Source organism: Tenrec ecaudatus, chromosome 4 (assembly GCF_050624435.1).
Source record: "Tenrec ecaudatus isolate mTenEca1 chromosome 4, mTenEca1.hap1, whole genome shotgun sequence".
Classification (NCBI taxonomy): domain Eukaryota; kingdom Metazoa; phylum Chordata; class Mammalia; order Afrosoricida; family Tenrecidae; genus Tenrec; species Tenrec ecaudatus.
Genome location: NC_134533.1, coordinates 107,098,679 through 107,242,857, shown reverse-complemented (window position 1 = coordinate 107,242,857; position 144,179 = coordinate 107,098,679). Strand labels below are relative to the sequence as shown.

Below are 144,179 nucleotides of genomic sequence, written 5' to 3'. Positions count from 1 at the left end.
CTCAGCAAGGTGGACTGACCCAGTAGTGACAATAATGGGCTCAAATATACTTAAGAACAGGTATGAGAATGGCAGGGAATGGCGATGTTTCATTCTTCTGTGCTGGGGGCTGCTGTGAGTCCCAGCTGACTCGATGACACCTAACAAGAACAGGCAGAAAAGTCTGGTGATTTACTTTTGGGAAATAAGCGATAGGCGACTCTGTGGAGCACCGTTCTATTCTGACACACTCAGGCCCCCAGGATTTATCATTAACTCCACGGCAAGCTTTGTATCCCCATTTTACTGAGCAGTCTCTTTCTGAGTCAGCGTTCATCAAACTCCTGTTTCTGTTTGCCAAAGATCCAGAAACGGCAAGACCATAGCTTCATTTTGTTCCTGGTGCAGTGGCATCTGGAATCTGCCCCCTGAGCCACTTTTCCCTTGGACTCTAAGCCCTCAGGCTATGTCTTCGTCCAGGTAAGGTGGACGAACGAGATGTGCTACTTAGAGCTGGAAACACAGGGGATTCAGGGCACATGAACTTCTGGGGACTGATATTGAGTGGAGCCGTCCCAGGAGGGTAAGGAGCAGGTGGGGGAGAAAGGGGGAACCGATCACAATGACCTACCTGTAACCCCCTCCCAGGGGGAGGGAAAAAAGACCAGGGGAATAAGGGAAACATCAAACAGTGTAAGACAGGAAAAAATATATAAATTATCAAGAGTTCATGCAAGAGGGAGGGTGTGGAGGGAGGGGGGAAATTAGCTGATATCAAGGGCTCAAGTAGTAAGAAAATGTTTTGAGCATGGTGATGGCAACAAATGTACAAATGTGCTTGACACAATGGATGAATGTATAGATTGTGATAAGAGTTATATGAGCCCCCAATAAAATGATTTTTAAAAAAAGATCTGTTACTTAGACTTCTGGCCCTAAGAAGACTTTTGGTTTCCTACAAGTCACCTTTAAGCAGGTGGAACTTGTGAAAGTAGTTGAATTGCACTAGGATCTCTACGGTAGGGAAGAGTCATCTGAAAGCCAGTCTAGAGCACTTTCGTCCTGAGTCAGCTCTGCACAGGGAGTTCCCTCAGAAGGCCACGTGTACGGACTGGGCAGGGTTGCTGTCCTCCACCATCTAAAATAGGAAGCCCTTCCCTCAGCACTAAGACCACCCTATGGGGACCTGTGATGCCTGAGCCACCAAGGGTCAGGTTTAGGAAATCCTCCTCCACTGAAGTGAAAGTTTTCAGTGTGTTATGATTTTGAAACACTTAAATCTCTATTTCACTTGGAAGTTTGAGGTAGGGATCCAACTTTATTGTTGTTGTTTTTTAATGACTAACCAATGAATAACATACTTCTCTTCATCAGTTTATTAGATACTCAAGTTCCGTTCATATTTAGATTTCTTTCTATACTCGGTATTTTATCTAATTGATCACCTGCCTATCCTTGTAGCAGTGTATCACGAGTAAACACTGCAGCTTAAATAACGGCCAGACTCCTCCCTCAAACTAGAATCTTCCTGGCGATTCTTAGGTATTTTCATGCTTCCATCGGGCCCGGGTGGTGCAGCTGCTCACTAAAAGGTCAGTGCTTCAAATCCACCAGCAGCTCTGTGGAAGAAAGATGGGGCAGTTTGCCTCCTGAATGATTTATCACTGTGGAAAAGCTTAACTCTGCCCTGTAGAATCACTACGAGTCAGTATTGATTTAAAAGCAATGACTTAAAAAAATTCCAGATAAACTTTAAAATGATGTTTCCAAGTTCTAAAAAGAATTCCACTAGAATTTTTACTGGGCTGTAATAAATTGATAGATGATTTTTAGTCTGAACTGACATCTTTACAATGCTGTATCTGGAAAGCCAAGAATATGACATGCCTCTTGATTTATGTAAGTGTTCTTCCCTCCTAGAGACTGATGCACAGTGATAAGAGCTAGTTCCTTGTTTCTTAAGAAGCATTTCTGTTACCAAGTTTGCTCTGAGATGCAAACCCTACAAAAAATCATGTGGGCCACCAAACAGGCTTCACACTTAGCATAAACACATGGATATACATGGTTGAAACTGTGTTGTGTTGATTGGATTTCCAAGATAGCAGGTGAGGGTATTTTGAACTGAGCATTATGGGATGGCTGGAAACGTAAAACATACAGAGGCAACTAGTGTGTGTTATTGGCCTAGGACGGATGTTTTCTATTGAACATTTTTGTCATTATTCCAGAGCAGGAATAGAGGCTATAATGTTTTCTTGGCCACATCTATGTGACACATCTGCGATTTGTTTGCATAAGTGCACTGGCTAGAAGCCAACACTGCTGGTCCACAGCCTATTCTAATATTATCCCAACAATAAACAAAAAAGCCATGTGCCAAGTCATGTAACAAAGCATGCCAAGAAAGTCAACAGCCTTGCTCTGCCTTTCCATTGTGTTTTCAGTGCCCAGCGCGTAGACAATGGGAGTGTGTCTGCTGAAGGCATAGATGGAATCTCTCTTTTGGGTTTTTTGGCATCTTTCTTAAGACTTCCTTTTTAAAAAAAATAATTAATTTTTAAATTAATAAAATTAATTTTTTAAAAGAGGAAAAAAAACATTTAACGTAATGAAAATGAAAGAATTCCTGTGCATGCCTCCTTTTTTTAAAAAAATTGTTTTGTTGTTGAGTGTATACACAGCCAAACAAATACCAGTTTGATGGCGCCTACGGGTAAGTTGTGTATCCGAGTTGTGCAGCCGTTCCCGTGCGCCTTCCCGAAGCTGTTCCTGCCCCAGTACCATGAACGTACTGCCGACCCCTAGTTCTTCCTATCCAACATTTCAAGTTGCTCTTGTAAAAAAAAGCCACACCATGATGCCGCGGAGTCAATGCCGATTCACGGTGGCCCTACAGGACAGGGTAGAACTGCCCCCGTGGGTTCCCGAGATGGTAATTCTTTAAAAAAAATTTTGGGGGGGGCTCTTACAACTCTTATAACATTGTGTACATCAATTGTTTCAAGCATATTTGTATATATGTTGCCATCATCATTTTCTAAACATTTACCTTCTATTTGAGCCCTTGCTATAAGCTCCTCTTTTTTCCCCCCCTCTCCCACCTCCCCACCTTGTGACCCCTTGAGAACTTATAAATTATTATTGTTTCAGGCCTTCCATTGACTGACTGCTGTTTCCCTTCACCCAAGTTTCTGTTGTTCATCCCCCGGTGGTGGGAGCAGGGAGGGAATTATGCAGCAACCATTGCCCTTGGTTCCCCCTTCCTCCCTCCACCTTCTCCCTGCCCTCCTGGTATTGCTACTCCCAATTCTGTTCCGGGGGGTGGGGGGGGTGGGCGGGGGCGAGGTTATCTGACCTGGATTCTGTGTGTCCTGAGCTCTTATCTGTACCAGTGTCCATGCTCTGGTCTAGCCAGATTTGCAAGGTAGAAATGGGGTCATGATAGTTGGGGGAAGAAAGCATTAAAGAACTAGAGGAATGTTGTGAGTTTCATCCGTGCTATACTGCACCCTGGTTGACTCATCTCTTCCTTATGACCCTTCTGTGAGGGGATGTTCCATTGTCTACAGATAAGATTTAGGTCTCTGCTCTGGCCCTCATTCTCAATAATATGTATTTGTTTATTTGTCTGTTTATTTGTTTGTTTTGGGTCTTCTGGTGCCTGTTACCTGGCTCTGTCGACACCTTATGATCACAGAGGCTAGTGTTCTTCTTCCATGTGGGCTTGTTGCTTCTCTGCTAGATGGCCGCTTGTTTAACTTCAAGGCTTTAAGACATCAGATGATAGATCTTTTGATAGCCAGGTACTGCTTTCTTCACCATGATTGCTTATGCAGCCATTTTGTCTTCAGCAATCGTGTTGGGAGGGTGAGCATCACAGAATGCCAAGTTGTTAGAACAAAGTGTTCTTGCATTGAGGGAGGGCTTGAGCAGAGGCCCAAAGTCAGTCCACTTCCTCAATGTATTGCCATATAAATATATGGACATAGGCCAATACCTCTATTTTTATAAATTAATATATTTACATATGTGCACACCTATGTTTATACCTCTATTCATAGCTTTGCTTCCCAGATCTTTCCTGTTTCCTTTGACCTTCCTCCTGCCCCACCATCACACTTGCTCTTCTTCTGCCTTTTAGTAATTCTCTCACCTAGACTGCTGTTGCACCACCACCACCAGGATCTCTACATCCTCCCCATTGTTGCTTTTAATTCCCTAGTTGTTCCCCTGTCTATGGCGTTGTTTGCTCACTGCTCCTTTCTGCACCTCCTCCTCCCCTTAGATCCCTCTGGAGCCATCAGTCCGGTTACTTTCTCTTCTGGCTTACTTCCCAAGCCTCTTCATTTTCTGATCTAACACCAGGAACACCTGGTGCATAATTCTACCTGGACCCCCTCTTGACTTCGCCTCAACAGACTTCTTAAAGGTGAACTCCACCGCTTCACCCTCCTTCAGGCTCCAGAAGCCCTCTGTGACCAAGACTATAACTCATAACAGGAGTAAGTCTTGTCTTTCTCCTCTAGAGAGGCCGGTGTTTTTGAACTGCTGACCTTGCAGTTAGCAATCCAGTGCACAACTACTACTTCACCAGGACTCTGATACCATACAGATCATTTTAAAAAGAGCGTAATACGCCTCTCCCACCCAGGAGCTGAGACATTCACCCTGACCCTGGTCCTTCTCTGGCCAGAGACGCAGCCGGCAGCGCAGGCCCCCAAGTCTCTTCCTGGTGTTGGACGCAGGAGCCTGGGCTTAAATAAGCGCTTCGGCTTGCTGGAGTCACTCAAGAAAAGGTTGAACAACCACTTCTCTGGAACCGAAAAGAAACTCGTCATCAGAAAGAGCGACTCATAGCATGCCAAAAGGGCATGGTTGTCCGAATACTAGTCTCTGATCAGATAAAACCCGATCAAGCAATTTCTTGAAACCGATAACAAACTTACAGAAACCTGCTTCCTGGATTGTGTTACAAAGGCTTCCCAGCAAGAGAAGTAAAACCAGAAGAGGCCACTTGTTCAGAGCATTGCTTGCAGGAATATTCTTAAATGGTGCAAAGCATAACTATGAGAAATGCCGTATTCAGCAGAACGACGTTCCAGCCGCCTCAGCAGGACTCCCTGATCAGCCACGATAGAGAAGTCCTGACGGGTGGACTTGGGTTGTCATATTGCTAACAGGTATTGTATTGGACATGGAGATTCGTTTGATAGCAGTCCCCTGAGAGCAAGAGCCACCCTGAAAATCTCTCCCATAAAGGGAAACAGAATGACGGAATAGAAGGCTTGTCAATGGAAATATTAAGATGCAGCACTTATTGAGCCCTACGAATCAGTAACTCGGTCAATTGACTAGAAAAATAAACCATTGTTTCTTTAATAATGACTGCTAATTTTAAAGGAAAGGATGTGTCTAATCATGTATGCAACAGAAAAACATTGTATTACTCATAGTGAATTTATTGGAAGCAACACTAGGCAGTTGTTTGCCCTTCAGGGCCATAACATACCGACAAGACTGCGGATACAGTGAAGTTTTTCAGTCAGAGTCATCCTCCAAGTATTCCTAGTCATTCATTTGTATCTGCCTCAAATTGCTAGTAAATGCATAAAATAGTTAATTGCTAAAAACAAAACAACATAACACTTAAGACTTACACATTGCCATCAAGTTGATGCCAATTCACAGTAACACTATAGGACCGGGTAGAACGACAGCTCCTGTGGGTTTCGGAGATTGTAACTTTCTGGGAGCAGAAAGCCTCTTCTGCAGAGCCACTGGTAGGTTTGAACAGCTGACCTTGTGGATTGCAGCCCAATGTGTAACCACTATGCCACCAGGGCTAAGCTAAAATATTATTTGGTTTTAGGAATACTTATGGGGATATCATGGCTTTGAGGTTTAAAGATGATCCCAGAACAATAATCTCAGAGGTTTATTCGGTCTTCAATTGTCCCCAGAAGTCTGGAATACTAGAGAACTTGGAATTCTGTTTTGCATAATCCATCTTTTGATGAGGATTGTGCTATGGAAACTTTGATAAAAATTTTCAGCAATGGTATCTGGCCACTATCTAATTCTTCTGGTCTCCTGGCAAAGTAGGCAGGTGTTCATGAAAGCAATTAACTACACATTCCATAGCCTTCTTCTAGTGCTGACTCCTTCCTCTGTTGCGTCAGGTGAATAGAGACCAACTGTTTTATCTTGGATGGCCATTTATAAGTTTTGGAGACCCCAGGCCTACACAGTGAACAAGGACGTGGGAAAGAAGGACTAACTTATATTAAGCCAATTAACTGTATGTCTCATGCAACCATGACCCTAAACTTCAAACCAAGGTACCAAGTCCCACGATGGGTTTGGTTTTTCATAAGCAGCCTCTGCAATTACTCCTTGTATGTAATGTTTTCTTATTGTTTTAGACATATCTATCAACTACTTTTGTCAACATACGTATGTTTTTTTTTTTAAGTAAAGACATGAAAGAGTGTGATATACTTCCGGTCTGACCGACCCTCACCTCCACCCTCTGCCTTCATGACCACACCAACAACTTCAGGAAGGAAGCGCGCACTGGGGAGCCCTCCTCTTCTTGGCTCACCTCGTAGCTTCCCCAGGGCCTGCCTCAGTAGCCTTGTGAACTCCTCCACTGCACAGAATGGGTTCTTCCTAAAGAGCCATTCTGTGTCCTTTGCCATCAGCTGTTTGTTGGCAGGGACCCTTGGATCTCCTATCCAGTCAAGTCATGGTGTTGACACTGGAGACAGAAGGTGTTACAATATGAGTCGTAGACATCACTCTAATGACGGGCATTCCCAATCTCCATCCAAGAGCAGAGAACTGGTGGGTCAGAGCAAGTCAGTCATAACTAGAATGGGTTGCTGAAAATACGTTTTATCCACAGTTTCACATATGTGAACTTTGTGGATAAGAATTGTATTAGGTCAGAGAGAGAACGAAGAAACAGAAGCAAAAACATGCCCACTAAAGTAATCAAAGCAGAGAAACTGGAGTAGGGTTAGGCGTGGGGCTTGGAAGACAAAGAATGGGGAACCAGAGGATGTTAAGAACATAAGCTAAGACCTGAGTTCTTATTTTCTCTCATAGTACATGACATGGGCAGCCTGAATTTATGTCAGCGTTCTAGGACGATTCAGAATAATGGAAAATAATTGGCTAAGGAGGCAGACACAAGAATTAGGAGCGTATTGTACTTAAACAAGGATTATTAGAGACCAACCAAGCCTAGAAACGCAGTTTTCAGTAACATCATCATCAATATCAGTTAGCATCACATGCCCCGCCAGAGAAAGGCTGTTCCAGCCATCAAATTCAGGTGAGTTAGTGAAATGCTTGACCAAATATAGCAGGAAAATTTTTAAGTTGATAATTTTTTGAGGAATATTTGCATTTCATGAAATGGAAGAAGGTGACTTCTTACAAGAAGATGCATGAGTGCTCCTATGGGTTTCTGAAATTACAAATCATATATATATATATATATATATATATATATATATATATATATATATATAATTTTATTGGGGGCTTATACAACTCTTATCACAATCCACACATCTATCCATTGTGTCCAGCACATTTTAATGGGCCATCAAATAATATTATAAATATGCAAATGACCTTTGGCTGAAAAACGGTTCTCCACCTGCTCTAAAATAAGCTCCCACCTAGCCTTGTCTTGATGTAAAGCTTTCACCACTTAGACAAAAGTGGAAAGGAATGAGATTGCCCTTCTCAGAGACTCTGCCTGTGAAGCTGCTTCTAGAAGGAGCTTCCAGAAGCCCCTCCCACAGGCACAGCACACGCAGGGACATGCAGGGCAAGCATGTCTGCTGGGGCCACAGGGCTCTGGTAAGAATGAGGCACGTTGCTATCCCACATGTAGGCATGCCCACGGCACCATAACGAAGTTCTAAGCTCTGCTCTGTCCCACAAAGCTCTCATCTTTGTCTTGGTGGGACCCACACTGGGTTGGGACAATAGAGGGACATAGTGTCAGAGACAGCATCATGACACACCAAGAGGGTCAGGATCTGGGACCTTTGTGGCCTGTGTTGGGAGGGGGGCCACAAGGGACTCCAGCAGAAATCAGGGCTCAGCTTTCAAAGTAGAATGTAAGGTGAGAGGGATTCAAATATTATCCATTGCCCTCAAGTTGGTTCTGATTCATTGAAACCCAATAGGGTCAAGGAGACCGGAACTGTTGGGCTTCAGAAGCTGCAAATTGTAGGGGAGCAGAAAGCTTCATCTTCCTCCTGAGGAGTGGCTGAGAGTTTTGAACTTCTGACCTTGCACTTAGCAGCCCAATACATAATCCACTGCATGACAAGGGCTTCTTAATCAAATATTAGGAACCTGAATTTATTCCGTTAGTTATTTCTAAATATTACTACCACCCTGGAAGAAGCTCAGTATCTGGTGAGCCCTCACAAAACTCCTCATTCTACAGGAGAGCGAACAGAGGCCCAGCAATATCAGGGATTTGTGCAGGGACACGACCACAGGCAGGGCCGCTGGTGCCATGTGAGTGTGAAGGCTGTTGCCGAAGGAGTCTGGCCCTCGCCATCCTAACATAGCATTTGCTCATCCTTTGTCCCACATCCCACTCCTGCGGCTCCGTCCTGGGTGGGTCAGTGGAGGAGGACACAGGTCAAAGCTGCAGCCCTGCTGAAAGGGCAGCAGACAGCAGTGAGTCCAGGGCCAGCAGCAGTGAAAGGCTCTATCAGTGTGAGAACCAGCCTTCCTTCCTTCTGGAACTTTCTGCAGTTGAAGCAGGACGCACCGCCCGACTGAGAAGGGACATGGTGATGGGTTCCATGAGGTTACACATTGCAGGACAATGTGCATCTCAGGCTGAACCTCTCAGTGTGAGGCTGAGCAAACCTACGCAATGTGGTGGGGCTAGGAGGGGGGCAGTAGGACAGGGTGGCCCCTGCTGCACATGGTCCCAGGGGTCAACACCAACACAAGAGCAAGGAGCAGAGACGGCGGGGCTGTTGGGAACTGAAACCAGTATGACAGACACCTTTCTAATGTTCCTGCATTCTGGGAAAAGTCACTTTGCATCTGGTCCACACAGGGAGGGAAGTTGTGGAGGAGGTAAGGTGGTGGCTGATTCCTTAGGAGGCAGGGACCCTGAGGGTGGGGTGGGGATGGGGAAGCCTTGGGAGTGAATGTGGGGTTCCCAGTGTGTTCTCTGGGCTCTGGACCCCATCTGGCCAACTCTGATCCTTGACCAAGTTCATCACCCCCACTCTCAGACAGAGGCATCTGGCCCCTTTCTTGGGAACCGTGGGGGTGTGTGTCTGTGATTATGGCCTTCTCCTGGGGCAGCTCCTGCTGCCAGCTCTGCAGAGAAAATACCCAGAGTCAGCCGAGGATCTTGCAGGGACTGTCAGGTTGCCTCCTTCCCTCTCTGATCCTTTAGGTGTGTGTCCCTTAAGCCTCAGAGGGACTCCCAGTTCACCATCTGTCACTATTTGCTTGGTGGACTGGCTGCCAGGATGCACAGACCAAGTCCACGGAGATTGGATAGAAATACCAGCCTCTGTAAGCAAATGTGATGAAGCAAGCTGATGGTGCCTGGCTAGCAAAAGAGATAGCATCTGGGGTCTTTAAGGTGTGAAGGTAAACAAGCGGCTCTAGCTCAGAAGCAACAAAGCCCACATGGAAGAAGCACACCAGCCTGTGTGATCACATGGTTCCCAAGGGATCAGTTATCGGGCATCAAAGAACCAAAAAATCATATCACTGTGTCTCACCTCCCCGATACGATCGCTGAAGACAAATGGGTGCATAAGCAAATGTGGTGAAGAAAGCTGATGGTGCCTGGCTATCAAAAGATACATCATTTGGGGTCTTAAAAGTTTGAAGGTAAACAAGCCGCCATCTAGCTCAGAAGCAACAAAGCCCACATGGAAGAAGTACACCACGCTGTATGATCACAAGGTGTCGAAGGAATCTGGTATCAGGCATGAAAGAATAAAAAATCGAATCATTGTGAATGAGAGGGAGTGCAGATTGGGGACCCAAGAGCCATCTGTAGGCAACTGGACATTCCCTTTACATAAGAGTAGCGGGGAGAAGACCAGCCAGTCAGGGTGCAGTGTAGCAAGGATGAAACATACAACTTTCCTCTAGTTCCTAAATGCTCCCCTCCCCCCACTCTCATGACCTACCTTACAAATCTGGCTGGACTAGAGAATGTACAGTGGTACAGATAGGAACTGGAAACACAGGGAATCCAGGGTGGATGACTCGTTCAGGAGAATGGCGATACTGGGAGGGTGGGTTGGAAAGGGGAAACCGATTACAAGGATCTACAACCTCCTCCCTGGGGGATGGACAACAGAAAAGTGGGTGAAGGGAGACGTCAGACAGTGTAAGATATGACAAAATAATAATTTATAAATTATCAAGGGTTCATGAGGGAGGAGGGAGTGGGGAGGGAGAGGAAATGAGGAGCTGATGCCAGGGGCTTAGGTGGAGAGCAAATGGTTTAAGAATGATGATGGCAACGAATGTACGAATGTGCTTTACACAACTGATGTGTGTGTGTGTGTGTGTGTATATTGTGATAAGAGTTGTATGAACCCCAACAAAAAGATTTAAAAAAAAAAAAAAAGAACAACCTCTGAGTATTGCAACAGTGTCTGGGAGGAGCTGGGTGGCAACAGGTCAGCAGTTTCCTGGCAGTGCCAGCAGCTACCAGGGGTGACTGCCCCATACAGGGTTATCAGGAGTTTAGAGAAGGTCCTGGAGGGATTAACCGGCCTTGGCCATCTGCCCCTAAAACCTGACTTTCGATTTCAGTCCCAGGACCCTATCCCATGAGGGGCTGAGTCAGTTCTCCATCTGTGGCATGAGGCGACCCCAGCATTTCAAACACCCAACTTGAGGGACCACCCACCACCCTATGCCCACTCAGTTCCAGCTCCAGGAACCCAGTGAAGTTGGGTGCTAGGGGGATGGAGTGGGGGAGCCCTCGAGGAGAGCTCGTGATGAAGCATCCACCAGAACCCTGTTCATCATCTTCCTCATTACCCTGCCCCTCCCACATCTCCCAGACCTTCCCTGATGCCTCGACCCCACCTCTCTCTCTCAGGGACCCTGCCTCATCTGACAGCTTTTTACCTCATCAGTCCCTACCTGCTCCCATTGAAAGGACAGGGGTGGCATGGTCTAGGGGCTGGTATGACCTGGGGGAGGTGATGTGAGGCTGCCCAGGTGGAATCACAGTGGTGACCTGGCCTTTGACTCCTTTACGGTGGAGGCCTAGCACCTGCGGTGGTGGGATTTATGACCATGTCTCAGCCTCCCTATACAGTTAGAATGCTTCCATTTTTCAGCATTGGATCTATGGGAGCTCATAAGACGACGGGAAAGCATGTCACCTCCCTGACTGTCTCCGCTCCCTGGGCTGGGGAGGCCTGGACCTGAGCACGGGGGCCTGGATATCAGGGTTCCAAGGTCTATGTGCTCCATGGCCAAGGAAGTGAGACCATATCCTGGGTCACCTGACCTCAGGTAGCACCACCCCCAAATCCTCCCCAGGCTGCTGGACCCACGCACCATCTCCGTTACTATGTACAATCTCTCTCTCTCTCTCTCTCTCTCTCTCTCTCTCTCTCTCTCTCTCTCTCTCTCTCTATCTCTATCTCTATCTCTATCTACCTGGGGAAGGTCTTGGTGCAGTCAGAGTCCCAGAGCTGGCTCAGACACAGCCCTTTCCTGAATCCCAGCTGGAGACTCAGGACAAGTCTTCAGGCTTCACAGCGCCTCCCCAATCTCCCCACCTACACCAAGGGGATCACACTAGCATCCACTTCAGCAGGGGTACCAGAGAGAACGGCTGTGCACCTCTGGCTGGTGTCACATGAGTTACTGTCAAGAGCAGAGACGGGAGAATTTGAAGCTGGGCTGGGAAGCAGCATGGAGCACACGGCCACACAGGGCTGGGCTGGAGGGGGCGGGGGTGGGGCTGGGCTAGCTGGGCAGGTGGCCGTGGGAAAGCAACTTCCCCTATTGGCCTGTTCCCCGGTCTGCACTGGAATTAACATCTGATGTGGACACCCTCCGGCCCAGGCATCAGTAACTTCCCTTGCTTTGAGCCTCTGACCCAGGGTCTCGTCTTAAGCCGGGGCCGGGGCTCCCACATCCTGGTCTCTACATCCTGTGTGATCGCCATCCTGATTGGGCCCCGCGAATGGCTTCTGGAGAACGTGGTTTGTTGTTACGGTCAGATGCCACTGAATTGATTGTGAGTCACGGTGAGTCATGTGCAACAATGTGTCTCTCTGTCGGTCTGTCTGTTATCTCTTCTCTCTTCCCACCAGGAAGCAGCTGGGCATATGACCAGCCCTTTGGTGACATCCATGTGATAAAGACCCACAGGAAGGCCCAGATCTGCAGACAGGAAGGAACTGGGAGACACCCCCCTTCCCACCCATACACACGAGGACAACAGCTCTCAGGTCACAGTCTTGCAGTTACATGGCTGGCTGTAGGCGGGAGTAGAGCCGCCCTGGTCAAGCCTTAATGCCTGTGTCCTAAGAGCACTTGGAGCAGTCATCAGCTAAGCGGGTTTCCGTGAGCTGCTGAGATGTGAGGGGATGCTGAGATGTGAGGGGATGCTGTCCCAGAGCAGAGCTCCCTCTTCCAGCCCAGGTGGCCCTGGCCCTGCCCCTGCCCTCCTCCCCTCCCCAGCTCACTGCTTTCTAACCCCTCTCTGACAAGCTGACGTCAGCCTGGGAGTCTCAGCACCCACCGTCCATCTCCCCGGGACACAGTGCCCAGAATCACACTGTCATTCTGGTTACACATCAATGACACCTCAGTAGGGCCTCTCAGGCCCCGACCCTGGAACCCCCAGATCTGCCTCACAGCCCCCTGTTTATTTCCCCTCGAGATCGTGCTAATAATGTTCGCAGACATTGGTTTTCCTGCTTGTAGCCATCTTTGTCTCCCTCCAGACTGTGAGCTCCTGGGGCAGGAAACAGGGAGGCAAATTTGGTTCTCTCCCAGACCAGACACAAATCTAGTCCAGGGTGATAGCTTAGCTACGATTGTTGAATGGAAAAACACAAGGGTCTGATCAACTTCCCATCTTGGACCCTCTCATAGGTGACAGGTGACCATTAGATGTGACCAAAGAAGGCTTCACATTGAATTTGTGTGTGTGTGTTACATGACGAATTTCACTTAAAAACTTAAGACAGCCAAACAGAGATGTCTGTAGATAGCTGGGTTAACAGAGATATAAATTCATAGGGTCTGGGCTAAATGCCACCAATGTCCGTAGACCATCTAAGACAAAGAGAGTATTACTTGCCTCTCATTGATTGAGCCAATGGGCCAAAAATTAACGGTAGACATGATTTGGGCACCAAGTTGCCTCCTGCCGCCATTGTTACTCATGTGTGCCATTGAGTCAACTTTCCCTTCAGAGCAGGGGTGAGAACATTGAGCCTGCAGCCGTATGAGGCCTTTGAAATCTTCCATACCCGCTAACACCTCCCGGCTCACCAGAGAGAAGCCGTCCCGGGCACCCCATGAGGGGCGTGTTCATGAAGTACTTGAACAGGATGGCCTTTGAATGATGCTATAAATATCCAAAGGGCCCTTGACAGAATAAAGGTACCCTCACTCTGTCTAGTCCAACAACGTCTACATGAGCATACATACACACACCACACACACCGAAATGTCAATGTGATTTCTGAAATTAAATGCCGTCATATGTCTATTGTCAATCCTTGAGCGTATAGGTAAGGACAGACATGTAAGCATCATGTGTAGAAGCTTGTGGAGCAGATGCTGTGACCTTTCTGTTGGACTTGTTTCAAGAACCTTAAAATAACAAGTAAAGCCATTCATTCTCCCTGCCCCTCTTCCTCCCCCCCTTTCCTTTTTCCTTCCTTTCAACTTTTTATTTTTTCAGGAAACATTTCCGGATTGTCAATAATGTTCATGTTGGGCTCTGGGTGAACACATTTAAAAAAAATTTTTTAAAGACCGTTCCTTAGTGGGAGAATTAATGGGAATCAAATTTTCATGACACCCCCTCGGAGGAACACGGAGAGATAAGAGAAGCCTCTGCGTTTTGAAGGGGACGTACTCGGACACCAGGATGAAGAAGGGGAGACGCTTTTCCAATCCTGGATCTGAAAACCTGAGAGTGGGGAGGGAGTAAAGGATCGTGGGCGCCTGATGGGACACAGGGTCAGGTTCACTCAGGAAGGATAAGAGTGTAAGAGAGGATTAAGTGACACAGATAGACAGCCACCTGACCTCTACCCCCTGAGCCAGCACATGGGACCTGTGAGCTTGAGAGAGTCAAATGACTGCTTCTGGCAGCCTCGAAGAGCTGTGACCCTTCAGAGGTCATGTCATCTGAAATTGGCTGACAGGGCTGTCCTCCATCGGAAGAGAATCTTCGCTCTTGGTAGTGGGAAGAGCTGGCTCTTTAGTAAAGCTGGCTGGGAGGGGAGAGGACTTTAGGTATGAAGATGGGTTCGTGGCCACTAGGAGGGCAGGTGATAGCTCAGCATTTCAAAGCCACCAGGTGCTCCTTGGGAACCAGATGAGGCTTTCTATTCCCATGAAGAGTTCGTCTCAGAAAACACAGCGGCAGTTCTACCCTGTCCTACAGGGTCGCATGAGTCAGAATCTACTAGGTGGCAGTGTGTTTGGTTTTACTTGTTTATTTGTTTTGTTTCTTCCCCTGCAATGTTTGTGTGTTTTTAAATCATTTTATTGGGGGCTCGTACAACTCTTACCATAATCCATCCATCCATCCATTGTGTTAAGTACATTTGTACGTTTGTTGCCATCCCCATTCTCAAAACATTTTCTTTCTACTTGAGCCCTTGGTATCAGCTCCTCTTGTTTTCCCCCTCCCCCACCCTCCCTCCCTCATGAACCCTTGATAATTTAGAAATTATTATTTTTTCATGTCTCACACTGTCCGATGTCTTCTTTCACCCACTTTTCTGTTGTCTGTCCCCCAGGGAGGGGGTTATATGTAGATCCTTGTGATTGATTTCCCCTTTTTACCCCACCTTCCTCTTACCCTCCCGGTATTGCCACTCTCACCACTGGTCTTGAGGGGTTAATCTGCCCTGGATTCTCTGTGTTTCCAGTTCTTATCTGTACCAGTGTACATCCTCTGGTCTAGCTGGATTTGTATGTTAGAATTGGGATCATGAGCGTGGGGGTGGGAGTGGGGGCAGGTAGCATTTAGGCACTAGAGGAAAGTTGCATGTTTCATCATTGCTACATCACGCCCTGACTGGCTCGTCTCCTCCCAGCGACCCTTCTGTAAGGGGATGTCCAGTTGCCTACACATGGGCTTTGGGTCTCCACTCCGCACTCCCCATCATTCACATTGATAGGATTTCTTGTTCTTTGATGCCTGATACCTGATCCCAAGCTGAGCAATCTTGAGCGAGAAATTTCCATGAGCTCGTTGCTCCATCTGTGAAAATACCAGATATTAAGGAGCACCCCAAGTATTGAAGCGGGCGCTTCATGTGCCTCACTTCCCACTGCTCACCCCGCCCGAGCAGCCACTGCTGGCAGCAGGCCGAAGAGCACATGAGAACAACGCACCTTCCAGGAGGCTAGGAGCATTTTCAAAATCCACCGTAAGTGAAGAGCCACAATGTGAACCCATGTGCCTGGCTTAAAATGCTTGTGTTCTTAATGATTTACACACTGCCTCTCTTCTATGGGCTTAAGTATTAAATTTTGTAAAGTTTTACCAAAGTCTTGGTGATTTATTTGGCCATCCAATACTGAATTGTTCTAATATCTACAATCTTAGCTTTATATAGTGACTAGATTGGTGTCTGTGTATTTATATATATTTTTATTAAGCACAATTATTTTATTTTTAAGTTTAAAAACTATATTTTTTCATTGTTGTTTTGCATAACTGCTTTACCTTGGGGGCGTAAAATAATACATGACATAACTGTGCTGATTGAACTCTTTCGCAGCGTACAGTTCACTGGTCAAGTTCACAATACTGTGCACCCACCCCCTTCCACGGTGTGTTTCCACCATGGTGTGTTTCCACCTTGGTGTGTTTCCACCATGTCTGCATCACTCCAGTTGGAAACTCCATACCATCCAGCATTAAGTCCCAGCTGGTGGCTCCTAGGAATCTCATTTCTGTCTCTGTGCATTTGCTCATTCTAGGCATTTCACATAAGTGGGGACATACCATATTTATCCTTTTGTGTCTGGCTTGTATCACTTCGCACAGTGTCTTCAAAGTTCACCCAGGTCACAGCATGTGGCAGAACATCATTCCTGCTTATCCATTCATTCTTTGTAGAAGAAAAAAAATACTCTTTTGTGCATTAGAAAAGTCTGAATCATTAGTGTAATCTCGACAGGACCTATGTGGCTTGATGAGCAATAGTTATCCACAAGTGGCTGTGATTTTCTTGTTTCAAAGGGGGCCTGGGAAAGGACCATGTGGCTGGCAGCCCAGATTCCGGTGCAGAATCTGAGTTCACTGTCGTGTATTTATCTTAGGCCAGTCACCCTCTTTGGACTGCTATTGCTTCATAACCAGGAAAATAACCACAAACACACACACACACACACACACACACACACAAACACACACACAGGCCAATGGGACGAACAACAGAAACCATGGAGGAAGGGAGCCAGTGGTCATTGTAAGATAAGAAAATAATGATAATTTATAATATTTTTCAAACCTATGTATTTAAATGTTTTACAAAACAACTGTATCACCTTCAAAGTACTCTCTATTACACTTAATACATTTGTTAAATCTGTGGTTTCATTATTTTTTTAAATCATTTTATTGGGGGCTCATACAATGCTTATCGCAATACGTATGTACATCCATTGTGTAATAATTTATCATTTATGAAGGGGTCACGAGGGCGAGAGGGAGAAAGTGAAAAAAGAGGAGCTGATACCCAGAGCTCAGAAAATAAATGTTTAGAAAATAGTGATAGCAACATATGTACAAATATGCTTGATACAATTGATGTATGGATTGTTATAAAAGATGTAAGAGTCCTCAATAAAATGAGCTCTTAATAAAAAAACAACAACACAAAAGCCAGGAGAACAAATGAGATAATTGGCAAAGTCTCTTGCAGCAATATTGGCCTATAATTCATTATAATTTTAGAAGAGGAAGCGGTTCAGAATATAATTTTCATTTAATTTCTATTCTAAGAATACTATCAGTATTATATGTAATGGTTCTAACTAAGTAATAGACTGAAAGAAAGAAAATATAAATTTAAAATATGTGACTGGGTAATCTCTCAATTCATTCCATGTTTGGAATTCTATGATTTGCTTAATAAAGTAGTACTTTATACTACTTCAAAGGACTTTTGTTCGACAAATTCCTTTTGATCTCCAAAGAGACAGTGTGAAAAGTGAGGAGAGTTACTTTACCCACATTTTACAGATGCACGAACTGAAGATGGAGTGATTGGTTGTGGGTCCCTTGGTTAGTTAGGGACAGAGCTGGAAAGAAAAGGTTTCTAAGCCATCTTTTACCCCCCATGCCACCACATTTCCCTCTCAGTCAATATTAACTGCCCCAGATAAAACTCCACTTCTTGCTAGCTGGATATATGAGTCACCCGCCACGATACGTTCCTCATTTTTAACAAGCGACCAAGTTCAAAGTCTTTTGTTTTTCTGTTTTGGGGTCATTTATGGCATCAAGGGGGTTAGAAAAAACAGTAGTTTGCAACTCTCTCCAAATTTCAACCAGATAAGCTGACGTGTTTTTCTTTCAACCTAAGAATGTAGAGTGTATAATATGTGACATTTCCTTGGACCTAAGACACATTTTCTATAAACCACCAGCCTTTTCCTAAGTATTGAGGACATTTGGCAATTATGAGCGAAGAACTCATCTTTCAATGACATATAGTTTAGTGCCATAAGATTGACTTTCCACTTAATGACTCCATGTGACAGGATGGAAGTGTCCAAAAGGGTTTTGTTTTGTTTTTAATAACATTTAATTGTATGTAGGTGGAAATTCAAAGGATCCTGGGTGGCTTAGTGCTGCACTACTAATTGGTAGGCTGGCCATTCAAACCCACCAGCTGATAGTGGAGAGAGATGTAGTGGTTTGCTTCCATGAGGCCTTGGGAGCCCTGGGTACATTCTACTTACTCTATAGGACTTGAGTCCAGGCTTGGACAAGGGGAAGCTGGGGAAACATAGCAAGCCCAAGTACCAGCAACAGGATTAGCTGCTCAGAAGCCCCCACCCAGGCGAGACGGACCAGGCCCACCCACTGGTGGTTTGCCCAAAGTCCCGAAGGGCTGGAAGATGCACTCAGATGGCTCTTGATCTGACCGGCTGGCAAGAAATGACTTCATCTAATATAGCTCTTACTTCTGTGTCTCAAGTATGTTAACTGCGAGTCATCGGCAAAAAAAAAAAAAAAAGTAACTTGTCTTTGAAAAGACAAATACACAAAGTGAACCGGTTTCCGCAGAGCTTTCAGACTAAGAACAGACTTCAGAGAAGGAGTAGGCTGCCCACATTTATGAAATTAGCCCTGCATGAGTCACAGAAGAAGGTGGTTGGAGATAATGCCGGAAGATGACCCGTCAGCGGAAGAGCTGCCTGCTCAGAGTAGAGTGGACCAGAGTGACGTGGATGAAGGAAAGTCTTTAGGAGTAAAGCTTCCAGAACCTTCATTTGCTGGAGGGACACAACTCAAAATGAGAAGAAACAACTGCAAACATCAATTAATCACTGGAATTTGGAATGTATTAAGTATGAATCTAGGAAAATTGAAAGTCATTTAGACTGAAACGGAGTGAGCTGAAATAGGTAGGTCATTTTGAATCACGAAATAAAATCGTTTACTGTCTGGGTTGACTAGAGAAACAAATACAGGGTGCTCATATGTGTGTAAGAGAGAGTTTTATATCCAAGAGTAATTGTACATTAAGAAAACATCTCAGCCCAGTCCAGATCAAGTCCATAGTTCAGTATTAGCCCATAAGTCCAAGATCATGCTGACCAGGAGGCACAATCTGGCCAAGGCCCGATTGACAGGCTAAACTCCACCCCTTCACTCTATCAAGTTGACATGAAGTTATGTAGCTAGCACATTTACTATGGTAGGAATGGCAGGTTCAAGATGAATGGCATGGCATTCCCAGTTAAAAGGGCATTTTAAGATTTATCTTGAAGCCTCCTGATCAACCATTGGGAGTGAAGTCACGACGCCCTTCCATTCTCCACCCCCAGACCAATACTTTCACTAAAGGTTGTTTTCCCACAAGGAGAAAACAAAAATCCAAGTATACATCTTGAAGTACAATGCTGGATGTAACAGGATAATGTCTATCGAACACAAGGAAATCCTGTCAATACAACTATGATTCAAATTTATGCACCAATTAATAAGGTTACTGATGCAGAAATTGAAGAATTTGACCAGCATCTTCAGTCTGAAATTGAACAAACATGCAAACAAGATGGACTGGCAACCACTGGCAAATGGAATGCAAAAATTGGAAACACAGAGGAGGAAATGGTAGCTGGGGAAAAATGATCTTGGTGATACTTACCTGGCAGGGGAGACACCATGAGACGAAGGTGGTCTTCCCAGGGCGAGGCTTAGCCATTGCGCTCCGGATGTGCTGACCCCTGCGATTTCCCCAAATGTGGGAAACTCGACTGCATAATTTATGGTAGTGGGGGACTGCGTTCGCGCTCTCCCCTGAAAAAAAAAGAAACCAAGTTAGAGATCAAAGTGGGACAGAAGGAAGGTAAAAGGAAACTGAGGAAAGATATAGGAAGCAAAGCTATAGCTAGAGTTATAAACATAGGCGTGCACTTATGAAAATATATTAATTCACAGAAATGGAGGTATTGACCTATATTTATATGGCAATACATCAGGAAGTGGACTGACTTCGGACCTCTGCTCAAGCCTGGCCTCAACACAAGAACACTTTGTTCTAACCGCCCGGTATTCTGTGATGCTCACCCTCCTGACCCAATCGCTGAAGCCAAAATGCCTGCATAAGCAAATGTGGTGAAGAAAGCGGATGGTGCCTGGCTATAAAAAGATCTAGCGTCGATTAGAGTCTTAAAGGCTTGAATTTAAACAAGTGGCCTTCTAGCAGAGAAGCTACAAGCGCACATGGAAGAAGCACACCAGCCTGTGCGATCATGAGGTGTTGACAGAGTCAGGTAACAGGCACCTGAAGACCCAAAACAACAACAAAACATACTGTTGAGAATGAGGGAGGTCAGAAAAGAGACCCCAAACCCATCTGCAGACAATTTGACATCCCCTCACAGAAGGGTCACAAGGAAGGCATGAGTCAACCAGGGTGCAGTATAGCACCGATGAAACACACAATATTCCTCTGGTTCTTTGAGGCTTTCTTGCCTCCCACTATCATGACCTAGTCCTGCCTTTCAGTTCTGGCTAGACCAGAGCATGTGCACTGGTACTGATAAGAGCTCAGGACACACAGAATCCAGGTCAGATAAACCTTCAGGAACAGAATTGGGATAGCGATTCCAGGAAGGGAGGGGGAAGGTGGAGGAGAAGGGAAGGAAGGGAGACCGGATTGCAATGGTCGACGCACAACCCCCCACCCACCCTGGGGACAAACAACAGAAACATGTGTGAAGGGAAACAGTGGTCGGTGCAAGATATGAAAGTAATAATAATTTATAATTTATCAAGGGTTCATGAGGGTGGGGGAAGGAGGGAAAAACGAGGAACTGATACGAAAGGCTCAAATAGAGAATAAATGGTTAAAGATGATGATGGCAATATACATACAAATATGGTATAGATTTTTATAAGAGCTGTAAGAGCCCCAATAAAATGACTATAAAAATAAATCAGTTAATAAAGTGAGTTTCTTGCAGACAGCATGCACTTAGATGTTGTTTTTGTAGCCAGTCTAACATTTTATTCATTTGTTTAGGATTTGTGTATTTAATGTAATTATTGGTATAGTTTTACTAAAATATACCATCTAGCATTTGTTTTCTATTTTTTTCTGTCCTGTGGTTTTTTTCTCTCTTGGGATTGAGTGTTTTTTTGTTGTTGTTTTGTTTTGTTTTTGTTGAAAATGTTCATTTCTTCAGATGAAAGACTAGTGATGGACAGAGGTAGGGAGAGAGCAGGAAGTTTCATTTAGCATTTAGAAATGAAAGTTCGGAAAAGATAAGTAAGTTAGACAGCATCACACAGACTGCTATTGACAAAGCAGAACTGGAAACTCAACCTCTTGATTCTCAGGGCCAAGTGGTTCTACTAACCACGGTCCCTCTCGTCCACTCAGTTTTATTCCCTACTCAAAGTTCAGCTGAAGTTTCCACCATTTGATATTGCTCATGCTGCTACTTCATAGGCCCTGAACAATTCACATACATATGTTTAACACAAGTTTGCATTTAATTAAAAAAAGTAATTAAAAATAAAACACCCCCCAAACTAAGTGTATTACTCTATGTTTATCCTTACTTTTCCTCCTTCTTTTTTTAAAAAAATCATTTTATTGGGGGCTCATGCAACTCTTGTTTTTGTTTCTTTGGTGTTTTACCAACTCCATTTATCTCCCGCAGAAAACGGTGCAGAGGTCAGATTTGACCCCTCTGGCTACAAGACAGGTGTGATATGCCTGCACCCTCAATCTTTCTTCACCTGTTCTGACAGCAAGCGTTCCTCCCCCTGCACTCTACTTCTCTTCTTGTTAATTCATTGAAGTAGCCCCACAGAACTCACAGACAAAACTCAGTCATGGGGGTTTATTAGAGAGATTAAGGTTACCACAAGTGCTAAACAGTCAAGATGGTGTCATTGGCCATAGCAACACTTCTCGTCAGCCAGCGGTCCGGTCTCTTTCTGATCCTCAGCTACTCAGATGCCAACCTACCGCTTGGCTACAAAATCTCAGGCTCCTTAGTTCTGTGCCATGGTCTCTGGCCTGGCGCCTTTGCTCTGTCCCGTGACCTCTGTGCCTCAGCTGCTCTTGCCTCTGGTCTCAGAGTCCACCACTTCAAACATGCTCCTTGGGTTGGTCTCCTTCCAATAATGCTGGGCTTTCCCTTTGTGTTCCTGCTGTTTTAAAATATCATTTTCTTGGGGGCTCCTACAGCTCTTCTCACAATCCATACATATATCCATCTTGTGAAACACATCTGTACATATGCTGCCATCATCTTTTTCAAAACATCTTTCTTCTACTTGAGCTCCTGGAATCAGCTCCTCATTTTCCTCCTCTCTCTCCCACCCTCCCTCCCCTATGCCCCCTTGATAATTTTTTTAAAAAATCACTTTATTGGGGCTCATACATCTCATCATAATCTATACATACATAAATTGTGTAAAGCACATTTGTACATTCATTACCTTCATCATCCTCAACGCATTTGCTCTCTACCTAAGCCCCTGGTATCAGCTCCTCATTTCCCCCCTTCCCTCCCCACAACCCCTCCCTCACAAACCTTTGATAATTTATAAATTATTATTATTATGTCATATCTTACACTGTCTGATGTCTCCCTTGACCCACTTTTCTGTGGTCCGTCCCCCAGAGAGGAGGTTATGTGTGTACATCCTTTTAATCGGTTCTCTCTTTCTACCCCACCTTCCCTCCACCCTCCCAGCATTGCCACTCTCACCACTGGTCCTGGAGGGATCATCCACCCTGGATTCCCTGTGTTTCCAGTTCCTATCTGTGTCAGTGTACATCCTCTGGTCTAGCCAGATTTGTAAGGTAGAATTGGGATCATGGTAGTGAGGGAGGGAAAGCATTTAGGAACTAGAGGAAAGTTGTATGTTTTGTCATTGCTACACTGCACCCTGACTGGTTCATCTTCTCCCCGAGACCCTTCTGTAAAGGGTTGTCCAGTTGCCTACAGATGTGTTTTGGGTCCTCACCCCTCACTCCCCCTCATTGAAAATGATATGATTTATTTTTTGATACCTGATACCTCATCCCTTTGACACCTTGTGATCACACAGGTTGGAGTGCTTCTTCCATGTGGGCTTTGTTGCTTCTCAGCTAGATGGCCGCTTGTTTACCTTCAAGTCTTTAAAACCTTAGATGCTATATCTTTTGAGAGCCAGTCTCCAACAGCTTTCTTTACCACATTTGCTTATGCACCCATCCCCCTTGATAATTTATAAATTTTTTTTCATGTCTTATACCGACTGGTGTCTCATTTCACCCACTTTTCTGTTGTTCATTCCCCTGGAATGGGGGGAGTAAAGAGGAACTGGGGTAGCTTTTTTATACCCAGAGGAATAGTTTTGATGGGAGGGTTGTCTTAGCTTTTCTGCAGACTATACCCCCAGGAAAACAAGATGTGAACCAAGCCACCACCCTCTAGGAAAGTGGAGACTTAATCCTACTTCAGTCCTGTCCATCAGCATAGCCCAGATCTCCCTCCTAAATGGGATTATAGACACAAGCACAGAGGTCAGAATTTATCATCACAGAAGGGACTACGGCTGGCAGGGCCATATTAATTGACTAAATCTCTCCAATATTGTCTTATTATTTATACTTTTCTCAAAACTAGTTGTGTTTTTCATAGGGTTTATAATATGCTTCTTTAAGTAAACATAGTCCATCATCAAATAGTATTATACCACTTAACATGTAGCATAAGAACCTTACAACTTGTACTTCCAACGCCTCCTTCTACCCTTTGTGCCTTGGCTGTCATATTTTACCTTTACACAACCTATCAACACAAATACGTTGACATTGTACTTTAGGCAAAGAACAATTATATTTATGCTTGTGTATGTCAAAGTTTTTCACTTCTTGTATTTATTATAACATAAAACAGTATATTTTATTCTTTTTATTATTTGTTGGTTATTGTTGCTAAGTCTATGCACAGTAAAATATAATCATTCAAAACCAATCTGAAAATTTCTGCATATATAATTCAGTGACATTGGTTACATTCTTCAAATTATGCGGTCACCCTTACTTTCCTTTTCAGGTTATGCCTCCCTCTTAAACATAAAGTCACTGACCCTACAATTCCTATCTAATCTTAAAGAAAATTTATTGACGTTTACTCCACAGACCACCCAATTCAATAGTGCAAGAGCTGTACAATCATTACCACAATCAATTTTAGAACATTTTCTCCCCCTCCCCACCACTCACCCTGGGTTAAGTCACTTTATATTAAGTTGTGTAATTATCTTGAGTTCTAGACAGTGCTCCCTCCCCTCCCCCACATACATGATTTGTTCCCTCAACGCCCTCTCCTCCCTATCTCCCACCCCTCCCCGTGACCTCCCCTATAAACCCTAGAATTAGTTCTTATCTCTATACATCAACTCCTTCTCCAAAACCCAACAGAAACCATAAAAAGAAGAAGAAAATAGAATAATAATACAAAGATAAAAATACAAATAGTGGGTAAGAAAGAAAAGACCATCATGAATATTTAAAAGGCCAGGGAAGAAATTTGTGTCATGGAACAAGCAAGGAATGCTCACACCTAGAAGAATCTCATAGGGATCTGCCAGCATCTTAATCAGGCCAGGTACTCTGCAGAGGGATTGGGGGCTCCCACTGTCCTCCACAGCCTTCTACAAATTAGATGTTGGCAAGTTAGGCCCTGATACTTTTTTTTGGGTCATATTTGAATTTTGTTATTGCTTCTTTGGATCACACAGGCTGGCGTGCTTTTTCCATGTGAACTTAGTTGACTCCTCGCTTAGATGGCTGCTTGTTTGACTACAGCCTTTAAGACCCCAGACACTACTATGATTGATAGCCGGGCACCATCTGCTTTCTTCCCCGCACTTTACTGTATCACCCTTATCTTCAGGGATCATTTCATGATGGTGAGTACGGAGCAGGGTCCCTATCGAGTCTTTTGAGTTGCTGCTGTCACTCTGATCTCATCTAGATCGTTCTTAGAAGACCAAAATGCTGGCAATAAATGTGCAAGTGTCCTGGACACAATGTGTGTAAGGGTGGATTGTGATAAGAGTTTTACGAGCCCCCAATAAAATGATTTTTTTTAAAGTGTTGCAGCCTGAGAAACCCACAGTGGCAGTTCTACCCTGTCCTATAGGGTCGCTGTGAGTTGGAATAGACTCATTGGCAGGGAATCTTTCGGAGTTTAAGAATCTTTAAGGAAGCAGACTGCCATACCTTTCTCCCAGGGAGCAGTGGGTAGGTTCAAACTGATGATCTTTGGGCTTAGCAGCTAAGTGTTTAACCACTGTGCCAGTAGGGCTCAATAAAGGCCTGCCACCCAATGCTATGAAGTCAATTTCAACTCATCGTGACCCTATACAGGGTTTTTCGGACTATAAATCTTTAAGGGAGCAGACAGTATAATTGTTCTCCTACGGAGTGGCTGGTGGGTTCGAACCACCAACCTTTCAGTTAGCAGCTGAACATCTAACCTGCAGTTCCACCAGGGATCCTTCCATAGTAAAGGATAATTTTAAAGTAAAAAAATATAATGATTAAAAAAAAAAGATCAAAATGCTTAAGGCAGACATTCTTTAGGAGTTAAGCTAAACTACTGTTTGGTTTTAAGAAGATTTCAGAAATAAATAAATAAAATAACAATAATGAAGAAGACTTCAGAAGATAATTTTGCTTTAAGTTTTAAACATTATGTTAGGGACCTAATTTCACGGTTCATCCAGCCCCTAGGAGTCCAGGAGAACTTGGAATTCTGTTCATATTTCTCCTGTTTTCATCACTATTTTCCTAGGGACTCCTTGATGGAAACCTTCAGTAATGCTAGCAGGCACCACGCAGCTTTTTCTGATCTCATGACAAAGGAATGGGCTGCTCATGGAGGTAGTTAACCACATGCAGAGCTATGAATTACTTAGTATGGCTTTTCTAGCAATAGTTTTTCAACTACCACCAAATGTCTGTGCAAAAGCGGGGTACTTGTGATAAGCCAAGGGGACTGGCTCCCTTAGGAATATTGTAAGTGATGTCCACAGCAGCCTTGTGAGGGTGAGACCACACACATATGCCATGTGGAAGCCTAATGGGAGAATTGGTCAGTTATGCCATCCTGATGACAGGTGGTGTGTGTGTGTGTGTGTGTGTGTGTGTGTGTGTGTGTAAAAGACTTAGTATGCTGTTAACCAAAATATTAGAAATATAACATAGTTTAAGATTTAGTTTGCTGGGAATTCAAAATGTAACAGCCCCTCCTTTGTAATAAGAATTCCTTTTAAGCCTAATCAGTAAAGATATAAGCAAGGCCATTACATGTTGCTACTAAGTTTTAAAAGTGGTCTGTCCCATATATTATACTAAAAATGAATTAAGTAAGGCAGTAGCATTTTTTAGAGGTAAATCAATGTATTTGAATTGTGGTGCTGGAGAAGAATGTTGAAATTATTATGGACTGCAAAAAGAAGACCCATAACTGTCTTGGACGAAGGACCAGAGTGCTCCATAGAGGCAAGGATCTTACATTCTTTTGACCTACTGTCAGCAGAGACCAGTCCCCAGGAGGGCCATCCTGTTTGGTTAAGTAGAAGAGCAGGGGGAGAGAAGAAGGCCCCCAAGGAGATGGATGGACACCCTGGCTGCAACCTAGACTTGAGCACAGGAACCACTGAGAGGGCGGCACAGGACAGGGCAGTGTTTCAGTAGGCTGTGCAGGGATCAGGATGTGTCCGAGCGGATGCCGTGAGGGCACATTGCAGGATGTGGTCGACTTAGGACAGCCTACTGGTGGGCTTAGGATAGCCTACTGGTGGGCGCTTAGAAAAGATCTTTCTACAGTAATTCCAAATGGACGGTACTGTATTTTACACTGCCACCAACAGGTCCAATAGAACGAGAATACAATCATGCTTTTAAGAGATAGTCAACGCTCAGTCTGTGTACTCCACCATTCTCTGGAATGTGGTATATTAAATTCTTTGGAATATATCTGAGGTATAAAGCAAACAGCAAATGCATAATTCACCATATATATATCTGTTGTTGTAATATTGTTAGGTTTCTGAGATTGGCTTCCCCAGTTCTTGAAAGAATTCACGCAGCAGAAACACTTTTGTCATCCAAGGACCTTTTATGAGGGACAGGAAAGTCGAGGGCAATACAGTCTCTGGAACATAGTGCAAGGCTGTGTGGGGGACCACACAAGAGTGCACAACCGAAGATAACCATGCGAAGAACCACGTGGAAGGAGTACCAGGACAGGAGGAGGCTGCGGAACCCAAAATTTAAAAAACCTGCCTGAACTGAAAAAGGAAGAACTCGGGAGAGAAGGAGTGGGAGCGCCCTGAAGAGCAAGGCCTGCCTTGGGTCTGTGCTATTTATCCCTCCAACGCCACGTGGGGGAAAAGGGGCGTGGTCGAGGGTATTGGCCTCTTAGTGGCTGAGTTCAGGCGCATGTGATGTAATGCTGCTGGTGCCTGGTATACATGCCTAGGTTGACCTTCACCTGTGCCTAAGTGACCTTAATCTGCGCTGCCCAGCTCTGGATTGTCCCCATACGTGTCTAATGTATGTCTAATTTCTTTCCAACCCCTTTATTGTGGCACGGCCAGCTGATTTTTGTAAAGCGCAGGCATTTGGTGGAGACAACGCCTTTCTCCCTGATCTTTCTGGCTTTCAATATGACTGTACAACTCAGCTTTCATTTCAGAGGCAGTAAATATTGAGGAAAATATATTTGTGTAGTTTAAAATGTTTGTGTCTTACATGAATAGAGATAAACTGCCTATGGAGGACCGACAAGTCAGTCACTTACAACACTGCCATGTGGTCCATGCAGATGCCGATCCACAGCGACTCTGTAGACAGGGCAAGCTGTTCTGGTGGGTTTGAGACTGGAACTCCTTATGCGAGTAGAAAGCCTCATCTTTCTCCTGCAGAGCAGCTGGTGGTCTTGAACTACTGACCTGGAGGGTTAACAGCTATGCTTAATCACTTACTACTTCACCATCAGGTTCCCTTAGCATACTTAAAGCCATTTAAGTATGTTAAAGAGCCTTGCTGAAAAAGCTAACAGAGAGCAGAAGGATATAAAGGACCAGATGTCTTCATTTCTAGCTCTTGGGTCTCATTTTAAAAAATGTATTTATTAGCGTACCCTTATTTCCATAGCAGGCATGTGAATTCAACTGATATTCTAATTATGTAGCCCACACAATTCAATTTGTATTTGATATTAGCAACAGATCTTGTAGCTCTGAAAAGAGAATCTTTTAAAGGATGCCACGGAAGCTCTTTGATGGCAAGATCCTGATATTAGCTAAGAGCTGCAGGGTGTGAGCATGTTTCTGTCTGTAAGTGCCCGGGGCGCCCAGAAGACTCAGTGCTGCTCAGGAACAGCAGCTCCTCAGACTCCCACTGCGTTTGCTTCAGTAATGTTTCCCATGAAACTAATCACAGATGGCATTATGGACTGACTTGTGTTCCCCTAAATTATATGTTGAGGTCCTAGTCCCTTATCTGTGATAGGATCTCATAAACAAAAGGTGCTCTCTTTTGTTAGTAAGATCACTTTGGAATAGAGTGGAGGTCGGAACTCTAATCATTTCTGAGTGACGGCTTGGAGTGCAACAGAAACTGAGACACATGGAGAGGAGAATGGAAGATCCCGCAGCAAAGGAATGTCTCCCAGCAAAGGAAGGCCAAGGTTATCTGGCAGACACCAGAAACTAGGAGAGGGGCCCACAGCCAAGACTCTGATTTGGACTTGTAACCTCAAGACATGTGAGAGAATAAATTCCTCCCCCCCCCCAGCATTCTAATTAATTAATTAATTAAATCCTTTTATTGGGAGCGCTTACAGATATCATAACATTCCACAGTTCAATCACATCAAGCAGTACTGTACAATTGCTACCACAGTCAGTGTCAAAATATTTTCTTTCTTCTTGAACTCCTTGATATCACCTACCATTTATCCCTCACCCCACAGAGCCCCTCTCCCCGCCCCGGAACCCTAACTTTTTTCTTTCTTTTTTTGCCGCATCTTTGTGGTTTTGTTAAAGCACCCTTGGATAACCAGGATCGTGGTAACTTAATTTGAATGTTGCTTCCTGTCGCTCCCCACTGGCAAGGAGTTCAGTACGTCACCCAATTCCCAAATCCTATTTTTAGGGGTTTGTCTTCCGGTGCTACTCCTTGTACCAATAGTTCTGTAGCAATCAAGATGCAACAATCACACCAGTAATCTGATAAGAGGAAACTTAAAATGAAGAATTGTTAACTAGTACAAGGTAATACATTACCAAAAATGATAGACAAAACAACAGGCTATTGAGTGGATTCTGACTCATGGCAACCCTATAGGACAGAGTAGAACTGGTCCTGCCTTTTGAAATGACAAGCTTGTCTTCAATTCAAACATTCAAATTAATTAGTGTTTTGGGGTACAAAAGAGACCTCATCTCAAATATGATTGAAGGAGAACATTTATTAAGACAAAGACACAGACACCTCATCTGAATGAGGGAGATTGTTAGCACGAGGCTGAAATGGCATCTACATGTTCATTGAGATACCAAGCCTTAAAAAGGGCCTGGGTGTGCAAAGCAAACTGTCCCAAAAGCATGAGTGGGGGCCTATCAGTACATCACAGTTACAGGTGAGATTTCAGAAGCAGGAGCAGGACCCTGATTGAGACATGTACATTGTCAGATAGAAGGATTTACAAGGTTGATCCCATGCCTACTCGCCAAGGCAGTCTGATGGAGACTGATAGCATGTAACTCATGACTCAGCGACCCCTGTATGATCCCTGCAGGAGCCCTAGCGGCTCTTGTAGTGGTAATTGTTGGGTTGCTAACTACAAAGCCAGCAGTTCGAAACCACCAACCACTCTGAGGGGGAAAGGACTTTCTACTCCCATAATGAGTTTTGGTCTTGGAAACTCAAAGGGGCAGGTCTGTCCTGTCCTACAGGGTCACTATGAGTCCTAATCAACTGGATGCAGGGAGTTTAGTTTTGGGGTTTTTTTTAAGCTTTGGTGCCATCCCCAGTATGATGACTTCCATCAAGGACACACCTAGGCAAGTCCCCAACAGAGAGACTGCCCCTCCCAGGGCTGGCTGGAGAAGGGGGAGGTATTGTACCCTCCAAGGCACTCTGCCTGAGGGCAAGACTATCTACATCCTTGGTTAATGATCAGGTAGTGTAACCCACATGGGGAATCCGCAAGTGGATTTGGGCTATAATGTCATTCCTGAGCTATTATTGTTCTTCCCAGCCTTTTGCAAATGGAGTGCTCAAAATTTAAACGCCAATACATTAGTACAAATGATAAATCAACCTCCTGGAATCGTTATATGCAAGATAAAATATTAATTACTATACCTCCATATAGTAATGAATAGCTTTCCTTCTTAATCTTTTCCTTACAGGAACGGAGAGTTGTGTAATTAAAGCTGAGACCTAGGGAGAAAGGGCATGAGAGAGAAAATAATTTCAGATTCCAGATCAGGATAGAGGCATACTGTTCGATGGTCAGTATTGTGGCGGCGTGAAGATATCATCTCCCAGTGTTTAGCACTCCTTTCTTCAAAAGGTACAAACAGCTTCCACTCCTCTCAAATGTGAGCTGGACGTCATCTCTTCTAAAAATAGAACATGAGGAAAGCGACCAGGCGTGACTTCCCATGCAAAGTCACAAAGGCTTGTCCTTCCAGCTGGGCTTGTAGGCTTCCGGGCCCACTGGCTCTGAGGACACACAGACACTCCGGAAGCATGGAGGATGCACGGTTTAACAGACAGGCAGCATTTTGTGAACTAGATTTTGCTGTCTTAATTTAACAAATATCCCTGGCAGTTTGTTTACAACTGTAGGCCTAGTTTACATGACTTTTTCCCCCTAAAACTTATTTTTGTTCTCATATTTTCTACTCTTCCAAGTTAGTAAGCTCTAGACTTCAGGCTTTAGGAAGAAGTCTGTGAAGAAGTCCAAGTGAGCAAGAACTGGGCCAACCATCATCAGATCATCCATCATGTGAACGAGGCCCTTAGAAACAGAAGCCCCAGCCCACGTTAACACCTCGTGATGGTAGTCCCTTCTGAAACCGTGTCTACACCTTCTTGAGACTCAGGCAGAACTGCTCGGCTACGCCACTTCCAAATTCCTAACCCACAGAAACTGTGAGGAGAATAAATGTGTATTGTTGGTTTGTACCACTAAATTTTGGGATATTTGATTGATTATACAGCAAAAGATAATGAATACATGTACGTATTGTCGTTAGTTCACTTGGAGACTATAGAACCAGTTTACCATGCAGGTGGGAGAATTATTCACACAATCAACCTGCTACCCAAAGTACAAAACATAAATGTAACCAGGACATTCTCACATTCTCTCTCTCTCTCTCTCTCACACACACACACACACACACACACACACACACACACACACACACACACATTCTCTCTGTCTGCTTGTTTGAAAAATTGTTCCTGGCATTATTTTATTATATCTAACTTAAGCATTTTTTTACATTGGAAAAACAAAAGACATTCTGCTCTAAAAGGAACTACTTTTCAGTTTCAGGAATACTCAGGCAAAATCTTTTCTTTGTGATGAGAAAGAACGTTTTGTTCCATATAATTTTTCACTTACTTTGGAATATTCTCAAGTGTGGGACTATTCTAACCACGGTGGCAATAAGGATGTGAGCTAAATGCTCAGTCATCCCCTGTCTGAGATGGCATCTGACATTTATGAAGGCTTAGTTCATCCTGGCTCTAAGTCTGAAAGATAATTGGGTTCTGGGATGATCTTACTGAGAGAGAAAACTGGTGGAGTGTGAGAAAGAGAGCAGCAAAAGATAACTATTTATTCAAAGTTTATATATATATTTATATTTATATATATATATACACACATATATACATATATATATATAGCTTATATTGTGGAGTCTCCATTTTTCTTTTCTTTTTAAAAAATGTATTGAAAAAGTTTATATTTAGCATTAGCCAGCTGGGCTCACTTCAGATGATTCCAATTTTGTTGGCAACATCTAAAGCATCATAGTCAGGAGCCAGTCGAACACATGTCTTCTCACCATCAGGTGATCAAGGCGTTGACTTTGGCTACATCAATGTCACATTGATTGGAAATTCTCTATCCAGTAGCAGGTCTTTCCATCGAGAATGCTGCACTAATCTGGAGACATGCTAAGGAAAGGAGTTGGATTTCTTATTGTTCTGTGCGGTTGACAAGGGTGCCAGCCCCCCACCACTAGTCACGGGTTCAATAAGCACAATTATACGGTTGAGCTATATGTCAAGTCATAGAGAGCATGAGAGATAGAAATAATGGAGTCAGACACATTTCAGGGCAGCAACGCTCACCTCAGTCCCACTTGGTGGTCCACGAGGAGAGAGCGGGAAGGGAAGGGTGACAAGGGGAAAGGGAACAGGGGAGCAAGGATGGGAGAGGGAGGAGAGGGGGGACCGAGAAGAGGCCCAGGGGGGAGCCTGAGAGCGAGGTCAAGGGAGGAGCCGAGAGAGCTCTTTATTGCTAACCCAGGCCTCTATATCTTTGGGGGTGTGCAAGCCCACTAATTACAGGTAAAGTCATGCGTCACAGGAAGGGGTTGCACTATAGGTTATAGAGCAATGAGAGGGTGACAATCTAGGGACATACACGCGATAGGAAGAGGAGGGATTGGGGGTATACATGTGACAAGGTGGGAGGATCCTAGATTCAGGATGGCAGCCTAACTTTGGACATCACTGAGCAGGTTTGATTTATTCTCTGGATCTCCATAGGAACCATTATCAGTAGGGGCTTGCTAATGGTTGCAAGCCTTTAGGGAGTAGCCAGCCCATTGTCCTTAAGAGCATGGAGCGGGGCCTACCTGTCTGGCAACTGACTGTCTTCAGGGAGGATGTCTGTTAACATCTGACTTCCCCCCATATGCTGGCAAAAAGCCCCTAATGTTTGGCTTGTCTTTGGGGGAGACAGAGCTGGGGGAAAGTCTCTTTATAATCCCACAGTCTGTTTACAGATTTGTGCTCAATCCCTACCTTTCAGTATTGTGCCTTACCCCTGTTTTCAACTGGACGACGACTCAAGTTCACTTACTCCAAGGATTAAACTTTCCATCTATTTCTATAAGTAGGGATTCATGAATAAGGTAGAGAAGAGATTGTGACATTTAACTTCTCCTTATACTGATTTAAAAACAAAACAAGTTTATTTTATTGTTGTTGATGATCTTCATTTATTTGTTTAAAGTTTGTTGGCATTTCATTCACATTTCATACAATTCAATCTTGGAAGAAGAGTTGTATGATCGCTGCCACAATCATTTCTAAAACATTTTATTTTTCCTTGAACTCAATTGTTATTCATGGAATTATTTTTTGTAATTTGGACACAATTATGGACAACGAAACATTCTCCAATTTAACACAATCCAATTGTTTCTACACGTCAATTCAATGTCAATGCATTGACATTGATTACATTACTCTCGTAGTGCAACCTTTCTCACCCTACTTGTCTGAATGATTCCTCCCTACTAATAGAAATTCACTACCACCTAAGGCTCTTATCTAATCTTTCTAGTTGCTATTGCCTAGTTGATCCTGAAGGCAGACTTTTATTTTTAAACTATCTTACTAGTTAAGCTAAAAGATTGTTTAGTTCTAAGAAGACTTCAGATAATAAAAGTTCTATTTCTAACCAGGGTCATATTCACAGGTCAGGACTTCACACATCTTTTTGGGGAACACAATTCAATCTATAACATTATGTCATCTTGAATCTAATAAAGCATATCTTTCTCCCCTAAGTCATCAGGAAAGCATACCATCTGATTCCACTGTGCTAGCAATCGAGAATTAGGGGGAAAACTACTTGAAGATGCGGACCAAGTGATGACTCACTGTCAACATTGATCAATAGTTCATCGGTTTTCATCTGCTGTTGTTAGGAGCCATCCAGTCGGTGCTGACTCATGGCAACCCTGTGCCCAACAGAATGAAACACTGTCTGCTCCATGCCATCTTCCCAAGTGTTTTTAACCTTGAGGCCATTGTTGCAGCCACTGTGTCCATCCTTCTACTTGACGACCTTCTCCTTTTTGCTGCTCCTCCACTTTACCAAGCCTGATGTCCTTCTCCAGGGATTGGCGTCTCCTGACAACATGTCCAAAGAAGGTAAGGCAAAGTCTTGCCATCCTCACCTCTAAGGTGCCCTCTGGCTGTGCTTCTTCCAAGACAGACCAGTTTGTCCTTTTAGCAGTCCCTGGTGCTTTCAATTAAAAACTACGTGTAGTCAGTAAAAAATGTTTCCTCAAAGATGTAGACTATCTACTCCATGACCGTGTATTATTTGGCATGTGTGAGAAGGGATGATATGCTGAACTGATTAAAGAACAGGGAAACCTCAAAGAGGCGGTCATTATGAATTAAATTGTGCTCCCCCTAAAAAGTATGTATTGTAAATCCTAACTTCTATCCCTGTGGCTATCATGCTATTTGCAGTGGGTTGTCTTTGTTATGTTAATGAGGCAGGTCAGTGGAGGGTTTGTCTTGAGTGAATCCTTTTTGAGATATGAAAGAGATCACACAAACGGGAACAACTGAGGTGAAGAAAGAGAGGTACCCTGGCACTTGAAGCGCATCCTGGCGCTCAGACCCAACAAATTAGCCTGGCCTTAAAACTGGCATTCTGAATTCAGACTTCTAGACTCCCGAACTACGGAGAAAATAAAATTCTGTTTGTTGTAGTCACTCATTTGTGGTATTTTTATCATAGCAAGACTAGATATTTAAGAGAGAGGCCTTATGAAGACAGAACACATCCTTCTGAGAAAATCCCCTCTCATAGCATTTAAGATAGATCTGCTTTCTTTCTTATACCACTGAACAGACATCCTTTAAACACTTGCTCTTTTCCACGTGATAGTCTCTGTGCATCTGTTTGCACTCTGAATGTTATAATGAGAAATTATGCCAATTCTATGCTGGTGTCTTTCTTTCTTTTTTCGCTTTTAAAAATAATTTTATTGGGGGCTCATACAAATCATCACAATCCATACATACACCCATTGTGTCAAGCACATTTGTATATTTGTTGCCCTCGTCATTCTCAAAACATCTGCTTTCTACTTGAGCCCTTGGTATCCAGTAATTGTTGCTTTTTGTTTTGTTAATGCTGGTGTCTTTCTTTCACCACATTTTGGTTGTTCTGTTTGTGTTAGAACATGCTTATGACTATTATTGATACAGTAGCAGTACAATCTATTTGTATGGTGTAAGTGAACCTTCTAGTATGAGTTTTTTAAAAATCATTTTATTGGGGGCTCTTACGGCTCTTATCACAATCCATACATGCATGCATTATGTCAAGCTAATTTGTACATTTGTAGCCTAGTATGAGTTTTTGTGGGAATAACGCTTTTGCGACAAAGGACAGATGAGGGTAAGTCAAAAAGCATTGCTATGAGATGGCAGAAACCATTGTTGTTAGGTGCCGTGGGTCAGCTCCAACTCACAGCGACCCTGTGGACAACGGACTGAAACACTGCCAGTGCTGCGCCATCCTGTCAACTGTTCTAATGTCTGAGCCCATCACTGCAGCCGCTGTGCCAGTCCGTCTCACCAGGCCTCCTTTTGCTCTCACTGTGCCCCCACTTCGCCAAGCAGAACAGCCTTCTCTAGGGACTGGTCTCTCCTAAAGCCATCATCTAAGAAAAATATCAAAATGTTTCTTAACATAGCCTACTCTAGATCTGTACAAACATGAAGGTGGTGTTTCCAACCATTTCTCCCTTCCCCCGAGGAACTGTGTGCTCTTCAATGGCCACCAAGACACAATAGCCATTGTGGTATCCTTAAGGGACTCAAATTGAGGTCCTTTCCAATGTTCTTTGAGTTGTAGAAGCAAAAGGAAGTCCAAGACCAAGATCAGGACTGCGTAGGGTGGTGAGGGTAAGGTTGCCCAGTGAGATTCTTTTTTTTTTTTAAACAATTTATTAGGGGCTCATACAACTCTTATCACAGTCCATACATATACATACATCAATTGTATAAAGCACATCCATACATTCCCTGCCCCAATCATTCTCAAAGCATTTACTCTCCACTTAAGCCCTTTGCATCAGGTCCTCTTTTTTTTGCCCCCTCCCCGCTCTCCCCTCCCTCATGTGCCCTTGGTAATTTATACATCGTTATTTTGTCATATCTTGCCCTATCCGGAGTCTCCCTTCCCCTTCTTCCCTGCCGTCCCTCTCCCAGGAAGGAGGTCACATGTGGATCCTTGTAATCAGTTCCCCCTTTCCAACCCACTCGCCCTCCACTCTCCCAGCATCGCCCCTCACACCCTTGGTGCTGAAGATATCATCCACCCTAGATTCCCTGTGCCTCCAGCCCTCATATGTACCAGTGTACAACCTATGCCCTATCCAGCCCTGCAAGATAGAATTCGGATGATGGTAGGTTGGGGGGAGGAAGCATCCAGGATCTGGTGGAAAGCTGTGTTCTTCATCGGTACTACCTCGCACCATCATTGACCCATCTCCTCTCCTGAACCCCTCTGTGAGGGGATCTCCATTGGCTGACACTTGGGCCTTGGGTCACCACTCTGCGCTTCCCCCTTCATTCAATACCCAGTGAGATTCTTAAGGGACAGTCCTTGTTACCCTCGAAGCAGAGGTGGGGGCGTTGCAACAGACACGATTCTCCCGACCGTCTTTTACCAGTAGAGTTTTCTGTTTCCTTACAACTTTTTCACTCAAGTCCTCGTGACTGTGCTGTGTCATTTGAAAAACTCCATCAACAGTTACCAGAACCTTTTGAGTTGACAAGTCTGTTACCGAGAGAAGCTGTCTGCAGGGAGCCGCCCATCACAGGAAACCATACAGGTGTGAGCTGGAAGTTCTGTAGCAATACTTTTTGACTTGCCCTTGTATTGTTCGGGGATTTGTTTTAGAAAAGGATGAGGCCACTTGATCTATGCCATTAAAAAGGCCTATTAGGTCATTTTTCACTGAGGACCTCTTACATCAACATTTTAATCAGAGTCCTGGATGATAAAGCAGACAGCCCAGCCAGTTCCATGCCAGCTTGAAAGTAAAGAGCAAACTAGGACAAGGTCATGTTAGAGGAAATCAAAATTCAGAGTGACTTTGATGAATGGAGAACAAGTAATAAGGAGACATACGTTGACGTGGCTACTTCCTTGGAAAGGTGAATGAATGCTCAGACCAGTGCACAATGTGACAGGAGGCATGGGTAGTGACTGTCCTCGGCAAGAGGCAGTGTGGTTCAGTGGTTCTCAACCTTTCTAAGGCCGCGACCCTTTCATTCAGCTCCTCGTGGGGTGGTGACCCCTCAGCCATAGCATTATTTCCCTTGCTACTTCACAACTGTCATTTTGCTACTGTTATGAATCAGGCGACCCCTGTGAAAGGGTCATGCAACCCCCAAAGGGGTCGCGACACACAGGTTGAGAACTGCTGGTGTAGTTGTATGTAATATTTCAAGAAATAATCCTTTTCACAATTGTATTCATTGAACTTTTATTGCAGGAAGTTTTCATTAATTTCTAGCTTTAGATACCAATCCTACTATTAAGGCCACTGCTTCCAGCCATATGTTTACAAATATTATCAAGCCAAGAGACCTGTAGAATAGTGTGAACAGTGGTTAATGTTTGCTTAGTACTTACCATGTATCAGGCCCTGTTGTAAGTGCTTTATGTTTATTAATTAATTTGATTTTCACAATAGCCAAAGGAGTAATTATTTCTTCTCATACTCCAAATGTGGGAAACAGATTAAGAAAATTACCAATAATTACCAAGTTAATAAACAACCGAGCTAGGTTTCAGATCCAAGCAATCTATCTCAAAACCCCTTGTGCTTAACCTGTATAATACAGCCTTGAGAAGTATTGTTTGATGTGAAACCTATAGCCGGGACCCTAGACTTCTTTCTTCGGGGTTTTAAAGCCTGATAAAGAAGCTCAGAGTTGGTGAAGCTAGAACCTGTGCTCCCATCACCCTTCGTTCTCTTCCCTGGATGGAAAGCAGGGCCGCATAGGTGTGTATATTTTGTTCTTAAATTGCACAACCATAATGATGTGAGTCAACAAATCACCCCCATGACGGGGAGGTTTGTGAGGGATGAGCTTCCTCTGAGACTCTAAAGAGTAAGCCCGCCCAGCTCGAGCAAGCTCTTTGAGAGTAAACACGGGCAAACCAAGGAGATCAGAAAGGGATTAGAACAGAACTCACGTCTCCGGGGCCCGGAGCCTGGATGATGCACTAGACTGGGAGCTGAACACAAAACCCTAAAGATCACGGTGGGAAGGAACATCGGTTGCACCTGGTTTGGGATTGGCAATGCAAGCGCAATGCTAGGAGAATATTAAGCAAACTTAAAAAACAAATCCTTCCTGAGATTCCTCTGGAGTTCATTTGATCCAAAGTCACACCAGGCCAGAAATCTGAGGCGCTCAGTCTCGCCTCCACCCTATCAGCCCAGACAGCGCGGAGGCCAGGAAAAAGAAACAGAGCTGGATGCTCCGTGGACTGTGCCAATCTAACCAGGTTACAGCTAGACTTCCGATTAAAAAATAAATAAATCTGGGTTTTGTAGACCTATCTTTGGTACTCTTACATTTGCTTTCTTTTCTTTCGGTGTTTTTTGTTTAGTTTTGTTTTTTTAATTTACCGTAAATTCCAACCAAGTCTAGCCAGAGCCCAGATGAAAACTGATTTCCCACACCTAAGTAAGGAAAAATCATGGAATGCTCGAGAAACAGATAGGATGGGCTAGAGCCAGCGAGTCAGAGGCTGAGACATAAGGAAGTAGGATGAGGAAGAGGTCTGAACTGCAGGGCAGGCTCATTTCCACCTTCCTAGCGATTTGTCCTTCTCTTCCAGCTTGTCCTTGAGTTTCTTGCTGGCACAATGGCCGTGGGAGTGAGGTGAAAGAGCAGGAGGAGCACATACAGGATTGTCTCTATGGAATATGGAATGTTTACTATCCTAAAGAAAGACATTTGGCTTCTCTCATAGAGGAAATCCTGGCATCTTAGAATTGCTACTGAAATAAGGAGGATCTCTTGCCTTTACCATAAGGGAAACGCAGGAGCACAGGAAATCAGGTGACCTGTTCTTGCACGCCCATTTGGGGGAGGAGGGAATGGCTAAGTTAAAAATCAAACCTCCCAGGGTAGATGATACCTTCAGGACCAAGGGTGTGAGGGGTGATGCTGGGAGAGTGGAGGGTGAGTGGGTTGGAAAGGGGGAACTGATTACAAGGATCCACATGTGACCTCCTCCTTGGGAGAGGGACAGCAGAGAAGGCGGGGAAGGGAGACTCCGGATAGGGCAAGATATGACAAAATAACGATGTATAAATTACCAAGGGCACATGAGGGAGGGGGAAAAGGGGAGGGAGGGGAAAATAAAAGAGGACCTGATGCAAGGGGCTTAAGTGGAGAGCAAATGCTTTGAGAATGATTGGGGCAGGGAATGTATGGATGTGCTTTATACAATTGATGTATGTATATGTGTGGATGGTGATAAGAGTTGTATGAGTCCCTAATAAAATGTAAAAAAAGAAAAGAGGAGCAAAAAATGATTAGGGCAAAGACTGTACAGATGTGCTTTATACAATTGATGTATGTATATGTATGGACTGTGATAAGAGTTGTATGAGCCCCTAATAAATTGTTTAAAACAAATCAAACCTCACAACTGCTTAGCTTATTAAAACTATTGCAAAGTCCTCTTATCTGATTCCAATCCTGGTTCCTGCCCTGTCTTTTCTACGCACTCCCCTCCCCCCACGCCATTTTAGGGACTAAGACTTTAGGGACCCCAGCTTTGCGTAGAACATCATGGGAAGACCAGAGGTGAGCAACCGAATGTACTGCTTTTGTTGTGAACTAGTATGTTTAAGAGAGTTGAAAAAACCAGGTGATGGAGCGCAATCTAGTTTACCTTACGGCTCATCTTGTCTTGAGTACAGAGAATGCTTTCAAACCTCTGCAACTAGCTAGCAATTAAGGGACTGTATTGATCTAAAAGTCTATCCCTTGTTTTTGAGAATTACATTTCCCTCTTCTGTGTTAACATTTTGCGCATTGTCATTGCTGAAAACTCTTTTGTGTTGTCGACAGAATCTAAGCAAATAAAACGTGACATAAGCAGAGTTCATTATCCACACCTGACTCCTTGACAGAGTTGTACTTAGGCTCCAAAGACCAGATTGTTATGTGGAAATCCATGGTGCCGAATAGAGAGGGTGAGCACGTCAGATCACAAAGTGGAGGCTGACTACATCATTACACAGCTGCCTAATTACATCTCTGCGTCACTGCCACACCACTGAGAATCCTGGCACCACCACGTTGACCAAAACACCTCACTGTCTCAGCCAGCATCACTCTCACCTCACACTTTGGAGCTTGTTGCTACCAGATTTAAGTTGCTAATGTACAAAACAGTCAGATAGTAGGTACCGTATATATTCGTGTATAAGCTGAGATTTTCCAGCACATTTTAATATTGTTTTGTGGTAAAATTAGGTGCCTTGGCTGCTATTCGGGTCGGCTTATATCCGAGTATATATGGTATGTTACTATTGCTGTAAACAGAGATTTCAATTAGCAAGGAACAGTTTATTGTTTTTTATAATGGATATGTGAATATTTTATAGCCCTACTTCTTGTCTTTCTCTTCTATTTGCTAATTTTGGTGAAAATATATACAGTCGAACATATGTCAATTCAACAATTTGTACATTTCAGTGACTCTGGTTGCATCGCTCAAGTTGTACCACCTTTCTCATTATCTTTTCCCAAATGATTTCACTGCAATGAAGATAAACTCACTACCTCTTTTCAGCCCGAAAAACAAAACCCCTCAAACTCTGCCACTGAGTTGAATGTGACTCACAGGGACCATATGGGGCAGAGTAGACTTGCTTTGTGGGCTTCCAAGACTACGACTACAATTGTTTATGAGAATACAAAGTCTTATTTTTCTCCCGAAGGGCAGCTGGTGGTTTCGAGTTACTGAGTTTGTGGTTAGCAGCCTGACCTTGTAGTTAGCAGCCCAATACATAAGCTACTATGCCACCAGGGCGGGTTTCTGATGCTCCTGCTTTGCAAAATAATTTCCACAGTGGCATTATAGGGGTGAACACAAGCTTTAGGTGTTTGTCTCCACTGGTATTCTTTGTAACCTCGTGTTCATGAGCCCAAACCCAAACCCAAACCCCAAAATTCACTCCTAAGTTTATATAGAAAATGCCAGAGCCAATTTTCACTTTATTTCATTAACCAGCACTTGATAGTGTATAAAAATGCAGTTGGGCAGATTTAGAGTCTAATTGAGAAAATAGTTTCCATTTCTAAGAAAGATAGCATTGGTGGATTTTGTGATTAAAATTTAAAAGGAATTTTGGCCCAAAAAAGAAGAAAAAAAGCCAACAACTTCATAACTGTGTAGAAGTTACATGGCAAGAAGACTAAAGAGGGCAGCAAACTCCTCAGGACTAGAGCTGCAAAGGCAGAGTAAGAACTATGGGAACACTAAATGAAATCAGTGCCACTTTGCTTTCAGGCAATATAATTGTGAGGTACTACAGAGTCCCTGAGGAACCCTGGTGGTGTAGTGCTTAAGAGTTGACCTGATTACCACAGGTCAGCAGCTCACACCCACCAGCCACTCTGTGGGAGAAAGACATGGCTTTCACTCCCCGAAAAGAGTTACCGGATCAGAAACCTGAGGGGCAGTTCCACCTTGTCCTGTAGGGTTGCTATGAATCAGAACCTACTTGACGGCCATTAGTGTGGTTTTGGGTTCTATGGAATCCCTTACACATTGGGCTGCATTCCAAAAGGCCAGGAGTGGTACCCTGTCCCATGGAGTCACCAGGAGTTGGCATCCACTCAGTGACAATGAGTTTGTTTTTATTTTTGGTCGGATGGAATCCTGGGTGGTACAAAAGGTTGACACTCTACAGTTGGAGGTTTGAGTCCACGCCAGGTACTCCAAAGAAAGGCCTAGTGATCTACTTCAGAAAAAATTGGTCCCTGAAAACCCCAGACACACAGTTAAAAATTATTAAATTATCAAAAATTATTTTAATGCAATCTTAAAGGATACATCATCACATAAAAGAATGGAGGGGGGGAGGCAGAGCTAAACCAAAAAATAAATGTACCTTATTTGTTTAGTCCTTTTTCTAAGTCCTTTTGGTTTTACACGTTTCCTTGATTTACAAGTCGTGTAAATTTACCAATTACACGTGAACGTTGGAAGTTTAATCAAGTGCATTGTTGTTTTAGGCTAGCAAAGAGAGACTTTTAAGTCTTAGCCGTGTGATAAATGGCAGAAGCCCCGAGTGTGCTGAGGACCAGTCTGACAGGGCTTGGCAAGGATAACAAGCAGAACAATACAGGCAATTATCTTAGAGTTCACAGAGGAAGCCTTGGCTTTGGGCCAGATGTGTCATCAGCCTATTTTAGTGTTTATCACCAAGTCAATGGATTTTTCCAACTAGTAGTATGTTAGGTGTGGCTCTTTTTGTATTTTTTTTTTAGTTTTGAAAGAGGATTTCCTGACAATCTGTCTAGAAGTTGTGATAATATCTTTGTATACTTTCATGAAATGGTACATTATGCACCTATGCTAAGAAACAATGGATTTTTGGTATGAACTTTCTATTTTGGATGCTTGGTGAATTTTATTTTTAATATTTTTAATGGTTCTCTTTCTTTTTAACTTTTTAAAACAGTTTGATTGGCATACAACCCACATACCATACAATTCAATAGTTCGGGCATATTAAGAAGAGTTATAAAATCATCACTACAATCAATTTTTGAACATTTTCTTCATTCTTGCACTCATTGTTACTAGTACAAGCTCCACTTTCCCCCCTAGTCTCCTCTGCCATATCCACAAGAAACCATTAATCCAGTTACTGTCTCCATAGATTTATACTGGTTCTCTTTTGACTTGTTACCTTAGTATAAATCCCTTGAAATATGTACTTTATTTTTTCTGAAATATGTATATTATAATGCTCCATTAAATCAGGAAGAGCCACGTTTTCTGCACAACAACTTGGCCTTAAGTCATGCAAATAAAGTGAGAGGAACAGAGACAGACTTCCCATCCCAGCGATATCCAAAGCCTACAACGCTAGAGTCACACATGTCTTGAAACCACATGCGTGCATGTGTTAGCATACAGCTGCAACTGCTGCTTATTAATTAGTTGTCATCATGAATCACAATGAAAATCTACATTTGTTTATCGTGAGGAGAAATAATCTTCAACCTTGAATCTCCTAAAGTTTCCTATATTATTGAAGCTGCTATAAAAATAAAACCAAACTCACAACCATTGAATGTTTGAGATTGTAATGCTTTATGGGAGCAGACCGCTTCATCTTTCCCCCTTGGCATGGCTAAGGGTTAGAACCACTAACTTTGTGGTTAGCAACCCACCACCCACTATCAAGAAATCAGAAATATGATTTTTAGTAGTAGTAGGGAAATCTTTCATTTTTACTAATTAGGGATATTATAAATCTACTGGTAAGTTTGCACATAAATTAAAACAAGGCTTTTATATTTATTGATGCAGATTTTTAAATCTCCAAACTAACGTTCCAAGTGTTTTTTAAAATACCAAATATTTAGTAACAATAGCATTCTTAGAAAAATATGAATAGGAGGGAACTTACTCAATATAAGGGCCTCGACATAAAAAATCTATCATGAAATTCATATTTAATGATAAAGGCTGAATACTTTCCTAGTGACTTTGGGAATGAGAAAATGGCCTCAGCTCTCGCTCCTTCTATTCAGCATTGTACTGGCGGTCCTAGACTGCAAAAGGTCGAGCAAAAGAAAAAATCACTGCCATCAAGTCAATGCTGACTCAGAGTAACCTCCTGGGGGTGTCTGAGATCATAACTGTTTATGGGAATAGAATGTTCAGTAACCACTACACCACCAGGACTCCATAGCAAAAAGAAATAAAAGACATACTAATTGGAAAGGAGTAAGTAAAACTGCTTTATTTGTGGGTGTCATGATTATTTATAGAAAATTCTAAGGAATCAACCAAAAAAGGTATCACAAGCTAATAATTGAGTTCAGTAAGTTTCAGAAGACAAAGTCAATATGTAAAAATCAATTACATTTCTATATACTAATGGTGATGATCCTGAACCTATATTTTCAAAAGTAATACCATTTATGATAGCATTAAAAACCACATAACATTGAAAAGACCTGTACATTGAAAACTATAACACATTCCTGAGAAATATCAGGGGAAATGTAAATAAATGAAGACATGCATGTTGTATATAGTATACTCCTGAATTAAAAGACTCATGTTATTAAAATACCAGTCCTATATTAAGTTTAATATTGCAGTTTGGCCATCTGTAGTTTTCATATCATCAGCTTGCTGTGCTGTGCTAGCTTTCATGTTCCTGGGCTATTGGAAGCCGTGCCACCGTCATACGAGAATTTAGACCAGCAGAGTCGCTCTTGGTGGACAAGTCTCACAGGAGAGTCCAGACTACGTCAGACCAGGAAGAAGGACTAACTGTGGAGATCTACTTCTGAGAAAACTGGCCAACAATACAACAATGTCTGATAGATTGCCAGAAGATGAGCTTCTAAAGTAGGGGAAAGTTGCCTCCTCAAAGGAGCGTCAAGTTTAATGAGACAGACAGAGCAAAGCTTGCAAGACCTTCCGTTGCTGATGTGACACAGCTCAAAAATGAGAAGAAACAGCTATCAATTTCCATTCGGTGTAATGAATGATGTATGAGTCCATAGAAACTGGAAATTGTAAAATGAAATGGACTGATATTGCCATTTTGAACTGGACCATCATATAGTCTAGTGTGTCAGTAATAACAAATAAAGGAGGAACAACACCACAGTCATTGTCCAAAAGAACATTTCATTTTTGTTTAGTTTTGGTTTGGAGTTTTTTTTAAACGTTCTTTTATTTTTTTATTATTAATGTTTTTATATATTGTGAAATATTTATTTCTTTTTAAAAAACATTTTATTAGGGGCTCATACAACTCTTATCACAATCCATACATATACATACATCAATTGCATAAAGCACATCCGCACATCCCCTGCCCCAATCATTCTCAAAGCATTTGCTCTCCACTTAAGCCCTTTGCATCAGGTCCTCTTTTTTTTTCCCCTCCCTCCCCGCACCCCCTCCCTCATGTGCCCTTGGTAATTTATACATCGTTATTTTGTCATATCTTGCCCTATCCGGAGTTAATGTTCTTTTAAATGTATATCAGAACATTCATTATAATTTTATTTCTTGGACTTTTTAGCTTCAAAATGATGTGGTATATTGGCTTGAGTGGTTATAACAATAAACAACAATAATAAACATCTCATCAGGGTTTAGATAGCTTCTCAAAAGATATTTTGTGGGATCAGATCATATTATATCATATAGTGAAGACAATTAAAAACAACATCCATTCCCCAAATCTACCAAACAGCAGAATCCCCTTGGTAAATCCCCTCAATGGTAATTAATCTATTACTCACACCAGAATGAGAAAGCCACTCTCTAGAGGCATCTGCTTATTAATTATTTTGAAGTATATCTCATATTTAAAGAATATTTCCCCTTTTAATTTTGAACCTGATTCTGCTTGTGGGGGAACTGGGTTTTTATTAACACCAGTGTGGACATTCATCAGGTTGGTGACCTAGGAAATCTTATATCATTCTATAAATCTGGCTTCTTCACCTATATAATGGTCAATTCACTTTCTGATATAAGAGTAATGTGAGAAAACGCTAAGGAGTTATTAGAGGTGACTACTTTTTCTTTTTTTAAAAACATTTTATTAGGGGCTCATACAACTCTTATCACAATCCATACATATACATACATCAATTGTATAAAGCACATCTGTACATTGTTTGCCCTCATCATTTTCAAAGCATTTGCTCTCCACTTAAGCCCTTTGCATCAGGTCCTCTTTTCCCCCCACTCCTTCCCTGCAACAGAACATTTCAAGAGCTATCCTGAAATACAAAGCTGACAATGATAGAATAATATCCATATGCCTATGAGATAGTTAACCTTTATTGTGCCAACCTGGCCAATGAACACATCTGGGATTGATTGAAGGGGGGCGGGGAGATAAATGGCTCCATGAGCCTCGCCTTTCTTGTCTCTTGCTCTTTGATCATCGGACCAGTGTGTGGCTGCCTTGCTTGTTCTATGCCTCCATTTGCAAGCTACACTACCTGTGGGATACCTAACCCATGCACTGTGTTGCTGTAATTTGAGGTTCCTTCAAGACCTGCTTCACCACACTATTGGAATTTACATCACTTGAGCTGGGGACTGTCGGACTCTGTCATCTGGCTGACTGTTGGTGACCTGCCTTGCTGTTTGCTGCCTGTGGCCAGATAGCCTGAATTGCTCTACAGAGGACTACCTGGCGGCCCTTAAGACTTGAAGGACTGCCAATTTATTAACTGTCTCATGGGAGTGAGTTGCAATGAGCCAGTTGTACTGCTTTATAGAATAACTGTTTATTTCTTATGTTATCTATCTATCTATGTATCTATCTATCTATAATTATTAACATTCTGGTTTTGTTTCTCTAGAGAACCCTGTCTAACATAGCCTACAAAGAACACCAGTTAATTCAACTATAATTCAAATTCACACACTAACCTTTTTTTACAGCATATTTTCCCTCCTTTTTATGCTAACTACCAAAGAACATTTATCTCTTGATGGAGTTAGATTGATTTTTGCCTTCCTATAAAAGAGAAATCATACAATATTTGAACTATATGCTTGACTTATGAACTCATGTTTCTTCTTTTATCCTTTATTAGGGGCTCATACAACTCTTATCACAATCCATGCATACATCAATTGTGTAAAGCACATTTGTACATGCATTGCCCTCATCATTCTCAAAACATTTGCTCTCCACTTAAGCCCCTGGCATCAGCTCCTCATTTTCCCCCTCCTTCTCCACTCCTCTCTCCCTCATGAACCCTTGATAATTTATAAATTATTATTCTGTCATATCTTTCCCTGTCCGATGTCTCCCTTCACCCACTTTTCTGTTGTCTGTCCCCAGGGAGGAGGTAACATGCAGGTAATCGGTTCCCCCTTTCCAACCCACCCTCCCTTCATCCTCCCAGTATCGCCACTCACACACTGGTCCTGAAGGGATCATCCGCCCTGGATTCCATGTGTTTCAGTTCCGATCTGTACCACACACACTAACCTTAAGGCTAAAGATAAAGAAATTTAAAAGTGTTATCAACTTCTACGTCTGAAATTGATCCAGAAAAATTGATAATGATGATCCCTCGTGGCCTAGTGAGCACATGTTAGCCTGCTAATCACAAGGCAAGCAGTTTGAAACCACCAGCCACTCCACTGAGAAAGATGACAGTCTCAGAAACCCACATGGGCAGTTCTGCTCTGTCCCACAGGGTCACTCTGAGATGGCGTCCACTTGATGTAAGTGAGTTTAACTTTTTTTTCCAATTTGGCTTGATAATTATTGGTGGTTGGATTGCCAAAGCTGGAAATAAGGAAGCATGAGTAGTTGGGAAATATGGCCTGGTTGGTAGATATACCGTGAGGATCATGATAGAATTTTGCAAAGCAATGATTCATCCACTCTTCAGCACCATCATCGCGTGAAACCTGCCCGATGGAATGCACAGGGATCACATTGGCTACATTTGTGGACTACTATTTGCTCAGCAGGAAAATTAAATTTGCTCAAAGCATAGATCTTTGACACACACCTTTCCTGCTTTAAACTATGCAGCATGCCCTTGTTTTGTTTGAAGAATCACCTCTTGTTCTATATGTAGGTTCCACATGAGCATAATAAAATGTTCTAGAATTCTCATTCCACACAGCATTATCCATAATTTTTATAATCCTCACAGTGGGGTACCTTTTCACAATCAACAGAACACTGTAAATGTCTTTCTAGTATTCTCTGAATCTAGTCAAGATACATCTAATATGAGCAGTGTTTGCTAATAGTCTACTAATTGCAACTATTTTTTTATTTATCTTCAGTAACGTTTTGTGTGTGGCCTGATGATGTAGGGGTTATGCATTGGGCTGCTAACTGCAAGGTCAGCCGTTTGAAACTCCCAGTCATTCCGAGTGAGAAAGATGAGGCTTTCTAGTACAGAATTACAGTTTCAGGAGCTCACAGGGCAAATCTACCTTGTCCTATAGGGTTGCTATGAGTTGGCTTCTATTCAGTGGCAGTAAGTGATATCAATGATACAATTCTGGATCAAGTTTTGGAAAGGGGATGAATGAATCTCTTCCAGACAGCTGGCTTCCAAATTTCTTGGTAGAGAGAAGTGAGTGCTTCTAGTGTTGCATTTGATGATCAAAATATCTCATTTGGTATCTGTGAATCCCAGGGGACTTGTTTTTCTCCAGTGCATTCAGTGCAGCTTAGACTTCTTTAATACATGAGCTCTTGATTATATGCTATCTTCTGAGATAGTTGAATGCTGACTAGTTTTTTTTAATGCATTTTGAAACATTCAATATTTTGACCATAGAATATTTTAATATTTCAAATGGGGGCATGAATTATTTACTGAGCAAATTATCTGAGAAGCTGATTCAGTGTGTGTGTGAGGGGATTTAGCCAGCTCGCACTGGTTCAGTAGAACAGATACCATATCTTTTGTTGAGGTTGGTGAACTGGTTGCTAAAATGGCACTAGGAATCAGGGTCTCTCTAAGGTAAATTAGGAAATCACAAATTTACATAGTTTACTGTTTTTTAATGTTTATCTGTGCAACTGTGTATTCTAAGTGCCCATAGTAATTAATATTCATTCCACCCAGGGGTATGAAAAAGTACACGGAATCATGCCTTTAATACTTATTTATTCACTTCATCAAACTCATTATACTTTTAATGAAATATATGTTTATTCCCTTCTGTTTCTTGCTTCAGTAAACAAACATAATGTAAAGAGAAAAATTACCAGCCAATCAGAGGGTTACATGTTATTACTGGTTTCAGTTTTGTATTGGGCCCCAAATTCCCATGCGAGATTCTGAGTGAATTATGCAATTCCCAAACGTGTTCCAAGAGCTGCAAAGATTGCCAGAACAATTGCTGTCCGTTCAGCAGAAGCGGAAAGGTGTTTTTTTTCAAAGATGAATGAACCATGTTCAGAGAAGAAAGATACCTGTTTCTAATAGGTCAAACACAATTATTGTCTAATTGGCTACCTCACAGCTCCTGCTTGTACAGTGAAAAGGTGATTAAGCATAGATAAATCACACAGCTGATGAGGATGCTTAGATAACAACCAAGAATACTGCTGGTGAAGATGCCAATCAAGAAGCAAGATGGTTAACAGTTTTGGTTTTTATCAGATATTTAATTTTTTTCTTATTTTTGTCTCTTGCCCCATCCAGGAATTTAATATTTTTATTAATATTTTAAAACTTTTATAACAAGCTAGTTTTGTGAACCTCTTTTATTGTTCTTATTTAAGTATTAACTATGAAATAATAAATACCTTCTAGGTTTATCACTTTTTTATATTTAAAATGGTCATATGGGCAATGAGCCAGTTGATAAATTATTTGAATCCCACCACTGATTGGATTAGTATGATTCTAGATGTTTCAAAGAGTAGCTGCAACAAAGGACGTCAGTATAGCAACGTCTGTGAAGGCAAAGTTTACTTCTGTCGTGTGAAGTGTAGCTGGCTCCACAGCCTTAACAAGAATAGCTGAAGAGAGACTCTGGAGAGTCTCACTATCCTCAGCCAGAACAGGGCCAGGGCCAACTGCAGAACAGAGCGTCCTTTGTTCCTATTCAAAGTGAAGCTGAAGAAAATGAGGCCACATCCACAAATCTTCAAGAGCTGGAGCGTATTCCTCCTGAACTTAGAGAGACCAGCTCAAGAAGAGATTTGAAGCGCTGAACACTAACGACTGAAGACTGAACTAGTGGTGGGATACCGTCTAAAACACCATCTATGAAGAGAGCAAAGCATCATTGAAAGAACAGAAAATGTTTTCGATGATTTGCTCAGCATAGAGACTGAATAAATCTGAAAGAATACAACCGCTCTCTCCGGCTCTCTCCTGCCGACCCGTCTCCCATCTCCACTTGGACCACCACGCGGGTCTGAGCTCCTTCTAGGACGTATTTCACTGGGAAAATAGCCAGCAGAGACTTCTTCAAAGTGCTGAAACACACGAATGTTACCTGGAGGACGAAGGTGCACCTGACCCGAGCCAGGGGGTTTCCAATCACCTCAGAGACGCATGCGAAAGCGGGACACTGAATATGGAAGGTCAAGAAAAATATGCTTCTGAATGATGGTGGTGGTGGAGAAGAGCACAGTGTCCATCCTGGGAGGCTGGAGCCTGGGGTGACGCACATGGTGACTGTCACGGAATCTTCCAGACATTAGTGTATTCTCGACTCTGGCGTCTTAGACCACTCGGCCTTCCTGACACTCCGTGAGCATATTCTTTTATTCAATAAAAACCTGCTGGAACACCTAAAAAAAAGAATACAACCTGATGAGCACCTTTCCCGACTTCACCCAGGCAGTCCCCATGCACGCGCTTTGTCCGCCGACTGCCTCTTGTCCCCACGAAGTTCCTCGGGAGCACAATGGAGTCCTCTGCAATTTCCCTCCTTGCAATGTCCATCCTGCATTCCGGTCTCCACAACTGAATATTTTGCACAATCAAACACAAGAAAACATTGTTCTGTTATTCTGTGCTTTCAGCCCAAATCCATATCATGTCAATAACGACTTTCCTCATTTTACACTCACTTCTGAATCCTGCTTGTATTGTATAAGATATATTGTTGCAATTATTTACAGCAACCTTGTACTTGCATGTGACGCTACTATAAGTACTGCATTCTGTGGAGCCCTCTTGCTTTGGAATGAGGACAAATATAGATCTTTTCCAGTCTGTCGGCCAGATAGCTGTCTTTCAAGTTTCTTGGCATAAACAAATTATATCTATCATTTCATCTATGTATATACATACACACATACATACACAATCTGCCTTGTTCTGTCTTTCTACATATACTTTCAGGTATTCTTACGGAGATGGAGAGATAGAGAGAGAAATAAAAACATATGCCCATACAAAATTTATACACAAATGTTCATGGCAGCTGTATTTATAATAACCAAGCCTGGAAAAATCTCAAATATCTATCAACTCTCAAATGAATAAACAAATTGTGCTGCAGTCATACAATTCACAATGAGAAGAAACAAGCAATTTATTCATATAACAACAACATAGAAAAAATAACTGCCACGGTGGAGGAAATAAGAGAAAAAACATGTGCATATATATTTATATATTACCTGATTCTGGCAAGAACAGGTACCAGGAACATTTTTGAGTGAATAAGTGTATTTATTATCTTGGAAAATAAATATATTTATTATATTATTATGTGTATGGTTTCATGAGATTATAGATATGTTAATACAAAAATTTATAATTTAAATATGTGCAGTTTATTGTATCATAACTGTAGCTGAATCAATCAAGTTGGGAAAAATTTAATGCTCTGTTGAACTAATGTCTTTTTATTCTCCCCTTTTGTTCATATATAATGTAATGTTGCTAATCCAAGGTTGCATGTTCTTCAGCTAACATTCTAATATTGGTTATTTTTAAAGTGCCTCAGAAACCTCTCCTCTGCCCCTAATAAAATGTAACAAAAAAAAAGTTAACCTCAGATACCCAGATGGGCAGTTCGTTCCACCTGCAGCCGCCATCACTGCATGTGTTTGTTAAGATGGAGGAGGACATTGTGGATTGGTGTGAGACATATGGGATAATGTTGGACTGACCCTTAGAAATGGGTTACTGATGAGAGGGCCTGGATCTATTCGGGACTCCTAACGCAGAATACCAGATTGTTTCTCAGGAATGCTGCACCATTCCCTGCCATTGAAAGAATACAGAAATACATGAGAGAAATGACCTCTCTGAAAAAAAAAAAAAGAAAGAAACGACCTCTCTGTCTTTTCCAACGTAGTGGCTTTTTTTTTTTTTTTAACATTTTATTAGGGGCTCATACAACTCTTATCACAATCCATACATATACATACATCAATTGTATAAAGCACATCCGTACATTCTTTGCCCTAATCATTTTCTTTTCTTTTCTTTTTTTACATTTTATTAGGGGTTCCAACGTAGTGGCTATTAAGAAGCTTTTATCCTTTAGCACCATTACCTTTTTGACTGCTTAAAGAAACAAGGAGATTCTTTGACAGAAATTATTATTTTGATATGTTCTTCTATTTAAAAGGTAAAAGTTAGCCTTGAAAAAAAAACCTGAAGCATCACTTTTGTGAAACTAGCAGTTTCATATGCTTTAACATTTCATTAAAATGAAAGTCATATATTTCTTTATTAGTCTCACAAGCACGCGAATAATTTATTATTTTTCTTGCTAATACACAGACAGTATGCAATCAACAGGCCCTGATTCTGATACACAAACAGCTTTTCAAGGTTTCTTAGTTGAGCAGGCACAGCTTGTAAAATAATCATTTCACTCTAATTTTTTTGGGGGGGGGGTTTGCTTAATGTTTTGCTACAGATTTCCCAGAGAAATTGTCATCTGATGGGAACTGGCAATTACTTAGCTACAAGCACCATGTGTAGCTCTTGAGTCATGAGTAGTTCACAGGTGTGAGGGTCACTCTTGAGTCTACAGTACAGAGAGCTGTCCTTTGAAAGTTTGCATGTGATATATCGGAGGCAAAACTAAGACACAGGCCCAGGGTATAAGTCTTTTCAATTCTCTGAGTCTTGTGGGTCTTTATTTTGTGATGTGACTTCTCTCCAATTGAGGGCTGTGTCCCTGATGGCCTAGTGCTGTATCATTCAGATACAGTGTTCTCCAGAGGGGTAAGTATACACATATATATATGCCTGTGTATATGGGGGGGCCTTAAAATTATTTGAAATATGTAATGAAGAGATAAAGGAATTTTCCACAAACTTACCAAGTATCTATAACTTACTTTAAGATTCTGACTGTGGGGCTGACAAGTCTGTAAGGCTGTCCAGAAGACCAGGCAGTGATTGATGTTGCCATGCGGAGGCAGAACTTCTGTTCCAAGAAACCTCATTTTTTCTCTCCAGGTCTTTGATTGATTAGATAAGTCTCACATCTATTGAAAATGGTCTCTTTTTATTTACTCTAAATCAACTGACTATAGAATTAAACACATCTATAAAATTCTTTCCCCCAAATACTACAACCTAGATTAGTGTTTGATACCTGGGCACTCGAAACTACAGAAAGAGCCCTGGTGGCACTGTGGGGAAGCATTGGGTTGCTTGCTGCAAAGCCAGATGTTCAAGACCATCAATTGCTCCAAGGGAGAAAAAGGAGGCAATTTGCTCCCATTAAAAAAATGTGCAGTCTCAGGAATCCTACACAGGGTCATTGTGAATCAGAATTGACTTAATGACCTTGGTTGTTTGTTTGTTTGTTTGGATAGTCCTGGAGATGCAGTGGCTGAGAGGTCAGCCAGTTAAGCCCATTAGCCAGTTTGTTTCCGTAAACCTTACAACCTTGGAAACCTTATGGGGCAGTTCTATTCTGTTACATAGCATTGCTATGAATCAGAATTAACTCGACAACAATGGGTTTGGCTTTTTGTTTTGAAGCTTAACCTTGGAGCCATGGTGGTGTGGTGGTGAAGTGCTTGGCTGCCAACAACAGGACCGTGGTTCCAACCACTAGCTGCTCCACAGTAAATAGACGTGCAGTCTTCTTCCATGGAGATTACAGCCTTGGATACTTGGGGAGCTCTATCCTGTCCTACAGAGTTGCTGTGAGTCTGAGGCGCTGTGATGGTAACTCATTTTTATAACCTAGTAAAGTGGACACTTCAAATTACCCACCACAAGAGCCAACGATTTAGGCTCAGGTGGTTTGTGATGCTGAAGGGCCATTGTCTGAGAGAATTCAGGCAGGGCAAAGGTGTATCGATTCGGTGCTAGGTAAACTCCTAGGGTTCTCAAGAGAGAAATAAAAAGGTAAAGAAACAAAGACCAGGAGTTACACTCTTGAAGGACAAAGACTGAATAAGTATACTGTGGATGTGGTCTACCAGAATTTTGCCCAGGGAAAAGTGATCTAAAATGTGGTTTAGAGATAAATAATATACACACACCCCAGGAGCCTTGGTGAGTTATGCATTGGGCTACTAGCTCCAAGGTCAGCCCTTGGAAACCATTAGCTGTTCCACGGAGAAAGATGAGGCGTTCTGCTCCCATAAAGATGCACATCTTGGAAACCCACAGCAGTGGTTCTACTCCATTCTATAGGTCACTGTGAGTCAAAACCACTGTAAACAGAGAGTTTTGAGTAGCATACGCAATAATAGATGGTGCAAAATGTTTTAAAATTGAGTTGATAGAGGCTAATATTAGAATGACATATGTAATTATCTTATCTCTGGCACTTTCGACAGTACTTACTGATATACAGGTGCTTAATAAATTAACATTTTAAAAAAGGACCTTGGGGTCCAAGAAAAATATGGCGAATGAAAGAAGCCAACAAAGGAGAAAGACCTTGGATTTGGGTTACCCATCCATCTTTTTCTGTGGCAACAATGACGACATGCATGTGAAAATGAATATGCGCAGCCTGAGTTTATTTCCAGATTTAAGTAAATTGTATTTGAGTCTTTCTGTTCTCAACTTCACAGAGCAGATTAGGTAGGGTGGAAAGAAAGGAGACATTCTTAGGGCACAAAGGAGTTTGCAGAGGCTGGACCCTGACAGTGAATGCGAAATCAAAGAATGGGACCAACTGAATGAAACGGTTACCAAAAGGATGGGGCAGAAAGAGAGAAGAAGGAATCTCAGAAAAGCCGCCTGATCTGCACTTGCATCTGGAGAGAAAGCTGTGAATCAGAGGACTAACAGGCTTTTAAGGCTGCTGGTGAGGTTGAAGTTTCTCTGTGATGTTATTTTCAACCCCCATTTGCTTTTCTTCTGCTGTAAGCAGTAAAACAGGAACTCTCGAACAGGGTCATTTTCTGCAAGACAATGAGACCAGGATGGGAGGGATGAAAACAGAACATGGTGTTCAGCTCACAGAGAGCAGAGGCCTCAAGACGGGTCCGACTCGGATCTTGTGGAACAAACTTATGAAGAAGGAACCAGTCTGAAAAGGAGAAGTCTTGGGGGACTGCACTGGCAAGAGAACTTGCCGCCAAAGGCACTGCTGGATCTGGGGTAGGAACTGAGGGGTGTCCGCCACATGGGGCAAGAAGATGCCATTTGTGTTTTCCATCAGATTGTAATGCCCTGTAAGACTATGACGCTTCTTTTCCCAAAAAATTTATTTGTGGAATCCCATCCTGGATTTGAACCTTTCGCATCCTTAATGTCTTGCAGCAGAACAGCATGCAAGCTCTGGTTGCTGAGCTGAGTGCACATCTTGGTGCTGCCATTCCTAGCTACGTTAACTCCATCTGTTCCCTTGCATGGGAAGATGAGGGGGCAGGGGGAATCCATTCCTTCTAGGTTTGTGGTGACAATTAGAAGCTATCATACCTACAAAGCTCGTAGAAAACGTCCTGGTCGAGTTTCTGATTAATAAAGACTAGTTACTCTTGCTGCTAGTTGTGGTGCGGTGGGTGGGGGGATGGCGGGGTGTTATTTTACTTATTCGGTCTGCAAGCACATCAGTACCCAAATTAAGAGCAGTGTGATGTACAGCGGATGGCTGGAGATTCTCTGCATCAGAACATCTCAGATGCTTTAGCCACCCCTGTCTCCTGGGCTTTTGCTTCTTATTCTGGCCCAGCTGCTGCAGTCATTAGCTCTGTGTGCATCTGAACTTCATACAGATACAGTGTAACAGAGACTCCTCTCAGTCCCATGTCACATGACTCTACGCGGAGGTGTCTCTGTTAATGCTGACGCAGGAGACTTCACAGAACCTGATCCGCGAGCATGCTTGCAAAGCATGGAATTGCGAAGGCACTGATGTTTCATGGAGGGAAACTTTAACTGATAGGAGATAGGAGCCAGTGTTTGAATTTCTTCTGCTTTCTCATCTACACAGGTGCCCTGATGATGTAGTGGGCACACATTGCGCTGCTATCTGCAAGGTCAGCAGTTCGAAACCACCAGCCAAATTACAGGAGAAAGACCAGGAGGCTTTCTACTCTCATAAAGAGTTACTGAGCAGACATTTTCAAAAGGCAGCTCGAGAAAACAAAGTCAAATATGAAATGTGCAAAGACCTAGAGCTAGAACGCCAAAAGGGAAGAATATGCTCAGCATATCTGAAATGAAAAGAATTCCAGAAAAAACCTGAAGCCTCCAATTGCAATACTGAGAGTCTAGCACTGTATCTGGATGCACCGAGGTGCAATAAGCGTCCTCAAGCTTCCTTCCACCTAGCCCAGCGGAGGGACTGCGACGGCAGCAGCCAGCTACTGCGACTGTGCTGGATCGAAAGGGCCTCGGCACTGGCACCCTTTGCATCGCTGAGAGCTGCCTGTTTTGGCTAGATGGCTCTGGATTAGGATTCTCATAGGAATACCCTGCCATTAGCTTACATGTTGTGTCCTGAGACTTACATGCTTATTCGTATGTTCTGGTGAATGCAAAATTTGGAAAAGAATTTGTTGATCAGCTGATTGTTGAATTTAGATCTGTGCCTAGCAATAATCAGCATTAAAAGCAATGTTCACCACAATGTGTGAATGGCAGTCCTTGCATCCAGATCTTGAGGATGAAGATACAGATGATTTTGATGGAGAAGCCCATGAAAAGGGCAAGGGGATATTCCTACATTTTATACCTATGAAGAAGGACTATCCCATTTAATAGCAGAAGGCCAAGCCACATTGGATTGCTTTCTCAGTCTGTGAGCAGCCAGTGCTACACAGCTGGGGTCCAGACAAAATTCAATAAGAGATTTAGAAGATGGGATGGAGGTAGAGAGTACACTGACAGTTCCTGGGAAATTTTTGAGAATGCAGATCTTTTGATCACTGAAAATGTCATTAAGATTCTGCCTGTAAATGTGGGAGACCTTGGTGCCTTTTACATTGTGGAATTGGAGTTGATGAAAGACTTTTTCCTTCTCCCAAATTCACCTGAGTTCTTTCTTGAGACAGACTTTATTGTGAAAATAAGTTGTCACCAGCAGAATAAACTCATGACCTTTATTAACAACGGTGAGTTAACTTAACTTGGAGGGTATTTGTAGTTTATTGTTGGCCCCCCCCCCCCCAACTTTCTGAGTCTCAGTACCTCTGCATAGGCCTGTCGTCTCTCCCTTCACAGTCTGCATCTTCTATAAGCCAGCAGGGCTACGAGGCGAAAGTGCACAGGAGCTTGGAGGTGGTAGTAAAGTCACTGGGGAAGGAGAGACAGAGGGACCTCAGAGAAATCTTAGCCTCTTTGTTCATTTTCTTGAGAGGCAAAGATATTTTACTCATTTGGGGCCCAGATTAATTAATTCAAGCATCTCTAGGGAGTCTCTTCAAAACATCCCAGCCACACAGTCTAGGACATTTCCTTTCACCATGCTTGGCTTGCAAAATTCCAGTCTGTGATCGTCTGCTGGGATCTATCCTTCAGTCCCTAGTCTCTTAACGGGTCATTTTCTGTAACAGAACAAGTGTAATTGGGATGAAGCTCTCAACACACTTCATGAGAATTGTTTTGTCTTTTAATGGCTAAAAATTCTAGATTTTCTAAAAAGAAGAAAAAGAAGGATTCTATGTACAAAATACTGAAGGATAGAGGAAGCATCCAAAGAGGGTGGAAAGAATACAGAGTCACTGCAGCAAAAAGAACTAGGCGTCATCCAACCATTTTAAGAGGTAGACTAGAGCCAATGGTACTGGAGGAAGAAGTTCAAACTGCACTGAAGGCATTGGCCAAAAAGAAGACTCCAGGAACTGATGGAATACTAATTGAACCATCTCAACAAGCTGATGAGTGACTGGAAGTACTTATTCATCTCTGCCAAGAAATCTGGACGGCAGTTACTTTGCCAACTGATTGGATGAGATCTATAATTGTACTCATTCCAAAGAAAGGTGACCCAACAGAATGCTCAAATTATGAACAATATCATTGATATCACATGTCAGTAAACTTCTACTAAAGATCTTCCAACACTGGCTACAGCAGTACATTACCAGGTAGCTGCTAGAAGTTCAGGCCAGATTCTGAAGAGGATGCGGAGTCAGGGATATCTTTGCTGGAGTCAGATGGACCTTGGCTGAAAGCAGAGAATGCCAGAAAAACGTTTACTTGTGTTCCATTGACTAGGCCAAGGTATTTGACCTAGCAGATCATAACCAACTCTGGATGGGCTTGAGAAGAATGTGAATCCCAGAACACTTCATTGTGCTCAAATAGAATCTGTACATGGGTCAAGAGGCGTCGTGTACACAGAACAAGGGAGTACTGTGACAGGGTTGTATTCTCCCATCATACTTATTAAATCCATATGCTGAGCAAATTATCAGAGAAGCTGCATTATATAAGAAGAATGAGGCATCGGGATTGGAGAAAGGTTTATTTACCTTCGAGATGCAGATGACACAACCTTGCCTGCTGAAAGTGAGGAGGCCTTGAAGCACTTGCTGTTGCAGATCAAGAGTTGTACCCTTCAGTATAAATTACAATTCAAGGGAAAGAAAACCAAAATCCTTGTAACTAGATCAAAACTTAAATTCCTGATGGAGAAACGTTTGAAGTTGTCAAGGATTTCGTCTTGCTTGAATCTACAATAATGTTCATGGAAGCAGCAGTCAAGAGATCAAATGATGCACTGCATTGGGCAAATCTGCTGCACAGGACTTCTTGAAAGTGTTGAAGAGCAAAGATCTTACTTTGGGGACTCAGGTGTGCCTGACTTGTCATGATATTGTTAATAGCCTGATGTGTATATGAAAGTTAGACACTGAATATGGAAGATGGGAGAAAAATGGATACATTTGAACTATGGTGTTTCAACGAATACTGAAAGTACTATGGACTGCCAAAGAATAAACAGATCTGTCTTGGAAGAAGTACAACCAGAAGGCTCCTTTTATGGAAGGACGGTGGGACTTCATTTAACATACATTGGACATGTTATCAGGAGAGACCAGTTCCTGAAGACGGACATCATGCTTGGTGAAGTGGGAGGTGGGGGGGGGGGGAGGAAAAAGAGGAAGACCCTCGAGCATATGGATTGACACAGTAGCTGCAGCAATAGGCTGAAAGTAAGAACAATGGTGAGCCCTGTGCCAGCTCAGTGGTGTTTGCTCTATGGAACATAGGGTGGCTGTGAGTGAGAACCAACTCAATGGCACCTAATGACAACAAAAACGACAACAAAATGTCACGGTCCTGTAAACTGACAGGGCATTAGTTTCACTCTTACCCATTGGGTTGCAATGAGTTGGAGTCAACTTGATGGCAATGAGTTTGGTTTTTTGGCTTTTGTTTTGGGGGTGGTAGTGTGGTTCTCATCTAGACAGATTGTTCATAGATGTCACTTTTCTTTGATGACTGCCCGAGCTATGAAATCAAGCAGTCAGATGGGCTTGGTATTGAGGGCAGGCTAAGTAAAGAATCCTGGTACTGATCATCCCTACGTCCCTGCTTTTGCACTTTCAGATAAATAAAACTAAACCCAAACCCATTGTCATTCAAGCTGATTCCAATCCACAGTGACTCCATTTATTAGAGTAGAATTAACTGCTCCCTAGGGTTTTCTTGGCTGTAATCTTAATAGAAGCAGATTGCTAGGACTTTTTTTTTTTTTTATAGTACTAATGGGTGAGTTCAAGATGTTAACCTTTTAGGCTAGTCTAAAACAAACAAAGAAACCTCACCTACTCATTGCACTGGAGTCAATCCCGACTCACAGTGATAAATCTTTTTTAATTCCCTTAATGGGAAAGAGTATTAAAGTACCCTGGACTGCTAAAAGGACAAACCTGGCTTGGAAGAAGTAGGGCCAGAATGCTCCTTAGGGGGCAGGATGACTAAACTTCATCTCACGTCCTTTGGGCATGTTGTCAGGAGAGACCAGTCCCTGGAGAAGGACATCATGCTTGGTAAAGTGGAGGGACGGCAAAAAGGAGGAAGGCCCTCAGTGAGAGGACTGACTGGCACGGTGGCTGCAGCAATGGGCTCAGGCATAGGGACAATTGTGAGGATGGTGCAGGACCATGCAGGGATGTATTCTTTTGTTGTTCTGTCCTATTTTCCATTTAGAGTTGTTATGAGTCAGAACTGACTCTGGGGTACCTAACAACCACCATCACCAATAGTGTCTTTGTGAGCAGCTGACCCATTCTGACTCAGAGTGACCATACAGGACAGAGTACAGGGTTTCCTAAAGAGAAAGACTAGGCTTTCTACTCCTGTAAAGAGTTACAATTTCAGAAACCCACAGAGCAAGTTCTACCCTGTCCTATAAGGTCACCAAGGGCCAGAATTGACTCAATAGCAGTGAATTTGAATTTTAGGACTTCCTAGACTGTAATCTTTATGGGAGTTGAGAGCCAGGTCTTTTCTCCTGGGAATCTAGCTGCGGGTATATACAAATTGCTGACCTTGAGGTTAGCAGCTAAGTGCTTATCCTAGTACCCAGGGCTCATTACAATCACGTTTTCACTTACAGTCCTAATTACAATCATGGTGCTAATTACAATTACTATACTAAGTTATTTAGTTAGACTGCCCAACAACCTAAAGAAAGAGGCACTCTGTCAAGGATAGGTTTAACAGGTACAGAAAACAGGTCCAGGACTTGTTAGGAGGACTGCCAGCACCCACTGGGTTAAGACCGTGGTAGTGAGTTCGAGACCGGAGCTGACTCAAACTCAAAAAAGATTCAACTCTAAGATCAATGCTTAGTAGGAATTGGTAACTGATGGAAAGTGGGGCTTTAGGAAGTTTCAGTTTCTAGGAAGAATGACTGGTTAGAAGATATTTCCATCACTGAGGTGGAGCATACAGAAGAGGGAGCAAAAGCAGGTTTGGTAGAAAAGATGATGGCTTCTATTCTGGGCAAGTTGAGTTTGAAATATCCATTGGGACTAAGGGGAGAGGAATATATGATCCAGGAGTTAAGGAGAGAGGGTTCGGCTGGAGAACTTTCCCCAGGCTTTGTCATTTTGTGCTTGAGACAGTGTGCCACTCACTATCTGGAGGGAGACTGAGTTTCTTGAGGGAGAAATAGTTGAGTACTCTTACGTCCTCTGTCCATGACACCAGTTCTACTACCTGTTGAGCGCTCAACAGGTATTTGTTCAGTGATGGAGTGGCTGCGTGGATAAATGCCATCTCAACATTAGCGTCGAAGTTCAGAGTAAAGATTAATTCACTCATATTTGTATGCCAGACCTCTCCTCTCCCCCCCCCACCCCCCCATCTTGGTGCGTTAGCCATTTGGCAATAAAGTTGGAGAGGACCTTCAATGGCCTCTGTGGTTTTGTTCTAGTCCTAAAAATCTACCAGCTGTGAAAAAACTTCCAGTGAAAGTACAACATTCCCCTTTTTATCACATTGTTTGCAAGTAAATTACGAAACAGTCCGCTGAATCTCTCAAGGTCACTTAGTCACTCTTTGGTAGGAAATGGAAATAAAACTCAGACGATGGATTCCTTCATTTAGCTGTCTTACAGTGGGTTCATTGCTTCCCTTTGAAAGTTTCTTGCCGTTTATCATAAAATAATTTGACTTTATTATATAAGCAGAGGAAACATTAAGCGATAACGTTTGCCTTATCTGTGTTGGAGACTCATATGCTCATATCTGTGATCACATTATGAATGATGTACCTATGTAATTTGATCATAGATAGGGAGAAAATGAAGGTGGGAACAGACCTGTGGTTTCCTCCTTGTTTAGGTACATTAGCTATCAAATGTCTATCAACTGCACTGAAATGTTATAGCTTCTATCAGCAATTCAATTTGTATATCTGACTAAGCATACAAAGTAGATAAGATACTTTTATTTACTTTATGTATTTTTATAGAAGGCTGTTATACTGGTGAACACATTGTGAATTATGTACTTAGTGAAATGTGCAAGATAGTGTCAATGGTGCAAAATATCATTCAGAATAGAACATTTTCTTCAGTATTTATGAACAAATTTAAAACAGCTGTGACTTTGCACCATAATGTTATACTTTTTGAAATTAGTAAATGAGTGCATTTTGATTGAAAACATTTTAGTATGCTAGGATGCTTCAGATTCATTTATTGTGTGATAGAGTAGTATTTAGCATGAACTAAATTATATTTTCCAAAGAAAAATTTGGAGATAAGCAGCACCCCCACTGTCATGACCCCAGTACTACCTTTCACTGTGGGTTGGATCAGAGCATGTGCACAGGCACAGAAAGAGATAAGAGCTCATGACACATGGAATCCAGGAACAGAAATAGCAATACCTGAAGGGTAGGGGGAAGGTGGGCAGAGGAGGGGATCATAATGATTGACACATAACCACCACCAACCACTCCAGGGGGATGAACAACAGAAACCATGGGGAAGGCAGACAGCTGTCAGTGTAAGACATGAAAATAGTAATAATAGTTAATAATTTATCAAGGGGTCAAGAGGGAAGGTAGGGAGAAAAAAGAGGAGCTGATGCCAAGGGTTCAATAGAAAGTAAATGTCTAGAAAAAAAAATGATGGCAACATATGTAGAAATGTGCTTGATACAACTGATGTGTAGATTGTTCTAAGAGTTGTAAGAGCTCCCAATAAAATGATCTCTTAATAAAAAATAAAAAGAAGTGATGCATTTGAGTTATGGTACTGGTGACGGATATTGGAAGTACCATGAACTGCCACAAGAACAAACAGATGGACCTTAGAAGAAGGTACAGCCAGAATGCCCTGGAGAAGTGAGGATGGTGGGACTTGGCCTCACATACTTTGGACATGTCATCAGGAGACCGGGTCCTGGAAAAGGGTATGGTGCTCTGGTAAAGCAGAAGGGCAGCACAAATGGAGACACAGTGGCTGCAACAACAGGATCAAACCTAACAACGACTGTAGGATGGCACAGGACCAGGCAGTGGTTTGTTCCAGAGTAGTCTCATAGTCAGTTGCTATGAGTTGTAACATATTTCCTGGCACCTAACAACCACCACCACAACCATGACATAATATGTTGTGGTCATCGGATTGGAGCTCCGGAATTGAGAATTAGCCACACATTGTAGTACAGTAGAGCAAGGTCTCAAAAGTCAAAGTTGCAGAGTGGCTTTGGTGTGTGCGTGTGCTGAATGCATATTTTACGCGCTATGGGCTAAAAAACAAATAAAAAACTATTAATTAATATCCTTAGAGTTTTTTTTTATTAAAAAAAAAGTTGCTTGAGCAAATAAGCTTCATCCCTGCCACCCTTCAAATGCTGAAGTACTTGGAATAAAAATGGAAAGGACCAATTTTAATTCAAACCTCTAATATTTCATATCAGTTGTCTGTATTTGTGGTTGGATAAAAAATGAGAGAGAGAGAGAGGTTGCACATGTCAGGTGCTTATATTACGTTTGCAATCACTAGTCTCAAGCCTGACCTTGAAACTGTCAGCTCAGTTCACCAGAGTTCACAAAGGGAGCTTCACAGTTAGGAAACAGTGGCTTTGCTGCCTGTGTATAATTGATGAGCCACCCTGTAAAAGTCAACTTAAACACGTTGCTCTGGTTTTTCATTCGATAAATAATATGGACAATATAGAAAAATGGGATAAAAAAGTTTTAATGTCCATAGAGACACCATTCAGAGGTTTCAGTCTTTCTTTTTTCCTAGCAGATAGTAGTTTCTGGTTTGTTTGCTTGTTTGTAATCATACTGCATGGATAGTTTCATAATTTGAGTTCTTTTTCACAGAATACTTAAAAGAGTAAATATTAAAAACCACTTGTGATGAGCATTTAAATTGATACATAAAATGTTACAATTTTTAGACATTTATTTGAAATTTCTATATCTTTTGAATAGTGTCATGATGCAGATTTTAAGCGTTTTCTCTAATTTAGATGATTTCCTTTAGAAAAAATTCTAGATACAGAAGTGTTTAAAGAGTACAAGCATTTGGAAACTTTGAATCACAGTGCAGAATTGCTTTCTAAGGAGGTAGTTTTGAGGTGTGCACTGATGCAAATGCATTAAAACATAACAATAGTGGTATTGGCCTATGTAATTATATTTATAAGGCAATACACTGAAGCTGCAGGTGGGTCTTGGACCTCAGCTCATACCTCCCAATACAAGAACACATTGTTCTAACAAATTGGCATTCTGTGATGGTCACACACACACACACACACACACACACACACACACACTCACTCACACCTAGATAGCTCAAGACAAAATGGGTGCATAGGCAGATGTGGTGAAGACAGAAGATGGTGCCCAGCTATTAAAAGCTACAATGTCTGGGGTCTTAAAGGCTTGAAGTTAGACAAGCAGCCATCCAACAGTGAAGCAACAAGCCCACATGGAAGAAGCACACCAGCTGATGCAATTTTGAGGTGTCCAGGCTGGGCAACGGGCATCAGAAGATTCACAACAAACAAACAAAAATGCATTGGTGAGAATGGAGGGGGGTTAGAGCAGAGACCCAATGTCCATCTGTGGACAATGGAACATCCCCCCACAGAGGGGTCGCAGGGAGTGGGTGAGTCAATCCAGGTACAATAGAGCACTAATGGGTCACGGAATATACCTCTGATCCCTGGAGGCCTCCTCACCTCCACTATCACAACCTCACTGCGGTCTCCCAATCTAGACTAGACGGGAGCATGTAAAAAGGTACAGGCAAGAGATAACACTCACAACAAATGGAACCCAGGTACAGGAATGGGAATAGAGATTCCAAAAGGGTAGGGGGAAGGAGGGTGAGGGGAACAGGGCGGGGGGCACGAATTGCAATGAATGCACATAACCACACACTCCCATGCAGGGGGAAGAACAACAGAAACCAGAGGGCAAGGGAGATGGCGGTTGGAGTGAGAATGGAAAATAATTAACAATCTACAATCTCTCAAGGGGCTACAAGGGTTGGCAGGGGGAGGAGGGAGGGAAAAAAGGAGGAGCTGATCCCAAGGACTCAATGCAAAGGAAATGTCTAGAAAAGAACGATGGAATATATGTACTAATATGTCAGATACAAATGATGTATGGTTTGTAACAAGAGTTGCAAGAGCCCCCATAAAATGAAAAAAAAAAAAAGGTTTCAGTTTATACTTCAACTCACAGTGTCTGAGAGTATCCTTTTAATCTTACCAGCTTTGAATTGTATCTTTTAGCTAAATGTTTGCTAATATGAGAGCCAACTGAAATGTTATGATTTCTGGTCTGTTTGCTGTTGCAGCGTCTAGGATAAGAGTTACGATAACCGGGTTTGGTCAGGGATCTGCCACTTCCTAACTGTGTTATACGGAGCACATTATTTAATCCCTTTGGGACTCTCTTAAAATTCCTTGGTTAACAAAGCGCAGGCCAGTAACAGAATAAAGCAGATAGCATGAAATTCCTTTATACTGGTGTCAGATTCCTGGCGAACAACAGGCAATCCTTCCTTTTGCAAGGGAACCTGGAAGACTGAAACATTATCTGGATAATTCTGGCATCCGAGATCAGGGAATGATCTTTTGGTGGTCTCTAAGAACCTCTACACTTGTTTGGTTACAAAGTACACACAGGTTTCAGATCCTTGAGGAATTTGCAATCTAAAGGCCTCCTGAGTTTTACCTGAGCCCTGGGGCATTTTACTTGTTCCCAAAGGCCTCCAAAAGCCAAGGTAAGCACTCTGTGCGAGGAAGCTCAGTGAAAGCGATACGGGATAGTTCCTGGGAAAGCTTCTGAATGTCACAGGGCAAGCAGGTGTTAGGGCAGGAAGGATATGATTTATTTATTTGTTCCATAAAAGTTAAGTACACCTTTGAGCCTCTATTTTAATAAAAGTTTTGCTCATAACAGGTAAACTCAGCGAGGTCTTGCAAACAGAGCAAACGGGCAAATCTGGTTTTCTACACTGTCATTTGGGCAAGGGGCCGTCAAGAAGTTCTCGGAAACATGGAATTAAAAGATAATGGACTTTCTCCAGGGGCTTTTTTGAAGTCCCTTGGAATACACTGACGCTTGGTTTGGCTGCGCTTCTGCACCTCAGCCAAGGGCGGAGAAGGGGTTTGGGGCAGGTGCCAGAACCCGCACCCAGAAATCAAGAGCTTCGCCTTTACTCTCGGCAACCGAGTAGCCTAGAGTTGGAAGCACACGATCCAACGTGGCATTTTCTGGAAGCCCAGGACGACTGAGGTTTGGCTGCTCCTTGACATCCCGTTCAAACGTTTCCTTTTTTAGCCTACTCCTCAGGGCAGCTGAACAAGGTCGTTTGGAACCCCCAAGCCAAACAACCCAACACACGATTACCTCTGCTGACGTGAACATGTGCACTTTCGATGGAGGGCATAGCCAGCGAGGCTTCGGTGGGATCAACGCATGACAAAAAGCAAGCTCCTATTTGCAGGCAGCTCCAGCCAGCCCCCGTCATATGTACGTGCGCGGTTTGCACGAGAAGTTCCCGCAGCAGAGGCCCGGGGCTCGCGCTCCTGCTCCGGGAGCTGCCAGCCCAAAGCCGGGGGACGCGCTCCATTAGCTCGCGATTCCCGCTGGGAGGAAGAATTCCTCCTGGGAAGGGGCGGCGGGGGGGACGCCCTCGGCGAGTGTTGGGGCCCAGCGGGAGTTTCAAGTTTCCACCCGAGGGGGGAGGCGGCGCCCTCCGAGCCTCCAGCCGGGCGGCTCTGGGGCGCTCGCGCCGCGCCTTCGCTCCAGGGGGTCTCCCCCTTCCTCCCCGTCCGCCCTTCCCCGCCCCCTCCCCTCGGGGATCTCGCAGGCCTGCCGCCGGGTACCCTCGCGCCGGCCCGCGACCCCCGGCGACCCCGGGCGACGCGCAGCGTGAGGTCGGCGGCGGGGCGGGGCGCGGCGGGGCGGGGCGGGGCGGCTCCCCCGGCGGCGGCGGCGGCGGCGGCGGCGTTGGCGCTCCGGCCGTGGCGCGAGGCCGGCCGGCCGGCAGGGGGAGGCGGGGGGCGCGGGGCAGCCCCGCCCTTCCCCCCGCCCCCGCCCCCGCGGAGCCGCCGGGCGGCCATATTGCGGAGCTGTCTGCGGTGGCGGCAGCGCCTCTCCTCTCCGGCGGCCCAGCGCTCCCACCGCCGCTTCTCCCTCGCCGCCGCCGCCGCGACGCCGGGCGCTGCCGAGCGGCGCCGCAGCCACCGGTCCTCCGGGTAAGCGGCCAGCGCCTCCCTGCCCCCGCGCCCGGCCGCAGGCGCTGAGGCGGCGGCGACAAGTTGCCGGGCCCCGGTGGCGGCGCCGTCACCGCCTCCGCGAGGGCCTCGCGTCCCACGCCCCATGGGCTCCCGGGCCGCGGCGGGAACGGCCAGGCCGCTCGCGAGGCCCTCCCTCCTGCCCTCCCTGCCCTCCCTGCCCCGCCGCGGCCCCAGCCAGCCCGGCTCGAGCCGAAGGCCACGGCCGCGGGGCGCGGGGCGCTGCGCCCGGCCCCCTCCCCTCCCCCCTCCCCGGCCCCGCGGACTGGCTGCCGCCTTCCCGCCGCCGGGGCCCGGCCTGGCGCGGGCGCGTCCCTTCCCGCTAGTTTGTAAACACAGCAGTTCCGCGCCGGGAAGGCCGGGATAGGACCCGGGCTTCGCTCGCCTCCAGCTTGACCGTGCGGCTGCACGATTTCTAGAAAGCGTCGGGGATGGTGCCTTCACCCGGTTGGGGGCGCGGGCAAGGCCGCGCCTCTAACCTGCTGCCGCCGCCGCTGCGGGCCCCCTCGGCGCCCTCCAACTTTCTGGAGCCCCAGGGCCAGCCCTGTGCAGGTCTCAGATCCGCCGGGCAAGTCGAGGAAAGGACAGGCCCCCGTCCTTCCAGCGGGGCCCGCGCCTACTCCCCCGGCCAACTTTCCCCTCCTAGAGGAGCCTTATTTCACCCCGAGAGCCGCTTCCTATGCAGATTTGTCTGCGGCTTGGGACCTTCCGCAGAGAGGCTATTGCTTTTCCCGAGCTAGGGATTGCTAATGAGATTGGGGGTGTTATCAAAGTCCACTTCATCCCAAAAATCCGGTTGCGATTTTGGGTGTACGACTTTTTAAACGAGGTGCCCGGTGGTGGGCACGAAGGACTAGCGTGATGTAAACGTAAAAGTGGAAACCAGTAAGGGCTTATTTGAGAAACGACGACTTGGACGTAGACATTTCAGTCTCTTGGTTACAGAACATACTTAAAAAAAAATAACATCACATACTCTTATACCACGGGAAAAGCTCGGAATACACAATTGCCCCGTTCTTTTTGTTGCCTAAATAATGACTTAATCCATTTGCCAGAACGGCATCAGACTGAGAAAAGGTTTTTACTCTCAGGACTCCCTTGATATATTTTTTTTGACCAGTGTGCTTAAACTTTGAGAGACTGATACAATTTACCTCAAATAGGACGAAGTGTGCTACATACAACAGGGAGTGGATGCGTGTGTTCGTGTGTGTGAGTTTATAATAGAGTTGGTAGTTTATTAGTAAGGAGTGAATAGACAAGTTGGGCTTCATTAATTTTCTTTAAGTGAGATGAAATTTGATTATGGTTTTTGAAATCTTTAATTCTTGCTCTTGGGGAATCAGAGTGTTTTTACTCCTTGATCCACACTCTTGGATATCAATATAATCGATGTAATTCAGGATGGATGGGGTTGGGGTGGGTATGAATGCTGAGCCTACATTAGGGGATTTGGACTCATACGAAATCACTGTCCCCAGTCCGCTCGTAGCAAGTCTACAGGACAGGGTAGAACTGCCCCTTGTGAGTTTCCGAGACTGTAACTCTTTGTTTCAAAGCATGAGCTATATCAGAAGGGGTGCTTCTTTGTTGCTTCACCATTCCCAAGAGCAGAATTGGATTTTTATTACTTTTATCTGTGGCAGGACGGTTACAATGAAGGTCTTAGATATTTTCAAGTCATCTTTGAATCATGAGTCTCACATAATGTCTTACATGTGAAATTGTGGTTGGAATCTTTTTTATTTGAATCTACTTTTAACGCAATGCCATCAACTTGATTCCTACTCACACTGACCCCATAGGTCAGAGTAGAACCGTTAAGGGTGGGGGTAGTCCGGGCCCAGGATTGCCTAGAATTTGCAGTTGTGAAGAGTGAGCTAGGCTAGTGGGACATAGCTGACAGGCGGTAGCTAAGGTAATTTCATGTGAACTGCCTTGAGTCTGGGAAGTCAATGAATTCATTCTGTCTGGAATGAGGCAGCTCCCGTGCAGACCAAGAACGACTTCACCTGTGGCGTACAGGCTGCTGTGGAGTTGGATTGAGTTGTTAGAAATCTATTTAAGGCTGAGAATTTCTGTAACTTTGCAGCCAGGGTATGGCCACCTCTTTGGTCTGATCCTAGTGCATTCTTCAATGAAAAAATTTTCTTTCAGAGATATTCTACCTTTCCTATTCAAAGTATCTCTTTGAATATTTCATATGCATTTGTATTGAATGCATATTTTAAGTCATTAAAAAAACCTTAAAAACTACATTTTGTGGCAGTTATCTCAGAAAGATGTTAAGTGGAAAAAATAAAAGCACTTCTTGCCCAGAACCCGCCCCAAGGACCCTTAGTCCTCCTGTTTAGCATAGACAACTCTGTTAGCCAGTTCTTGTCTGTAGAAAATGTTTAGTACAAAAGGATAAGCTTAGGCTTCATCCCGTCTTTGTGGATTTAGTTGAAAAGTTATTGAAACACAGTGATTGGGCGCTGGCTGCTGTTGAGTTGCCCACACCTGATGAAGGCTTCATGTCAATGGGATCTGGCACCAGTGCCAGCCTTTATGGACTGATTGTTTTTGGCAGTACATTTCCACCCTGTTCTTCCTAGCTTAGTCTGGAAGTTTTCCTGGAACCTTTTCGGCATTGTAGAAAGCAACCAGAAAGCTTCCAGTGGCAGCGGGTGGTAATTGTGTTGAAAATGCATTGCCTGGAACCAACCAAGAGATTTCTGCCCTGAGAGGGCTGATTTTACCACTGCCTTTAAAATAAGCCTATTTTGTAACAAGCATGGAAAGTGTTTATTTGCCTGTTTTAAGGATGCAGTCAGTATTGTTTTTTCAGGTTATCATTTGAATGAAATTATAATGGAAATTTCTATATTCTCAAAAATATGTGTATATGTACACATGATTTTTCTTGATTGACTAAGGGTGAAGTTTATTTTTTTCTTTGCAGCATAGTACATATTTGGCCATAAAAATTTTTTTCCCTTGAAAATGCTTATGATTTTGGGTAGTGAAATGTTCATGTGAGTGTTTTCAGCCATAGATAGGAGATGAGAACTGATGACACATGCAACCCAGGAGCAAGACTGGGACAAGAGATACCAGATGGGGAGGGTGAAGTGGGGGAGGAGGGGAAGAAGGGGGAACTGATCAGATCACACAATGATCAACACAAAACCACACACACCCTCCAGGGGGAAGAACAACAGAAACCATGGGGGAAGGGAGACAGTGGTCAGTGTGAGACATGGAGATAATAAGAGTTTATAATCTGTCAAGAGGTCACGAGGGTGGTGGGGAAGGGGGGGGTGGAAGAAGAGCTGATACCAAGGACTCAACAGAAAGTAACTGTCTAGAAAAGAATGATGGCAACATATGTACAAATATGCCTGATGCAATTGTTGTATAGAGTGTAATAAGCATGGTAAGAGCTTTCAATAAAAAGATTTTTTAAAAATATGAGTGTCTTATGGACTGTTTGGAAGGAAAATGTCTATATGATCCACTTCTTCACTTCATTTAATAGTGTACTCTAGTGTGAGCTTTCTGGATGAAATGGGTGTATTCGGGTTAGAGATTGTATTGTATAGGACCATTGTCCCCCACACCGTTTCCTTGAATAGCCAATATGACTAGAAATCCTTGTAAATGCACTAATTTAAAATGCTTAGATAGATATATTAAAAGGGAAATATCAATTTGCCCATGAGGACATTTTTCCTACTGTATTATTGGAGACCTTTTAATAGTATAATTCTAACATCTTTTAGAGGTTAGTTTTGTATGTAAGCGAGGTAGTTAGACTTTGTACATCCAGTGATCTAGATGGATTGCATATTGGACTGCTAACCACAGGTCAGCAGTTCAAAGCCACTAGGTGCACCTAAGAGAGAGAGATGAAGATTTAAAGCTTTGGAAACCCTCCATAAGGTCACTGTGAATCAGAAGCCACTTGAAGATTGTGTGATAATACATATATATCAAAGTAGTCTCTGTGCAGGCAGCTCTGGCTCTCTGTCAGTGCTCCTGGTGCCTTGGGGTTTGTGTACTTGCACCTGCAATTGGCTGCCTCCAGATGAGCAGCCCTAGGGTATTCTGTTGTGGATTTGAAGCCCTGAGGGACAGAGTGAAACACCTGCAGTCTGGTATTTGCAATTTCTGACTAGCACTGAACTGCTGTTGGTGGAGAGGTACCAGCAGGAGCCCCATTGGTGTGGTTGGGGTCTGCAAGCTGCCAGTGGCTGTTTGGGGTGCTACAAGCCAGGGCATCATAAACTGAGGCTCCACAGAGTTGAATCCCACCTCCCTAAACAGACATGGTGCTTGCCTGTATATGAAAAGAGCGTTCACGAAATGGTAGTTACTTTAACTTTTCTGTACAGCACTTGTAAACTTGCGTACACTTGAAATAGAGTACTTTTGAGTCCTAGTAAAGTTGAATTGGGAAAGGTATTTTTTCTTTACTAATAATGATTTAGAACATGGGTCAGTAAACTGGGCCAAATCCACCCTGCTTGTCATTTTTTCTAAATAGTTTTACTGGAACACAGACCCACCCCTTCATTTTTATTTTATCTGCAGCTGCTTTAGCAATAATGAGTTAGGTAGTTGCCTCAGAGACCATCTGACTTGTTGAACTTGAAGTATTTACTACTATCTGTTCCTTGACAGAAAAAAAAATTGCCAACCTCTGATTGAGAGAAAAAAAGTGTCAAAAGATGTTTTAAATAACACTTATTAAAAACATAAGCACTGCGTTGTTTATTATTTTCCCCAAGATTATAGTACTTCCTAGGTTTTCAACTTCAGTAATTGATAGACTATTTTCTCTATGGACTTCAGGACCTTGCTGCTGCTTTTTATTTAAATGTGGAAATTTGAAGGTAAAATTGTGCAGTGAGCCATCATTTGTTTTGGTTACTTAGATTCTTCAAGATGTTTTTGGTTGCAAATAACAAAATCCTCAAACTAGCATAAACAACAATGGAGTTTGTTATCAAGTCCAGAAGCTCAGGAGTGGCTCAGTAACATTGTCAAAGACTCAAGTTTGCGCCTCTCTCTCTCTCTCTCTCTCTCTCTCTCTCACACACACACACACACACACACACACACATACTATCTCTCTCACTTTTTCTCTCTTTCTCTCCGTATGTCTTCAGCAGTAGACACAGCCATTCCATCTCAACACAGCCATATCTAAAGGAATAAGTCTTGTTGGCCAGGATTAAGGCACATCCTATACTTTAATCATTCACCAGCAAAATTGATTCTGTTCCCATTAGTATATGAATTATTTCCCTTATTCAGTCTATGAAGACTGAATGCCTTGTGTTCCCTTTTAATTCCCATCCAAATCAAATAGTATGAACGCACGAGTACAAACTGTCTTAGATACCAACTCTTTATGGAAGGAGATGCTTCCATACATGCTACATACTTTTAGGGAGGGATTGACAAACTGCAGCCCATATGCTAACTCCAACCTGCTCCTGTTTTTGTAAAAAGTTTCATTTGAGCACATTTAATTATTGTCTTAGGTTGCTTGTGTCATGCAGTGTCCTATATAGTCTTCATGAGTCAGGGTGAGCTTGATGTTATGTTGCCCTCAAGGCCTAAAATTTCTGCTTATGTGGTTCTTTACAGTAAAGTTTGAGGCCCTCCTTGCTTTAAGTTTGTTTTATTTTTATATATGGGCATAATCATGTACTAAGGACTCTGCATTTGAGAACAGAAAATTTTAAAAAATACTAAGGAATGCATAGTTTACACTGATGTGGAAATACATATTCCTTGCATACCATAAAGGGTGTGTTTTCAGTGTTACTGTACCGGTGTACGTGCATCCATTCCTCACTTTTTGAAAAGGTACGTTCCAAAGGTAGGTCATTATGTGAAAATGGAGGTTGACTATATTATTACATAACTGACAAATTATATCATTATGTATTTGGCCAACCACTGAGAATCATGGTCCAGCCAAGTTGACCCAACACCTGTTACAGCCAATGTCACTCTCAGGTGTTTGCTAATGCCAGATGTACATGTCAGTAAAGTAGATCATCCTTAAATAAAGAATAGGTGTAAAATGGAGTTAACAGTACTGCGAGTGTGTTTTAATTAGTTTATCATGATGTGGAGTTCTAAGTGCCTTTTTTTTAACTTTGTGAGCCATGCTTTGATGCCTTTCTTTTTTGTTAAAATCATTTTATTGGGGCTTGTACAACTCTTATTACAATCCATGCATTCGTCAGTTGTGTCAAGCACATTTGTAAATTTGTTGCCCTCATCATTCTCAAAACATTTACTTGAGCCCTTGGTATCAGCTGTTCATTTTTTACCCTCCCTCCCTCCCCACCCCACCTACTTTATGAGCCCATCACAATTTATAAATTATTATTTTGTCATACCTTACACTGTCCGACATCTCCCTTCACCAAATTTTCTGTTGTCCGTCCCCGAGGGGGGAGGTTATATGTAGATCTCTAATCGTTTCCACCTTTCTACCCAACCTTCCCTCCACCCTCCCGGTATCACCACTCTCACCAATGGTCCTGAAGGGATCATCTATCCTGGATTCTTGGTGTTTCGAGTTCCTATTTGTACCAGCGTACATCCTCTGGTCTAGCTGGATTTGTAAGGTAGAATTGGGATCATGATAGTGAGTGGGGGGAAGAAGCATTTAGGAACTAGAGGAAAGTTGTATGTTCCATCGTTGCTACACTGCACCCTGACTGGCTCCTCTCCTCCCTGTGACTCTTCTGTAAGGGGATGTCCAGTTGCCTATACATGGACTTTGGGTCCCCAATCAATCTGCACTCTCCCTCATTTACAATGATATGATTTTTTGTTCTCTGATACCTGATCCCTTCTACACCTCAAGGTCCCACAGGCTGGTGTGCTTCTTCCATGTGTGCTTTGTTGCTTTTGAGCTAGATGGCTGCTTGTTCACCTTCAAGTCTGTAAAACTGTAGACACTATATCTTGATTTCCGGGCTCCATCAGTTTTCTTTACCATTTTTGCTTCACCCACTTTGTCTTCAGTGATAGTGTCTGGAAGGTGAGCATCATGGAATGCCAGTTTAATAGAATAAAGTATTCTTGCATTGAGGGCGTACTTGAGTGGAGGCCCAATATCCATCTGCTGCTTTAATACTAAACCTATAAATATATGCATATAGATCTATTTCTCCATCATATATAAAATACATATGTGTATGCCTGTATTTAGACCTTTATAAATGCCCTTTGCCTTCTAGTTCTTTACTGTTTCCTTTTACTTTCCTCTTGTCTTCATTTGGGTTTCAAGTGTCTTTTAATTTTAAATTTATTTGGTTGACTTGTTTTTGTAAACAGTCTTTCAGTAATCTAACCAGAGTATGTGTTTGTAACCCAGAATCCTTACTAGTATAAGGAATAATTTGGGTACCTGAGCCGAACATTTGAGGTTAGTTGCCATTGAGTTGGCTCTTAGAATAGTATAAAACATAGACCATGGTGATCCTTAGTAAAGGGGGCACTGAGGACATAGGAAATCTGAGCTGTGGTTAATTGAATCTAGAGCCTCTTAGCTTTTGAGTGTGTGGGATGGATTAGCTCTCCTGAAGACGCTTAATGTTTAAGTGGTTTCTAGATTCTAGACATAGAAGCTATAAAAACTTAGTTTAAATATTAAGGAAACTTGGTGTCTGTATATCTAAAGTGCTTCCTGAGGAACCCTGTGAGGTGGGGGTCAACTGGATGGCAGCTAACAACAAAGCTCACTCACTGCTTATCTAATTAGCAAGCAATATGCAATGGTTATCATTACATCTTAAATTATCTGGCTTTTAAATGTGATTGTCATATCAAATGACATTTGAAATTGTTTTGGATAGAGTTCATACAGGCCTGGATTATAACCCTAATGGACCAATTTCTGTTTTTTCATTTTGCTTAGTATAAACATAGAAAGAGGAAAATGTTGCCCTTGAAATTAATGAATACCAAAATTCAAATGAATATTATTTGTGAATTTAATTCACCAACAAAGTCAGTAAGCGTTGGAGTCCCTGTAAGGAGCCAGGCACTGCTATAGTTTCTCAAAAGAGATTGTTGGAGATCTAAGAAATTAGCTTAATGATGTTAATAAAAAGTTGTCATACGGCCTCTTTAAATATCTATGACAATATTGTCTAATTTTAAAGATATTTCACAAACATTCTGTATCATATATGGGGTTTTGACATGTACAATGTAGAATTATTTGTGAGAATCCTCGCTAGACTGAGTCTTTGCTTCCTTCTTGTTCTGTTTGTCCTGTCTTCTGTTTCCTTCCTTCTCGACGTGTCTTATATAATGAAGGGTTTGCATTGTATTGATTTAACTTTCTTACCTTTCAGGATTAAACTTGTTATAAAAATTTTAAAAAGAAAGTTAATAATTCCAAGTGAAAAGATGTTAATCCCCATTCCACCCCCAACAGTACAAAATTTTAAACTTCCAAAAGTTCTTTTAAGAAGGGAACCTAAAATCAGAACTTGGTTTTAAACATTTCACGTATCTATATTTTATGGAGAAAAGATTGAAGTCGTCAAGAATGTCATTTACTTGACTCCACAGCCAACACCTTTAGAAGCAACAGTCATGCAATCAAATGATGAAGGCATCGCATTGAGCAGATACGCTGTAATAGATCTCTTTAAAGTGTTAGCAAAGGAAGACTCAGGTGGACATGACTCAAGCTATGGATTTTCCAATTCTTCACCTGCATTTGAAAGCTGAACAATGAATAAGAATTTTATTAGTCTGGGTAGAATAGAGAAACAAATCCATGGACTCACATATGTGTATAAGAAAGAGCTTTATATACAAGAGCAATTGAACATTGACAAAACATCCCAACCCAGTCCAAGTCATAAGTCCGATATTAGCCCATATGTCCAACACCAGTACATAAAGTCCTCTTCAGACTCACGAAATGCATGCAATGTTGCCAAATCCAGAACAATCACAGGCCAGTGGCTTCAAAGTCAGTGGTGGTAGAAGCATCTCAGCGTTGGCAGGGGTCTCTACATGACCATTCCAATTCCCAGGGCTGCATCAGGGTAGGTCCATGTGGCATCTCCTCGGGGGTAAAAAGTCAGCCTTGTCAGTAGAAAGTCTCCAAGGGAATGAACTGAGAGAGATAGTGTCCCCGGCTTCCAAGAAGGAATTCCCAGATTTCCCAGGATTCTCAGGAGAAGGCCAAGCCCACACAGAAGTCTCATTGGCTATCACCTGATTGACAGCCTAGACTCTACCCCTACACTCTTAATCCTTAAATTGACACCAGATTCCGTGGCTTCCACAAATGCTTTGAAAATGATGAGGGCAAAGAATGTACAGATGTGCTTTACACAATTGATGCATGTATGGATTGTGATAGGAGTTCTATGAGCCCCTAATAAAATGTTTTTTTAAAAAAGAATTGATACCTTTGAATTATGATGTTGGAGAAAAATATTCATTATAGCATATACTGGGCTGCTAACCACAAGATCAGTCGTTTGAAACCACCGGCTGCTCCGCAGGAGACAGTTGTGAGGCATTCTGCTCCCATTAAGACTTACAGCCTTGGAAACCCACAGAATGGAATGGCAGTTCTATTCTGGCCTTCAGGGTTGCTATAAGTCAAAATCTACTCCCTGGCAGTGTTTGGCTTTGCTTTCTTTTGGAACCAGAAGAACAAACATCTGTTTTAGAAAAGTGTGTCTTTTCTAAAAGCATTCCTTTTAATAGAGGATGGGAGGACTTGTCTCCTGTGTTTGGACATGAAATCGACAGGGTCAGTGCTAGTGGCTGTCATTCTAGGCTCACACCCAGCCGTGATGCAGAACTGAGTGGGTTTCACTCTGTTGTGCATGGGGCCACTGTGGTTCAGAACTGACTCAAGGGCACCCAGCAACAATGCTCTTTGTTTTAAGTTAAATAATTTGTATTGCACTTTATTAATATGTATATATATTTTAAATTGTTTGATATTTTGTTTCCTTGATAATATCTTTGAACAGAAATCATTTCCTACTGGTGCAGGTACTTATACTTTATTTAGAACTTAACAGGAAATCCATTTACATAGGTGATTATACTAGTTTTTAATTTACACTTACCATCTTTGACCTGATAACAACAGATAAGAAAACTTTTACCAACCTGCTTCTTGAAAAGCTTTATTAATTTTTTTTAGGATGTGCTTGTCTAGAATAGCATCAGAGAAAGGTAGAATAAAATCACCAAAACATTCCTTGGCATGCAAGGCAAGGGCGGTTATTGGGAAAATTAGGTAATGTAGGTACAGTGTAGGTAAATATATAGGCAAAGTGCCTGACTTTGGAGCATTCTCTAAATGTGCCCTGTGTTTACTACCCTGGTATGATAAATGTTTTGTTTACTTGCAAGATGAACTTGAAACTTTGTCCTCCTTGCTTAATCTGGCATTGTACAGGTAAAGATCATTATTAGTACTATTTAGCATTCAATATTATTTAAAACTGAGCTAAGGAAAACCTGTAATAAGCATAGTTTTTATGTTTCAGAGGTTTAAAACACAGAAGCTACCGATCCCTTAGGTCTGTGGATAATATTTAGGAGGGAAAAAATAATTTATTTTCACATTTTCTTTCAGTGAGAATGTAGCCAACTAATCATAGCTTTAGTAAAACCAGAGACTGTTTCCAATAGAAACTGCAGATTTACAAATTTCATAACCCATTAGAGTTTTTGCAGAACTCTAAAAGTGGCATGTGTGCTCTTTATTAGGTGTTGTCAAGTTGGTTCTGACCCAGAGCACTTATCTACAACAGGACGAAACACTGCCTAGTCCTCTGCTTTCCTCACAATTGTTACCTTGAGCCCATTGATGCAGCCATTGTGTCAATCCCCTCTACAGTAGTACATTATACATAGCAATTTAGTTATCAGACTCACTGGTAACTAAATACTACTATTTAAAACACGGAAAAGAAGCATAAATGTTACTGTATCATAAATTTGTTTTTATACTTTTGTAATTCTAACATTTGTTTCTTTTGTAATTTCATTGCTTATATCTAAAATTACTTTGCTAGGAAGGAATCTGTAGGCTTCACTGGAAGGGTCCATGGGGATGGGACTAATAAATACCTCTCTAGATGCTGTTACTGTGTAGCATTGAAGGCAGAGTTACCATCTCAGTTTATACTCTGTATTTTGCTATACTTCTTCCCACTTCTCTAGTAATTGAGCAGAATTCTTTTGTAATTTTAAAATTGGTGGTGGTGCTACGGGTTAGGTGTTGGGCTGCTAACCTCAAGGTCAGTGGTTCAAGCTCACTAGTTGCTCTGTGGGAGAAAGGATGCCTATTCCCGTAAGATTGACAATTTCAGAAACACTACATAGAGCAACTGAGTGGGAATGAATCTGATGGCAGTGGCTTTGGTTTAAGAAGACAATACTTGTTTTCTGAGTTTGTTACTAAGTTTCAAAAACAAACAAATACACATGTGCTTGTGGAAAAGATAATTGTAGGAAAAAACAGGCAGCTGGATAAAATATTGAAGCTTCATTTTAGTCTCACTATGGACTAGGCTCAATAACACCTGCTTTCCCACCTGACAAGTTGGAGAGTCTTGTCATTTGTTGAATAGAGCTCACAGGTTAAGCATGAGCTGTTTTTTTTCCACTGGATGAGAAAGAGTAGGCTATTTTTAGGGTCTTCTTCAGCGTTAATGGACAAAGAAATCAATGTTTTGTCTATAAAATGTGACACAGTTCTAAGTACGCATTCATGCACATAATTTTCTGGAAATGGTAGCTATGTGCACTGGTAACATCTCTTCAGACTAGCTGGTGTGTGGATGCCACTGTTACACTGCCCTGCCTCTCAGGGTGCCAGTATGGAAAAGAAACAAGGTGACCACCACCTCAGGAAAGTTAGCAAGAAGGGAGGAGGAAGCCATTTTTCCTCAATACTTAATGCATTATGAGGAAGAGTTGATTCTCACATATTGATGATGTACATCGGTCTGTTGTTATTAATGTCCATCAAGTTGTCTAACAGTAACTCCATGTTTGCCGAGTAGAACAGAATCATCAAGGCTATGATCTTTCAGAAGTGTGGTACAATATTTTTTTAAAAGACTGAAAGACATTTTACAGCTGGGGTTATTTAAGGGTTGAGTCACAGGATATGCTTTAAAACATTTTAAAAACATTTTTCAGTGGATCTAATAACTATATAACTAGATTTGTTTTTACAATCAGTTACTAAATTTTAATTTAATGGAAAGTAAACTGCCTATTCTGTTACTGGCTTATTTAAAAAAAAAATTTAATGTAATCTTAGGATTACACTAGAATTGTACCACTGAGTATAAAACAACATATTTATAAGTATCTTTAATAATAATAAAATTGTTAACAAAATGCCTTAGTTTTAAAAATAAAATTATATACAACTTTGCCTCAAATTTAAGGTAGTCATTACTTACATAAGGTAACAAACAAATTGATGAGAGCTCAAGAAAAATGGAATTAAAAGATAATCAAAATTTCCCTAAAACTTCTTGTAGAAAAGCACCCTTGATTAAAATTTGTCGTGAAATGTGTTTTTGAAATCCCTGATTCTTGAACTTAGGAATGTAACAAAAAAACTTGCTAGAGCGTTGTTTCCAACTCATAGTGACTCTCGAAACTCTGGAGTTTTTGAGGCTCTAACTAAAATGGATTAACAGGCAGGGGGTTTCAGAAAATTCATGGAAATATTCCATAGCTTTTCATTTCTCCACCAACCTTTTGAAGTCCCTTGTGTTAAATGTTCAGTTCCATATATCCAAATATCCTTTGTAAACTATGCTTGTAATTTTACACACACGTAACGAGTGGCTACATATTCTACCTTTTCACCTAACATAAATGTTGACAGTTTGTCTCATACTAGAAAAAGTGATGATATTCATGTTAACACATAGCTTCAATATTTGGATTTTACACATTGGCTTTTATAGACTCCTGCTGAGAATTTATTTCCTAGGAGGCTTATTTCAGAAACTGAATTTTTGTTCAAATAAGATTTGTTTGTACATTTTTCATTTAACCCCACCTAGTGGAGCCCTGATGATGTAGTGGTTATGGGTTGGGCTGTGTTCTGTATGATTAGCAATTTGGAAACCACCAGCATGTTGGAGGAAGAATGATTCAGTTTTCAACTCCTGTAAACTGAGTCTTGGAATTCAACTGGGGGTCACTATGAGGCAGTATTTACTCTCTTAACAGTGAGTTTGGTGTTTTTTTTTAGTGGGGCTCTAAGTGGATACTTTTTATATTTATTTTACATAGTAACATTGTTACTAGTGTATATTTTTCTGTTTTTATTTTATTTCTGTTGTTTTTCTTAGGTGCTGTTGAGTTGACTTTAACTCATAAATGACACTATGTAAGCAAAACAAATTACTGTCCGATACATCCTGACAATTATTGCTGTTTGAACTCATTGCTTCATCAAGGGTTGTCCTTTTTGTCCCCCTGATCTTCAAGCATGATGTCCTTCTCCAGGGATTGGTTCCTCTTGATAACATGTCCAAAGTATGTGAGATGAAGTCTCAGTATCCTCACTTCTAAGGAGCATTCTGGCTGTATATCTTTCCAAATGTTTGTTCTTCTAGCTCTCCATGGTACTTAATTCAAATGCATAATTTCCTTATTTATGGTCCAATTTTCACATGAATATGTGGTCATTGAAAATAACATGACTAAGACCTTATTCTCAAAGTGACATCTTTATTCTTTAACACCTTCAAGAGGTCTTGTGCAGCAGATTTGCCCAATGCAAGGTCATTTGATGACTTGACTGCTGCTTCCATGAGTGTCGATTGTAGATTTAAGTAAAATGAAGTAACAACTTTACTCTTGTCTTCACTTATCATGATGCTACTTTTTGGTCCAGTTGTAAGGATTTTTTTTTAAATGTTCAAATGTAATCCATACTGAAGGATGTAGTCTTTGATTTTTTTTTTCATCAGAAAGTGCTTCCAGCCTTTACACTTAACATTAAGCAATGTGTGTCACTTACCTGTCACCAGTTATTAATGAGCATTCCTCGAATCATTATGCCCTACTCTTCATTTAGTTCTTCTCTGATTATGTGCTCAGCATGATGGAAAGAATTTAACTATGACTCACATGTTTCCAGATCTTAAACCCTGCAGTATCCCTTTGTTCTGGTAGACAACTACCTGCTTATCTATGTACAGGTTCCACATGTTCACCATTAAGTGTTCCGGAATTTCTTTTTTAGTGCTAGCCATAGCTGGCTGTGATCCGCACAGTTGAATGTCTTTGTTAGTCATAAAACACAAGTAAGCATCTTCTTGTTATGCTTTGCTTTCGGCTCAGACATCAGCATTAATATTCCTCATTCCATGCCCTCTTCTGATTCTGGCTTGAATTTCTGGCAGCTCCCCATCTGTTTTATCCTGTAGGTAGCACCTAATTATCCTTCCCAGATAATTTATAGTCAATTAAAATAGAGTGAAGACTAACTTGATTTTTTTAATTAAAACATTTTTTCCCCAAAACCATTTTATTGGGAGTTAATACTGTACCATTCCATAGTTCATTCATATCAAGCGGTAATTGTACAGAGGCTGCCACAATCAGTTTCAAAACATTCTATTCCTTCTTGAACTCCTTGAGATCAGCTCCCTTTTATCTCCACCCCCTCAGACTCCCCAGAAACCCTTATTCTACTTGCTGTCCCTAGAGGTTCATCAATCCTGGGTTAATGTGATTTTTAAAAGATAAAACTGGTGTGAAAATACGTACTAAGAAGTGAATTGTATTCATATTTGTTAAGCCTTTTGTTTAGACTGCAGTCTCCCCACAATTCACATAGATCAATTAGGCTTATAGGAGGTTTTGAAAGCTCTGTTAGCTTGTGTGAGTCCCTGGTTTTGTTATGTTGGCTTATGGAGTATTTTTTTTATGCTAGCTGAGATTTGTTACCAAGGCAGAGATTTTAAAAATTATTTTATTGGGGGCTAGTACAGCTCTTACCACAATCAATCCATGCATCCATTGTGTCAAGTACATTTGTACATTTGTTGTCATCATCATTTTCAAAACATTTTATTTCTACTTGAGTTTTTGGTATCAGTTTTTCATTTTTTCCCTCCCTCCCTCCCTCCCTCCCTCCCTCATGAACCCTTGATAATTTATAAATTATTATTATTTTTGTTATTTTTTCATGTCTTACACTGACCAATGTCTCTCTTCACCCACTTTTCTGTAGTCCGTCCCCCAGGGAGGGGGTTATATGTAGATCATTGTGATTAGTTCCCCTTTCTTCTTCCATTTTCCCCTTCCCCTCCTGGTATTGCTACACTCATTGTTGGTCCTGAGGGGGTTATCTGTCCTGGATTCCCTGTGTTTCCAGATCTTATCTGTACCTGTGTATATGTTCTGGTCTAGCCGGTTTTATAAGGTAGAATTGGGGTCATGATAGTGGGGGAGGGGGGGAAGGAAGCATTAAAGAACTAGAGGAAAGTTCATCGGTGCTATACTGCACCCTGACTGGCTCGTCTTTTCCTTGTGTCACTTCTGTGAGGGGATGTCCAATTGTCTATAGATGGGCCTTGGGTCTCCACTCCGCACTCCCCCTCATTCATATCAATATGATTTTTTGTTTGGGGTTTTTGATGCCTGATATCTGTTCCTATTGACACCTCATGATCACACAGGCTGGTGTGCTTCTTCCATGTGGGCTTGCTTCTCAGCTAGATGGCTGCTTGTTTATTTCAAGCCATTAAGACCCTAGACGCTGTATCTTTTGATAGCCAGACACCATCAGCTTTCTTTACCACATTTGCTTATACACCCATTTTCCCTTCAGTGATTGTGTTGACTGCTGAGCCTCACAGAATGCCAGGTTATTGAAACAAAGTGTTCTTGTATTGAGGGAGTACTTGAGTAGAGGCCCAATGTCCATCTGCTACCTTAATACTTAACATTATAAGTATATGTACATAGATCTATTTTTTGTATCATTATATACAAATATATTCACAAAAGTACATGCCTGTATTTAGATCTCAATAAATGCCATTTGCCTCCTAGTTCTTTCCTCTATTATCTTTTACTTTCCTCTTGTCCCACTATCATGTTCAGCCTTCATTCGGTTTCATTAATTCTTCTTGACTCCATTGCCCTTGATCAAGCCCTACCAGGCATTCTATGCAATTAACATTACTTTATGAAAAATAGTACTTTTCATTGGGAAGAAAACTAATTCTCGATCTATGCTCATTTAATACCTGTCCAAAACCAAGTAAGATATTGACCATTTCCAAGAAGAAAACATTACATTCATAATTAGGAAAATGCAATATGCTTTATTTAAGTAGACTAAAATGAGTAATGTTGGAGACGTTGAAAAAATTACAGACTTGGTCTAGCTTTGCTTTAACAAAGCAGAAAGTACATTCTGAACAGGCTTAAAAGAGAAACTAAATGGACCAAGAAATAAAAGGAAAAAAAATAAAAGAAAAACAAGGAAGTTTAAATGTGTCTTACAGGATACATTCATTGACTATAATATGATGAACTTAGAAATAAAGAATAAGAAAGAACACTCTACACCCTACCCCACAATTTTATTAGAAAACTGGAAACAACTCTTAGTAGTGATTAGAATCTACAATTTGAAACTGATTTCGAGTTGAACAAGAATAAAGTATATGTAACAGTACAGAACTCTATAAAGTGATATTTGGAAATAGGATATAGTTTCAAATATAATGTGTGGTATTTTGTTTTTTTTTTTTCTTAAAAATATCGCTCAGAACAGGAGATTTATACTTGAGCCCTTAGGAAATCTTTCATTGAAAGATGTTCTCTTTTTCTTTTGAGCGTAAAAGTACTGTTTAAGTGACGTGGACTTCAAATTTCTTTCGCAAATGGGAGTTTGGAATACTTATAGGGCTCAAGGATAAATCATTTAAAAAGAAACAAACAAAAAACCCATGGTTAGCAATGTGTTGTTTTTGTTACTGCTAGCAAGTTGGTTCCAACTCTTATTAGCACAACAGATTGAAACCCTGCCAGCTCTTGCATTATCCCTACGATTGTTGTATTTGAGCCCTCTGTTGCACCCTTGTGGTGTCAGTCCATCACATTCAAGGCATTCCTTTTTTTTGCTGCCCCCCCCCACTTTAATAACTATGCCATCCTCCAGAGTTAACATATCCTATCTTGATAACATGTCAAACTACCATATATACTTGAGTATAAGCCGACCTGAATATCAGCCGAGGCACCGAATTTTACCACAAAAATGGCATAAAAATATGCTGGAAAAACTCGACTTATAAACAAGTATATGCGGTATGTGAGAAAAAGTTTGCCATCTTTCCTTCTAAGGAGCATTCTGGTTTTACTTAGTCCAAGACAGATTTGTTTATTCTTTCGGAAATCCATGGTCTCCTAATATTCTTCACCAGCCTTACAATTCAAAATCATTGTTCAGTGTCAAACTTTCACATGCATATGAGACAACTGAAAATGACATGGCTTGGCTCAAACATACCCTAGTCCTCAAAATTAAAGTCTTATGCAGTAGATTTTCACAATGTAATATGCTGTTTGATTTCTTAACTACTGACTGCTTCCATGAGCATTGATTGTGGATCCAATTGAGATGAAATTTTTGACAATTTCATCTTTTCTGTTAGGAAGATTTTTGTTTTTTTGACATTGAGTTGCAATCCATACTGAAGGTTGTATGTAGCCCTTGCTCTTCACCAGTAAGTGCTTCAACTCGTTGTTTTCCGCTAGTAAGATTGTATCATCTGTGTTTCATCCCATTCTGATGCTGGGTTCACCCTATAGTCAGCTTCTCTTATTATCTGCTCAGCGTTGGATAGGCTTGGTGAAAGGATACAAGTATGACGCACCTATTTCCTGATTTTGAAACTAGCAGTGTTTTCCTTACTCTGTACAGTGAAGTGTTCTGGAATTCGCATTGTTTTTAATTCTCATTCTTCTCAATGCTGTCCATAGTTTGTTATGAATGGCACAGTTAATAAAACACACAACTAAACATCTTTCTGGTATTTCTTCTCTAAGTTGGAATTGCCTCGATGACAGTGAATTTGGTTTGGTTTCGGGGCATATGAAGAAGAATGTGGCATCAGGATTGGAGGAAAGCTTATTAACCTGTGATATGCAGATGGCACAAACTTGGTTGCTGAAAGGAAGGAGGACTTGCAGCACTTGATGAAAATCAGACTACATCTTCAGGATGGATTGCAACTTAGTATAACCAAAAATCCTCATAACTGGATGGCATCATAATAAAAAAAAGGTTGAATTCCAGAACTTCATTTGGCGTAGATCCATAATCGGTACTCTTGGAAGAAGCAGCAACCAAGAAATCAAACGACATATCGCATTGGGTACATCTGCACAAAACCTCTTTAAAGTGTTGAAGAACAAAGACGTTACTTTGAGGACGAAAGTGTGCTTGACCCAAGTCATGGTATTGTTATTAGTCTCATATGCATGTGAAACTTAGACATTGAATATGGAAGGCCAAAGAATAATTGAGGCATTTGAATTATAGTGCTGGTGAAGAACAATGAAAGTACCATGGATTGCCAGAATAAATATCAGCCTTGGAAGAAGTAAAGCCAAATTGCCCCTTAGAAACAAGGATGGTGAGACTGGCTTACGGATACTGAATATGTAATTAGGAGAGACCAATCTCTAGAAAGAGGCATCATGCTTGATGAAGTAGAGAATCAGCATAGAAGAGGAAAAATTGTCCACGAGTTGGATTGACATGGTGATGCCAGCAGTGGGCCCCAAAATAACAATTGTGAGGATGGTACAGTCCTGTGCAGTGTTTTGTTGTGTTCTACATAGATAGATTGCTGAGTCAAAAGGTACAAGTTTTGACTTAAACATTTATATCTAATATACATGAGGAATTTGAATAAAAGCATCCTATGAAAACAGAAAGTAAGCCAGTAAATTTTCTGAGTCAATATTTAGTAGACTGTGTTTTAACATTTAGTTATGCTTAATAAATGTCATCAGGAGCCCTGATGGTGCTGTGGAATTCGTGGTTGGAATGCTAACATAAGGTTGCTCTTTAGGATAAAGATGGGCTATGCGCTCCTGCAAAGATTTATAGTCTCAGAGGGTTTTTCTGAGTTGGAATAGACTCAATAGCAGTTGAGTCTTCAAAAAATTGTGGTTCAATAAATTGCCCACACTTAACTATTTACATATTTGAGTGAAATATTACAAAATATTTTTCTTAATAACAGGATCATTTTATATTTGGAGTTGCCTTATATTTTTACACAGTTTATGACTATATTAGTAAAAACGAAATGGGAATTCATTAAAGTAAGCTTCAGTTCTAGAGATTAGAAAATGACTACATAGCAGAGTCAAAGCATGTAATGAGAAGAGAATTAAGGGTAAGGACCGCAGCTAACAAATGAGAAAATGAAAGACACAGGTTAAATAAAATAGATGAACTTTTGAAAAGATTAGCCAAGAATAACTGAAGACAAAAATAAACTGCACAGTATTAAGATTGAAAAAGGTGAGTCATAACTTCAGATGTTATAGATATTAAAAAGCTATGAGTGCATTTTGAATGACTATACCATTCAGTTGGAGATTTTATAAATTGAACTATTTTCTAGAAATATATAAATTTAAAAAGTTAGCAAAAAGCTGATTTGGTGATGGAGAAGGAATTTTGATTATGTTTGGCCCAGCAAGCCTGGAAATTGAGTTTCTAGTTTATTAGCTTATAAATGATGTCTAAAACTGGTTTGCCTGGGGGGCGGTTTAAAGCAAGCCCTGAAGTCCTGGTGCTGTCATTTGTTACTAGCAAGGTCACCAGTTTGAAACCACCAGCCAGTCTGTGAGAGAAAGGTGAGGCTTTCTACTCCTGTAATGATTTAATCTCTGAAGGCCAAGGGAGCAGATGGAACTTGTGTCCTATAGGGAGCAGTTCCATCTTGTGTCCTATAGGGTAGCTAACAGTTGGACTAGAATTGATGGCAGTGTTTGGGTTTCTTTCTTTTTTAAATTTTTTATTCTAGATGTTTCCTTTAAGCGGGATCACATAATAGTTCTTCTGTGAGTGACTTACTTCACCTAGCACAATGTTTTATGGTTCATCGATGTAGAAGTATGCATTAGAATTATTTTTTCTTTATAGCAGTAACACAGAATTAATTGTTTATTAATTTAATTGGCCTTACTGTAATAAATAAAGTTCTTGTCACAGATAATTTTGATAACTGATTGTCAAGGAAATATCATTTCCTTACTTTCGAATTGGAATGCTAGTCCTTTCTTCTGGATAATTAATAATGATTAAGGAATTTTCTTAGGCTTTTCCTCCTAAGAGCACTTAGCCTAAGACAGCATGATAACTTGGGTTAATATTTAATTCTGTTATCTTTGGGAGAAGATAACAGAATTTGTTCAAGGCAATTCTAATTTATCAGTTAAGGCCAGTAGCATATAGGTCAGGCGTCCTCAAACTACAGCCCGTGGGCCACATGTGGCCTACCGAGGACATTTAGTCGGCCCGCCGGGTGTTTTTGTCCCATTTGTTTTTTTTTTACTTCAAAATAAGATATGTGCAGTGTGCATAGGAATTTATTCATAGCTTTTTTTAACTGCAGTTCAACCCTCCAATGGGTCTGAGGGACAGTGAACTGGCCCCCTGTTTAAAAAGTTTGAGCTCCTGAATAGGTGAATTGCATGCAAAATCCTAGTGTTCTGAAATATGACAGTTTTATAGGCTTAGGTAATTAAGTTATATCTCCTTGCACATCCATTTTTAATTCTCAAACTGCTGGAAAGGGAAAAATATTATATAAAAAATTGCTCATCTTTTTATAGGTTTTATTCATGGAAGGTTCTCTTATCTTGCAGTGTAGAAAAGGTTGAAATGTGTACCTGAGGTCAGCTCTTGGAATCTGAATCCTTCTATCTCACTGCCCCTCTCTGTATCAGGCTAGGCCTAAGGATAAACCTGATGCAAATTGAACAGATGGCATTTGAACCCTTAGCAAATAATCTTGTATTCTTACTACATGGTATCTGTAATTAGTTTAAAATTTAGTAGATAATCAAGATAGTTTACACTATTTAGTTGAGATATGTCATATTTTAAATCATAGATTTAAATCTTTTATTAAAAAAATATTAGGGGCCCATACAACTCTTATTACAATCCATACATACATCAATTGTATAAAGCACATCTGTACATTCATGGCCCTCATCATTCTCAAAGCATTTGCTCTAAGGGAAATTATAGTACACTGAAAAGTAGTATGAAGTAAGAGATCTCTATATTACTTTAAACTCATATTTTAAAATTTTATTCTATATAAATTTCATGTGGGAAAAGGATGTGACTTTCTACTCCTATAAAGAGTTGTAGTCTCAGAAACGTGACAGGGACATTTCTACCCTATCCTATAGGGTCGCTATGAGTCAGCATCAACTCAATGGCAATTTGCTTTTTATAATACAAATTATAGTTAAAATTCCTATATAAAAAGATAATGGACCAATTATGTTTTTTTTCTTTAACAGAGGTGATAACAAATTTCATTAAAGCGAATTCTCAAAGAAGTCAACAGAAGAGAGAAGCAAAATGCCGAAACCAGTAAGTATTTTATTATTTTGACAGTACTTCTTATGACATCAGTAGCTTTAAGGAGCCCTGGTGATGCAGTTGTTAAGTGCTGGTCTGCTGACAGGTTGCAGTAAGAAAGTGCCCCCCCCGCCCCCTTATCCATGGATACAGACCCAGCGTTCTGCTCTCCTAAAGGTGACGGTCTAGGAACCTTATGGGGACAGCTGCCCTTGGTAGGTTTGCTGCGAGTTGGAGTAGACTGATGGGCACACCTCAGCCACAAAGTTCTTCTTGGAACAAGATGAATATTATGGTACACAAGATACATACTATAGTAAGATAAAAACTCTCTCTATTTTGTTTTTTATTTGTGTGGCTAGGGCTGGACTTTCTGCGGAAGTCTTAGTTGGGTTCTCCAGAGAAGCAAAATCAGTGATGCTTGTGTAGAGAGAAATTTATATTAAGAAAAGCTTTACACATTGTAGAAATAGGTAAGTCCTGTCTGCTTCAATTCAGTCTTCCCATGCTTCATGGAAGCTGATGGACAGGTAGCAAGCAGGATGATGATGATGCAGAGGTGGTGTGGGGCACAGGCTTGTGAATGCATAGGTAAATGAATCTGAAGCTGGTTGGCCAAATGAATCCACTGTCAGCAATCCACTGATGGCTCCGGGTATCAGCAGATGATGCAATAGGAGTTGGAGGAACCAGAGGCTAGATCCAGGCCCAACAGAAGGTAAAGGGCCAAAGATAATTATTCTCAGCACATTTTCTTTCTCATACGAAAGGCTACACTCCTAAGGAGGTGTTATCAGGCAGCGACCTGATTGGGCTCCAACCGTCCCCTTACCCATAGTGTCTAGTTAACATAATCACTAACCATCACAGTGGGCCAGTGGTAAAGATGCATAATGTCACATTGTGTAGTTATGGGTTCATGTGTAAGTTGTTTCCCTGGTTCTGCCACTTACTTCATCTGGGTAACCTTTGTTAAATTACTTCACTCTGTTCATCTCTTAATTTCCTTTTGTGACGTGGGGATAGACTTATTTCCTTACTCAAGGTGATATGGGGAGAATTTGATTAGTCCTCAGGAAATAATAACTGTTAAACAGGAGGGAATGTGAGATCAGGATTAATAGATTATAAATTTTCTCATTTACATAGAAAACTACCGATACTTTTGATCAATAACTTCTTTAAAGAAAACATGTTGGTCTTAGTTATTGAAATTTTTTGGCACATTTATCAGTTTGGAACAAATAACAAAGCATTCATTGTAGGAGGCAGAAAAGAGTACAAGGAATAAAGATCAGAGGGTAGAAGTGAAAATTTCTAATTGCAGAAGACATTAATTTTTTATATAAAAAACCCTTGGGTAAAAGGAAATAGAGGAGAGAACTAGGAGGCACAAGATATTTGTAGAGGTATAAGCATAGACATGTACATATGTAAATATATAAAGATAGTCTATGTACATATATTTATAGATGAAATATTAAGGTAGCATACGGACATTGGGTCTCTACTCAAGTCCTCCCTCAACACAGAACACTTTGTTCTAATAACCTGGCATTCCATGATGCTCACCTTCCCAACATGATTGCTGAAGGTAAAATGGGTGCAAAAGCTAATGTGGTGAAGAAAGCTGATGGTGGCACTGATGGTGCCCGGCTGTTAAGAGATTTAGTGTCTGGGGTCTCAAGTTAAACAAGCAGCCAAACAAGCAGGGAAGCAACAAAGCTCACATGGAAGAAGCACACCAATCCTTGTGATCACAAGGCGTTGAAGGGATCAGCTATCCAAAGCTCAAAACAAACAACTATTTTGATGCGAACCAGGCGGGTTGGAATGGAGACCCAAAGCTCAACTGTAGACAGTTGACATCCCCTCACAGAAAGGTCACAAGGAAGGGATGAGCCAGCCAGGGTGCAGTATAGCACCAATGAAACATACAAAATTCCTCTAGTTCTTTAATGCTTCCTGCACCCCACTATCATGACCCCAGTTCTATCTTACAAATCTGGCTAGACCAGAGCATGTACATTGCTACGGATAAGATTTCTCAACACACAGAATCCAGGACAGATAAGCCTCTCAGGACCAACATTGAGAGTAGCGGTTTCATGAGGGTAGGGGAAAAGTAGGGGGAGAGGGGGAGAAAGGGAAAACCGATTGCAATGATCAAAGTACCCCCCAGGGGGTACGACAGAACATGCGCGAAGGGAGACTGTGGATGGTGTAAAATATGAAAATAATAATAATTTATACATTTTCAAGGGTTCCCAATGGTGGGAGGAGAAAAAAGAGGAATTGATAACCAAGAGTTCAAACAGAAAGTATTTTAGAAATGATGGTGGCAACATATGTACAAATGTACTTGACACAATTGATGTATGGATTGTCATAAGAGCTGAAGGGCCCCCAATAAAATGATTTATTAAAAAGAAAAATCCTCAGATATCTACAACACAGTTACTAAAACTCAACTGAATTTTGCAAGGTTGTTGAACAGAGTGTATCTAATAATTTGAATTGTATTTCTTATAAACTAGTAGCAAACAATTTTAAAATGCAGTCACAAAAACTCCACTTATAATAGCATCAAACACTAAAATACTTACTAGATTTATAGAAGCTGTATAAGAGCTTCACACTGAAAACTTGCTGTGAGCAGTGCGAGACTATGGAGCAGAGATTGCATGAAATGCCCTTCTGCTCGACATATACTGGTAGAGCTAGTGCAGTCCCAATCTGTTCAGCCTCAGCAGACTTCTTTGAGTAAAATTGACCAGCTAATTCCAACATGTGTATGGCAAAGGTAAAATTTTTATGGAGTGGCTAAGGCAATATTTTAAAAGAAAGAGAACGACACACCTGAGACTCTGATGTTACAAATATGAGACAGATAATCAATTTGGTGTCAGGGATAGAATAGATAAGGTTTAATGCAACAGAAACTCCCCCGTCTCCCTTGCCCAAAACACACACACACACACACACACACACACACACACACACACACACACACGGTTTTTGGCGGGAGAAGCATGAAGTTCATTGAGAAAATAAAACTCTTTAACAAATTGTTTTTGCAACAATGAGTTATCCTATTGAGCATGAACATTGATCCTTCTCCAACAACTTAGAGAAAAATGTAACTCTAGATGGTTGAGAGACCTAAGTGCAAAAAGCCCAAATTGTAACCTTTCTAGAAGAAAACATTAGACATCTGTTTACACCCTTGAGTAGGCAGATTTCTTAGAATACAGAAAAGGGAAAAACTTAGACTTCTGTTTTCTGAAAGACAACAATAAGGAAATGACAGCAATTGTAGGGTGAAGTTCTCATGTAACTCAGTAAAACAGCCCAGCTTTGACAATAACAAAAGCTAACTGAACAGATATTTCACAAATTAATTTAGATCAGTAGCCAGTGAACTCAAAACTACCTTTATTTATCAGGAAAACACAAATTTAAACTAGCGAGATGCCACTTTATATCACCTACAAGGTCAAATTTTGAAAGATTGCTAAATGCCAGTAAGGATGGTAAAACTGGATATGTTGCTGGTAGGAATATAGTGTAAAATGCTATGGAAAACTGTTTGCCAGTATAATTGAATGGCAAGCTTTTTAAATTTTTTTATTTTATTTTTTGAATGGTAAGCTTTTATTTGGTGTTTTTTAGAGTAAGAATTCAAAGCTGTCTATATGTTGGATATCAGTTATTCTTAATGCATAACAATTCTGGAAGAAAACACCTTAAGACACTTAGTCTCAGTATGATGATGATTGTTGTTTTCTTTCCACTGTAGAGTTCCTAGTCTCGGCACTACACTGAATAAAACAGAAAAAGTTCAGTTTTCCAAAGCACAAAGCTTAGAGAAATATAATTTGGTTTCCACATGTATATGTCCCGTGGCCCCCTTTATTCTATGTAGATGCCTATCTACTAGTGCCATGACAGATGGACCACAAGTGGATGACTTCGGGGACCAAATTTATTTTCTCAGGCTTCGAATCCAGGGTGTGCCGTGGCTCTGGAAAAATGCCCTATCCCTCTGAGCTTCTACTTCAGGGAAGTTTTTATGTGATACGGCTTATCTCTTTCCTCCTCTTTGTTGATTACCTCAACTTACCTGTTGAATCTCTCTCATATATCAAAACAGATTGACTTAAAATACATCCTACTCTAATCCTATTTCATTACCAACAAAGACCACCTATTCCGAAGTGGAATTTTGACCCAGGCATTAAACACATTAGGATTTAGAACACATTTGGGGGGGACACACAATTCAATGAATAAAATTCCACCTTTTGCCTCACCCCCAGTTAATGTATTTTCCATATGTAAAACACATTCATCCTAGTATATCGTCCTCAAAGTCATCAAATATGGGTAGTCTTTAAGCATACTCTATTCTGAGTAAACATTTCTCTCTTTCTGTGAAATCTAGATTCCAAGTTACTTGTTTCCAGAGTAACAATAGTGGAACCTGGTACAAGGTCGATAATTCCATTAGAAGGAAAAATTGGAGGGTACTAAACAAGTCCAAAACTTTGCAGAACAATTTACAGTAGCCCACGAAGGCTGTTCTTTGTGGCCATTGGCCCTTCCCTCCAGAATGGATGTTGGCTAAAATCTCTGGCTTCTGGTTTTCAACTATGCCCTTCAGGCTTACTGGGACACAGCCCTACTCCTTCAGTTTGAGCCGCTTCAGTTTTCAACCCCATCCTCTACCCAGTGGGCATGGCAGCCCTGCCTCCTCAACTTTGGACACCAGCTCCATCTGTCTGGTACTTACTAATGCCAGAACCACATTCCATAACAGCTGATCATCATCCAGAGAAGATTCAACGCTGAAGTTTATGAGACTGTGGCCCCACTCTCTCAGATCATGGGACATGCTTCCCATACTCCTGCACATGTTGGATTGGGGAATGGAATGCGAGCTCACCGTGGGCGTACGGAAGAATTATGACCAGTTGAGATGCAAAAGCGACAAAAGGAGTTTATTTGCTAGCTCAAGCTAGGGCTTCCCTCCCTCCACTGCCCAGTGCAGCGGGGACCCAGCATCCAAAAGGGAATCAGCTCCGAGTTCTTTGTTCCCTGGGCTTTTATGGGGCTAGGGACCGGGGACAGTCCAGTGTTGCTGTTCTTTAAACTTATTGGAGAAAACTTCTGGCATCAGCATTGTCCAGTGGTGGTTGGCGAGTAGTTTCTCGCGTATTCTCTTGACTGGCCAATTTGGGGTGGTGGTCGCTGCTCCCTACTGGTCAGTCTGGGACAGGTGATGCCTTCTCTGACAGAATTACCTCAGTGTCCAGGAATCTGAAATTGGAGCTTAAGCCTGCCCCAGACTTTGGTTTTATACAGACTGTCATGGTGCTGGTGCCAGCAGTTGTAAACCAGGACCCCACACAAACAGCTCGACTGATGTCCAAGCTGCTGCAGGAACGGTCTTTTCTTCTTCGTACAGGACAGATGGAGCACCTTTGGCCCCTATCTGCCTTTCTTGCCTGTGGATTTCCAAGAGGCAGCCAGATTGCCTTTCCCTCTGTCTGGTTTCTGACTTCTATCCACGCTGGCAAGTTATTTTGCTTTGGGTGTTGATAGACCCACCAACCATAGGCTTAATCTCTTTAAGACAGAAAAGATTGTCAGCTACATCCTTGATAAACCTTAGGACACTTGTGTCCGCAGTTAGTAAACCAATTTTCCAAATCTCGAAGTTTTGTTTTTATTTTGCACAATTTAGCAAAAAGATCTAGCCTTGGAAACCCACACCAGTGGTTGTACTCTGTCCTATGAGTTGCTATGAGTTGGAATAACTAAATGGCAGTGAAAGTTTTTTAGCCACCCATCACTCATTACTTCACGTCACAATTTTGTTTGTAGTTTATTAAACTTCAGCTGTAAATACTTTTAGAATGTCAAAATTGTGGTGTTAGGACTGTGGAAACTGATGGCTGCTTTGGGATAGAAAAATTTTTTGGTTACGGTAAGTTAAGTTCTTGTAGAGAGATCCAACTTGGATGGAATTCAGGTGGGAAATTATTATTTAAAGAAGTTTAGCAAGTAATGACCTGTCTTTGAATGTTTTTTATAAATTGAAGAATATTTGAATGTTGTATAAATTGAATATGTTACAGTATGAATAAAATGTAACACCTAACTTTTGCTTTGAAAAAACTATGAAATAATGAATGGAATTCAAAAAATTGACGTTAGAGCTTAGTTAAGATCCTCTGCTATTTGATATCTATGTGTCCTGTAGCAGAGAGTGGAAAGTCAGTTTCTAAAGAAATGTACATAACATTTCCTAATATTGTTTCCATAAATGAGAATATGGAAAGCCTATGACTTAATGTTTAGTACATATTATATAGCCAATAGATATTTTTAAAGACAGAACTTTATAAGCTCTTAGATTTTAGGTTTCCATGATTAAAATCAGACTTTATTATCTTAATAAAATATTTTATAAAATTTTGGAATTCCTTTTATTTTTGTATTATCCCACTTCATTTTACAAACCAAATAAAAGTACTTTCTCATGACTAATAGTTAATAAGTACATTGTTTTACCTACTCATAATCCCGTTTGTTTGTATTACAGATCAATGTCCGGGTAACTACCATGGATGCTGAACTGGAATTTGCCATTCAGCCCAATACCACTGGCAAACAACTCTTTGACCAGGTATCCTTTAATCACATGAAGGATGCAGTTTATAGCATCGTAATTTGGATGCTGTTGCATTCTTCCTCCTATGTTTTCTTGTTACACTTTTACTAATGATGCGATAAGGTAACACTGGGTGTTAAGGTAACAATAGATGTTTGTCATAGTACCTACTTAGGTGTCTTAAACAGCTATAAATACAGTCTTTGTTATTTCTAGATTTGTGGGATAAAACTGTTTGAAATTATGAAACAGGTATTTAACATTTGCTCTCTGGTTGCCATGAGTCAGAATTGACTCGATGACAGGGAGTTTTGTTTTTTGGAGTATGCTGGTCTTTGTGATGGAAACTGCAAGGGATACAGGTATATTCTACATAGATACGCTACATAGTCCTTGAAGCCAATATACAAGAAAAGGGAGATAGAAAAATATGGAGGCAAAGTGAAACTTTGGGGAAGAGTACAGGAGTTAAAAACAAGAAAGTTAAATACTGCTAATATACAGAATCCTGCAAATAACAGTGATCTACAAGTAGATGCATGGGTGATATGCAAGCTGACTGGGTGTAGGGGAGAGAGTAGGAATAACCTCACTGTCCATCTATCTATCTATCTATCTATCTATCTATCTATCTATCTATCTATCTATATACACATAGATATAGGGTTGACAGTATATTTGTATGTGTATTTGCACTTTTGCTGGAAACATAACAAAACTCCTCTCACTGCCACGGGGTTGATTCTGATTCCTGGCAACCCGATGCAGAGGCGTGTAGGTTGTCAGCAGACAGGCAGTAGCAGTTAGGAAGTCATAGGCTTAAAATGTGCGAGGATTAGAATGCTTATGGAAATTAGAGCTCTGGTTTTGGCTTTCTCAATCTTGAGTACACGTTAGAGTCACCTGTAGAGTTTAAATTAAAAAGGCAATGCTTGGAAACCACCTCTGGAGATTTTGATTCAATTGTCTGGGGCCTACTTTAGACAATTAGTCCTTTTTTTTTTTAAAAAGCCTCCCTAAACCCTCTGCCATTTTGATTCGTAGCCACCCTCTGGGACAAAGCAGAACTGCTCCCTAGGGTGTCCGTGGCTGGCAGTTTTTACAGGAAAAGCAACCTCATCTTTGTCCCCCGTAGTGGCTAGTGGGTTGGAACTCCTGACCTAGCAGTCCAATGAGTAGCCCACCGTGCCACCAGCCACCAGGGCTCCTTTAAACACTGCCGCCTCTCACTGCCCTGCCACTAAACTAAACCAAACCAAACAAACACAATTCACTACCATTACGTCAATTCCCATTTAACCCCAATAAATCAGGGCTCAGAATCACTATTGTAATCAAGTTTTATTGAGAAAAAGTAGTGATTGGTGCATAGAGGTCATGTACATTAAAAATCTAGAGATGATTGCAGAGGAAGGAGGAAGGTCAATACATGTCACATGACACATGAGGCTTAGCAGGAATAAAGCTAAATGCAAGAGCCTGAAAGCAAAGGCAAAGGTCTCTGGTGAGACTTGAGAAGAGAAGAGGGGACGAGGGAGGGGGAAGAAGGAAGAGGAAGCAGCAGCAGCAGCAGCATTTTTGGCATTATAGATATATTGGATATCTTAATTTTACCAGTGTCATTCTAGCTCATACTGGCCCCAACCTAATGCAATGAAAATTTAAAATTCTTGAAAAGTTATCTTCTCTTGACAATGGTATTCTTAATCTCCTGATTAGATAGTTAATAGTCTTTCAAAGCTTTTGATAAGGTCTCTGAATGTTTTTGGGGGGTGTGTTCACAAGTTTTTAAAAGCAAAATTACAGCTTAGTACACCATGCAGTGTATTTTACTCTGCACTACAAGACTTATTTTTCTTGATTTTGATAGGCCTCCTATTTGTAAATATATTCTAAATGTGTAGAAAAAATGTTAATGAAGTTAGCATTTATTGTTCACTTGGCAGATAGAAATGAGCAAAATGTGGTACCCAAAATCTTACCAGCTGTTAAGACTTCTTGGTGGATATTAAGAAAGGAAATGTTTATGGAATCTCACTGCCACTGGGTTGATTGTGACTCGTAGTCGCCCTATAGGAAAGGTAGAACTGCCCTGTGAGTTTCCAGGACTGTAACTATTCATGGAAGTCAACAGCCTTGTCTTTCTGCCTTGGAGCGGCTGGAGAGCTTCAAGTTGCTGACCTGCTGTAGCAGCCCAACAAGTGGCCACTACACCACCTGGGCTGTGTTGAGTAAAATTGTTTTAATTTGGATACCAGGGCCAATGAGAAGTACCTTTCGTTATAGTGGAGGAAAGTGTAATGGTTTAAAACATGGGCACTGATGTTTACATCTTGACTTTGTAAAAATCAACACTTTGTAGTTCACAAAAATCACCAGTTTGACATATCTGCTTGACAACAAACTTTTTGACATTTTAATTTTATATTTTCTCTCTTTTAACAAAGAACACCCAGAAATACTAAAATAGAGCAAACCTAGTATTTAAAAAGCATCTCTTTTGACCTTAACTCACTGTTAGCAAATTCATGGTGTCGGAGTAAACATGTATGAAGGATTTTATTATTACTCAACTAGAAATACCTTATGCTAGAATAGTCTTAGAACTATTTGCTTTAGACATTCTCTAGCTTCAGTTTTTACTATGATATTCTTTGTATTTGACCTTTTATAAATTCCTTCTCTTAAAAAAAATCTCAAATACCAAGTAACCTGTCATTTTCCCTACCATAGCTTAATAGTTTTCTTTTTAAAATTTTATATATATCATTTCGTTTACAATTTTGATAAGAAGTATAATGAAGGGGTCATATATGTTATTTGGAACTAAAATTATGGACAGGAAGAATACATAAGCAGTGTTGATCATATAAAAACTAAAATATTTTCCTTAAGGTGTAAAAATATTAACTTATCTCCTGGGCCATTTCTCACATTTCAAATACAGGATTTTGTTAGTTTTTAAATATTTTGTTAAATGTAGGTACAACCCTGGGTGTGAGTTCTAGTTCTTCCAGGGCACGACCGTGAACTTAGCATTCTGTGGGATGACATAAATATTAAGATGAGTAAGAAAACAGTTTCTGTACTTAAATTTTATATTGTCCAGGAGGATAGATACACTAACAATAAACATGTATACTAATAAATAATAAAATTAACTGTGATAGAATACCTTTTCTAATAAACATGTAAATAAAGTATGGACTCAAGTGATTGGTTTTTATTAAGCTAGTAAAGGCTTCATTTACAGAAGGCATGTTAGTTGGACTTAGAAGAACAAATTTTTCAACAGGTGGTAAAAATACAGAAGAAAGAGTCTAGGGAGAAGAAATAGCAAACAGAGGGTTGGAGTATTGGAATTTACAGACTACTCAAGAATGGTGATATAACACAAAATATGTGGCGAATGAAAGGAAGTGAGGATGAAGTCACCAGGTGCATAACTTGGGGTGGCATTGAAATGTGTTCAGGGATCCTTTCCTTATGAGCAAAATATTTGTTTAGGGTAGTTGTAGTATATTGAAACAGGAAAGTGAAAATATGACAGCTGTCTATCGATTTCCCAGAGTGTTCTAGTTCTTTGTGGAGTCATTATGGGTGAAAAAAGGGAAGTGTAAAAAAGTAGTTCAGATTGGAATTGAAGTGGAATTACAAAATTTATTATTAAGAACCTAAATATGTGTTTAGAAATGTTCATTTTTTTAGCATGTTAAAGTTAGAAAGGCTCTTTTCTCTGGTAAAGGAACATAACTCTAATATCTATGTAATTGTTTTCTTTTGAAGTACAGTGCCATCTCGTTATAATGTGAATGTTGAACTAAATTTACTTTTTTTTTAAAGGTGGTTAAAACAGTTGGTTTGCGTGAGGTCTGGTTTTTTGGGCTGCAGTACGTGGATAGCAAAGGTTATTCTACTTGGCTTAAACTAAATAAAAAGGTAATATATTTTGATTTTATGTTAATACTTAAGTTAATTTGGAGGTCGTAGGATTTTGCTGGAAAAAAGTTTTTTTAACTGGAAAAATTTTTATATGCTAATCAGGGGGGTTAAACGTCCTTTATTTTAATTAGACACCATCAAACTTTCATCATAGCAAAAAGATTAATTTTTCTACTTGAAATCTTAACACTTAAGTATTTTTAAAATCAAGTATTACATATAGTATGTTGACCTTGAGGTAAACATTTGCAGAATAAACTTACCAGGAATGTGAAGATAAACATCAATTTTGTTATTAGATAGGATTTTTGAGTTAATAAGTCAAATCATGAAATTAAGCATAGAATTTTTTTCATCTGGATGTGTACACATATGCAAGGTGGTACCCCTCCCCCCCAAAAAAACTGGAATTGCACTGGGCTGAGTGGGGCCTTTGTAGTACACATTTTTCCCCCGCTAGGTGAGCATTGAGCAACTCGCTCTGAGTTAGTACACTCAGTTGGTGCTGTCTGAGAAGGTTCCCTTTGGTCACACTGAATTTTTCTGAAAAAGCAGTTTCACTCGAACCTCGTTTTACTGGATGGCCAATTTAAGAGAACAACGTGTGGCTGTGAAATTTTGTTTCGTGCTCAGGAAAAATGCCACAGAAACTGTTGTGACGTTGAACACAGCTTACAGGAACAGTGCTACGGGGAAAACTCAACTGTATGAGTGGTTTCCTCCTTTCAAAAAAAGTGAAATGTCGATTGATGAGAAACTTTGTTTCAGACGTCCGTCTAAAGGATGGAAATATCCACTGGTAGTGCATTTGGAGTTCATTCCACCAGGCCAGACTGTTATGCAGTCTTTTCCGCACCTCTTAAGTAGAAAGCTTGATAACAGTGTGCGACAAAAAGGCCTGATTTGTGGCAGATGGGGGCTGGTTTTGCCACCACGACAATGAACCTGCTTACGCAGCCTTCTCAGTGCACTGTTTTTTGGCAAAAAACATCATGCCTCTTGTCCCACACATCATAGTCACCTGACCTCACTCCGTGTGACTTCTTTTTGTTTCTGAAAATGAAGAGGGCCATGATAAACAGTGATTTGATGATGAACACACGGTGAAGAAATAAACGAGGGAGGTGCTGTCAGCCATCTAAACAGATGAGTTTGAAGAATGTTTCCAAGAATGGAATCACAGATTGGACAAATGTATTATGTGCAATGGGGAGTACTTTGAAGATGAGAAGGTTGGGTTCTAAAAAAAAAAATTTAAATACATAGCTTTGAAAAAAAATCTGCTTTTGGGGGATATCCCTCGTATATCCATGTGTATATCCTGATTTAGTTAGATTCCCACTTGTAAAAGGAACTTGAGGAGATTAAATAAAATTATTAAACTAATATTTTTGCTGATCATACTTGAAATTACTCTTCCAGGTGACACAGCAAGATGTTAAAAAAGAGAATCCTTTACAGTTCAAGTTCAGAGCTAAGTTCTTCCCTGAAGATGTTTCTGAGGAATTAATTCAAGAAATAACCCAAAGACTTTTCTTCTTGCAAGTTAAAGAAGCCATCTTAAATGATGAGATATATTGCCCACCAGAAACTGCAGTTCTTTTGGCTTCTTACGCTGTACAAGCCAAGTATGGAGATTATAATAAAGAGATCCACAAGCCAGGCTACCTGGCTAACGATAGACTTTTACCCCAACGGTAAGTGAAATGTGCCTTTAATGTTGTATTCCTAAAAAAATTATCTTCCATAAGTAGGTAAATACAATTTTGAGGGAGATCTTTTGAGGTGTTTTTGGACCAGAGTGTATACTTCCTAAAAATATGACTGAGCATTTTCTACTTTTTCCTCTATTCCCATAGAAGCAATAAAAGGAAGGCAGTGGTAACATGGCGGACGCAGGACAATACTGCTGTTGCTTAGTAAAATTCGAGCCTAGGCAGGGCTGATTTTTTTTTCCTTTTTTTTTTTTTAAGCAATTTATTGGGGCTCATACAATTCTTATCACAATTCATACATATACATACATCAATTGTATAAAGCACATCTGTACAGTCTTTGCCCTAATCATTTTTTTTCTCTTTTCTTTTTTGACATTTTATTAGGGACTCATACAACTCTTATCACCATCCATACATATACATACATCAATTGTATAAAGCACATCCATACTTTCCCTGCCCCAATCATTCTCAAGGCATTTGCTCTCCACTTAAGCCCCTTGCATCAGGTCCTCTTTTGGCAGGGCTGATTTTTATAAATGATTTTCAGAATGCTAACTGGCAGTTCTGCTGCCTTCATAGGATTACGTTTCTTAGTTGTTGTTTTTTCTTAGCTTTTTAAATAGTTTTTTTTTTCTCCACTAAGTTGTTAGGCTCTTAGTTTAGTGTTTTGCTCTTACCTGTCGTGGATTTCCATAACTAGTATTCTAAAATAACATGCATGACTTGGGGAATAAATTCATTAGAACACCTTTGCTCTTAAGTCCCAATCTTGGTGTTTTGCCACTTTTCAGGAAAAAAAAAATCTTGTTCCCCCTGGCAATTAAAAACTTTGGTATTATAACCCATAATCCAGAACAAAAAGAAGATAGCTACTTTTGCAGCACCCCCCCCCCCAAATCATTCTAGCACCCTTTAGGAACGTTGACCTTAGATGCCTAAACTAACTGAGCCACAGGGTCTAAATATTTAAATAGCATGCTTTTTGTAATGATATTTCATTATTTCTGCAGTTCATAATTTTAACTAAAGTGTGATACAAGTATTATGTGATATTTTTGAAATCTGGAAAAATACAAAATTAAATATGACTTCTTTACATCTCACTTCTTAGTTGTGGTAGCACACATGTCCCTGATATTGGAAAATACATTGAAATCTTCCTTTTAGAACTGTTAGAGGTTGTTAATGTACTTTGACCAAATTTGTGAGTTTTAAACGTTTTGACTTCAATACAAAATGATCTATTAATAGCTCAAAATTTCAGTTTCACACTACTTCCTATTAGTATGTAAGCTCTTAGATGTGGTTTCTTTTACTTATGTAAAGGACAAGAAAACTATTTCGTGCCCATTTTTTATTAATTTTGGCTGTGTGCATTGACATTTCTTTTTAGGTAATGAATTCTACAAGGGAGCTTCAAAAGTTTGTGGAAAAGTTCCACTGTCTGTTATTTCCATTTTTCCACAAACTTATTGATACTTGCGCTTGCATTATCTGATACTTTGGAAAGGTACCAGTAAGTACATATTAGCCTTAAAAAGTAATTTTAAATATGACATTGTTCTGTCCTTTAGCAACACAGCAGTAATAGTTACCTTAGAAGTTGAATGAGGCATGTTGTTCATGACAAGAATTGGGAATCAGGAATGTAAGATTTTGTCAGTCAGCTTATATTTTTCTGGTTTAGCTGCTATTTCAATTCAAAACTTGTCTCAGATTTTAAAACACTGAATTGAATAATAGATGACCAGTGGAGTAGGATTTCATTTCAGATAAGGCTTACTTTTTATGTTTGAGTTATTTATTTATTATTTACAGTAAAATGCACCAGAGTTGATAGTCTCTGGGAAGTCTAATTTAAGCTATCTTGGCTTAAAAGTTACTGATTAATAAAGTTAATATGAAATCCAGCTTGTAGGACCATTGTTCAAACCTATCTAGCTTCAGAGGAAATAATGTGAATTAAGATCAGCCTGAGGCTGATCCTTGTGAGGTGGAGATCAAACATATCTTCATCATTTTTCAGACCTTTATTTTCTTTTTTTGACCACTTCTGATACATGCCATCTCTGAGGACTCTCTTTACTTCTCTGGGTTTGACAATATATTACAATGGCCACACAGAATTTACAGACCATAAAACTGAAAAACTCACTGCCATCGAGTCAGTGCTAACTTACAGTGACCCTGCTAGACGTGCCTCCGTGGGTTTCCGAGATGGTTACTATTTACGGCAGTCGAAAGCCCAGCCTTTCTCCCAGGGAGTGGCTGGTGGTTTCTAACTTTGGCCAGGTCGGATCACAGCTGAACTGAGTTAGCTACTATGCCACCAGGGCACCTTTACAGACCATACTTAGTGGAGAGTGGTTTATTAAGAAGGCAACAGGTACAGCTTTGTGTCAGGATGGACAGGCTACAGCTCAGGATCAGGAAGCTTGTAGGGAAATCTAGAAGGGAGCTCTCTCAGTTGTGCAGATTTCTTCTCAGCCCCCTTAGGGGGCTTCTTTGGGCCCTGAAATCTGTCATCACCACTGCCACAAGACCCCTTCTAGGTCTGTCTGCTGGCTGTCACTGAGCTCCTCCTCGGCGTCTTGTTTGTTTTTTCTCAGTATTGTGACCCTTGACCTGTGTCATGGAATTATTTTAGGAGAATTTCCACACTTTCAATTGAATGGTGCTTTGAAAATGTAAGGTTCTTTAAGGAATCATATATATAGAATTTTGGCAAAGTCTAAAAGTAAAGATGAAAAGCAGATCCAGGGAAAGAAATTCAAGTGCAGTTTTCTCTGGTTTCTCTGCCTCTTTTATGTCTTCCTTTTGCGTTTTCTTGTCTGAAAAACCTATGTGGGGTTGGCTGTGTAAATACAGATTCCTTATTAATTTCAAGGTCTGTGACCCTCCCACCCGGGCCACAAACTGACCAATCCCCACTTTGTTGGCATAGTCTATAGTCACTTTGTGCATAATATTTTGACTGTCCTTGCAAGGTGAATACCAGTCACTGGGCAGGCTGTAGCCCAAGGCTGCATAGAACATTTCAAACTAAGTTGTTTACAGTTTGCCTAGGGAATGTAACAAATCCTCTGGGTCAGAAAACTAGGGTTAGAACTTAAGTGGAAAATCTCTTTTCTGAAGAACTGAGTTAAAAAGACCACAAAATGAATTCATTTTCTACCACAGCTAGAATACCAAAACCAAAAAAACAAGCTCACTGTCTCCGAGTCCTATATAAGGACAGGTTAGAACTACTGTGAGTTACCAGACTAACTCTTTACGAGTTTGACTCGATAGTGGTTGGCATGTTTTATTTATGGGACATAGATGCTTTTCCTCAATGTCCAAGTGTCTGGTAGTAAAATTAGTAATTTGAAGGTTATTGATGATTAGAAATCAGACAAAAATAATTTAATTTAGATGGATGCTTTTGGTGAAGTGAAATTTGTTAATAAGGTTCTTTTGTTTCTCTTTAACTCCTACCAAATAATTGAGTGGGATAATCCAAATGAGATGTAGAGCAGTGGTTTTCAACCTTCCTAAAGCCTCGACCCTTTAATACAGTTTCTCATGTCGTGGTGACCCCCCCAACCATAAAATTATTTTTGTTGCTACTTCATAACAAATTTTGCTGCTGTTAGGAATCAGGCGACCCCTGTGAAAGGGTCATTAGACAACCCTCCCCCCAGGGGATCAGGACCCACAGGTTGAGAACCGCTGATGTAGAGACTTCTATCAGAGGATCGGTCAGTTTTGCCTTTCCTCTGGTTATAAAAGAGGGAGTTAGAAGCAGGAAGAAAGAAAATCTTGGGACCATTGAGAAAGAATAGCCCCCAGCTGAATATGTGCAAGATCGTGGTCTGAAGTGGTGGAGGCTGCAAAGGTTGCAGCACAGGGACCATGAGGCCGAAGAAGGAACCAAACAGTGGAGTGGCACCAAGACTGAGGCAGAGCCACAGCCGGGGTTCCTGGCCCATGGGGACAGAGGCCATGAGACATTTGACTGACAGGCAGAGGACCAGAGAGATACTTGGTTGTTGGCTGAGGCAGGGATGTGGCTGTGGACCTTTGTGTATCCTTAATATTTTCTTTTCTTAGCTTATGGTAGGTAACCTGATAGTATCAGTATCCCTAATAAACCCCCATTATAATGAGTAGTATTATTATCTCAGTTCTATGTGGCCATTGCAAAAGATTATCTAACTCGGTAGAGAAGTAGAATGTTGTGGGAGAAAAGTTGGGGTCAAAGAGGATAAGAATGAAGGGGTAGAGATATGCCTGCCTCCTTCTTTGTGGCACTTAATCCTGGGCTGGTTTAGCAAGGGATTCTCCTTCCCTCCTGAAGCCTGAAGAAGTCAGATGTGACCTCTACATGGTTTTCCTCAGTACTTAATTTTAGCTTTGAAAAACTGGTGAGCTGTCTCTTCTTTCACAGTGGAATTAAACTCTGTGGTTATATGGATAATTAACTCCACCACATAACAGATTTCTCCATGAAATAGAGCTCAATGTACGTGTGTGAAGTTTTAAAATGCCAGGTTTCTAACTTGAACATCTGTGTGGTTGGTAATACCTTTACCAAGATAAAAGAACCCAGAAGTAGGAAAAAGGGTGGACTCAGATTTGAATCCATTGAGTTTGAAATACATGTGGTATAACCATAATAGAATGTAGTTAGTATTCATTTGCATATGTGGGTCTAGATCTCGGTTTCTGGACTCTAGACAGTCTGCAAATAATCAGTAAATAGACAGTAATTAGCCCTTTATAAAAGAGATGCATGCTATCAAAGTAGATATAGAAGGAAACAAGCACCTGGAATGGACCTTACTGGATAGTAACTTTTAAGTACAGAGGAAGAAGCCCCTGTGAAATACACGAGAAAAATGACCAAAGTTAGGTATACCAAAGGAACATTACGCCACGTGCTGTAGGCTAGGTGTTCTGGAGAAGCAAGCACAGTGTGTGTGTGTGTGTGTGTGTGTGTAAATTTTATATCAAGATACTTACTTGGCACGGCAGATACCATGAGGACGAAGGTGGTTTTCCCAGGGCAAGGTTTATCCATTGCACTCCGGATGTGCTGACACCTGCGATTTCCCCAAATGTGGGAAACTCGACTGCATAATTTGTGGTAGTGGGGGACTGCGTTCGCGCTCTCCTCTGTTTAAAAAAATGGATATCAAGAAAATGGCTCACACCGTTGTAAAAGTAGGCAACTAGGCAGGCTCTGAGTCTGGGTCAGATGTCAGACTGGAGGCTTCTCATGATTTGAGTAGCTGTGGGAGCTGATGAACTCATGATTAGCAGAAAAATAACAGACTTTTGGCTGCAGAGGTTAGTGAATCCAAGGTTGGCTGGTCACCTGACAGGCCACTGATGACTCTTCAGATCAGCAGGCAATAAAAGCCAGCCCATTGACTCCAGTCCAAAGAACTGGAAGTTAACAGGCAGATGCAGGATCCAGAAAAGCCTTCCAGTGAAACAAGAAATAGCCACACCTCCAAGGAAACGTCCTTTCAACTGATTAGATCAAGACTGTGATTTAAGTAAGGGGATTGCCTGCTACCCTAATCTTAGAACTGATGGCTCCCCAGAGCAGATCCCATGGGCACATCATGGGAAATTAATTAGGTCTTAACCACCAAACTGCGGGAGAAACATGAGGTAGGGTGGGGCAGAATTGAATTATATTCATTTACTCACTCCGCGAATTTTTGAGACCATTTCAGTGGTGGCCTTGGGCATCTGGTGTTGAATACCATGATGGTATTATCCCCACTGTAAGACAGTGGGTGTGATCCTGGATGTAGGCAGAAGACAACGATGAGTGGAGTGAAGAGCCTGAGTAAGTAGGAGTCAAGGTTATTTACAGCTTACGATTCCATTACCCACGCAAGAAATCCCAGGGTTAGGCATCATTTTCATAGTCAAATAGCAGTATTTTAACACCAGAGATTTTGCCATCTGTAAATGAGGACATGGGAATTCATGAATGGAGAAAGATAGATAATTATATGATCCAAAGAGAAAAATACATAATTTATTGTATGCATTACATATAAACGATACTTTTAAACATAATGACTGCACTGATTTAATATATTAGCTTTGGAAAATAAGAACATGTGTTTGTACCGTGACACCTGTGAGAGCTAGAACTTGATGAGATGGGCTTGTTTTCCAGGTTTAAAAAAATTTTTTTTTTACGTTTTTAGCCTCTGACAGTTTATCACTCGCTGTTGCTCACTGCTTTTCTATTATGCTGCTAGTAGGGAAATATTTTATTTTTCTTTTCTGGCCGGTTTCTGCCTTACTCAATTTCTGGTGTATGTAGCTGTGATTGTATTTGCTTAGCTCTTCATAGAGAATATTGAAAGGTATAAAAATAGGAGGACCTCACGATATATGCTTTCATGTGCTATTTTCATGTACTCCTATATATAACAATAGAATTAATAGCAAAAAGGTGAATACAATAAAGGAAAAATTTTTGCTCACTGCCATTGAGTTGACTCCAACTCATAGGACCCTACAGAGGAGAGGGTAGAACTGCTCCTGTGAATTTCCAAGCCTGCAACTCTTTACAGGAGTAGAAAGTCTCGTCTTCCTTTCAGTAGCTGGTGGCTTCAAACTACTGATCTTGTAGTTAGCAGCCCAACGTGTAACCATTATAACACCAGTTAGGGTTGAAGAATTCTTGTTTTTAAAAATCTTCTCCTACATAAGAAAGCCACTCACTTAATTTTGGCCTAATAATTTATATAATGACTATATAATAGCTTTAATAATTTGTATAATGACTTTTAAAGTTGCATTATTTAAGATAATTTAGAATCTCGGCACTGTTTATTTTCAGGTCATTGTAGAATCACATTCATTCGTAGAATAATAGAGAGATCCCATGTATCCTTCTCCCAGCCTTCCCCCGTGGTAACATTTTGCCTAGCTATGTAGCTCAGGGTCACAGCCAGGATATTGTCCCTGAATTCACCAATTCAGATTTCACTAGTTTTACGTGTACTCATTTGTGTTATGTGAGCTCTTACGTGGTACACACACTGAAGGGCTGGCTACTAACCAAAAGGTTGGTGGTTCACACCTATCTAGAGCCACGAGTCAGGTGACTTAAAAGACAACTGTTGTTGTGCTCTTTTTAATTTAGCTCCGTGTAATTTTATCATACATATAAATTTGACACCTACCACAGTCCAGATATAGGAAGATTCCTAGATTTCTAAAGAATACTGACTTTTTTGATCATAGAAGCATTTGTGTGTGTGCGCGCATGTGAATATTTATCATTTTCCCACCTTTTTCAAGTGTTTTGGAACAGCATAAACTGACAAAAGAACAATGGGAAGAAAGAATACAGAACTGGCATGAAGAACATAGAGGAATGTTAAGGTATTGGTGTGGTTATTTTCTCTCTTGTTCCTAAAATTACTTTATAGTATTTATTGCTACATTTGATCATCCACCAAATATTATTTGATTTATGTGAACAAACAAAATCCCTTTTAATCTAAGGGATTTAAAATTTTTTGTTTAGTTTTAGAAAATCTTACTGACATAAACAATTAGCTTTGTGTCAACAGGGAAGATTCTATGATGGAATACCTGAAGATTGCACAAGATCTGGAAATGTATGGAGTCAACTATTTTGAAATAAAAAATAAGAAAGGAACTGAATTGTGGCTAGGCGTGGATGCTCTGGGTCTGAATATTTATGAGCACGATGACAAGTAAGTACAGAGTTGCAAAGGGAACTAGTCATAGTTTTCAGTGGTTCTGAGTGATTTTAATATGTCTCCTTTGGGAAAGTGGCTCTTTTTTGGCTTGCTCACCCTACTATTTGTTTTTAAAATGAAAAGATTAGGAATGGCACACAGACTTAAGTATTATAATTCCACTTTTCAGAATCTTATAGTTTTTCTTTCTCATGTGATATCTGTACCAACTGTACTAGAACTGTCACTTACTACCTTTGTGACCTCAGTCTAGTTATTAACTCTGAAATGAGTCCAACTGTCAGGCTCATTTTATCACAGAAGATTGCCATGAGGATTATATGAAGAAGTTCTGAATTTCAAAAGAGTACATCCATGCCACATTATTATTATTACTTTAGAGAGTTTGCAGGCTCCTTTGTTTTTTTAAAGGATGTTATTTTGGCTTAGCCCAGTGCCAATTAAAAGGCAGCATATAAAATTTATAGAATATTTATTTAGAAATTACTTGCTGTGCTGCAGTTCCTATCCAATTTAGGAATGAAAAGAAAAATACATACTTTGATATTCATGTTGTTGTCAAAAGTCTGATTAAAAGATGCCTTTGTTGGCAATGTAGGTGTTACAGTCGTTTCTCCTTCTTGACAGTAGAGCCACAGTGATGGCCTTTGATAGGTGCTTTTAGGAGGACCATATGCGAAAAGTAGAAACAAAGTTGCTTTAATTCCTTAAGTGATATGAGTAGGGTCATCAAATGAGGATAGTTGCTCGGGGTTTAATTCCAGATTTTTCTGTTACTTAGGCATTAGTATATGTGTGCTTCAAAAATATTTTTATTAGCTGTGCCCAGTGTATTTGGGAAAGAGGAGTTGAAAAGAATGAAATCTCTTAAATCAAAATATTTTTAGATTTGGCTTAAACATTGGTGAAAGCCATTAAACAAAAATGTGTCTGTCAAACTGTTTTTGTTGAGATATAATTCAGTAACATTTACCCTTTGACATGGTAAAATTCAATGTGTTTAGTGTGTTTACAAGTATCTGAGCATAAACTGAAACAGGAGGATGTGTTTTTAAAATATTCAGTAGTTTACATCTAAGTTATTGAAAAGTTTTATCATTGCTGCCATCAAGTCAATTCCCACTCATAGCAACCCTATTTAAAGAACAGGTTAGAAATGCCCCTGTGGGTTTCTGGAACTGTAACTCTTTGTGAGAGTAGAAAGCTTCAACTTTCTCCCTGAAGAATTATATGTAAGCTTTCTTTTTTGAGTAAAAACCAAGTAAAACCAGTCTATGCTTCCCAAGAGTCTCCGTTGTACATTCTGGCCACCAGATCGTTTTTAAGGTGATTTAATGAAAATAAAATGCTTCTACAGTTCATGACACATTTATGAAATCTTCAAGTATTTATTTAATTTCAAATTTCCTTGGAATAGGAATGCCATCTGTATGTTATTATTTATGGTTGTTGTGAATAAGGATAATATGCTTTCTGAATCTGGAACTATTAATAATATTTAGCAAAATTTATTTCAGAAAGTTATGAATTTTGTGCATGTTTCTTATCTTTAACTAAAGGTGCTTTCCTTTTTGAAGGTTAACACCTAAAATTGGTTTTCCTTGGAGTGAAATAAGAAACATTTCATTTAATGACAAAAAATTTGTTATAAAGCCAATCGACAAAAAGGCACCTGTAAGTAATCCTCTTTGTTTTTGTTTATTAATTCTAAGTTTTTGAGAGTTTGCTGTGATAATGCTTTTTTTGCTCATTTGTTGAATTGCTCATGAGGCACGTCTCTTTTCATAGTTTTGCTTTTCCAATGATGAGATAATAAAGGTTATTTAAAGATAAAATTTTAGTTTTTTTCTTGGTATGAAATAACTTATAAAACAAAAATAGGAAGCACAATACTATATTGCTTATATTAGTAAATAGCATTGTAAACTTTAGATTCTTACAAATGATAAATATGAAATTCAGCAGTGTTTACTTCAAAAGTAGAAGCTATGTGATGAAGATACATATCCAGGAGGGTCCCTTGGGCAGCTTTAATATACATGCCAATTCTTTCTAGGAGCAGATACATGGATATTTATTCTGTAGTTATTATGCCTCTTTTAGGCCTTAAATGTCTCATAATAAGGTTTTTAACAGCACTGCATTAAAGTAATATTCCCTGTGCCCTTGCCCTTTTATTGCAGTAGTACTAATTATTGGGAAGTAGTATTGATTGGTTCTATTGGGAAGTATTAATGATTGGTTCCGACTGCAGTAACTACTTCTCAGTTGTCTTGAAAAGGAGTATAAAAATAATTCCTGGACGCTGTATCTTTTGATAGCCAGGCACCATCAGATTTCTTCACCACATTCGCTTATGCACCCACTTTGTCTTCACCGCTTGTGTCGGGAAGGTGAGCATCATGGAATGCCAGTTTAATAGAACAAAGTGTTCTTGCATTGAGGGAGTACTTGAGTGGAGGCCCAATGTCCATCTGCTACCTTAATACTAAACCTATATATAGGCAAACAAGCAGCCATCTAGCTCAGAAGCAACAAAGCCCACATGGCCTGTGCGATCACAAGGTGTCGAAGGGAACAGGTATCACGCATCATCAGAACAAAAAAAATCACATCATTGTGAATGAGGGGGAGTGAGGAGTAGAGACCTAAAGCCCATCTGTAGACAATTGGGCATCCCCTTAATGGAAGGGTTGCAGGGAGGAGACGAGCCAATCAGGGTGCAGTGTACCAACAATGAAGCATACAACTTTCCTCTAGTTCCTAAATGCTTCCTCCTCCCCACCCCTCCACTATCATGATCCCAATTCTACCTGACAAATCTAGCTAGACCAGAGAAGGTACACTGGTACAGATAGGAACTGGAAACACAGGGAATCCAGGGCGGATGATCACTTTAGGACCAATGGTGAGGGTGGACGGAGGGTGGAGTGGAAAGGGGGGACCGATTACAAGGATCTACATAAAACCTCCACCCTGGGGGACAGAGAAAAGAAAAGTGAAGGGAGACATCAGACAGTGTAAGATATGACAAAATAATAATTAATAAATTATCAAGGGTTTATGGGGGAGAGGGAGTAGGGAGGGAGGGGAAAAACAAGAGAAGCTGAGGCCAGTGGAGAGCAAATGTTTTGAGAATGACGAGGGTAGTGAATGTACAAATGTGCTTTACACAATCGATGTATGTATGGATTGTGATAAGAGTTGTATGAGCTCCTAATAAAATGATTAAAATATTAATTACAGCAGGAAAAAAAATTCCTAGATATATTTCTCTTCTCCTGAAGCCACAAAGTTATAGGAGACTTTAATCATAAACAGCCTAGACCTTATTTTGGTTCAGCTGGACTGACAGCCAAATTACCAACCCAAAAAATGTTTTGTCAATTTGTTGTTATTGCCTGGATTAGTTAGAGATGTTTTTATGTTTTGCTGCTATTCTGAGAAGACATCTAGTAACATTGTCTTACTGGTTATTGTGTATCAATTGCCATCAAGTAAGCTTCAACTCCACAGGGTTTCCAGTGCCTAAATTTTTTGCAAGTACAGTGTTAAGCTTTTCTTCTCATATTGGCTCTTTTACAAAATAAAAGCATTGGGTTTTTATTTTAAAGTTCAGAATTATGAAAAAATTAAATTAAAATATGATAGCCAAACCAAAGCCACTGCCATTGAGTACATTTCTACTCCTAGAGACCCTATTGAACAGAGTTAAAACTGCTCCTTTGAGTTTTCACATCTTTGGATCCCTACAGGACCAGGAAGCCTCATGTTTCTCACTGAGCAGCTAGCTCGTTCAAACTGCCGGCCTCTGGTTAGCAGCCCAGTATGCAGCCCCCCCCCCATGGGTTCTTGTGAAAAATAGAAAGGAGGTGTATTTAGTAGGAAGTGGTTGAAACAATCACCATTTCTAAGAAGCAGTTTTAAATATGTGTTACTTCAGAACAAAGTAGAGGTAGCTCTGTTGTAAATTAACTCTGATACCTGAACTTTGTATTTTCATAATGTAAGGATTTAAATCTTTGTGCTTAAATTGCTTTGGGGGACCGGGGTGATGATAGTTGAGGGCTCAGGATTAGAATTCTTGCTTTCTTTGCTAGACACCCAGCTTTGATTACCAGCCAGTGGCCCTCAAACGTGACTGCTTCTCTGCTGGTGGAAGTGTGTGTGCTGTGCTGCTGCACAAGGTCTCTCAGTGAGGCAGACTAGGAGGAACGGCTTAGTGATATCTTTATGAAAAATCAACCATTGAAAGTACGAGTATGGGTCCTGCTGAGGTAGAGTATGGAGTATAATTCTAGTCTGGTATACATGGGGACTCTCTGAATTAGAATCGACTCAGTGGGACCCTGTCTAGTGTCAAATGGTACACTCCAGGACTTAAACTGTTATGAAAAGGACAGACGAAGGAGAACATTTCAGGAGTAAAATCCTCTGCAACTCTGAAAGAAGGAATCCTTTTGAGCGTTGTGGCTCAGGGCACAAATCAAAGCCTCTTACTCGGGACAGATACTCTTTTTAGTTACCTTCAGAGGAGGAAATCTGAAAGGATAAGAATGTTACCCTTAGGAAACGGTGGGACATGCACGAGAAGGTAAGGAACACGGCATTTGGAATTTTATGATTACGTGGAATGTGACATTAGAATTCATACCACATTTAAAATTTGTGAGAGGCACTTCCTTCACAAATACTTTATTGAGAATACTTTATGTTTAGGATTTTGTTTTTTATGCGCCTCGTCTGAGAATCAATAAGCGGATTCTGGCATTATGTATGGGAAACCATGAGCTGTACATGCGCAGGAGAAAGCCGGACACGATTGAAGTCCAGCAGATGAAGGCCCAGGCGAGAGAGGAGAAACACCAGAAGCAGTTGGAGAGGTATGGGGTTTATCGCCTTGGGGTCTTTGTTGGTGAAGTAGGGTTTCTAAACATTTTGAGACTACTCTTGTTTCTTTAAACTACTCCAAATGTACACTTTTACATTATTTATATTAAAGTTGAAAGCTGGTATTTGCACTAGTATTTCCTAACTTCACAGATGTGCGTTCCTTTAATCAGGCTTATTTTTCTTGGACAGGCATTTTTTTAATGTATTGGTTTGAAATTTTAAAATTTGTTTTATTTGTGACTATTCTTTTTAGTTTTTGAAGGTAAGAATATACAAAATATTTTACTTTGTAGCAATACCAGTGATACTATAGAACTAAAGGATGCTACAACTGGCCAGAGACACTAATCTTTTCAATTATGATTCCTTTAGACTTTTCAATTCACTAAATTGTGAGTTTTGAAAGTGAAAAGATATTTAGTAGAATCCCCATTGATCCTAGAACTAGATAACGGAATTGAAATACCACTCCCAAATTGGATTTTAGATTAGATTGAATGCTTGATGAAAAAAAAAAATTCTAGAAACCAAACTAAAATTAAACTCTATCAAGGAAGTCTTCAGACCAATATAATAGAGATTGTTGGGTAGGCTAGGGGTGTGGAGTAGGCTGGAGACCCAGGGCAGAGCTCTTTGTCTTCCCTTGGCTGTCGATACTGAGCTTAGCCAGTTTCTGAGGTAGCAGAGTGGACAGACTGCCCGCCCTTGCCTCACCTTCCAACCCCAAACATCAGAAATATAGCCAGTGTGACCCCGAATACCCACTCCCAGCAAAAAAAAAAAAAAAAAAGAATTATGTAAAAATAAAAACAACATTATAATACTCTAAAATACAACCAAAACATAAGAGGCTGAAGTATATTTTAAAATATTACTGCAAATAACATGATTTGTATTTAGTAGTTAAGTCAGTTCTTTGCTGGATACCATTTTGTTACTTGCACTTAGGATGTTTGTATTTAATGATACGTGTTTCTCTTAATTATTTGTGTAGTTAGATCACTGCATTCAAATCATCTCTTACTGAAAACATTTCTTGCTCATGGAAGCTTTTCAGTAGCTCTCGATTTTACATTAATATTAAGTTCAATTTATTTTGGACTTTGCTTTTCCTACTATTCTCATGGTACTTAAGACTTCCTCATGGTTATTACATGTTTTTTAAAAAACATACTTATTAGACTTCTTATATCTTTTAAAAATGATTGTTTTTAGTGAAAAGTGTACAGAGCAAGTAAGGCTCCTCTTTTGTGCAATATATTGAGTGTGGTACTGAGAGGACTCATCCGTTGCCATCCACTGATCACAATCCACACATACATCCCTTGTGTGAAGCTATTTGTACATTTGTTGCCATCATCATTCTCAAACATTTGCTTTCTACTTGAGCCCTTGATATCAGCTCCTCATTTTCCCCTCCCTCCCCGCTTCCCCATCCTTCATGAACCCTTGATAATTTATAAATTATTATTTTGTCATATCTTACACTGTCTGACATCTCCCTTCACCCACGGTAGCTATTTTTGTTTTAAATACTTTTATAGGGGGCTCTTACGTCTCTTATCACAATCCATACATTCATCCAGTGTGTCAAGCACATTTGCACATATGCCGCCATCATCATTTTCAAAGCATTCTCTTCCCACTTAAGCCCCTGATACCAGCTCTTCATTTCTTCACCCCCCCGCTCGTAACTATTAATAACCTTTTTGCATTTATTTAAACTGTTAATAAACTAAGCATTTTGTTTAAGTAAGATCTCGTGCACTCTTTGCTCCTCGTGTCTGACTTGTTCGAAGCTCTGGTAGTGTAGTGGGCTCTTCGGGCTGCTGAACACAATGCCCACTTCGAAACTGGCAGCTGCGCCACTGGAGCCAGGTGAGGCTCTCTGCTCTAGTGAAGACTGACGGTCTCTGTAGCCCACAAGGGCAGTTCTACTATGAGTCAGAAATCACTCATTGGCAGTGAATTCGGTTTTGGTTTGGTCTGATTTGTTTTCAAAGTTCATCTATATCATTGCATGTATTAGAACTGGATTCCTTTATAATTTAAAAAATTCATTTTTATAAAAACTTGTTGGTCTTTTCATTTTATGGCATTTACCTTTGTGTGTGTTATTCCCGCCACTGTTTTTTCCTCCGGTAAGCTTTACTAAAGAAGGGTTTGTTTTTGTTTCAGTATGGCACCTGTGCAGTTCTTTTTGGTGTTGATAATTGGTGACCTCATAAAAAGAGTCACACTGCAACCCAACCCTAGTTTATATACGCATATGAATGTATATCCCAAACCCAGTCAAATTCAGTGCCGCAAGTCGATCCCAACGCACAACAGCCCTGTAGATCAGAGTCGCATTGGCCTCATAAGGTTTCTAAGGCTGTCTGTCATCTTGGCAGAATCAAACTGCCACACCTCTCCTGCAGTGCTTTCCATGTAGCTGCTAAATGGTTAACTACTGTACTATCAGGTCCTACAGTAAAGCATTGGGCTATATTTCTAACTAAGTGGTATTTTTAAACACAACTATATATATATTGGAGGGGGTGGGGTCAAGCAAGCTTGTTGCTTTTGAGTCATTTCTTGCCCATGAGTGGTCTCCCGTGTGTTACAGACTAGAAATGCTGCTTAGGGTTTTCTTGGTTATAATTTTGGTGGAATCAGTTTGCTGCACCTTAACTCCTTTGCTGCTGGGTGAGTTTGGAATGTCAGCCTTTGACAAGCCCACATTACACTTCGGTTCTTCTTAGTTGACACTCTGATTTCACATGAACACTGTGTCTGTTCATTCTTAACAGAGCATGTGTGATTATTTTAAGGGCACAGCTAGAGAATGAAAAGAAGAAAAGAGAAATAGCAGAAAAGGAAAAGGAAAGAATAGAACGTGAAAAGGAAGAGCTTATGGAACGTCTACGGCAAATTGAAGAACAGACAATGAAGGCCCAGAAAGGCAAGTCTCTTTCGCCAACAGACTAAAATTTGCTTACTGCTTTGTCATACTGTAGATTTCATTACTGTGAAAAACTTGTGTTATGTAGAATTATACTCTTTTTTGCCTTTTATTTTACCTGATTTATATTTAGCAGAGTCAAGTCACATGATATATGTGTTTGAAGGTTTAACTATGTAGTGCTTGTATTCTTTTCATGTAATAAGTGCACAGATATTTGACATTTCTTTTATCTACTGTAATTATAAATATTAATTTATATATAGTACTGTTCAAGGTTTCCTAAAAATAAATACATATTAAATACTGTATGACTTGAAACAAAAGCTTTTTTGTTAATAAATGGCCCATAATAAATGACCATCGAAGTATTTTAAGGCATTTAAAAATATTGTGTTAATATAAATGTTAAAAACTGACTTTGATGCACAGCCCTTAGTTTGTTTATTTGATTTTTGGTGACGTGTTTTGGAAGAACTTACTCTTGAGCCGGTTATAACAAAAAAATGCTAAACGGTTTCTATAACACATTAGTCAAGATACATTGAGCAAAATAAAATATTTTGTTTCTTACTAAACCATGAGATCTCAAGAAATAATAATATGAAATCTTCACTTCTTATGAAACTGTCTTTTTCATACTAAATTACAGAACCAGTCAGCTCTTTCCATACGAGGCTATGTGCTTAGAAGCTGCTCTTAGCTGATGGCACAATTTTGCCTCTGGGTGGCTAGGGAGAAAGTTGTCCAAGATTGCCATTAGTCCACAGACTGATTTGCAATTTAATTCCAAGAATATTAGAAATTCTAAGAATATTGAAATATTTCTAAGAGAAGAGATCACCAGGTCCTGAATTGTTCTCAAGAAGTTTTACTTCTCAGAACTAGTAAAAAGCTAGAAACTATTTAAGTTTAAATGTCTTAGGGTAGTGAAGAAATTTTCTTGTTTTCCAAATTGATGCTATTACTGCCATTTTAAGTTTCTTTGTTTAAAAATCTGTCAATTTCAGTCTTTATTAAATGCATATTATGTGTAATATCCTGGTAATACAGACATGTAGAACAAATGGAAGCGTATTTAAAGTATAATACAGTTAATAGATAAGATAGAAAATACATTAATAATATGAGGATAGTGAACTTGAGTGAATAAGCAATACTTTTGAGAAGGGAGGAGCCCTGGTGGCATAGTGGCTACGAGTTGGGCTGCTAACCACACGGTCAGCAGTTTGAAACCACCAGCCTGCTCCTCGGGAGAAAGATGAGGCTTTCTACTCCCACAAAGAATTAGTCTCCCAAACCCACCCGGGCAGTTCTATACTGCCGTGTAGGGTTGCAGTGAGTGGGAATTGATGACAGTGAGTTTATTTGTTTATTTTAAGAGGAGGGGAATGCTGTAAAATCAATCTCATATTTGTGTAGAGTATGTTAAAAAGGAATGTTTAAGAAATAACCTGATATTTAAAAGAAAAGATTGAATGATAGCACTTTTTCATTTACATAACACCTTTTCTAAGAGAATAGTTCCTAAGTCTTTCAATCTCATTTATTTAGGGTATATGATAAAAATATTAATGATTTACGTACAAAAGACTCATCAAGTGAAGAAACATTAAAGAAATAAGAGGAAGATAAAAAAGAATATAGAACATTCCTTATCAAGACATAATCTCAGAGCAGTCGTCTTATGGCAAAAGACATTCCGTTTTGTTTTGTTTTTAAATTTTCAATTAATAAAGCTTTTCCAGCCTGTCCAAAGTTCTGAATGATTGTCTTGTAATTTATGCTAAATTCTCATCTAGATGCAGTTTATTGTGGCCATAGTTAAGTCATGATAGTAGGTAGAGTAACCTACATTTTTTTTCTTTGTAGAGGAACTTTTCTATGCTTCAGTATAACATTTCTTTTAGATTTTACTATTGAAGTGATTACTTCAAATGAATTAGAACTCACTAAATAAATCCATTCTATCACTTTGCATTTCTACAATTTACATTGTTCAGTTATTTAATTTATCTCTTTATTTTGTCTTTCTAACCAGCTTTAAGATACACAGGAATTTCAAAAAGTTTGTGGGAAAATTGCTTCTTTTTTATATTTCATTTTTCCCAGGAATTTTTTGAAGTTCTCTCCTGTATTGGTGACTGTATTTGAGCTATAATATGATCAGGCCTGCTTCCAGTTGCCATTCCAATAGATACTCAAGTCAGTAGCATTTTTTTAACTTTCATTTATATCTTTATTAATTATATTTCTTCTTAAATGTTTCGTTTTTCCTGTGTTTTGTTTATATGTGTTTTAGTGACAATTATTTTGAGTTTCTTATTTCTTAAGCCCAGTAACAGGATAATTTATAGGATTATTATACCAGCATCTATTTCTTTTAAAAAAATTATTTTATTAGGGGCTCTGTACAATACTTATCGCAATCCATCCATTGTGTCAGGCACATTTGTACATTTGTTGCCATCATCATTCTCACAATATTTTCTTTCTGCTTGAGCCTTTGGTATCAGCTCCTCATTTTCCCCTCCTTCTGCCTCCCTCCCTTACTCCCTCACTTACGAGCACTTGATTATTTATAAATTATTATTATTTTTTATTTCTTACACTGCTGTCACCCACGCACTTTTCTGTTGTCTGCCCTCCAGGGAGGGTGTTAGATGTAGATCATTGTGATCGGTTCCTCTTTTCTCTCCCACCTTACCCTTACCCTCCTGGTATCGCTACTCTCATTATTGGTCCTGAGGGGTTATCTGTCCTGAATTCCTGTGTTTCCAGCTCTGATCGGTATCAGTGTACATCCTCTGGTGTAGCCGGATTTGTAAGGTAGAATTGGGGTCATGATAGTGGGGGGGGGCATTAAAGAACTAGAGGAAAGTTGACTGTTCGTCAGTGCTGCACTGCACCCTGACTGCTTATCTCCTCCCTGCAACCCTGCTGTAAGGGGGTATCCAGTACTAGCATCTATTTTTCTCCTTTTTTTAACCCCTGTTGTTTCCTCTCTCCTTCCCTCTCCCTCATTTTTAGTAATTGAACCCTATGTCCCGGCCTCCCTAGTAATTTCTGGCTGAATGCACAAATATTTGTGTGAGAAATTATAGAGACTTTAGTGAACTATTTCCCATTAGAGAATATTCCATCTTTTGATACGCAAAATATGTGCCAGCGCTCTCAGTGGGGTTGGACTGGGTGTGGGGTTTTGTTAGGTTGATCGTTTCCTTCTTTTCCCTCATGTTTTAATAACTTTTGGAGGGAAATCATCTGAAAAACTAGTGTGGTGAGCCCCCAGGACCCCAAACATCCCCGCTTCTGAGGCAATTCTGAGAGCCCTAGGGGACACACACTAAATAAAGTGTCTAGCAGTGGTTCTCAACCTGTGGGTCACAATCCCTTGGGGGTGGAACGACCCTTTCACAGGGGTCGTCCAATTCATCACAGTAGCAAAATTACAGTTATGAAGTAGCAGCGAAAATAATGTTATGCTTGGGCGGTCACCACAAGTGGAACTGTATTATCGGGTTGTGGTGTTAGGAAGGTTGAGGACCGCTGTTCTATAGTCTCTGACCTCCCAATTATAAGAGTATTGAGTTTCTTAGGCTGCTAAATCTTCCCTCATATAAATGCATTAAAAAGCTTGAGGAAAGCCAGCGAGTACATGTTCCACTGGACTTCACTTTCGGTTACTCACTCCTTTTCAGGATCTTGGCCTCTTTAACTGCGAGTTTCGGCAATCCTGAACTCTTAATCTCCCAGACTACTGCATTCTATTCTGTTACTCTTAATCTCTGTTGGGAGTAGGCAGCTGCCTTTAAAAAATATTCAACAGGTTTATTGACATATAGTTCATATACCACAATTCAGTCGTTTAAATATAATAAAGTTGTGTAATCATGACCAAAGTCAATTTTAGAACACTTCCTTCATTTTTGTACTCTTTATTATTAGCTGCATGTTCCCCCACCCCTACCCCAACTTCCCCTGCCATGACCTTAGGAAATTATTAATCCAATTGCTGTCTATTAATTGTCTATCTTGGCTATCACGTAAAGAAAATCTTTCACCTCCCCTCCTCCAACAACAATAACAAAACGAAACATTGCAAAACCTCAATCCAAAAGAAAGCCAGAAAAGTATAAACACTAGAACAAGTTTTGAACAAGGTCAAAAGGTAGAACAAATGATCATTTTAACCTAACTATCAGTCTAATTTCCAGCACATTCCAATACATAGCAAGGCTATTCACATCCCTGGTCAGTGGTCAGAGGTGTTTCTCCAGAGGCTTTGTACACACAGGACCCTTGCAAATGGATTTTAGATTCACTACCATCCATAGCCTTCTGCAAATGTAGTGTTTAGAATTTAAGCTCTAATACAAGGCCCTCCTTCAGTCCTGGATTTTATTATTTCCAATCCTTTGATCACACAGACTGATGTGCTTCTCCATGGCTACTTGTTTTAAGGACAAGCCTTTAAGACCCCAGACACTATTCTTTCTTATAGCCAGGTACCATCTTATTTCTTCAACACATTTTGCTCTAACACAATGTCTTCATTGATCTCTTCATGAGGGCAAATATCTAGTACAACAGTTCTCAACCAGTGGGTCACAACCCCTTTGGGGGTTGAATGACTCTTCACAGGGGTCGCCCAATTTCATAACAGTAGCAAAATTAGTTATGAAGTAGCAATGAAAGGGTGGCGGCATGAGAAAGGTTGAGAACCACTGATCTAGGGCTGTCAGAAGAAATAATTGTTCATAAATTAGGGCTTACAATGAACTTTAATCTCAGAATTCATTTATGTATCTTTGGTTTATACATTTCTCTCGGTCTGCTTTACGGATTTCATTGTCATTTTGTTGGGGAATATTAGAAATAATCCCCATCACAGATGACTATTTTACATGAAAAGCAGATACACAATATACACACAAACTCATTCTTGTTTCTGTTATATGTTAAAAAAAAATCATAGTATTCTTTTGGACCTGGCTATATTCATTTGAATAATCACTCCACAATCATTAGGAGATCTTTTTCCGTTTATGGTTATATCCCCTTCATTGTTTAGATGTAATACAAGTGTGAGTATGGGTCACTTAATGTCTGTTTAGACAATGTCTAACCACTACATAAACATCTGTGGTCTCGTAAGGCTTTCGTTTTCTTTTTAAAGCAAATAGCTTTCCTTTTGTGTTTTTTCCCCCTCATGGTTTTAAGATCTCAAATCCAGACTCTTGCCATACTAGACCATGGGCGGTGTACAGGCAGGTGAGGCAGAGGACATGGTTCTGGGCACAACCCATTGGCTTGTGTGTTGTGGCCAGGCACTATTATGATACTATTAATGAGAAAAACAGTTACTTCTTAGAAACCCTAACCTTTCTTACGAAAGAGTTGATATTATAAATTAGCTGGATTTCTTGATAACCCCTTTCCACAATGCCAATCCTCATAAATTTTAAGGATTTAGAGTTTTGAACTAGATTGACAAAAAACCTGATTGTATTCACCTTTTTAATTTCTTCATTCTTTGCAGGGCTTATCACTGGGTTCCTTGGTGTGGAGGCCTATTTGGTTCATAGAACTATTCTATAAATGACCAGATAATAAATATTTAAGGCTTTGTCGAACATATAGTGTCTCTTGCACCTACACAACACTGACAATGTAGCATTGAAGGTAACCATATTCAATATATAAGTGAAGGAACTGTTCTTGTAGGAAAACTTTTCGAAGGCAGTTGTTTGTCAACCAGAGTTTGTCGACCAACCTCTGTTCTCGCTCAGTTAATTATAAAGGAAAATAGGGGAAATCTTTATCCTTTCTGGAAGAAATTAAAATGAATTTGATGTTTTAAGAGTTTCTTTTTAACAATTAAAAGGAATAAGACTTTTGTATAGTTCCTAGTTTATGGAAAAAATAGCCATTGCTCTTATTTTCAAAGTGACATCATAAAAAGATGATAGAAAATTATTAATATTTGCAATGTTTATTTCAAAATTTAACTTTGTTACCCAAATTTATTGCCCTTATTTCATGGTGCAGGAAGATTATTATTAAAAGGGAAAATAAACCACTGTTATTTTGAGTAAACTTTTCTTAATTATATGTTTGCTTATTTAGATGAGTGATAAGCTTAGACATCTTGTGGGGTTTACTTTATATGTAAATCAACAGGTAGAACAAATAATGATTATGACAGGACCAGAGCATCGATAGGCTATCTTTATTTAAGAAGACGGTTGTAAATTAATTGGCCCTAGAATTTAGTTCTGATAAAATCAAATGTTATATAAAATATTATATGAATCATCTTCATAGAGAAATGGCCACATAGGATTTTTATTTTTTCTTACTAAGAATATACAGCCTAACCAGTGAACTGTTTTTCTTTTCTCACTCTCTCAAATCCTCCAGAATATTAACTAGCTACTTAAACGACTCCTGCCTAAAGCCAACAAAATTAAAAATGGAGAGTGGAGTTGGTTTATCACAGTTATCTTTCATATGATGGCATATAGATTTTACTTTCTCCCTTTTTAAGTATAGAATAAGGAAGCATATTTTTCCGAGTTATCACTTTCATTAATACATCCCATTTTGGTTTTTTCTGACAGAAAACTTTCTTTCTAGTCAATGAAAATTAATAAAAATGTTCACTACTTAAAATTAGTATGCACTGTTTTAAGGTGGCCCAGTTTTGTACTAGTGATGATTTCTAGTTAATTCATACAAAATCCACTACCAGTGAATCCATTCTAACCCACCACGACCCTATTCAGGATTTCCAAGGCTGCAAAACATTACGGGAGCAGACACCTTCTGCTTTCGGCTACAGAAGAGCAACTCTAACGCTTACCCTGACTTCGCCAGCAAAGCTTAGTAGGGATAAGAGAAAGGGATTCTTTCTGTGATCTGAGCCCTAGTGGCATAGCATCTATGCATTGGACCGCTAACTGCAAGAGCAGCCTTGCAAAGCCAGCAGCTGCTCTGTGGGTGATAAAACCTTCTACTCCCATAAAGATTTACAGTCTCGGAAAACCACAGGGGCAGTGCTAGCCTATCCTGTAGGGTCCATGTGAGTCAGGATCTGCTCACAGGTGTTGAGGTTTTTTAATACACTTAAGGGTTAAAATTTACTTCTTCAGTATTGATTATTTTTCTTATGCCATATGAACCATAAGCTCAATTCTTAAAACTTCAAATAGTTCACATCAAGTTTCCTATTTCAGGCTAATGCTGTTTTCAACCTTAATTTCTTTAATTTGCCTATATAATACTTACTTTAGATAATTAAGGAACTTCATAAACTTTAAGGTAGCTATCTGAATCAAAAGTCAAAATTGTTTACTAATGTCAAAACAAAACTTAAGTGTGGAGGGATTAATTTAGAACATTAAGTACATTATTGCATCTAGCTTTTTGGCTTACTTTAATTACACAGAACTTTAATTTCTTTCCATTTTGAATTGTGTAATAGATTTTTAAATATCTCTTAACCAGGTAAAAATGAGGTAATTTTGCTTTTATGTAATATATGCTGATTTTGAGAAACAGTAGATTCCTTGCTGTTTTCAATTTTATAAATGGCACAATTGAAATCAACTTATATTTCACAGAACTAGAGGAACAGACTCGGAGAGCTCTAGAGCTGGACCAGGAACGAAAGCGAGCCAAAGAAGCAGCAGAACGGCTGGAGAAGGAGCGTCGGGCTGCCGAAGAGGCCAAAGCCGCTGTAGAGAAACAGGCTGCTGACCAGATGAAGAATCAGGAACAGCTCGTAAGGAGCCTAAACAATATCGTAGACTGTGTTGTACAAATAACTTAAGGAAGTGTTGGAAATAAACTATTGAAAAAATTGTTTTCCTCCCTGTCAGGAGAAGCCAACCCCTAACATATCATTACGGGTCCGGTAGGTGCAATTGTACAGCGATAATAAGTAAAGATCATAGTAAAGTTATAGAGAGCATGAGAGATAGAAGAGAGACTGAAATAATGGAGTCAGACACATTTCATGGTAGCATGCTCACCTCAGCCCCGCATGATGGTTCACGTGGAGGGACAGAGAGATGTTTAATGCTAGCCCAGGCCTTTTATAGTCTCTGGGGACGTGCAAGCCCCCTAATTACAGGTGAGGACATACGTCACTGAAAGGGGCTGTCCTATGGGTAATACAGTAATGAGAGGGGGGTGGTCTAGGGATATACACACAATAGGAAGGGGAGGGGTTGGAGTTATACATGTGACAAGATGGGCAGATCCTAGGTTTAGGATGGAAGCTTAACTTGACCTATTCCCTAGATCTCCATAGGAACCATTATCAGTAGGGTGTAAACTCCACCTACTGGAACCAAATAGATGTCTGCGGGCGTCCATTGTCTTTAACAGCAGGGAGTGGGGCCCACTGCAGTCTGGCAACTGGGAGGATGGCTGTGAGCCTCCCCCCACACCTCCCTATATAAGACAAAAGATTTTTCTCTTACAATTTTTTTTTCAACAAATGGAAGCTTGTCAACAAAGGATTCTGATGTACTAAACATCCTGACAGGTTTGTCAGTAAACTAATGGGTGTGTTTTGCTGTAGTTAAATAGGCCTTTTGAATTTGGTGTCTCTGAGATAAATATAGGCTGTAATTGTTTGTGTAATAAATAGAATTTCATGTAATAAAGAGTAGGCATGCATTTAGATGATCCTGGATTTTGAGGTTAGATCTCTTTTGTTAGGTGTCTTTGGGTCTTTCTGATCTTGCTGCTTTCCTTTGACGCAGGGCTTCTAACTATTGGTTCAGTCATGGTTACCAAGCAAAACCAAAACAGACCTGATGAAACCTGGCTTACTGGTTGGGTAGAGATTGATGGAATCCCCAAGGCTATGGCCCCGATATTTACCCTTCAGGCCTGGAATTGAATTTACTTCCTTGTGTTAGAATCATCCACCATCTGAGGTCAAAGGGGCAGCATTTACCCAGGGTCAAAGTAGAGAGCATTAGACAAGAAGGAGAGATGCAAGGAGGAACACACACACGGAGTGGAAAAAGTGATGGTAGTCTGAGGGACTGCAATGGAAGAGTTGAACAACATGCATATTAATTCTTGAATAGAAAAACTGATGTGCTGCTCCATAAAACTTTACCTCATGCACTGTACAAATTAAAAAGCAAACACACACCCAAATATTTAAAATTTAGGTGATTTATGTGCTTTATACAATTGATGTGTGTATATGCATGGATTGTGATAAGAGTTGTATGAGCCCCTAATAAAATGTTTTAAAAAAAAGTGAGCTGAAATGATAAAAACGACAGATAAAAATCTTAGCGTTTGAGACTTGATTGAGGAGTAGGGGTGTCCTTTCAGAAGCCTGACACACATTCACACCCGCACAGGGGCTCCTTCTTTGAGCCTGGGACCATTGGTTTTTGACTCAGCCAGTTGAGTTTTGGGTGCAGTGCAATGGGCAACACTGTTTCCTCTGAAGGAGATTGTGTTTACTAACATTTAGACGTAACTGATCTGAAATCTCTTGAAGAATGCTTCTAACTAGGATTGTTAGGGAATCATTGGTTTATTTGACAAAGAACTCAACGATTAAGCACTATCAAAACCTAAATTTTTCCTTTGGAAGTTCTGTAGCTAATCATTAGCTCTTGATAAACATTTAAAAATATTAGACTTTAAATTATACTCCTTTTAAGTACAGACCACTGAAATAGGGCTAACTACTTTTTAAAAATCATTTTATTGGGGGTTCTTACAGCTCTTATACCATTTCATACATCAATTGCATGAAGCATATTTGTACATGTGTTACTATCATCATTTTCTCTACATTTACTGTCTATTTGAGCCCTTGATATAAGCCTCTCTTTTTTTCCCTCCTCCCCACCCTCATGACCTATTGGTAAATTATAAATTATTACTGTTTTCATTATCTTACACCGACCGCTGTCTCCCTTCACCCACCCATGTTGCTCCAACCACTTTTTTGTAGCGTAGTAAACGTATTTCATTTTGTCTTTTTACTAGCTCATTTGAGGGCCATACTATAAAATTAAAAAGATAAGTATGATCTTAGAGAAAATACTGCCTTTTTAAAAATAGAAGATTATTTTCAAAATCACATAAAACAACCTGCTTTGTTTATTTAACATGTTAGAAAGTTATTGAAAAAATATATTTGTTCAATTTATTTATTTAGGCAGCAGAACTTGCTGAATTCACTGCCAAGATTGCACTTCTAGAAGAAGCCAAGAAGAAAAAGGAAGAGGAGGCTTCTGAGTGGCAACACAAAGTAATTATTTGTCCACTCAACAGCATGATTGAATACCGTTTGTACACATCAATACGCTGAATTTGTAGAGATGAATCCATAATACTATAACAATTTAGATCGGAAAATGCATACGTGTAAATTTTTGTGTATGAGTATGTAACTTATTGATACAAACTTTAGTACTTGGGAACACAGGACATGATTAATTTCTATGAGAGATGGGGTATTTTGGGGGAAACCCTTTTTTTAAGTTTAATAATGTTATTATTCAAATTTGCGGGTAAGGAATGTCAGGAGTGGGTAGAGACTAAAGAGGTAGTCTTTCCAGGTAGAGGAAATTCATAAGTATCGAGGACAGCCAGTAGGTGACCCATACTTAGAGTATAGATGTTTAGAAATGTTGGGAAAACTTACTGGAAAATTAGATCTCAAGTTAAGCTGTACAAGGTTTTGAATGCCTTGTTGATGTAAGAGTTTTTAAGTGGCAAGTGTCCGTAGGCTTTGGCTTCCATAGGTTACAAAACAGGATTGTAACACACCAGGCATGCTTTCTTATGGTGCGTAGAAAGCAGTGTCAAGGATGGAGTGGGATAGCGACTAGGAGAACTTCAGAGAAAAAGATCGAAATAAGGGATCTAACCGCAGTCCCTGGGTGGCGCAAGCGGCTAGCAAGCTCGTCTCCTAAGCCAAACACTGCAGGCTGGCGTCCACGCATGGAGGTCTCGGAAGAAAGGCTTGCAATCTACTTCCGTAACAACCAACAGCCATTAAGAACCCTATGGAGGACAGTTCTACTCTGACTCACATGGGGTCGCCATGAGTCGGAGTCGACTCAGCGGCACTGGTTAAAGGCTATGGCAGTGACATCAAGAGGAGCAGGGAGTACTGAGAAGGTGTTTCGTGGTAGATTCAGAAGAGTGTGACAGCCAAATGACTGGCTATGGCATTGAAATCGAGGGATGGGACAAAGATGATCCTGAGATTTACAGTGCAAGGAGAGACAGTCTCGGGCTGTCAATCTGGCTTACAGGTAACTCCTATTTATCCTTTAGTGCAAGGCTTCCAACAGGTTCTGTCATGGCTGACACTGAAACGGGAATAAACTAGAATTTTTACAACTTGGTTGATTTTTCATGGTCACTGGAATGGGAAAAATAGCAGATCAAACCTCAGAAGCATAGTGAACCCTTTCAGGAAGAAGCTTAATGCATGATATTGGATTATCGAGACTAAAAGAATTCCCTGCCATCAAGTCGATTCCATCTCACAGCAGCCCTTTGGGACACAGTAGAAAACTGCCTCTGTGCTTTTCTGAGGCTAATAACTCTTTACAGGTATACAAAGCCTCATCTTTCTCCCTTGGAGTGGCTGGTGGTTTCGAACTGCTGACCTTGCAAGTATCAGCCCAGTGCATAACCATTGTATCACCAGGAATCCTCTGGAATATTGATATTGACTGTGGAAAGCCACACACTCAGAAAGGCTATTTGTAGCAGGATGGTGCTGTCTTTCAAGCCCCGCGTTCATGTTCTGTAGAAGAATAGAATCAGCCCCTGCTTGCAACGAAGTCTTCAGTGCACTCATTTTTCCTTGTTGCTCGTGCAGCTCTTTAAACCATTGAACAGGCTTTGAGCCCTTTATTTCTGCACTAAAGTAAGGTTAAGTAAGAACTGTATGGCTTAGCTACCAATTCCTACAGACAGGGTCACTTCACATTCGAACCTGGCGACTGCCTATAGATGGAACCGCCATTGCTCGAAGGACACAATGAGACATTGGCTTGCTTTGGATAGTAAGAGTGTAAACACTTTCAGCTAAGAAGTAGTCTACATAGAAGACCCATGTACTGCATCACCCGAACCTGCACACCTGGAAGAAAAAAAGGGGTCATTGTTATTCCTGAACATTATGTAAAGGGGTACTAGGACACTGTGATCTACTCAATTGCTTGGTGATGTTGGTTACTTCATGTTATGTCCTATCAGAAGACATTACCATTAGTTTTAATTGATCACTGGATTAGAGTATCGGCAATCTGGATTACTTCATTATCTGGTACATCTCTCCCCTTGTAGCTGAAAAGGAATCTACTAGCTATGACATTTTTTTTGCTGTTAGATGAATAGCCATGTCCCACCAACATAATGGTTTTAGCAACCATTGATAGTCCCTGTGAGAACTGGTAATTTTATTATACTATCAAGCTGACTCCGACTCATGTACACCAGAACGAAATGCTACCCAGCCCTGCATTCGCCTCGCAATTGTCAGCATGTTGAGTCGTTGTGGGGCTACAACCAGTCTGTCCCACCAAGAGTCTTTTTCACCTCTGTGCCCCTGCACGTCAGCAGACCTACTGTCTTCTTCCAGCAAGGGTTCCCTGGCGAGGGAGGGTGCAAAGCAAGCAAGCTGGACCACTAGTGTCCCGCCAGGATCCACTGGCTAATTTTTGAGACGATATTGCCAGACCTGTCTTTTTTTTTAGGCTATGCTAGTTTAGAAGCCCTGCTGGCATCTGTCCATCCCCCACCCCCACCCCCAGCTGACTTGCTAGTATTTGAAATACCAGTCATGGCTTCCAACAGCACAGCATCATTCAAGTCACCACAGTGCAATACACTGACGGTGGTGGGATGTCTAGGAATTGAAAAATGTTTCTGTTGTAAGTCATCACTCCTATGTTAGTCTACAAAAATACAGCTTTCGTCAGCAGGCCCTGTATATAGTGTCTGTTAAAAGGCAAGATAAAGGCATGTTCATTCCTTTTAATTATCAATTTTCAGAGAAAGTTGCTTATAAACTTACATTTAATGTTCAGGCTTTTGCGGCCCAGGAAGACTTGGAAAAGACCAAAGAAGAGTTAAAAACTGTGATGTCTGCCCCCCCTCCACCTCCGCCACCACCAGTCATTCCTCCCACGGAGAACGAGCACGATGAGCATGATGAGAACAATGCCGAGGCCAGTGCGGAATTGTCCAGTGAAGGAGTAGTGAACCATAGAAGTGAGGAAGAACGCGTGACAGAGACACAGAAAAACGAGCGCGTCAAGAAACAACTCCAGGTACTCAAACATCGGCAGTTCTATGCACATTTCAATTGTGGCCTGCGTTTCTCCATTTACTCGGGCAAATAAATTAAACAGGAGGGTACTCATATTTGAAAGCTTTTAATTAGCCGGTTCATGAAGGCTTGACCGACAGTCATTTCATCTGTGGTGTGAACCGATGAGTACATGACATGTTCAGATGCTTGCCACCATACCATTTGCTACTGAGTCGACTGTGACTCATGGCAGTCCCATGTACTGCAGAGCAGAGCTGTGCTCTGTTGGGTTTTCAATGGCTGGTTTTCTCGGAAGTGAATTCCTAGGCCTTTGCTTCTAAATGTTTGTTAGCCTCTGTGTAACCAGGGCTTACCCAATGAGTTCTTTAATTATGTAGCTGGGCCCATTTTAAAAGTTACGAAGTATGAGTGAATTTAGTTTTTTTAACAGTAAAGTGTACGTAGACTATCTTTAACATATTATATAACCTGAATTATTCTGATTGTATCATCGAGAAAGGTCAGTTTATTAAATTATATAAGTCGACCAAATGGTAACTTTTAGTATTGCTAGAGCATTTGTCCGGGTATATTCTGGATTGGTGAAATCTTCAAATATTAAAGAAAACGAGGTGATAATTGTAATAAATATTCAAAGCTTTTGAAGGAAGCTCTTCTCGTAGTAGAGATTTCCAGTCCTAGAGGAACATTGTAATGCTACAGTGTCGTGAGGCTGATTCTGACTCCTGGCGATCCGATGCCTGGCAGAGCAGAGCTATGCTCCATCGGGTCTCCAATGGCTACTTTGAAACTCCAACCTTATGGTTAACAGCCGGGGCTGTTGATCACATATACCACCTGAGGGGTCTTATAAGGGCTACACAGTCTTTCAGTAATTTAGAATAGTATACAACCATAGTTTATATATGTAGAAATCAAAGACTGTTTCTTCCTAGGCCACTATCCCCACCATTATTAAAGCTTAAGTCTCAAGAAAATATTTTACAGTGGAAATTTTATTATAATGTCAGATTGTGTGTGTGTGTGTGTGTACACACAATCTGATGTGTGGGAGGTGTACACATACACATGTATGAATAAAATCTTTAAGCAGTTTTATGAATCTAAGAGGAAGAAAATGATAGGCATACTTTTTATTTTTTAAATATAGGCACTAAGTTCAGAATTAGCCCAAGCCAGAGATGAAACCAAGAAAACACAAAACGATGTTCTTCATGCTGAGAATGTGAAAGCCGGCCGCGACAAGTACAAGACTCTGCGGCAGATTCGACAAGGCAACACAAAGCAGCGTATTGATGAGTTTGAAGCAATGTGAGAGCTGTTCTTTTGCATACATGTTCTTCATAAGCTGAACCACCAGCAGAGAAAAGCAGGCCTGTGCAGATGTGATGGAATGCATCCCACCTTGCCAAAGCACTTAGAACAGTGTGACTGTGGTGGCCGAGAGACAAATTTAAGGGGAAACTCTTCAACATTAAGGCAGTGTGATATCATGTTTGGTTTTCTTTTACTTTGGGGCCAGGGAATGGAGACAGTGTTCCATCACCTTTTTCATTTTTCATTTTTATTTTCTGTTGAATGTTAACACTAATTATCATGTCTGTCAACCGTGTATGTGTGGTTTGAGCACTTTGAACATTTTAAAACGAATAATGGTAACTTAAATGTTTAGACAAAGTACTCTCTTTTCTCTTGCCCCTTCCACGTTCTCTCACCCACCTTTTTCTCAGTGTGCCTTCTCATATCCTGCCATGCCCATAGCCATAATTCTACCTTCATGCAGATCATTGGCATTGTGTAAAATGAGGGTAGGTGGAAGGGTGGGCGGTCCTTAATCATTATGTAGAAGGTGGCTATGAATCATGAAAAGGATTTGAACATTTTAATACTGTAGTGTACAGCTGGTGGTTATTTTTTTAAAAATCCCAATTTAATTATATTATTGGAAATTTGATATATGCTTACTTTACTGTCATCATCTATGACAGCTGTTTGCTTGGTGTTTCATCTCCTGCCATCCTTTGATGGCTCTCCTTGCCGCTTCATCGAAAGATGTAGGATTTATTGCTGAAATATTACCTGAAAATAACACTTATCACTGACAGATTTGAATAGAATTGTTCTTTCATACATTAATTTAGAAAAGCAGATGCTTTAATAAAAGAAAATATACATTTGTTGGACATTGATTTAATCATTGAGAGAAACTTGGGATTTCTCTGGAAGGGCAGCATGTGAACACAATTGTCCCAAGTAGGGACGGTATATACTACCTCACTACTACACCTGCAGTGACTGGTTGTTCAGACATAATGGAGTATGTAAGCTATATGTTTTATAACACATGGTAGTCCTTTCAGTCATGAAGGAATATTTTTGTGATTTAATTTTCCTTTAGAAAATCTTAAAGTGTGCTAAATTTTTTAACTGACTTCTTGAGATGAATTGTGGAACTCTGATATGCATTAAATTTGTAAATGCTCACTGATATAACTATCTTCCTATAGGGTTGTTGTATGTCTGAATGTGTGTGTATGTGTGTGAGAGAGAGAGAGAGAGAAAGGGGGAGAAAGATATGTTGCCCTTGTAGCATATGAAGAATGTCTGTACCTTCCATTTCTTGATATAATTACCACATATTCATTTTAGCATATTTGGTTTCTAAATCATTGTGATTATTTTTTAAATCAATTTAAGAATACTTAAAATTTGTTATTTCTATTTTAGATTTCTTTAATTTTAGGTTTTTATTAATTGTCTTCCTGAAAAAATCTTTCCAGACAACATGTTCTCATCTTTTCTTCGTTTTAAAATGCCATGAATTGAAGCTAAGAGCCTTGTTTTCTCTGTGTGGTTCAGCTACTATCCATTTGGTATGATGCACCTAAATTACATCTTTCTATTAAAATTGCTGTGAAACATTTTTCATGCACAATAGGTTCTAATTATATCTGAAAATATTTCTTGTGCTATTTTTCTTTTTTTCCTGCTTTTAAAGGATTAATCTGGGCAGACATTATGAGAAGGAAAGGTTGCATACAATATATTTTTGTACTTTATGGACAAGACAACTGGTTCACTGTGGTGACTGTTGTCCAGTGGTTGCATACATGCCTGAGCAGATGGCTTGACCTGCAGCCCGTCAGAGGGCGACATGGCGAGCCCTGTGATTCAAGCTCTGAAACACCTACGTGTTCACACTTAGCAGGCATTGCAAGCAAATGCAACTGAAGTAGATCCCTTCAGCCCCAGTGGCTCGTTACTCATTGTCTTCAGATATATGAATTGTGTGCGCTACCATCGCTGCGTCAGTTTGACGGCAGCGTTGAAAATCTGCGTTATATTTACTATTTAGCATCTGTTTGTAGATGAGGGTTAAAATGGATTTCATCATTTTTTAAGCTGTGTGAATTTTTCTAACCAGGAACAGCCATTTGTAATATGGGTTTTCATAGTGACTATATCAATTATAACTTCTATCCTTAACAGTGAGAGCGCATGTTCATTTAGCAATGTAAAAACACGGTCATAAATATTTGCTAAGTCCCCACAGGCTTTACCAGCAACATAACATTGTGTTGTACTATTCAATTACAATTACACTATAATTTTAGGAAACATTCATCGATTAACAATAAAGTGACAAAAACTCTTGCCAGCCAGCTTCACTGTTGTTCTTTAACGTGGATTTCTTGCAGAATCCTCAAAATTATCATTTTTTAGAACCATGAACTAGCACAGGTTAAAAATGAGAAGTGGATGGAGAAATTTTAAGTAATTTCAAAATCTTCATAGACTTGCTCTTTCCCCCAAACAGCCTCAGTATGGAAGGTAAATAGTGTTTGCTAATTCTATAGGAAAAGTAAATCATTCAGTCGACTCTGGACAACAGCAAGTAATTTAGGATTTTTTATCATTGCTTTCATTTTATAGCATTTAGGCTTCCCTCACTCCCACTCCCACAGGAAGACAGCAGACATTTCATTGTCATTGTTTCACTGTTAAAATGTAATGTTCTTAAAGGACCTTGTGCTAAGTACATTCATTCAAATGTATGTTTTGATTTTAAAACAATATTATAGCTACTAAGATTTAGAAGTACCTTTTAAAAATCTTACTCATTTTTTTCTTTACTTTCTACTAATTTTGTAACAAAATTCTTAGGTGACAAATGGTAAGTCTATTTTACGAAGAGCTTAAAAGTCAGATGTCATTTCAGTTTACAGTAATAATTTCGCGATCACTGTCTTGTTCTTCTTAACGAGGCAAAACTTCATCAGTTCATGGACTCCACTATGTAGAACTCCAGTCTCCTAGGACATTTCAAATGATGACTTCTGTAGATGTTTTGATAACTTTATAAAACATAAGGACAAACTGATGCTTTACTGTACACTCATAGCTAGAAAAACTAACTCAGTAGTATTTCCTGTACAAAAGCTGATCCTATCTCATCCTTGACTTTTCCAATGACAACTTTTCCTTAGTGGGACTGCCCTAAGCTAATATTTTTTCTTAGTGGACCCACATCTCTTCTTATTTCTCTGTGCCCATCTGTAAAATATTTACAGAGCTTACATTTTCTCCTCTGAACGATGGTGACTCCCTGCTTTGTCATTTCAGTAACCGAACCCTCTACAATTCTGATGGGAGGGTTTGCTGCGTTGGGGCTATATAGACTGCTCTAGGAATTGAAGAATCTCTCATTTGCACCGTCTCTTAAGGTTCAAAACACATGAACGAGCTCAGTCTTGGCACAGCCTCTAAATTCAAGTGTCTGGTTTACTTCTGAAGCCCCAGCTACTAACTGTCTTACTGAATCACATTGACGCGGCCAGGACATGTTTATTCAGTGCATGCTGTATTCTGGAATGGAGAAGCAAGGGTAGAATAGCAGTGACCATTTGTTTTGCTCTTTTAATGAGGGAAAGAGTTCAAAAAGAGCGTGGTAAATAACTACTAATTGTAATTCTAATTTGCCTTTGCCCTTTGATCATTTGTTTTTATCTACTTCAATGTCCGAGTCTTTAAAAATAACACCATATTAATGATTCATGTTATTTGTATGCCCAGATTCCTCCATGCTTGTATATATCTGATTTTTTCCATCCTTGCAATTTAATTTTTAGTCCCTGTTCAAACTATTGTGCATTTTTTAAATAGTCATTTTTAAAACTTTTATTTACTTTAATATTAATGCATGTCATTAAGTTTGCTCCTAAAAATAATTAATGTTGTTGTTTGCATCTTTTTATCTTTACAAGTGTTTAGCCAAATATCCGCCTTCCTGTGGGTAATGTGGGATAGTTTCTGACGGACTGACTGTCCTTGGGAAACCCTTTTGCTAAAACCTAGACTTATATGATGTTCCTGTTGCACTACGCTCCAGCACATGCCATTATATACCTCGTAGTACTTTCAACTAAATATTTTTTTAACTTAACATCTTATTTTCAAGTCAAACAAGATGTTTACGTAGACTGTTCTGCTTTTGACCTAGAAATCGATGTCTTAGACTCCTACGCCTCCTTTCTCACTCTCCTCCTTTTGCTGTGTCAAGACTAGCATTCCAACTTGACATGCCCCTGCTGCAGTTAATGAGTTCTTTGCTTGCTGGTGTGGCTGAAAGACAGCAGTGTGTGCAGAGAGCACAAGGAAGAGGGCTAGCAGGCAGATCAGTGGCTGTGCAAGACCATGAGAGCGCCCAGGGGTCTCAGGTGTGCTTACTCTCTGCCGCCGTACTGCATTTCCATTTGCTAGTTCACACTTTAAACACGGTTGATATTTAAAGCTATCCTGATTCTAAAAATTTTTCTAACCTTTATTAAAGGTTCATCTCTAGCAACCAATCACGGGTAATCCTGTACTAAATATTGAGACATTTAATGGCATTAGAAGGTTTTAGCTGAATCTTCAAGAAGGAAAAAACCACAGTTGTGGATATGGAAGGTGTTGCTAATAAAGGCCGAATTGTTCCAGAGGTTTAGTGTCACTGTCAGTCACTGGACTGAGTTTGGGTTGGTAAAGCTAGAGTGAGTTGGGTCAGTAGTCCATGGGCCTTGGATGCTGTGCTGAACTGAGCTGGCTTGTATTTGATATGAAGCCACCTAGTGGCTTTGGGAATAGACAGTTACAAAGGTGAATAAACCTTGCCTTTAAAAAAAGGCATGTAGTTAAGTAAAGTATACGGAGCCCCCGTCGTGCAGTGGCTAAAACTCTTGGCTGCTAAATGAAAGACAGGCGGTGTAAGCATAGCAGCAGCTCCACGGACGGAGCAAAGGCCTGCTGAGCCACTCTCTTCACAGTGTAAGCCCAGGAGACCCTTTGGCACAGTTTACTCAGCCGTATAGGGTCACTGTGCTTCAGAAGCAGCACAGTGTCTGATAGCATGTGAGGTATACTAGGAAGCAGGAGAAAGGAAGGAAGTACAATAGAAAAACTACATGTACTAGAAGCTGAAGAGAGACTAGGATCATCATTCCAACTGGGAACGTAAGAAAATTAGATGTCATTAGCTTCTGTGTTTGCGATAGGTAGCAATATTTTTCTGCTTATCCTAATGACCTCTTTTGGTATGCTTAAGACTCATCTCTGTTTCCTGGGACCTTTTCTTCTGGGAATGGGCTCTTTAGGGGCACAAGCAGAGGACTGGAAATTCAAAGACTTCCAAGAACAACTGGATTGGGTTCAGGGTCTTAATTCCAGGGCTTTATCCTGTCTTGTGACGCTCTCAGGTAAGCATTGAACTGCTAAGAGCAAGGTTGACAGTTCAAACCCAGCAGCCGCTCTGAGGGAGGAAGATGAGGCTTTTTACTCCCATGCAGACTTGCATTCGGGGCGGTTCTACTTTGTCCCGATAGGGTCACCTTGAGTTGAATTGACTCGGTGGCAGTTTGTGTTGGTGATGCCTTTAGCATCTTTGTTGCTTGGAATGTTTAAGCTTTTGTTTTGCTTTGTTTTAGAACCATAACTATAGACCCCGCCAACTTAACTGTTACGTTGCATCTACTTATGCACAAGTACATCCCATATTTTTCTCCCTAATATTTGCTAGCTTTCTCCAGAATCCTAATATAATTTAGTTAAATATTCAGGTCATAAAAGTTTGCTTAATAAGTTAGATGTAATATTTTGGTAAATCTGTGTATTTTAAAAGCACTTTCTGCTAAATGACAAAACTTTCCATTGTATGCAAAAGAAAATTAAAATTCAGTGAACTTTTTCTTTGCATTTTTTAATATGAACAAATATACTACTTAATCTTAGCTCATTCTGGGTTCTAGAAACATTTAGGGCAGTTACCATCGAGTTGGCTCTGGGGTGACCACCCCCCACCCCCTGCTCTGTCAGAGTAGAGCAGTGCTCCACGCGGTCTTCGATGGCTGGTATTCTGAGGTGCCTGGGTTACTGAAACCTGCAGCTTTTAGTAGTTGAATGTGTTAACCATTTACACAAACCAGGAGCCTGCTAACCTATTTATCCTCCCCCCATCAAGATATACTAACGTGAAAAAAAACAAACATTTAAAAGTTGGTTGTTGTAAATATGTAAGAATATATTTGGTAGATTCAAAATAAAATCACTGACATTTAGTTATATATATTCTTAAGCTGCAAGTTTCTCCGTTCTGTAAAATCCAGAATGCGAGGCAATATAAGAACCACTATTTTCAGGCTACATATGGTGCACTGGGGGCTTATAGCCCTGGTGCTGTCTGATAAGTGTTGGACTCCTAGCCTTAAGGGCGGCAGTTCAAACCCACCAGCCACTTGGAAGGAGAAGATGGGGCTGTCTGCTCCCGTGAAGATTTACAGCCTCGGAAACCCTAGGAAGCAGTTGTACTTGAACTTACTGGGTCACTGTCAGCTGGAACGGTCTTGATGGCAGTAGACTTGTTAGTCTGCATCAAAGCATTTGCCCCCAAATACATAGACTAGCCTATCCATTGGAAAAGCAGCGTATCCTCAAACATTCAGATGACGGGTCATAATTGTGTCTTCTAGATTACTATATGTGATGTATGGAGGTAGGAAAACATTCTCTGCCACTTCTTATTTTTCCCCATTCTGCATTAATTCTTAGACAGTACTAATTTTAACCTTTCAATTTCATGATGTTGCAAAAGGAAGGAGAAATGGCTTTTTTCCTTCCATAAAATAATAGGTAATATATGAATATGCATATGTATGCATGGAGTCATTCATTGTTTCGGTGATTTACAGTGTACTTGGAGTTAGGGAGGAACCCTGCTAGTGCATAGTGGGCTTACATGTTGGGTTGCCAGCAGTTTGGAAACACCAGAGAAGAGAGAAAATGGGGCTTTGTTCTCCTGTGAAGATTTATAATGTAAGAGACCCACAGGGGGTAGTTCTACATCACTCTTTGGTGTTGAAAGCGACTAAATGGCAGTGAGTGAATGGTACTCAATAATGAACTTGAACTCCTGCACTTGAGTCCAGTCTTGTAGGACAAAGTAGGGTTTGTCCAGAGTTCTAAGACTGCAAATGGAAATCTTCGGGATACAGACTCCCCGGGGGCTTCCAAACACAAACTTGCTGCCAGTGCTAAGTACTTGGCCACTGCGCTGCCAGGGCTCCTTAGTAGAGCAGGATGTGCTATGAGGAGCAAAGTACTGCTTGAGTTGTGGGTGATAATGAGACCCTCTCCCTGTCAAGTTGAGCCAGATTTGAGAGACATGGTCAAACCAAGTCCCAGGGTAGGGACAAAACAGCAGCCCCGTGCAGGAATTAGAAGTGAGGGATCATTTGGTAAATGCTGGTTAGCAATGAAGCACATGGCATTGACTTGCTTAATAAGCCTGGGGATTATTTCCTTCATTTGTAAAATTACAGCAGTCAGGGAGCACTGAATATTACATATTCATCACGTAGGCTAGCTAACAAATATGTATTTGTTACCTGGGTTCTCTGTCCTTAAGGAATATTCTTCAATATCAGATATGATAAATACCTAATTTTCTTTTAATAAAGTATTAAATATAATCTACCTTATAAATGGTTCATTAGAGTAGCAAGTATTGAAATATTTAACACTAGATATTTAAACTTTTCAAATGCCATTAAGTTTCCCAATGTTCACTATAATTTTTCTACTTTAGATAACTATCAAGATAGCTACTACCTCAGGCAGTAAGTAATCTTGTCTACCTAATTCCCAATAATAGTTAATTGTATGATTTCTGTAAACTTATATAATTATAAGCAATCGCTTGTTTCAAAGCATCAGAAATTTGAAGGTATTCTTTTTCTTAAATTTTGAGGTTTTTATGCATTAAAATGGTAAAACCTGTCAAATCACCTTTTATAAAAAAGAAATTTCAACTGATTAAAACAACAAAAACCTAGAACAAAACTTAAAAAGCCTATAAACTTTCAAAGAAAAAGTATATTTTTTATTGACTTGTGGTATTAGCAGATTATTTGTTGAATTTATCAAATACTAAGGAATTTTGTTTTCATTTAAATAGTAATAATCTTTTTTATAACTTTTTTTGGAAGTGCATCCACATATTAGTTCAAACATTAGGAGTTGTACAGTCATCACCACAATCGATTGATAAACTTTCTGAGGAAAGTAGACATTTCTTTTCATAACAGACTCCTGTCAGATTTACTTAACAGGTGATATAGACCTATCACAGTCTTAGTTGTTCCTTTTTGAGGGACAAGAGACAAAGATCTATCAAAAAGAATAAAATTCTGAGACTTTAATTTCCTTTGGTCACTAATTCCTTAGTGCTTATTTGTTTGTTTGTCTGTCTGCTTCTGTGTCAAATGGCCAGTGATGAGCACAGGTGGTTGATTGCGTGAAATAGCAGGAGGCGCTTTAGCAGGACACCTGACCGCAGCAGCCTTTCGAGAAAGGTGGTTCTGCAAGTTCCCGGGTCCGAGGTAGATCAGCATAGAGCTCTTAGAACACAGCAGCTACGAGGGCATGCTTGTTTGTTGACGCGAAAGGTGAGAGCGCATACATGCTTTCATTTTCATGGAAAGTGCTACCAATGTAATCTTTTTCAAGTTAAGAAAATGTTTTATTTCAGAGCTTAGTGTTTAGGCTAAATATCGTTCTTGTCCTTTTGAACTTTCAGCCTGATCCTTAAATGATTTTCTTAGACCACAAATGTTTTTAAAGGCACAGCCTAACTTTGTTCCAGAAGTGCCAATGACATTTCATGTTAATCAAAAGGCACGTCAGTCTTAAGTGCTTGGCAGTCTTTCTCTTTGGCTCTTGCATGTTTCACAATAAATTCTAAACGCGTGTAGCAGAGATACTCATTAGGGGCCAGGTCCTTAGTCTATCGTAGTCATCGTTCTTTCACCTACTTGGTGCTGCCCAGTACTGATCCCTGCCATCTACCCCTGCACAGCTCTGGGCTTGCCCCTAACTGACAAGAGTCAAATTACAGGTTCTGTACATGGCCTCTGGCTGTGCCCAGCCTAGGACCCAAGGATCCTTTTCTCCGTTGTTCCTGCTGCTTTAGTAACTACTATCATTCTGCAGAAGGTTTTATCACTTGAGGACAGCCTCTCTGGCATTCAGAGAGCCTTGGGGGGGGGGGGGGAGGGTGGGGCGGGGATATAGAAGGGTAGGGGTTGAGAGGCGAGGCATCTTTAAAAACTCATGAAAAAAATTACTATTTTTACCAAGAGTCTACTGTGTAAAACCAAATATCATTTATAAAAGTCTTGATGGGCAAGAGTCAGCACGAACAGACTCATCGGGAGTCAATTCTTATATTTTCATCAAGGGTGCAAACTTGTGATAAAATTTAGTATTAAAAATGGAATTATATAAACATTAAAAAACTCATGAAAAAAATTCCATCGTCTTTTAACTTCATTTTCCACCAACTCTTTTGAAGCTCCCCGCTAAAGTATGCGAGGAAGCCCAGTGCAGTGTTAGTTGCATGAGCGTAAAAGTCCCACAACTAGGTTGCAGTCCTGGCTCTCTCACCAACTTTGTGCCCTTGGGAAGCTACTTGGACATTTGTTATTTAAGTTTCCTCATCTGATGAGTAGAAGCAACACTACTGATTTTGTGAACTTTGAGTACAGCCATGTTCATGGAACACAATAACCCAACATACTGAAAATATTAATAAATAGTAACCCATCATTTTGTTTTTCATAATATTTTTGTTAATCTGTCTATATTGTGGATGTTAGATTGTGTGTCCATGTCCACTGGATTCCATTTTTAATGCCTTCTGTTTGCTTCTTAAGGATTTTACTTAGGATTTTCTTAGAAGGTAGTGCTCCATATATGTTTATAGAATATGTGCCTGGCCCTGTGTTAAGCACATAGAGATTTTAGTATAGAAAGGGCCTGCCCCGTCCTGAACAGCAAATAGTTGATAGTTTATTCCCATACTAAAAAGAAAAGAGCTTCATGCTCTGGCATCAGCCCTCGTTCACTGCAGCCCAGAGAAAGGTGGACCTGCCCTTGAGGGTTTTCTCAGACAGAACCTTTTCACAGAAGAACGCCTTGTCTTCCCCACCGTGCAACTGGTGGTTTTGAACTGCTCATGGTGTGGTTAGCAGCCCAACGTGTAACCTGCTACACTAGGGCTCCAGTTTACTCCCATGGACAAACAACATATGTATTTGTGTATCATGAATAAATGAGATTCCCTCTTCGACCTCCTTAATGTTGAAGTGTCCCAATGCTCAGCCCTTCTCCCCATCTACACTCCCTCTTTCATTGATGTTGTCCAGTGTCCCTGCTTAATGTACTTTCTGCTGGAAACTTGAATCCCCTTCAAAAATCCGTGCCCAATTGTTGGCATGAGATTTCTACTTTGGCATCTAATAAGCACCTCAAACATATGTCAACCTTGCTTCTGACTCCAGCTTCTGCTTCTTAGGTAATAGATGGCTTCACCATTTTTCCAGTTGAGCAGGGAAAAACCTTGACCATATTCTTAATTTTTCCCTCTATCCACATTCACACCAATCGCGAAAGTGTTGGCCCAACACTCCAAATAAAAAAGGATCCCGCATATGACTTCATAATCCCCTCAATGGCTGTCATCCTGGCCTATCTACCACTATTCTTAGGATTCTTGCAAGCACCCCTCCCCACACCCCCAATCTTTTCTGGCTATTCTACAATCGGGAGTGATACTTTAAAAAGGTAAGTCAGACCATGTCATTTCTTAAAATCCAGTAGTTTTCCCACCCACAGCCTACCAGCATCTGGTTCCTCTGAAGGTGTGGTGTGTGACCTGCCTCTTCTCTCCCCAAAGAGCGGTCACACTGGTTTCCAGGCTGTTCTTTCAATCGACCTTTTCTGCTGGGGGTGCAATCTGGGGTGCTTTCCCCAGACAGTCTCATGAGCCCCTTCTTGGCCATCTCCAGGATTGTGCTTATGTGTCACCACAGGGAGGCCTTCCCTTAACCACCCCACTCTATGTGACACCTTTCAGTTTCTCTGTTTTTGCTGCAGCTTTTAACCACCGTCTAAATGTGTATATTTCCCTTGGTCCATCGTGTGCTCCACTAGAATGTACGCCCGCAAGGGCAGGGATTTTCCTGTTTTGTGTAAACTATATGCTCGGTGTCTAGGACAGTGCCTGGTACACCGTAGGTGCTGAGTATGCTTTGTTCAAGGAGTGGGATGGATCCTGGGAGCCCAGAAGGAAGACATTTAATCTTACCCTGGAATGCGTCCTGGGGGAACTGCCAGTATTTGTATTTCCTATGCAAAAACAAACTATATTTGTCGTTTATTTGGAGGAAAAGTCAAGTTTTGAGGTTCAGAAGGCCGTACCATGAAATACATATAATGTTTATTCTATCAACATAGATAGTGCTTTTTGAAAGCACTATCATACCAGTCCCAGAAGTTGACACCTTGAGAACTGAACCCCAGTCCCCAGCTCTGCTCACTTCCATGAGGATGTGCCTGCTGTTGGGTGCCAAAGAGCCAGTGCGAACTTAGCACCCTGTGAGTAACCAGAATCCCTGCCGGGGCCTCAGCCATCTGCACAGTCATTCCTGTGGTTGAGCGTCTGGGTCAGTCCCTCTGGTTATAGATCCTCTTTGCATGGGTCCTCCATACTACAGAGAACAGTATACCAAGTATGTTGTCCTGCAGGGATTAGCCACTCCTGATACATGGCCAAAGTATGTGAGAGGAGGTCTTGCTGTCCCAGCTTCTGCGGAGCGGGTCAGTTGTTCTGGCTGTCCATGTCATATTCAGTATTTGCCAACACCATAATTAAAAGGCATTGACTCTTCGGTCTTCCCGATTCATTGTCCAGCTTTCTCAAGCATATTAGCCAATTGAAGATACAGTTAACCCTGCGAAGAAGCCATTGGGACACATTGGTGCAGTCCAGAATTGGCTTGACATCCTAGCTGCAGCTTCCACGGGCAATGATTGTGGATCCAAGTAAAGTGAAATCTTTGACAACCGTAGTCTTCTCCATTTACATAATCCTGCTTATTGGCCCACTCGGGGAAGATTTTGTTTTCCTTCTGTTGAGCTGTAATCCATAGGGAAGGCTGCGGTCTTTGAGCTTCACCAGAGTTCTTTGAGTAAGTTGAGGATCCTGTGTTGAGCTGTAATCCATAGGGAAGGCTGCGGTCTTTGAGCTTCACCAGAGTTCTTTGAGTAAGTTGAGGATCCTTGTGTTGAGGTATAATTCGTAGGGAAGACTAAGTCTGATCTTCATCACTCAGCACTTCAAGTCCTTTTCAAAACTTCGAGCAAGCGAGACTGCGCCATCCACGTTCCACACATTGTTCACGGGTGTTCCTCCAGCCCTGACCCTGCG

The 144,179-nt window shown here is 40.7% G+C and overlaps 1 protein-coding gene, 2 non-coding genes and 2 pseudogenes across 3 annotated transcripts; all 5 read left to right on the top strand.

Moving 5' to 3' along the window:
• Positions 1 to 4,853: 4,853 nt before the first annotated feature.
• Positions 4,854 to 5,119, top strand: LOC142447040 (mitochondrial import inner membrane translocase subunit Tim9 pseudogene; annotated as a pseudogene).
• A 14,480-nt stretch (positions 5,120 to 19,599) lies between these two features.
• On the top strand, positions 19,600 to 19,762 carry LOC142447652 (U1 spliceosomal RNA). The gene has a single exon (XR_012784317.1). It is a non-coding gene; the product is annotated as a U1 spliceosomal RNA (small nuclear RNA).
• Positions 19,763 to 54,735: 34,973 nt separating this feature from the next.
• LOC142444309 (methylosome subunit pICln pseudogene) lies at positions 54,736 to 57,124 on the top strand (annotated as a pseudogene).
• Positions 57,125 to 67,239: 10,115 nt separating this feature from the next.
• RDX (radixin) lies at positions 67,240 to 132,558 on the top strand. Its single transcript, XM_075546565.1, has 14 exons — positions 67,240 to 67,397; positions 89,058 to 89,130; positions 95,726 to 95,809; positions 99,638 to 99,733; positions 101,159 to 101,433; positions 108,775 to 108,858; positions 109,050 to 109,196; positions 110,780 to 110,876; positions 113,922 to 114,085; positions 116,909 to 117,039; positions 124,665 to 124,825; positions 127,244 to 127,336; positions 130,137 to 130,379; positions 131,532 to 132,558. Exons 2-14 carry the CDS (start codon positions 89,119 to 89,121, stop codon positions 131,694 to 131,696), a joined length of 1,752 nt encoding a protein of 583 aa, XP_075402680.1. The 5' UTR covers positions 67,240 to 67,397; positions 89,058 to 89,118; the 3' UTR covers positions 131,697 to 132,558.
• LOC142447324 (U1 spliceosomal RNA) lies at positions 106,454 to 106,617 on the top strand. Its single transcript, XR_012784065.1, has one exon. It is a non-coding gene; the product is annotated as a U1 spliceosomal RNA (small nuclear RNA).
• Positions 132,559 to 144,179: the final 11,621 nt, after the last annotated feature.

Bases quoted from the DNA above. Each gene is read 5' to 3' on its own strand.
- RDX (XM_075546565.1), top strand. The intron at 114,086-116,908 runs GTATGGGGTTTA...GATTATTTTAAG, and splicing joins CACCAGAAGCAGTTGGAGAG to GGCACAGCTAGAGAATGAAA. The intron at 130,380-131,531 runs GTACTCAAACAT...TTTTAAATATAG, and splicing joins GCGTCAAGAAACAACTCCAG to GCACTAAGTTCAGAATTAGC.